The sequence below is a fragment of the Talpa europaea genome (assembly GCF_964194135.1).
Source record: "Talpa europaea genome assembly, chromosome: 10".
Taxonomy (NCBI): Eukaryota; Metazoa; Chordata; class Mammalia; order Eulipotyphla; family Talpidae; genus Talpa; species Talpa europaea.
In genome coordinates, this window is record NC_140077.1 from 35813580 (window position 1) to 35956013 (window position 142434).

Below are 142434 nucleotides of genomic sequence, written 5' to 3' on the forward strand. Positions count from 1 at the left end.
CCTTTCTTGCTTCTGCTGCTCGTACAGAATAATCTAAATGACAGGTCTTATTACTTACTGATTTTTTTTTTTTTGGCTACCTGAATCTGTTGTTGAATGCCTGTAATGAATTTTTCCTTTTTGTTATTATACTTTTCAGCTCCGCAATTTCTAGTTAGTTAATGTGTATAATTTTATCACTGTATTGATAATCTCTATTTGGTGAGACACTTTCCCCCTCCCCCCCTTTTTTTTTTTTAGTGTTTTCGGTCCATGGTTTCCTTTATATCATTGGGAATATTTAAGACTTTGTCTTAAATATATTTGTCTTTGTCTAGTAAGTCCAGCTCCTGACTTAGTGAATGTCTAGCACCTTTTTGTTGTTTTGAACATTATAAAGTGGCAATTCTGGAAGTCACATTTTCTCCTCTCCCTGGTGTCTATTGTTGTTATTTATTGTGAGTCATTATTGTTGGTTTAACACTTTCTTGAACTGTTTTGCATCCTGTTCTTTTTGTGATGTGTGACCAATGCAGTCTATTTTCTACTGGCTTGGTGACTGACTTGTGTTTTCACAAAATCTCCTTAGATAACTGGAGCCAAAAGAAAAAGAAAAAAAATACTCCCCCAGTCTTTGCAGATTGTCCTCATATTAGGGGGGCTCTTCAAATCTTAGCTGAACTATCTACAAATCTTAGCTGAACTATCTACCCTTCACTTTTCTGTCCATCCCTGGGCATCTACTTGGTCTTCTTGATCCCTTGGGACCTTCTTGATTCCTTTAATATTTAAAAAATAAAAGCAACAACACCTTTTCCCCCCACCCATGTATTTCTTTTCCAACTTATTCCATTCCATGACTTTGGTCTATGTATTGCTTGTCTCAGATGCTATCCTTTGTCTCAGTCTACTGTGGCCTACACTTTTGCTGAGGGTCTAGGAATGCTCTGAGGTGGGCAAAACAAAGAAAAGCCCTTGTACTAATACTTCAGGGAGCAGCTGAGCATGTCAAAAAGCACAACTAAATTCTTAGACAAAAAGATTTGTTTTGCGCCCTCACATGGTGCATCAGGAACATGAGCTACTGATTTCACTGGTACCATTGACTTGGGGAGTGAGGGACAAGGTGGGCAATTAAAATGCCTCAGGGCTCTACTGCTGCAATGTGATAGCATCTCTCTCCATTAAGTTTTCTGTACATTCTTGACTGGATTCCAGAGTTCTGCAAAAGTTAGTTCAGACAGGTTTTTTTTCTCCCAAGTTATTGATTTTTGTGGAAAGATAGGACCCCACCATTTTCACTGATATCATTCCCTTCTTTTCCTGTTTATATCCTTAATTGCGGTTTTATATGTTCCTAAAAAGTAAGTTTTTAAACTCTTGTTTTCGGGCCTTCCTGGTAGTGCAAGAGGTTAAGATGCAACCTACGAAGCTATCCACAACCACTGCAGCACGAGTTCGATCCCAGGCCAGGGAGGTGACCCACATGACGCAGCAGACCTCTCCTGACTCGCTCACTGCTCCCCTCAGCAGTGTATTTCAGTCAACCTGCCTGTTCTGTTCCCCACTCTGTCTCTGGTGAATCCTCTCACCCCCCACACCTCTGGCCTGCACCCCAGTTCTTGTGTGCATAAATAAATGAATCATTGAAAAAAATGAAATAAAATCTTGTTTTCATCTTCATATAAAGGCCATTATGTAACATGTTATCTTTTGGCCCTTTTCACTGACTGTTGCCTCAGTTCATCATTATCATTTTGTGTGACACTATGGTTGATGTGTTGGTTGCTGAAAGGTGCTCCAGGGTAAGATTATTTTGGGGCAATTGATTTAATTTCCTCTGTGTAAATATTTTGTTTGCACGCCCTGACCGAGGGCAGTTGGAATAAGAGAGTGCTCATTTTTCCAGGTACTAATCAACAGGAAGTTTAAAGTTCCTAGTATATGTGGCATCTCTGAAGGATGCGTTAGTGTGGAAGGGGTCCAGCTGGTACCCAGCTCAAATGTAAGATAAGAATGTGTGCATGGAAATGGAGGGGGAGAATTCCTCAGCATCTCTGAAAAAGAGCTGATGACAGGTTTTGCAGGATATTGGATATGGATGGTAAAAAAAAAATCAGAAATTAAAATAACTTCTTAGGATTTCAAGCCTCAGAAGTTGGGGTTTATACGTTTGGGGGGAAGGGATGAACCTACTAATAAGGGATACAATCAAATTTTTGAAAAATGGCAATGCATAGTTGGATTTGTACTATATTATATGAATGTCTCAGAGTCTGTTCCTCCTCCTGTTATTCCTGCATCAAAGCAAAAAAAAGTTTTAATTATTTTTTTCTGATTTTGGAATCTTCTTCCCCTAATTTAGCTTGCATCTTCCTGGTAGAAAGAAACGTTGAGTAAACTGGGCTGCTTACTGCTCTGAGTCCAACTCCTGACTTGGCTGGCTTCTCAGCTCTCTACCTTTCTGCCTCCCCACCCCCATACACCCCAGGTGGAGTCAGGACAGTGCTCCTTGGCATTAACTAGCTAATGCTCTGACTGTGTCTTCTTAGATGGTGAAGCTTACCTTCCCCCCGCGCCCACCCTTCTCCATGCACACCCTAGCCTTCTTATGTCCCTGTTGCCTTTTAAAATCCTGTAATTCCTTTGGAATTCAACTCAGGTTCTGCTCTTTCCACTGTCTTTGCACATGTCTTCTCCTCCTTTGTAGAATAGCTGTTACATAAGTTCTGCTGCAAGGAGTTACCTAAAATCAGGTGCCTTGCCCTCAGAGCTCCTTCATGAAGCTAGTCAGTGAGGTTTGCATGCACTGCTTATTGGAAACACCATCCTCCATTTGGAGATTTAGAGATTCTTTAGGGGTCAGTTTTACTAAAAATGAGGCTCTTTCAAAGCCAAGCTTCTTTAGAGGCGTGTCAGCAAAGCTTCAGAGTTGAAGGTTGCTGTGTGAACGTGAGACCAACTCTGAGCCTTTGACACATTCTTTTGCGCTTAGGTAACCAGTGGGGCTGGGGGCATTAGGACAATTCATGCGTAATGGAGAGCAGTCCATGCGTATGGGAGGCTTTAATTTGAGTTTATGATGGCAAATTAGGGCTACAAAGTCCTTGTGGGTTCAGTTCTCTTAAGTAATTACCTCTTTGGCAAAATCTGCCAGTTTTCTCTGAAGGGGATGATTGAAGCTATTATTTTAACTCTAGGTCGAAGAGCATCTAACTGGTAGAATTTATTACAAAGGAGACAGCTCTTGGCTATTTCAAAAGGGTCAAGACCTTGCATTTTATTTTTTACAAGAGCTTGCCAATAAATGAATATCTTCACTGTAGCGTTATAGTGATATTAATCAATTAGAGAAGTTGGAGATACTCAGTCCCTGGGGAATGAAAGATTAAATAATTTATCGTGCATCTTCATTGTGGGATACTATTCAAGTGCTAACAAATGAAATCTTTCTATGTAGATGTGAAAAGAAGACCACAGATTACTGTGGAGGGAAAAGTGATAGGCAACATAACAAATACGAAAATTTCTTTTTGCTTAGAAGAAAATCATGTTATATATACATAGAAGGTGTGTAACAATTATAGTATTAGAAAACATTCCATCAAACTCTTACCGAGTCCTAGCATTGTGCTTCGCACTCCTCATACCTAAATGATCTCATTTAGTTCCCACAACAATGCTGTGAGGTAGCTAGTTATTTCGCCTGCTTTACATATGAGGAAATCACAGCCTAGCGAGGTTAGGAAGTGGGTGCACAGTAGGTTAGGGGCAAAGCTGGGATGCCAACTCTGATACCTGTGCTTCCAACCATTTTGCTCTGTGTGCTTCCTGTTAACAGTCATCTGCTTAAAAAAAAATCAAAGGATTTATTATTAAATATAAGAGATCCCTGATTTTTAGTAAGGCTGTCATATGAGGCTCACACAAGATGCGAACTGAGGTGCCTTGCAGATGCTTCCCTCACTCTGAATTGGTGGCCAGGCTGCAGAAATCTCCTGGAATTTCTCTGCACAGGACCCTGGCCCCGTGCACCCACCCACCACCATATCCTCTCCACCCCAGGATGCTGCTATTCACTTTGGAATTCAGAGGGCTGCTTTGTTTCCTGACTTCTTGCTAACTCTAGAAATCGTGATGCATTCTTGAAAGTTAAACTTCATCTTGCTCTAAAGCCAATTTAGTATGCAGTAGCCACTGTTCTAACTGCTATGGTAACATAGGTCTGCAGTTCACATTAAACATTAGCTCATGTTGCCTCTGGGTTTGAAACCAGTGTACCCAGAAGACATTTACAAAGAGACAGCAATGTTGAAATATTTTAAGAGCAAACAGGAGTTTCCCTGGGTGCTGACAAGGACATGGCTATGTCGTCTAAAGTCCCTATTTGAGTCCTCATCTTTCCATCCCTCCCTAGTGTCCTTTTCCTCTCTGACTTTCAGCAGTCTCGTGCCTGAGCGTTTCAGCTCATTCACTCTGTTAAATAGGTCTGCTTAAAATCGTACATGTAAAGGTTCTTACTTTATCCCAGAAGTGGTTATGTCAATAGAGTTCTCATTCCCTAGGGGGAAAGTGCCACCCCTGCTGACCCATCAGGAAACACAATTGGATATGAGCACCAGAAAAAAAAAAGAAAACTTTTTTAAATGCTCATATTTCTAATCAGTACAGCATTTGGTCACCAGAATTGTTAGTTGAAGCTATTGCATCCTACTTTCAGCTTCCCACAGTCCAATCTTTGATGCATGAGGTTTGGGTGGGTTGCTTTTTATTACCTTCTAGTGGGAACCAGTTTCTCCACCCATTCTCATTCTCTGGGATCTCAATTCACCATTGTTCCGAGGGGCCTAAGGATGCAGTTCTACCCGAGAGTGGGTGAGAATGAAGTGAGAGACGCTGTCACGTAGTACATGAATTGGTTATAGGTAACATTTATTTTTTTGGTTGGAGCAGAGTAATGCAGGAGTTATGTGAGCAGGATATTTCTCAAGTATATAGGCCTGATTATGTAGAGGTTGCATTTGTCATCTGGACACTTTGAGAATTTCAACTCTGATAATTTCCCAATAGTCAATCTCTTTCTCAAAAACAAAACAGAAAAATTATAACCTGTCATCTGTAACCTGCCCAGCTACTTTTTATACATCTTGCTTGTTAATATGACAGCCAGTGTCTTAGAGAAGTTGACAGTTTAGGTTATTTCTACAAGCCAAAAAATGTGGACTCCAAAGCCTCTAAAATGAATCTGTTGTGTAACTTCAAGCTGGCTCAGAACACAGGTGCCTGTTCTTACTCTGAGAAGGTAGAAGGGGAAGAGTCCAATCCGGACCAGGTATGGGGAAGGTGGGGGAGCACCTAACAGCCACCCTGTGTTGCAATCTTAGCTTCACCCACAGCTCCAGAAGAGTTTCTTACTGTTTGTTTGTATCCCTGAGTAACCAAAGCCCCCTACCCTTCAACATGGGGTGTTAACCTTGGAGCACTATGGAGATTGGCTGCAGAGCTAAACCTCCCAAAGGAGCTTCCGTTGTGCAGGGTCTATAGTACCTTCTCACTCTGCACTGACCTTAGGGCTTAGGGATTGGGACATCAGAGGCAAGGACTGAAATTTCTCAAGGTAAGAAGACCTCCCCCCTCCCAGGAAATGGACTCCTCCAATTTCCTCACATGATTATTCAGGCACTTTCACTTTTCCATATATAGGAGTCACTCAAGAGCAAGCTCTGAGCAGTCAGGGGAGTGACACATCTGTACTCAGTCCCTCCCTTCTCACCCATCCTCACCTCACCCTCACGTGCTTGCAGGGAGTTAGGCAGAAGTGACCTCCGTGCTGCTGCCAAAGAGAAGCCTGTTGGGTTTGAAGGGGGAAAAAACTCAGCGAAGTCACAGCATTAAAATTACCTTGAAGAAGCTGAGTGGAAAAGATGAATGGGCCGGTGGATGGCTTGTATGACCGTTCTCTAAGTGAAGAAGGAGCCTTCATGTTCACATCGGAGTCTGTTGGAGAGGGACACCCAGGTAAGTGGGTTGTCCTGGACAGACGGCTACCGGCACCTGAGGAAGGCGTTTCTACTAGAGGTCTTAAAAACCATTTGTGTTAGTGATTATAAAGGATCTCTGGTGGAACAATACAAAGTTTTTCTTATTCCATTCATTGCAGTTTTGTAAGACAGTTGCTCACTATGCAGTGATAAACTGTAAGTAGATGGAGACAAGGGTCCCCACTGCAACCCACTACTAGCATTTCGGCATGGGGAGGCTGCAACTGACGACATATTATAAATAGCTAAACATATTGTACATAGAAATGTATCATCAGAGAGAAACTTTTTATGTGCCTATATACACACGTGTATCTAGTGTGTTTATATATATATGTCAACCTTTAATTGATTATCAATGAGCAACCTAATAGAGAATGGTCCCTCAAACAAGACCATGGGTCATTGAGTTTGTATGTCAAGCATGTGCAATTCAGTGTGAACAGCAGTGTATCTTAATCTCTGAGCTAGACCTCTAGGTCCCAGAAGCCTTAGATACATTGTCTAAAAGAAGTATAGATTTCCTAAAGAGGAAGAAATTTTAAAGCATTTTTTTGGTTGACAAAAGATAGGTGATCTGTGATGTTGGGGAAATGAGAGTCTTCCCTGGTAACTGTGGGGACCATGACCAGAGCCTCAAGTTCAAGGACAGAAGTCACAAAATTCAGTGTGTATCAGCATCACCAGCATGGATGTTAAAACACAGACTGATGAGCAATGCCCCCATCCCTCTGCACTGATTTTCTGATTTAGTGGACTTTGGGTGAGGCTCAAAGGTTTTGCAGTTTTAATAAGTTCCAAGAGTTGCTGATGCTACTGGTTGGAAACCACATTTTGAAAACCACTGATCTGGGAAAACCTTAGGGGCTAGACTAACTGATTGGTATGTTTAAGCACATCTTCAAAAATGACGAGTATTTGGAGTTTTAAGTAACTTACCCATCAAGTCTAACTTTTCATCTTCCTCATCTTGTTCTTTCTCAAAGAGATTCGACTTTCAGGCCTTGTATCTCAGCTGTGGGCTTCTTGATGCATTTACTCCTTCTATGGGTGTTAGCCAGCCCTTCTTAACTGGGGGTGGTTTTGCCCTTATCCCCCTAGGGCATTTCATAATCCTGGAAACCTATTTGGTCATCATAACTATGTGGGAATGGAGTGCTACTGTCATTTAGTAGATAGAAGCAAGATATGCTTACAAACATCCTGAATGCATGGCACCATTCCTCCTGCAACAAAGAATTATCTGACCCTAAAAGTGAGAAACTGCTTTGAGAAACTGCTTTACACTGAGTTCCGTATGTGACTTAACTGAATTTCATGTAAATCGCTATTTTCATTGTGCATAACTTTCAAGTCACTAAGTTCACTGTGCTTATAAGCTCAGATGTATTGTATGCCTGACACATTGTGGACAGCTCCATGGCTTATAAAACCCAGGTATAATTTAGGAGGAGAATTCGCTCCAGCTGGAGGAAACAGGTGCGTTGGCACACTGTGGCAGATGGACAGTCATACACAATGCAGTGTCTTCCGTGGACAGAGAACGGCAATTCCAGCCAATCAGCTGATTATTTTGTCTACTTATTGGCAGGCCTTCCATTTGTCTGATTTCACTTGCCACTATAACTCTTCAGACCTGTTAGTGTCCCTTAAGTTTTGGTGACTCTCTGCTTGTTGTTCCAGTGCTAAATTCCTTTATGTCAGGAGGACAAAATGAATGCTTCATTTTTAACATCCAAGAAAACCACATATTGGCTGTTTTAATCCTACTAAGCGATACTGATAGAAATTTCGAAAGCCTGAAGAAACAGTTCCAAAAGGGCCTCTTTAGGCGTTAGCTTAGTCTCTGGAGCTTAGTCTGTGGCGCTACCTTAATACTCTTGCTCAATTTTAGCATTATCCTTAATATCCCTTATCCAGCTTCTTTTGTTCATTGGGAACATGTGACCTATGCCCCTTAAACAATCAGAGCCATCCACGATCCACATGTGAGTAGTTCCAAGGGGTCCTGATGGGTAGCCTAGTGAGGGTATTTGAACAACAGGGGTCTTCATTAGTTTGGCTGTGCAGAAAACATGAACTAACTCAGACACACCTAGTTATACAGCCAGTACTGCCACTGGTAGGAGGATAGCTAGAAAAACTTAAATATGTGTTTAGTAACAATTTCTGAAGGAAAGATTAAAGAATTCACCTTTAATGGCAGATTAATATTTTAATGATAGAACTTACATGCTTTCAAGAGTAGAATGAATCACTTGATTCTGGATCTAGACTCTTAATTTAAAAACTTAAAAGAAAAAACAGGGATTCAAGGAAACATTTTGAGTGATATGTTTTTACCCTGATCATGGTGATGTATGTATATGCATATGCTTGTATGGATATGTCCAAACTTACCAAATTGTAGCATTAACTATATTCAGGTGTTTTGTATCTTATTCCTCAATAAAACTGGGGAAATATTTCAAGCATTCATTTATTAAGATGAAAACTGTATGGGTGTTTTGAACACTAAGGGAAATATTGACAGGCCACATAAACTCAAAGCAACTGTGCATTTTTCTAGAGTGTCATTCAGAGATCTGTGCTAGACCATGAGTCTTTTAGGCAAATAGTGGAAGAATAAGCTCAAACCTCAGCTCATGCTGAGATCTTGCCAGTCCCACCTTGACCCCACTATTAAGAACATCTAGCCTTCAGGAGGCTGAAGGAATTTTGGGAAAGATCTGAAAGCTGCCTCTGGAAGTATTGCACAAAACAGAAATGATGTGTAGAGGTGCTGCCAGAGAGTCCTTGTGTGTGGAGTCAGGGACCAGGCGTGGTGTTTATACTCAGCACCCAGCATCTTGTTCAGCCTGGGCACAGGGCATCTGTTTGTGCCGTCTGATCTTGCATCTTGGCACCCCAGTCTTACTGATGGTATTAGCTACTTCAGCTTCTATTTATAGGACTTTTCTGGATATAGGATTAAAGGGATTATATTGAGGAATGATGGACTTTTTCATTAGAAGTGTGTGTGCGTGTATGTGTGTGTTGCTTTAAAAATCAGGATTGTTTTTGGAATATATTTCCTTTGTTAGGGACTTTTATGACTTTATATAATCAATATCATCAATAATTAGAAGTGGGAATAAACATTTTTAAAAACCTTCAAATTTCTTATGCTTTCAAGACATGTATCCTTAGGTGGGTAGATTGATATCTAAACTGGCAAAATATCTACTTGTTTTAACATTTCAAGTTGTTATACCTAACATGTATGGGATTCTCACGTGTGCTTATTCTTGTCCAGATAAGATCTGCGACCAGATCAGTGATGCGGTGCTGGACGCCCATCTCAAGCAGGACCCCAATGCCAAGGTGGCCTGTGGTAAGAAAAGCCCTTTCTCTTCCTGCTGGGGACCTAACTGGGCCAGACTTGAAAGCCCAGCCTGTGCTGTAGCTCAGGGGAGAGTCGGGGGCTCCGAAGCCTGAAGCACCTGAAGGTGAACAAGTGCAGTCCTCACTGCAGAGGGCATCGCGGGGGCAGCTACATCAGGACCTTGGCCAAGGACACCAGGTCCCAGTGCCCAGAAGGGACACCAGCACCCTCTCCTTACTGTGATACCCTGTCCTCTGGCTGGCACAGACCGCTTCTTCCCCCATCCTCTGTGTCAGACACTGCAGGGACCTGTGCCCCTCTGAGCGTAGACTCACCATGACATCTTTGTAAATAGCCAGGGAGCAGGCTAACTATTTTGGTTCTTTGTTTAGGATTCCAGTCCCTAATGCCTGTGGCAGAGTTTTAGCAATAAGGGGGCAGGAGAGGCTCGCCCTTGGCTGCATTCTTAGTGATAGCCTCACACGAGCTTGGTCTCATTTCGCTCCACACAGCAGTCTCACGAGCTTCACCTAACACTTGAGGAAACTGAGACAAGGGTTTGGTATGAAAACTCAGGGTGACCAATTCTTTCCAAAGCGCAGGTGTCCAGACAACATAGGAAGATGGTGGGCACTTGCCCTTGGGGTCTCCTCCCTTTATTAGCGTGACTCTTCTTTCTGGAGTCCATTCTTTGTAGGGTTCCTGTGAGTCTTCCCGTCAGCACCAGGAGGCATCTAGGTGTTGAGCATGCCTTTCCAGGTGCGTGGAGGCTCACTTCGCCTTCTCTTGCAGAGACGGTGTGCAAGACAGGCATGGTGCTGCTGTGCGGGGAGATCACCTCCACGGCCATGGTGGACTACCAGCGGGTGGTGAGAGATGCCATCAAGCACATCGGCTATGACGACTCTGCTAAGGGTGAGGGCAGGGCCTCTGGCCCTAAAATAGGCACTGGTCTCTGTTGAGGGAGGTCCTGATAGGCTCTGAGGTCCTGATAGACCTGAGGGAGGTCAAATTTGAGGCTCTCAGTCTTATGGAAACGCAAACAGTTCCAGCAGTGAAAACACAGGTCCAAGGGTCAAATTCTCTGGCAAAAAAAGTATGGCAGCCCAGGTGACTGTGCCCAGCTGAACCAGCAGTGTGCATTCGCTATTAATCCTGGACTTGTTTCAGGTCCTGCCTCCGTGGTGCCGGCAAACCTCCTTGGTTTTGACGGAGGCAGAAGTGCCAAGTCAACGGAGATGCCCTCTGTTGAGGAGAAGTTCTCTTGTCCGCCAGGCATGGGTGCTGGTCTTTAAGTGTCAGACTCAGGCACGCTGCTGTAGTTTTCATGCAGATGAGGAAATTGAGGCTTAGTGATGTGAATCATTTGTATACAGTAACACAGTAAGCGGCTGCCAGGCTGGGGACTGCTGCGCGTTCTGCTACGCTGTGCTGCTTTCCATTATAGGCAAGGAAAAAGAGGACTCAATCCAGAACTGGGACTTATAGCCAGGCTGACCAGGTTAGCTCCAGTGCCAGACAGTAAGGGAGCCCAAAACCCAGGGGAGGAGCACAGACCCGGGTGGGAATGGAGGGGGAGCACTGTGATCAGGCGGGGCTGAGAGGGCCCAGAAGTAGATTCTGACATCTAAGGCTGGGCAGCCAGGAAGGGCCCAACCTGTAGAGACATCAAAGAACTAGGGTGCAAGGGCCAGGACTTAACAGCTTGTAGACACTGACATCACAGGGGTGTTTGGAGGTCCTGTGTCTTCCATGCTGGCTTCCTCGGTAGGGCTCTGACCTCCACTTCTTAGGGTTTCCATCATGACTCCTGGCATTAGGTTACACATGTAATTATGGGTTTAAAAGAAAAAGTCTTTTTGGGTTCTCAGTTGGCTCTCTCTGAATTTCCTAGAAGAAGGTAGTGGCCCTAAACAGGGGCACTGACAGCCTGCTTCTAGACAACACTCCTGGCCTTACACCTGTATTGGAGACTCATGGACACAATTGTTTGAAAGTGCTCGTTTCTGCTCTGTGTCACTGACTGGTTGTTTAGGGTGGTGTGTGGCATTTGTGGGTCAGGGTAGGCTGGGGTGATGCCCCATGACTTTGTATGTGAGAGAGTCACTTCACCATGTGAGGACCCGGATGTACAGAAATCAGTCTGGTCACGGTCTCTTGGCCCCAAGGACTCACTGAAGCACATGAAAGTTTGGAGGGATGTCAAGAATCTCTGGGGGTTATCAAGAGAACTAGTGCATGCAGGTTAATTCTCCCTGTCTGCATTCATGGAAGAAACACTCTGTCCCAGGGCAGCAGCTTCCTGACTGGTTACCATGCAGAGCCTTCAGCCCCTTCTACCAGGAAAAGCAGGCTTGCTTACGTACATGTAGACCTTATTGAAGAGCAAACCTTGTTCTGCATTAGGTCGCCGGGAAATTTCCCAGGAGATAATGCCTCCTAGAAAGGGAGATGTGAAAGCGAGCCCAGCCCTGTTGTTGGCTGTGTTTCTGGTGCTGAGCTTGTCCGTGTCCCAGGTAGAACCGCAAAGAGACGGCCATAGCAGCAAGTGTCAGGCCAGCAGCCCCCTCAGTGCTGTTTGCTGCAGAGTCACCGGCCTCACTGCTCATCCCGACCCTTGCCTTTCTCCCCTAAGTCCCCTAAACTCTTTCCAAGCCACTCTGAGCCCTTGGTTAGCTCTTCAGCACTGAGAAGATTCATAGTTTAGAATAGTGACTCACAGGGAATGATTAGAGAAAATGCAAAATATTTAATGCAACATTGGTGAGTCCCTCTGTAGAGATTATTCATTAGCTTGTGCATTTGAGGCTACTCAGGACAAAGGGGACCCGATGCTTTGTGGTGTTGCAGGATGAGGTGGGCAGTGGAGGCTTGGTGCCCTAGTGGGCAAGGAAGAGCTATAGGAGGGTCCAGGAAGAACTATTTGAATTTGGGCATGGGGGTAGGGAGTGAAAGGGGGAGCATCTAGGCAGCACCTCGTGGGGATGGAAAAGTCTGTCATATTTAAGGTGAAACCTGTGTTCACTCAGGATGATGGAATTTAGGTGGCAAGGGCTGAGTTGGAATAAAGCTCCACTTTTATTTCATTTGGTTTCCACTTAAAGCATGTACAGAAGCAAAAGGTTGGATCTGGTTTATTTGTTTATTTTTATTAGCAAGCCCATTCTGGCAGCGAGGGTAGAATAGACTGGCAGGAAGGTGACAGTTGGTCACTTGCCACTAATACTTGAGTCCAATGTGTCTGTGCTGACAGACTGGGAAAAGAACATGCTGTCTGCGCCTGGGGGCTCCTTTGTGGGGCTCCCTGGGCTGCTGCTAGCCAAGACTTCCCTGAACCTGTGCCCAGCACACTGAACCTGGCCGTAGAGGACCCGCCTTCTGCTCTGTGTCTAAGTTTTGGGGATGAACAGATGGGACCTCAGCCTCCAGAGGCATGGCTCCAGGTCCCGTGCACATCTCGGGGCCAGAGGACTCCGGAATCTAGAATTTTCTTGACTGTTCACGTACACTGTGTTTTCTGAGTGTATTTCGTACTTGCATTAGGCATCCTCTGGGATTGCCGTTCAGAAATGGCAAGAGTGGGAGGACCCTGACTTTCAACCTGAGTCCTGGGAGTCACCTCTGGAAGAGGCAGAAAGGAGCATGAGTGTAGCCAGAGCAGCTGTAGTGTGACCTGGTGTTTATGCTGCAGTTCTCTGCAGGATGTATCTTTTCAATCAAGGTATAATTTCATACAGTAAAATGCACTATGGGGGATTTTCTTTGACCAGAGAGTTCTGATAGTAGGGGAAAGATCCATGACCTGGCTTATTTTGGGCCTCAGTGGTGGGCCCACACAGACCCACTTGGCTAGCGATCATCCACCCCCATGCTGCATGCTCTGTCAGGAACTGACAGCCCCCGAAAACATCGCAGCCGCCATCTGTCTGACGTGAGTCCCCACTCAGGCCTGCTTTTCCTTCTGCTCAGGCTTTGACTTCAAGACCTGCAATGTACTGGTGGCGTTGGAGCAGCAATCCCCGGACATTGCCCAGTGTGTCCACCTAGACAGAAACGAAGAGGATGTGGGTGCTGGAGACCAGGTAACACCGAGCACAGGCGCTATGTCAGGGTGTTGGCATGGTAAGTCCATCTCCGCCCTGCTCTCACCTGTGCTGGGAGATGATGGATAAATCGCATGCGAGTTAGGCATACTCAGGGACTTCTGAATGTCCCCTCTTTCCAGCAGGGGCACTGCGGATGTATGTGCCTAGCGTGAATTGGACACCCCTGCCATGGGTCAGCGACTTCAGGGTCTCCCCATGTTGGGAAAGCCTACACCGTCACTGACACCTACTTTGGGCTTGTCTGTCCCACCCAGAGCACTGGGTATCAGGGACCACATCCCTTCTCCACAGGTGCCCAGTGCAAATGTTGCAGCACGAGGCACTATACCAGTGAAGTTTTAGGTTGCCAGGAAGTTGTTCTGTTGTCTAAAGTGGGTGGTCCTCACTGACTTTTTTCACTGCTGCAGGGTTTGATGTTCGGCTATGCCACCGATGAGACAGAAGAGTGCATGCCCCTCACCATCATCCTCGCTCACAAACTCAATGCCCGGATGGCAGAGCTGAGACGGTCGGGGGTCCTCCCCTGGCTGAGGCCTGACTCAAAGACTCAAGTGAGCTGCTCCTTTCTCCTCCCGTGGCACTCCAGGCTCACACTTGAAGCACCCCCAAGTCCTCTTGATTCTTGTCAGTGTGTGTGTATATATATATATATATATATATATATATATATATATTTATAAGGACAGGTTCCTTAAGAAGGAAACACCTGCTTACTTGCAGGCAGGCAAAGAGCTGCATTTTGAAAGGGGCGGGTTTAAGGAAGAGGCACTTGCATGGACGCAGGTGGGCAGTCTGGGGGCAAGACATGCTGATTCTCATCAGTTTTAGGATCAAAATATCCTGTCTGGACACTAAAAGGGTTGTTGATATTGAGAAGAACTATTTATTTGAAAAATCTTTGGCTCTAGGTGCTTTCTCCTTAACCTCAACCTTTGTTATGAAAAATATTTTAAAAAGTATAGGCAAATTGAAAGAGCAGACTTTTCTTTTTTTCCTTCTTAGCATATGTTGATTCTGGTGATTCCCTACTTCCTGCCACAAACTTCCTTCTTGCCTCCTTCCACTTTCAGCATCTGCCTTTCCACACACACAGGCCTCCACACTCTGCAAGGCCTGAACGCAGTGTGAGCAAGTGCTGTCAGCACCTTGCCGGGGCCCTTTATTTCTCCTAAAAAAAGGCTTTACCTTTGCTGTTTCTGACTTTCTGCCCATGGGCCCTGACCTGTCTGCTCCCTGACCTCTCTGCTCCCTGAAGTGTTGAAATTTGCACCCCCAATGTCTATATTTGCAGATCGGAGGTGATGCAAATGTTAGCACACACCCAGGTCCCCAGCTCGCCTTCACTCTCCTGTTTTCCATTCACCCTCTTTAACCCCACTGACCCTCACGGCCCCTTTCCTTGGGCCTTCCTCTCTGCGACTCCACCCATGCTGGTGGGTCCAATTCCCATCTCCACAAATTCACTAATATTCTACCTGTGAGCCCTTTTTCTTGCTCACCCTGCAGACAAATGTGCCCCAAGAGCCCGATGGAGGCAGTGCACTGTCCCCCCCAGCTGAGACGGGAGCTCTGCCCGGCGACTCTCTCCACTCCACTTCCTGTGCCCTGTGTTTTCTCATAGAGCATCCCCCTGCTCCAGCCTGGCCTTTCCTAGCCAGGCCAGAACCAGGGCCAACTCCTCCTTGCCTGGACACTCAGCCAATTCTTTAATAACCGCTCATTATCTTCTACAACTTTCTGCTTCTTATGGGAGACCAGCTCCCACTTGTTATTCTGGCCCTCCAGGCCTCTTACAACTTTCCAACTTTAACTTCTGCTGCTCCCTTCCCGCATTCTTGGCTCTACTCTATATTATTTCACTCATGTTCCCTTTGTTTTTTAGTGTTGTAGCTTTGCTCCCATCCTTTGCTTTGCTTGCAATCTTTCTCTGGTCCCTGTCTGTCCATCAGTGACCAGTCAAGTCCCCATGGACGTCTTCCTCAGCTACCGCCAGATGGGGCCTTTTCTCACCCCTGACCTTGGAATTTGGCACATGTGCTTTTTATAGCTCAGCCTGGTGCACGTGGCCCTGCCGCATTACTCCAGCTGCACGGGGGTGCATCTCTCTCACCCAGAGTGCCAGGTCACATGGGCAGAGGCTGCCTATTGACAGGATCTGAGGCAAGAAAGGGTACTTGTGGTATAAAAGGGACCCTTCCTTGGGTTTTCAGGTGTTATCCATGTGACCCCCAAAGTGAAAAGTAGAAACATCTGCATTCCCCAGGTGTTCTTGGAGGTTGTGGGACATGAGAGCCAAAATACATAGATTGCAATGGCACCGAAACGGCCCACAAATGTTGGCATGCTGTGCCCAGCCTGAACCGGAACTATGCTGTGATGTAGGGTGGAGATTCACAGAAAAGGAGATCCTAGAATAGGGTTGGGAGGAAGTCAGTGGTGTCACTGAGTGTGCCCTTTCCTTGTACAGGAGTGTGGCTTGGAGGCCCCACCTCCTTCATTTTGCCTAGTTAGTAGCAGATTTCCAAGTCTGGGCAGTGAGGGAGGGGAGGGGACCACAGGTCCTTTCAGGGTCGCCTTTCCTACAAGGATACACAGAATTCTCTTTAAAATGCTACTTTGGAAGCCAGGGTCTCTTCAGCTCTCCTGCCAGGCGCCCTGAGCCAGCTGGCACATAGAGCATGTGGGAGTGGGTCTGCTAGGTGCTCTCCCAGAGCCCCCTCCCAGCACCCCTGGTGGGCTTTTGGAGCAGCCCAGCTCACTGCATGGGGCTGCCTCACGGCGAGGTCAGGTGCTGTGACAGAAACAAATTCTAGGCCTTCCTGAAGGATTTCCATCCTCCACGCAATGTTGACTCTGAACATGGTGAGTCTTCACACCTGAACAAATTTTTGCTGCTGATACTGGGAACGGAGTGCAATGTGGATGGCTATTTTTGTTACTAGTCAGAGCTGTGTTTTTTTCTCCACATTGTGCTGACATGATGAGATAAGAGCCTTGCTTGGAGCCCTATGCTCTGCCACAGCTCTGGCTGTACAAGGGCGCTGCCTGGCGTTTGATGCCATCAGGGGTGAGAATCCATGGAGCAGGGGAGCAGTAGAGACAGGCCCAGTGGCTCCTCAAGATGCGAGCCTTCTCCTGCACCGGATATTGCAGATCTGGTCCTGGAGCTGGCCACAGGGCCTCCCATTCTGGGAGCCCCCACCCCCTAGTTCTAGCTCCCTCTCACTGGGCCCTGTGTGTGCATAGCCCAGCACTGAAGGGGTTGCCCTCTGTCCCCAGCTGTCAGTGTGAACCTGCCCATCTCACTAGAATCAGGCATCAAGGGGCAGGCCTCTTTCTCTTCCTCCTGGACACCACCAATTGCTCTGTGGACTCAGCAAAACACAGAGTATGAGTGTGATAGGGGTCCAGTGTTTGAGAGATCTGAGGATCTTCTGGCATGCAGAGATCTTGCTGCTGGCACAGCCCTAGGGAGGTCCTGTCGAGGCCCTGGGGTTAGGGTAAGGCTATGCCCACCTGCCAGAATCCCTTCCAGGACCATTAACCTAGCTGCATTCTACAGGCCCCATATATCCCACAGCGCCTTCCACCCCATGCTGGGCACTACTGCCTTGAGTGGTAGAGGGCCAGTGGCTCCAACATATCCTTCAGGAGCTTGAGTGGCAGCCTTCTCCGAGCCAGAGTGCTGGCTTACCAGGCCACATGACTCAAGGTGAGCTCCCAGCTCTGCTGGCTGTGTGATTTGACCAAGGTATTTATACTGGAATCTCACTTGCTAAAATGGGGCTAGTGATAGCTTCTCATGGCTTTGGACTTGGTTTGCAACATATGGTGCTTGTGTGATGTGACCAGTGCTGGTTTCTTTCGTGGCTTTATCTGCCATCTTCACCATGTCCTTCCTCACACTCTGCAAGCCCACCGTAGAAAAGGCTGCGTTCCTTTGTTACCAGACACATCAGGCTGTGACATCGGGCTCTTCTGCTCACTGATGTGTCAGTAAAGAATGGGGTCTCTGGAGAAGCTTCTGGTCTGTGCTGCTGTGGGAATGACACAGGCTTTGGAATCAGGCAGAGCACGGTATTTGGCTCTCGCTGGCTGGGTTGTAACTTCAGACAAGTTGTTTCACTTTCCGTAGGCTTGTTTTTCTCATTTGCAAAGTGGAGATAGAACACCGATCTTGCCGAAGTGCCAGGAATGGGCACAGAACTGACCCATGCTAGTAAAAGTGAGCATTAGTTCTTTCCCTGTGGTCTGACCTTCCAGGACACTTCAGGCAGGTTGCCTCCCTCCAGCTCTTTTCTGCTGTTCTTCTCTTTTGTCAAAACACCCAGAAATTACCAATCCAGGGCTTGTTCCCTCCATCTCAGCCTGAGTCCCTCTCATCATCTGTCCCTACAGCAGACAAGCCCACTGGTGCTGTGTGTTTCCAGAGCTCCTCCACCAAGGGGCTGGGCCTCAGTGTGCGGCCTGTGGGCCCCTTAGCAGGAGCTGGGATAGGTAGTCCCAGGCCACTGGGGTATCAAGAAAGGGCTTTGGCCAGGGGAACATTTGTTGGTACCCAGGACCCTCTGAAATAGAAGGAGCCTAGTGGCTTCACATTGAGAGGAAACTCTAAAACCTGAGTCTTCCAGTGTTACTGCAATTGTGGTCACAGGTGGGGAGTGGCTTAGGCCTCACGTCCCTCATGCCAAACCACTGGGCAATGACTCAAATAAAAGAATGTGGCAGATTAGCTTTCCTGAGGGTCTTTGAGGACATAAGTCCCTCTCCCCCGACTCCTGGGAGCCCTGGTTACCTCCTGGGCATTCATGCCCAGCCACAGCAATGTGTCCTCTGCTCCGGACAGGGCCTCACAGTGTCTCCTCCTCTCCTGGCTGCCAGGTGACAGTCCAGTACACACAGAACAATGGCGCAGTCATCCCCGTGCGCATCCACACCATCGTCATCTCCGTGCAGCATGACGAGGACATATCGCTGGAAGACATGCGCAAGGCACTGAAGGAGCAGGTGATTCGGGCCGTGGTGCCAGCCAAGTACCTGGATGAAAAGACCATTTACCACCTGCAGCCCAGCGGGCGATTTGTCATCGGCGGTCCCCAGGTGCGCCCTCCCCTCCGATGTGTCTGTGCTGAGATTGCTTACCTCCTGAGCAACCGTGGCTCTGTGTGGCCCAGTGGGGTCTGGCCCTGGGTAAAATGTGAAATCAGCCTGCTGTGTCTCTGTCAGTGCCTGAGGAATTGGGGACATGCCCCCAGAATCCTCCCACTTAGTGGTGCCTGCCCACCCCCCACTCTAGACATCTCATACCTGCTGACACAATAGCCCAAATGCTGCTGCTGCTCCTGTTTGGGTGCTTACTCACCTTTGCAGACCCACCTTTTCCAGGTGGTGCTCACCAGGTGTTTGAAACAGGCTGTCTTTAACCCTGTGGGTGCCAAGGTGGGGCAGTTTTTTTAGATGAAAACAAGGTGCAGAAGTAGATATTGGTAGAGACTGCTGGCACTGCCAGGGGGGCCTCAGCTGTGGATGTGTTGCCACAAATCAGAGCCCCCATCATGGGTTCTGTGACCAAATGCAGTGGCAGAAACACAGGGTGAAAGAGAGGAAATGCTCATTGCTTTTCTGGCAGGACTTCACAAAGCCTAGACATACTTGTGTAGCCTTGACTCTCTAAGTGGAGGGGAGTTAGTATGTAGACTTTCCCCAAATCCTTGTATACAACCCCCCCTTTCTTTGAAGCATATTTTGTGATGGGTAGTGCAGAGAGTGGACACTTGAGGAGGAGATGGGCGACGTGGCATATGCTGGGTGGCACCTTCTTCCTGCAGCTGGACTTCTCCATTGTGATTGACACATGGAAACACATTGGGACCTGGCTCTGGTCCCCGGGCACAGCTTTTGCCAGACTGTCTGATGATTCTCTGACAGGCTTTCCTGACTCTGTTACTGCTCAGGGTCTGAACTGTGATTTGAGCCCAGGGTTTCTGGCTGACTCCTAGCCAAGGGGTCTTTGAAAAATGCCCACAGGAAGTTTCAGGGTGCCCTTTCTAAGTTGTTGTCAGTGGCCATCACAGTGTTTCAGCTGCCTCCTCCCCCCAGCTACTGGGGGGCTCTGGTTCTCATCTCCTCCCTTCATTTCTTCCCGTCCCTCTGCAGGGGGACGCGGGCGTCACTGGCCGTAAGATTATTGTGGACACCTATGGTGGCTGGGGAGCGCACGGAGGTGGTGCCTTCTCCGGGAAGGACTACACCAAGGTGGACCGCTCCGCAGCGTATGCTGCCCGCTGGGTGGCCAAGTCCCTGGTGAAAGCAGGGCTCTGCCGGAGAGTGCTGGTGCAGGTGCGTTGGGCTCCACTCTCACCCACACTTTGCCCAGAGAAAGGTCCTGCTAGCCTGGTGGGAGGCCACCACTTTGCCAGGGGATATGACTCTGCGTGTGTCATGCTGGGCCAGTACTCTGAAAACCTGAGGGGGGCACCCGAGTTCTGTGCAGATACTGTACAGAATGACCTGCCATGAAGATGGTTGGGATTTCTAGGCAGGCAAGGTGGGAGGAGCATGTTGGGCAAAAGATGTACGGTTCCAGCAGCCCCTGCCTGAGGACATCAAGGTTTCTGTGAGAGTCAGGCCCCTGCACAGAGGCTTCGGTCCCTGACCCTGCTGTCTTCCGGAAGGTTTCCTATGCTATTGGTGTGGCTGAGCCCCTGTCCATTTCCCTCTTCACCTACGGAACCTCTAAGAAGACAGAGAGGGAGCTGCTAGATGTGGTGAATAAGAACTTCGACCTTCGGCCTGGCGTCATTGTGAGGTAAAAGTGCCCTCACCTGGCTGCTGTTAGTAGGCAGGACCTGCCTCCCCTCCCCAACATGTTCTGATCAATGGAAAGGGAGACAGGAAGAAGGGCTGTCCCGCCTCCCTCAAGACCCATGTACACCCCAGATGCAGGATGTCTAGTTTTCAGGTTGAAAGAGGGGTCACAAGATCACTTCTGGCCCAGTAGACACTGTGGTCAGTGGCGTTGTCTTTAAACAAGTGTATGTGTGTGGGGAGAGAATCTTAGGAAAATAAGTATAAGGCCAAGTGACTGACTGTGGTGGGCAAATCTAGTCCCATCTGCTCTCGTTTCTGATGCCACCCTTGATTTCTGGAGCTTGGCTGAGTGAATGTGGTCTAGACTAGGTTAATGAAGTGGTGAGGAGAAAGGCAGGTTAAGGCCTGGTCCCCGGGTGTGTTTGGGTAGCTGGAAATCCCTGTGCCTCTGAGCCTGTTTCCTGGGGGCCAGCGGCAGTGGTGTGGTGTAGACAGACTTGTGGGAAATCACTGTGTGGTGATACTCCACTCCAAATCTCCTCTTTCATTTCAATGGCCCTTTCTTCCACTGAACATGCAGGGATCTGGATTTGAAGAGGCCCATCTACCAGAAGACGGCATGCTATGGCCATTTTGGAAGAAACGAGTTCCCGTGGGAAGTTCCCAAGAAGCTTGTGTTCTAGAGCTGGTGGGAGCTGGGCCAGCCATGCCCTGGAGGCAGCTGGGTGGCCACCCTCCTCTTCTCCAGGATCCCAACTCTCAGATCTCCCCAACCCTGGCGGCTGACTGCCCTCGGGGAGTGCCTCCCCTCACTCTACCCGCACCCCCTCCAGTCCTGTCTTCACCTAGTGGGGCAGGAGACAGAGGTCTCTGTGGTGCTAGGGGTCAGCAGGCCTCCTGAGGATGGTCATGATGTTCCCCGCCCCCTCCCTCAGACCAAGGTGATGTTAATTTTGTGAAAAATCCCCCCTTTCTGTCAAGAGTAAATCCCTTCAGTCACCTTCCCCCTCAGCCTGGACCCTGACCAATTCCTCTCTCCCTCCCCACCCCCAGAGTGCTTCTCCCTGGTCTCAGGGCTCCCTCTGGGCCCGCCCTTCACACCTGTACCCTGAGCCAGGCCTTTGCTCCCAGGCCAGCACCTGACAGCGGCAAGATCATCGACAACGTGCAAGGCCCTGAGCTAATTCCTGATCCCATTTCTTTTTCACTGCAGTGTGATGAGGTAGCACCTCTTCTTATCCCCACTTATAAATGGGGAGCTGAGGCTCGGACTACTGAGATATCTTTCGCAAGTTCCCACAGTCACACATGTCAGGATCTAGACATGAGTCCAGGAGCTTGCACTCATGAAGCTGTACCCCTCTTCTCATGCCAGAAACAAACCTGAGCAAAGACAAAGCAGATTGTGGCCTGTCCCGCAGACCTAAGGTTGCTGGGAATTAGGGGATTAACCCACAGGCTTCAGTTGGACCCTGGTGACCTTGAGCTGCATGATCAGGACAGTTCCAGAGGGCTCTTTTATTTCAGAAGACCATTGGGCTGGGCTGGTGTTTGGAATTGAGAAGCAATCACATGACCCCAGCCCATGAGCACGCAGGGCTTTGGTTTGGGGAACTCTGGGGTGAGTGGTTCAAATCCAGTCCAGTTCTGGCTGGGCTTCCTGGAGAAGAAGCAGCTTGCCCTAGCACAGGTGGCCAGTCCTCAAAACAAGGGACATGTGCCCTTCAAGTCTTTCTCACCTTGTCCCTCTTGTGTCTCCCTGCAGTCTGAATGCTGTTGGAATAATTGGGTAAACCCCTCAATGCTCCTTTCAGAGAGGCCATCCTCAGGCCTGACTATTTAATGTTAGATAGTGACCCCAGTGGCAGGGCTTGAGTCCTGGTGGTGGGCAAGTTGACTGAGATGTCATAAGCAGATGCTGCTTGGCAAAGCCACTTGGAGGCTCATGGGGGAGAGGGGACGTGCAGATCTATTCCCAGGGGACCCGAATGGTCCTTGCTTGGCACGCTAGTCTCTTGGAAACTGCATCTTCACCTGCTTTCTTTCTATGACTGACACGAGCTACCCCACCTGTCCTCAGCCTGGGCCGCTCACACAGCATCTTTGCCTTCTCCCAGCTCCCTGGATCTCAGGTTCAGGTAGGGGCTTCAATGCACCCCAGGAAAACAATGGGGGTTGCTCTTCTTCCCGGGGCAAAGGATGCTAGTTCTGGCTGTGCCTAGGAGTTCAGGAAGTCTTGTCTGGGCAACAGTCAGCCTGCATCTGGGCCCTAGGCCTGGAGCAGAAAGAACCTAGGCTTTCTCTATCAGGGGAAGGGCAGCTCCTCGGGGAGGGAAGGAGCCCACATTCTCATACATATGTGATTTGGAAGCTTTGGTTTCTCCACGGGATTCCCAGTTAGCCTGAAAGTCTCAGGGTCCTTTCAAGAGAGGGAGCCACAGATTTGTAGGTGGCTGAGTTCCTCTAACTTGGGCCATGTTTGAAAAGAAAATTCAGAATTTTATATTTTACCCACCCCCTGGACATACAAGATCATTCTGGATCAGTGTTGTTTATATGGAACTAGACCTTTGTTAATAGTTTCTGCTAGGACCGTAAATAAAAACTCACAGAACGACTGCTCTATGCTTAGTGTTTGTCTGCAAACTACCAGCAACCTCTCCACCTGACCAGCTTTACCTGACTCCCCCACTTCCCCAGAAAGTGGGTGTCCGCCCCTCAATGTTTCCTCTCCCTGCCTGTTTGGGCTCATCCAACATGGATCAGGGTTTTCAACCAGAAAAGTTGCAGCATTGCCATATTTATTCTGCACCACATGCCACTGAGGTAAACCGAGGTGGAAAACCAGTCACACATGGGAAACCTGGCCCCCCAAAGAGGGTTGGCATGTGACCGAGGCAGCCTGGTGTAGGGGTGGGTGTGGCTGATGTGAATCCCCTCCATGTCACTGGGGGAGAAGGCATGACCACCCCCACTGCTGCCCTGGAGAGAGTGGAATGCTCCTGGTGTGCCGCCTCTCCTCTGGTTCTCGGCCATGCGTGCACTCCAGGAGAGCCAGCCCTGAGCTCCAAGTTCTGCCCAATCTCCCTAAAGGTCCTCAGGCAAGAGTAGGGCCACCTTCACTTCCCTTCAGGCCTGGCCCACCCCACCCCTCACCTCTAAGACTCACAGCCAGAAGCACCCTTCTCACCTCCCCCGATAGGAGATGGGATGGGTGGGTGGAGGTCTGGACATTTGTACTGCACTTAAAATCTGAAGGGCTGTGCTACTGTCATCCTTCAATGGAGGTCTCCCTAAGGGATGATTACCCACCCCCTCCATCTCCCAGGTCTGCTGGGGATGGGGGTGAGTTGGGTGAGAGTGCTGCCTTTCCCTCTGCCTCCCTGCACTGAGCTCTGAAAGGCAGCTCTGAACATGTCCTCTAAAATACGAGTATCTTTGCTATCTATAGATATAAATCTACATCCACATCGGCGTCTATACTTGAATCCATATCTGTAACTATATCTACACCTGTATGTCACCTATATCCAATCTGTGGATCTATATCTGTGTGTCTCTATATATGTCACTTTGTAATTAGTTCTTGGATTTTGGCATCAAAGCATTCAGGTTCCGAGTTCTCAGATATCTTGAGTTATTTCCATCTCACTTCTATGTCTATGCTTTCCTTGAATTTCATTTTCCATTTCATTTTCCACATGGCTGTTTTTCCTTCAATTTTCCCCACTTATTTCTAGTTTCACCAACAGGCAATCACAGAAAACAATCTCCCTGCACAAAGCAGCCCTCCATGAAGGTGGAATGAATGGGGTGGGGCTGGGGGGCCATGGGTGAAATCTGCCTGCTCATCCTTTCAATTGGCTGCAGTTCTTCGTGCAGCCACCAGAGGGAAGAGCTGACCCACACGCTCCCTACGGATAGAGGAGGGGCTCCCTCCCGGGAGTCCTGTGTGGTTCATGTTGGGTGAACCACAGGGACTCCCATCCTTCACTGTCAGAATGGGAGGGCATTCAGAACCCCCAAGAGGCCAGAGCTCCTTCCCCCACATTCCGTTGGGGAGATGAGTCAATTGAGATAAAGTTTCATATATCTGCCCAGATTTCTCAGGACGTGGGTGTGACAGTGCCCCTTGTCACAGTACTGCTCCCTTTTTTCCCTTAGGCGAGCACTTTTCTCAGGAGGAGAGGCTCGTGTACACCAATGCTTTCCGGTGCAGGGCTTATAAACAGGGTCAGATAGGACTGTCCTTATGCCCATTTTACAGGTGTGAAAACCTGAGGGTCATTGCCAGCTCACAGGTATCACTGAGGAACAAACCTCTCTAGAGGGTTCTGTGGAAACTCATGTAGCTGGCTTGATGGCATGGGGGACTGAGCTCCAGGGTGAGCTAAGAGGAGGTCTGGGCCAACGGAGAGTCAGTGTGTTGGGCTGTGGACTCAGACTCTCTCTAACAACAGTAGGATGGATGGATGTAACTGTGGGTGAAATGGGGGGACCCATGGCAGCAAAGGTCTCTTCAATTCCACATAGATACAGGGCTGGAATCAGCAGGGAAAAGAGTCCCCTGTTATACTGAGCCCAGAATTCCTCCCTGAGGCTGAGCTGTCATTGTTTAGGGCACATGTTAATGTGTGGTTTTGGTTGTGAAGACCCTGGTTCTGGCCAAGATCCAGATGCAGCCCATCTGCTTCTTTCCTAGGGAGGTGAAGGGAAACAAAACCCCAGCCTGGGGGCTGCTCACCCCTTCCTATCTCTGGGCACAGTGTATCATCCTTTTTATATTTGGGGGATTGGGTTTGCCAGCATTTTGTGAGGGCTTTGGTCCCTGTATTCATAAATGGCATTCATTCTTCTGAATGACATTCCTCTGTATTCATAAGTATCACGTATGATTCTCAACTCTGTGCATTACACACTTTAAACTATGCTATATGTCAATTTTATCTCAATAATGGCAAACAAACAAATCCAACAACATGATGTGCCTGTCTGGAACACACAGGAAAGTGTTCTAAATTCTGAGTGAAAGATGAGAAAGCTAACTTGGATAAAATTTAAAACAAGTCAAGTAAAATTTAAAACATAATGTTATTTTCAGGTAATAGCAATAGATTTGTTGGTTATATTATTATGTAATGAAATGACAGTTGTTAGAGAAGCATAAGATACACACACACACATTTGTCAGATGTGTTGACCTCATCATGGAGTAATAGCCTCAATTCTCTTCAATCCTCTTTTCCTTCATGTTGTTGAGATTCCTGAGATTAGACCTTGAACTGTGCATAATTAGTAAATTAAATTCTTTATCCCTTTGTCTCTAGATAGAATGTTTAAGTAGAAAGAGCATATCCCTTTAACTGGGGATATATGGTGACAGATTTAAAGTGAATCAAAGGAATTCTGGATAATAACTTTGTGTGAGTGACCCAGGCAATCCATGCACCCCATACCCCCCACCCTGTGCCACCCCCACCCCCTCAGTTGACTTAAGTCTTGAATGAGGATTTATTCTCAGTGCACTCCAGAGACTTGCTATGACCATCTAAAGTGGGAGCTGGCTCATGGCAGCCATGTACAGCCCTCTTACCCAACTAGACCCCAGGGAACTGTAGGAGAGGGGAGGCAAGGAACCACCCAGCAGCTGAAAAGCCTCGGATCTGCATAGAAGCCGTGCCCTGTCCTCAGCATGAGCATACAACCTCTGTTTTGCCCCTTCAGTCTTACTTTACCCATAATTCTCAGCAAAGTGTTTATTTTTTTTTCTCCTGGTTTCAATCCCCTTTAAGAGGGGGATCTCTTGCCTTGGGATTAGAACACTGAGTCATATGAGATTGTCTGCACTGAGGTGTGGCATGGTTGCTGGAGCCTGGGTAATGTGAAGAGCATGTTCTCACAGAGAGGCTGGCCCAGAAACAGGTGTCAGAACTAAGAGAGATGAACAATTTGTCAGCAGGAGGATTATTTTATCCATGACATAATTAAGAGTTGCTGGTGTAATGTGCTAATAAATTCTCTACAGATAGTATTGTCTTAAACTTACCTACAAATAATGCACCCCCTACTTACCTGCATCCTGAAGGCTTAGTCTTGCTCATCGTCCACCTGCCTCAGGTGTGAACCCATACTTGTAAATAAATAAATGGGGAGGAAAAGGGAAAGAGGAAGTTTGAGGAGGAATGGGATCTTTACATAGTTTAAAGTACCTCCTGACAAGAGTTACTAGTTTAAAAAAAGTGCAAGAGGCAACTTTATGGTGGAAAATTCTAGCACACACCAACTCAATCAAATGATCAAGTGAACATCATTTTTCGTTCATTGAAAACGTGTCATCTGCTAAGTGTAAGGAGAAGAGCAAGGCACTGCTTTTATGATATTTGTGCCAGAGGTGCAAATCCTGCCTCTAACCTCAAGGTGACAGATCAGGAAAACACCCCCCCCCCCAACCCCCGACACATAATAACCCAGTGACTCTGAACCATGTGCCCACCCACTCAGGCCCAGGCTTCAGAAGCAGGAGTTGTGAGGCCTGGGGGCTCAATGGCGAGGCATTGCCCACGATAGTTTGTTCCAGCTCAACCTGACCACCCAGTCTTGAGCCAGGACAGCTGCACTGTCAGGAACAAGTCACCCTTCCAGGAGCTGCTTGGAGCTGGGAATGGTCACAGGAAGACGTGGCCCCATAATCCATGGGGACATCCCTCTGTGTCACTGAACTGCCTCCTTGATCCCCTGGGGAGAAAGAGTTCCATCCTGGCGTGTTCTCTTTGTTGGTGGTTTTGGGGGCTGGTGATCCCGGGACTGTGACTGTGACACCAGTCAGGATTGGGGGGTGGGCCGAGGCCTAGGAGTAAAGGGCTCTGTTGACCCCATGCCCCCATGGGTTCCTGTGCAAGCACTCATCCTGCACTGCGTGGGAAGCTGGCTGGGGGAAAGTGGGTGACCTCCCGTTGATGAGAAATTTCCCTTCTTGCAGACCTGCAGCTTCTCTTCAGCAGGTTTGCTAAGTGCCCTCCAGCCTGAGTGCTCTGAGGAAATGCTGTGCAAACAAGAGAACTGCTTCCTGCTTGGCGGTCCCACGAGCAGCAGCCTTTGTGACGGGAACCTCCCCTGGTGGAGGGGAAGCCCCAGGAGGCCACGTCCATATAAATGGTGCTGTCCACTTCTGCTCTCTGACCAGGCGGCAGAGATCCACGTAGGCTCTGCGTGTGTGGGTGAGTTTAGACCCCTCCCTGGGCCTTCCCAGGGCATGGACTGCAGGCAGTGAGCTGCTCAGCAGTTACAGATTTGACTAAGGATAGTGGGAAGATGGGGGCCTGTCCTTGAACCTGGGAGCCGGGCCACTGCATCACGACCACGGGTGCCGGAAGACATGCTCATCCTGTGCCATGCTCTTCCACCGGTTTTCTGCTCATGAGGGGAAGGACACCCCGGCAAGGGGGAGGGGACTCCCCATCTCTGGTCACCTTGGAGTGGCCTGGCCGTGGACAATGGGCATTTTTACGCATGCTCGGGAATAGGATTCCTAAGAACCCTGAAAGTTCTGGAAAGTACCAAAAGGCAGTTGAGAGTGTGAAGGACAGATGGAAGGAGCGAACGAGTATGTGACCCCATCCTTCCTCCCAGCAGTCTGGGAGGGCAAGTCAGGATGCTCTCAAAGGCACAAGTTTCGGCTGCAGTCAATAGGGGACTGTGCTCAGTCCCCCACGGTCACACAGCAAATGGTCAGCAGAGACTCACTTAGAGCCCAGGTCCTCTTACTCTTCAGAGCTTTTTCCTACTCCTCACCTGCCCAGGTACACGCCATCTCAAGTGGAGAGGACAAGACATGAGAACGTATTAGATACCAGATGGTCCTGAGGGGATAGTCTGGGTCTTCTCAGGCTCTGCCAAGGCCTGGGCTTTGGCAGAGCACAGCAAGGGGAGACGTTTGCAAATACTTCAAACACGCTGACAGCCCTTTCTTTCTGCAGGAGCAGCTGCGCAGAAAGAGCCATGTTGCTGTGCTCTGTGGCCTTCGCCCTCATCTTGCTAGGGGTTCCTGGCATGCTGTGTGAGGTGAAGGACGTTTGTGCTGGAAACGCTGGCATCCCTGGCACTCCTGGATCCCACGGCCTGCCAGGCAGAGATGGGAGAGATGGTGTCAAGGGAGATCCGGGACCTCCAGGTACTAGACGGGACACCCCACCCTCAGAGGAGGGTCAGTGACTTGTTTTAAGGAGGCCTGTCTGTTCATTTCTCTGGGCAAGTCCGAGGGTCTGGTGGATAGAGGGAGTTTCCTGGGGACTTTAGACTAGAGCATCCCTGGAGCTCCCATCCTCAAAGTGCCCTTGGAGTGTCAGATGCCAGCCCGGCTAATAACAGGGACCCATCACCTCAGCCCCTCTTACTTTTGATCGATAATGTCCCCATGTCCACTTCTCTCCGCAGGTCCCATGGGCCCCCCTGGAGGAATGCCAGGCCTTCCTGGGCGTGATGGGCTGGTTGGAGCCCCTGGTAGCCCTGGAGAGCGTGGAGACAAGGGAGAACCTGGCGAGAGGGGCCTGCCAGGTGAGCAGGGTGGGGTGAGTGGGCAGTGGCATATGCAGTGCTTATGGGGTCAGTAACATGAGGGAGGAGGCATATCAGACAAAACCATGGTGGTCCCCAAAGGGCACAATGCTCAATGTAAATCAGAGAGTAGGAGGTGGAGGAGAGAACCCAGAGGTGTCTGGGTAGCAGGCCACATCCAGGGACTGACGGTGTGGGGATGTCCCATGCACAGCAGTGCCCCTGGGAGACTCGAGATGTCAGGGTGGGAAATGGGTCGGCAGTGGGGGGAGGGGAGATGCTGCCTAGGGCTAGGATGCTGGGGAGGTTCTGAAAGATGTCTGTGTAATGCAGATCAAGGACGCAGGCAGGTGGTAGAATCAGGAGCCCCTCCCTAAGAGGGGAACTCCAGAGCTCTGAGCAGTAAGCCAGGTTCATGGGGAGCCAGGTTCATGGGGAGAGCTCTGAGCATTAAGCCACCTTTGCTATTAGAGGGGGATGCAGGAGAGGGCCCTGCCCAGATCCCAGAGACACGCACAGTGGGCAGCCAGAGACATTCAAGAACCCGGCAGGAGAGAACGAAGGGGACTCTGGGTCGGCTGGGCACGGAGGCTGCATTAAGAGAAGATTATAAGGAGTGCAGAAGACCCTCTCTCCCAGGCTTGGAGCCTGGGCCGTGGGTATGGACAGGTGAAGGGCAGATGCCAGGCTTGCAGCTGGCAGAGCATCTGCTTGGAAGCAAGTGGGGTCTTTGTTGGTTTGCCCCTCATCTTGGGTTGGGCTCTCTTTACAGGATTTCCAGCTTATCTAGATGAGGAGCTGCAGTCCACACTCCATGAACTCAGACATCAAATCAAGCAGTCAACGGGCGGTAAGCAAACCCTCGGGGGCCTCCTAACGTAGACGTTCCCCAGTAAGTTCCCCTTATTGTCAGTGCCCGCTGAGGCGTCGACAAACAGGCGTGGACATGCAGGTCTTGGGGACAAGAATGATGCTTCCCTTTTCTGATGTTCTGGATGAACCAGGAGAAAGACGTAGACCCAGATCGGCTCTTGTGTCTTGGGAAAGCAGGTTCCCTGCCTATCTGACTTTCTATTGATTCCCAGACATTGCAGTTTCTGGCACATAATAAACCATCAATAAGTGGTGGTTAAATGGATCAATGAATGAGTAGAATGACAAGAGCATGGAGGGGGAGTTTAGAAAGAGTGGGATTAGGAGGAGGAGGGTAGACAGGAAGAGTCAAAGCTGAAGAGATTGGAGAGAGCACAAGGGCAGACAGCCCGAGTAAGGGCAAGGGCCTTAGAGATACAGACCGGTGGCCTGACCTGTGCCTGTCTGCTCTCAGTCCTCAGCTTGCAGGGCTCCATGGTAACAGTGGGAGAGAAGATCTTCTCCACCAATGGGCAGTCGGTCAATTTTGATGCCATCAGGGAGACATGCGCCAGAGCGGGAGGCAGCATTGCGGTCCCAAGGAACTCAGAGGAGAACGAGGCCCTCGCCAGCATAGTGAAGAAGCACAACACGTACGCCTACCTGGGCCTGCAGGAGGGCTCCTACCCTGGAGTCTTTCAGTACCTGGACGGGGCCCCTCTGAATTACACCAAATGGTACCCAGGGGAGCCGAGGGGTCGGGGCAAAGAGAAATGTGTGGAGATGTACACAGATGGGCAATGGAATGACAAGAACTGCCTGCAGTACCGACTAGCCATCTGTGAGTTCTGAGCAGACACGGGATACACGCGATCCTGCCTTGCCTCCAGTCTCTGACCTGGGGACCCACCTGATCTATGAGTTGCTATACTTCCTTTTCTGTAGAAGTAATTTGTGGCTGATAGCATTGGAAGCGTGCTTAGCAACGCCACTCCCCATGGGCCCTGACCCCTCCACCTACAATCACTAATCGCCTGACATTCCCTGGAGCTTTCTCTAGGCCACTCACCCAACTTTGCCCTTTGGCAAGAGATGGAGACGTCCTTCTTCCTCTTTGTGTTAAGGCAACTTTGAGGTCCTGGGATGGAAGTCCCTCCAGAATCACACTTCCTGGTCCCCCCTATTCATTCTCTGAAACCCATGGCCTGCTTCTCCTCATCAAGATTTAGCAGTGGTGGTTAAATATCATGATAGGGACAACCAGACTTCTGGGAAATCCCAAATGTGTGGCACTCAGGACATATTTGGGATTATCTGGTAGCCTGGGCCTCGGGGAGCACACCTGGCCAGTGACTCTGTGAGGTGAGAGGGCCAAGTGGTCCCCAGGATGGTGGTGGCCAACCCAAACCAAGTAGCTGACATGCACTATTCACTTCCTTGAGTCTGGGGTGTCGATTCATCTCCCTGACCTAAAAGCAGCCAGTTTACACCTGTAGGAAAGATCTTAACCTGCCACCTGAACATAACACAAATGACCTCTTGCTGATGGGCATATCCCCACACGACTTCACACTTCAGGGAGGTGTCCACCCCACTCACCACACCGCTGGCTACTTATTGAGCATATACTTTGTTCCAAGAACCTTAGAAATGCACTTCTAATACATCTTATTAAATATTATTTAATCAGCATTAGTCTCTCCATTTTTGATGTGAGGATGTGAGAGCTTTGAGAAGTTAAATGTTTTTCTGTTACGTTCTATTAATTCTATTACATGCAGCAAGTGGCAGAAGCTGGATTCAAACCCATCTACCTGGACCTCATGTTCATAACCTCCTCACCTCTCACTGGACTGATGATTTCTGTATAATAAATTATGAACATGTTAACATGAGTTTCCATGGCTTTGGTTATGTCACATTTTTGTATTTTTATAAATCAGCCCTCACTTAACTGAAAAATGGAAAATTCAGTGGCACATATGCCAGTGAATTGGTGGGAGGGCAACCTGCTCTCCAACCCCAGGTTGTATGGCAGGTGGGCATTACAGAAGGCTTCTGGAAGAACATGTCACAGCAGTATTGGTGCTGGCACTAAGGTCACATGGTCCATTTGTTGTGGTCATGTCCAGCCCTCCCTTTCCCGTTTAACCACTTGGATGTTTTCTGCAGCCCAGCAGTGGTTGCATCCAAGGTTCTGACCCCGACCTCACAAGCCCCCTCAGTCTCAGATCTGCATGGAATAGCCCCATGGCCCAGGGCCATAGAGGAATTAGACCATGTCCCTCCTTGCTCAAGGAGGCAAGCATATAAGCGTCCCATCTCCAGAAAGTTCCCACCTCTTCCATCTCCACATCTTTGAACTTTCCCCCTACTGTGTGTTCTTGGGTAAGAGGAAGATCTGGGTCAAAACCCATAAAGTCAGATCAGAATGAGCAGAAAAATTTCTCATTCTTTTATGAGGGCTAATTTGTAATCTGTTCATCCTGCCACATGCGCTTAGGGCTCAGAACACAAATTAACAAGAAATACCCCAAATGAAAAAAAAGAGAAACATATTTTCCTTATTGTATAGAGGAGGATTCTACGCTTCCATAAATTGATGCCTTCTCATTTCTTGTTAAGTTTATTTTTACTTTACTTTATGGCTTTATTTCTTATTTATACTATATTATTTTTATCACATTTAAATTATTGTCCATTTATATGAAAACTTTTTTTTTTTTTTTGCTGATCTTATTTTTTTCCTCATCTTGTATCCAACTATCTTTTTGGAGTCAAATATTTCCCTAAATATAATTGATTGTTTTTTATGAATATATAATTGCCTTTTCAGTTAACAGAAATATTGCCTGTTTCTATGATATTTACATTTTTTCCTTTTTTTTAAGATTTATTTATTGATTGATTGATTGATTGATTGATTTATACATACATACATACAAGCACTGGGTACAGTCAGAAGCGCGGGAGGGTGAGAGAATTCACCAGAGCCAGAGCGGGGAGCAGAGCAGGCAGAAGGACCGAAGTACACTGCTGAGGGGAGCAGCGGGCGGCAGGAGAGGTCTGCGTGCCATGTGGGACCCTCCTCCGGTGGCCGGGGAGCAGCCGGGGATCGAACCGGCCCTGCAGAGGCTGCGGGCATCTTCGCAACCCAGCGCTCAACCGCTGCGCCACCAGGGAGGCCCTACATTTTTTCCTTTTTTATTGAGATAATGTTGGTTTATAACATATAAATTGCAGTTGTCCTGCATTATAATTCAACATCTTTTTACACTACAGGCTGACTCCTTTGTCCATTTCACACACCCACAATCCCCTTCCCTTCTGGTAACACCAATCTATTTTCTGTATCGCTGGGTTTGTTTTCGTTTTGTTTTTCCCATGTGAGTGAAATTACATGGTATTTATCTTTCTCAATCTCACTGATTTCAGTTGAGTATAATACACTCAAGGTCCTCAAATGGCAAGATTTCATTATTTTTTATAGCCCAATAGTATTCAGTTGGCATAAATATATTCACAGCTTCTTTATCCCTTCGCCCACAATGGACACTTCGGTTGTTTCCATCTCTGGACTACTGTAAAAGATGCTACAGTGAACATACCTTTCTGAAATAGCATCTTCGTATTCATCAGATAAATATCCGCAATTGAGAGTTGGAACATATGGTAGTTCTATTTTTAATATTTTGAGGCATTTTCAAATTGTTTTCCATAGTGGTCATACTAACTTACATTCCCACCAACAGGATACTTTTTCTTCACACCCTCACCAATACTTGTTATTTCTTATCTTTTGGATAATAGCCATTCTAAATCGATTTGATTTCCCTAGTAATTAGTGATATTGAACATCTTTTCATGTGACTCTTAGCCAGCTCTATATCTTCTTCAGAATGTGTCTTTTCAGATCCTTTACTTATTTTTTAATTTTTTTATGACTGACTTATATGAGTTTTTGGATGTGAACCCTTTATTTATCATATGTGTGATTTGCAAATAGCTTCACCAATTCAATAGCTTGCCTTTTCATTTGGTAGCTGTTCCCTTGATTCTGTGGAAGTTATTTAGTTTGGTATAGCCCCAGTTGTTTATTTCTGCTTTTGTTTCTCTTGTCATTAGAGGTCAAATCTCTAAGTCAGTAGCACACATAGAGTCCTAGTTTCATGTAAATCTCTCAGTATCAAATTCCCACTTTTCTTGGAAGTCTGCCCACCTGCTGTTCTTTGTCCTTTGAGCCTGAGTCCTTTATGGTTGTGTCAATGCTACCAGGAAACACAGCCCTGAGAGGGGTCTTCTTAACAATGGGTCCCTTTTAGTGCCTCCTTTATAATAGGAACCTAGGACAACTGCTGACCAGGGCATGGTGCCTTGAGTACACAGGGTTAATGGCCCTTGAGAAGCCAAAACACCAATCCCAAGGCAGCATCAAGGGTCATTGGTCCAGCCCCTGCTTCCCACTAGGGTGAAAGCAAACCTCTTGAGTTGTTTGGTGAAACTAAGTGCTCAAAGAGTAAGTTTAAGTTGGGGGGAGGATAGGATCAAAGGTCACTTCAAGGACTTGAAAAAGGTCACTTGACCGGGTCTGGTGATAAGAACTGGACAGTCCTGGAAACTCAGGCATGGAGGAACCCTTGGCTTACCTGCTCCTGCTTATGGTCTCTGCCTCTCACCTCACTCTCTCTCTCCAATTTTTCCTATGTGCCCACCCTGGGTTGTACCCTAGAGACAAGGAAGCGAATCACACAGCTCCTGCCCTGATAAAGTAAAAATGGCGGGAAAATGAGCACACATGTTGGCTCTGGCCAGAGGGAAGTCAAAGGGCTGCTTTGAGCACATGATGATGGAGGAGTTATTTGTTCCATAAATATTTATTGAACATTGACTCTGTTTCCAGGCACTTCCTGGTCAGAACACAACGAGCCCTATTCTAATGAAATCCTGTTCTAAAGGAGAGGGTGGTCAATAAGTTTACAAGCAAATAAATAAGACAATTTTACATAGAGATAAACTATAGGCATAGAATTTAGAACAGAGAATTACAATTCTCTAATATTTAAGCAGAAAATTGAATGACAAAGACTATGCAAAGATAGAGGGCAGGGCAAGTCAGGGTAGACCAGACAAATGCCCACATTCAGCTTTGAATCGAGTCATCTACAAATACTTCTCCTTGAGCCTAGCCCTGTGACATGCCCAGAGAAGACACTTGGTACATATTTTGAGTAAGAAGGGAGAAATGAGATGACTCAATGTAGCAGATCTTTAATTCCTTCTTTTTCTCCCTATTAAACTCAGAAGTCAACAGCAACGTAAGGGTAAGCTAGTCAAGACGACTGATCCCACTATGCATGTGTGCATGCAAGTGTGTGCTCATATGGCAAAACACTGATGCATAGCTTTTCTAGAAATAAATTTCTGGAGAGAACTATCCTGAGAAGCTGTAATCCTAAAGGATCAGTATTGCCAAGATGTAGAAATGGATGCAAGGGAGGGGTAGTATAAAGAGGAGTTTAGGGTGTTAAAGTGGAAAGGTGCCTGTGCTGTGCTGGAGAACCCACAGCAGCTTGGAGCACTGCCCAGGATGCAGTAGTTCTAAGTATAGTTGTTGATTAATCTGGGGTTGAAGGCCAGTCCAGCACCCTCCCTTATCACCAGGCTAACTGGGCTTGACGTCGCTGAGGCATCTGCCAGCAGTCTGGGCTGGAGGACCAGCTACCCTACTACAGCCTCTGTGCTCTGAAGAGGCCCTAGTAAGTCATTTCTGGAGGACGGGTCTGGGGGAGGCGGGGGCTGGACCAAGAGTCTGATCACTTGGCTTGATCCTGGCAAAGTCCAGGCTAGGGTTTTTGTGGGGTAATTAGGCCCCCTCAGGACCTTTGTTTCTATGACCTGGGTCACTTGTGTCCTTACTGGATCCGCTTGACTATCTGTTAACTAAAGGTGTTTTCAGTCAAAGGGAAGAATGGAAGGAGGGTGCATATGTCAGCAACATGTGTGTACCCTGATATTGGCTTCCAGCATATCAGGGGAGGTTAACTAAATAGAGAGAAAGAGGAAAAGTGGAAAAGAATGTGATCCAGAAAGTTCCCTTCCAACTCATTGCTTCTCTGAGTCCTGGGGGAGGGATGGTTAAGGGAGCTGACAGGCCAGGGTAACAAGTGCAGCAAGGCCCAGGGACATTTGGGTTAGAGGCCAGAGGGGAGCAGAGGGACACCATAGGGACTGGGCTGCAAGGCTCCCTGAAAGAGGGGCCAGCTTGAGCAAAGGCTGAGGAGACACATGGACAGCAGGTAGAGAACCCTGCCAGGAGAAAGAGGAGGAGCTGATATCCCGTGAGGGTGAGCTAAGTTTTAGGAGCTTGGATCTGGCTGATAAATAAGGGTCTCTCAGGAAAAAATCTCACACCAAAGAAATGAGGCAAATATAAGTCGCATCTGGCCAAGATCCATGATCAAAGAAGATTCCATTCTGAGAGTTGGAACCCTGCCTCAGAGAGTTCTTCATTCTGGGCTCTGAGCTCAAGCAAGTGCCTGCCACACTACACATGCATATGTATATACATATACACATACATACGTACACATATATGTATACTGTGACAGGCACTTGCTGTCAGTATGTTAGTCATATATAAATTATATATATTTATGATTGACAGACTGTTGGCGAAATAGCTGGCTTCTGAGAATAGCTGGGGTGCTCGAGTATAATCAGATTTCTAAGGGAAATGAAAGAATGGGTGTTAGAATCGGGTCTTGCTAGGAAGTGAGCCTGGTGGTATCTCAGATCACCTGCTTTCATTTGAGTCCAGCTCTTGGATATACTGGAAGAGGGACAAGAGGGAAACAGAGGCTCCCTTGGCCCTCAAGAAAAGGAGTTGAGGGGGCCTCCCCAGGTGGCACAGTGGTTGAGCGCTGGGCTGCGAGGCTGCCTGCAGCCTCTGCAGCACCGGTTAGTTCCCCGGCCTCTGGCGAGGGTCCCACAAAAAAGAAAAAGAAAAAGAAAAGGAGTTGAGGAAGCAAAGAGCCAGAGCTCAGAGCTGCCACGAACCCCCGTTGCCTGTGCCCCAGGCCACTGCTCTACTCAGGAACAGAGCAGTCTGTCCACTCCAGACCCGCGGCTCTCATGCAGGGGCTGCCTGACTCCCTGAGCCGGCACTCACAGGGCTGCCCCTATTAGATCACTCTAGCATCTGCTCCTATTTTAGCACCTATCCAACTCGAAAACGCTTTACTTGTCTGTCCCCCTAGTGGCCTGGGAGTAACTCAGGGTTGAGGGGTGTGCTGCTCCCCTCTGTGTTTGCCCCTCACACAGGGCTCAGCACCCCACACCAGAGGGGGTAGCAAATGTTGGCTGAATAAGATGAGATGGATGATTTTCTTGACTTTCTCCCCTCTGAGGTAAGGACCATGTTCCTGTCTTCACTCCTTGTCTTCCTTCTGTGTGTGGTGACAGCAGCATCGTGCTCAGAAATCAAAATCCATGAGGATGCTCAGAAGACCTGTTCAGTGATTAACTGTGGCCTCCCAGGCAGAGATGGGCGAGATGGGCCCAAGGGAGAAAAGGGAGAGCCAGGTACATGGCGGGTTGCTCTGACTTTGGCCCCAGCAGAGACTGTTCCATATGAGGGATCTAACACAGAGGTGCTCAGAGGTTCATGGCTCATTCTGGCAGAGGATGATTCACTCAGAGTGATTCCTGTGTGTGAGTCATTCTCTCCAAAACACCGAAGCTTCTCTGAGGTTCCAGGAATCCACATCTCCACGCTGGAATGGGTGGTGTATGGTTGTCTCCAGGGAGCTGGGCCTTGAGACAGGCCGTCTGCTGGGCTACAGGACATCTTTTTTGCCTTGGGTTACCTCTGGTTCACCAGTGGTTTCCTGATGTGAATATCAGTCAAGTAATTGAGATTTTGGAGAAAGAGAATGTGCAATAATCCTTGGGTCACTTTTCTTTCACCTTCCATCAGGACAAGGACTCAGAGGCTTACAGGGCCCTCCAGGAAAAATGGGGCCTCCAGGAGTTATGGGGTCTCCAGGACCAAAGGGTATCAAAGGAGATCCTGGAAGCAGTTCAGGTGAGGAGCTCACACTAGCATGGTGTGGGCTGAGGGACCCAGACCCGGGGAACTTGAGAGACAGGTGGGAGGTGCTCCCTCTGCTGCCCCAGCGGGGATGCTCAGCTCTGCTTCCTGACCCAGCTTGGCATTCCTTTCATCACTACTTGGAGCCTGAAGGGATTCACCAGTGGATACTGAGTACAGCAGGTCCTTGAATAAAACCTTTGTTCAATGCTGTTTTGTTGTCATGTTAATGGCAGAAAATTGATTCCCAGCAGGAGCCACTCTGTGGTGTTTGCATGTTCTCCCTATGTCCATACCGTCCATACCAGCTTGCTCTTGGTACTCCCTTGTCCTCCCACATGTCAGAGATGTGTGCTTTAGGTTCTTTGGTTTGTTTCCATTGTCCCTGTGTGTGTGTGCGTGTGTGTATGTGTGAAAGAGAGAGAGAGAGAGAGAGAGAGAGAGAGACAGAAGGGTGTCCTGTCCACGATTGGGTCCCACCTTGAACCCTCAGCTGCCAGGATGGGCTCTGCCACCTGAGACCCTACACTGGAATCAGTGATTTGGAAAATGAATGAATAAATACAAATTATTGTTTAATATTACAAGTGTTTGGGGTCTTTATAAATTTGGTGATATTTTTGTGACCAGATATACTCCATATATTCCAAGGCCCATTGGAATAGGAACTTAACTCTTGCTTATATCAATCAACTTATGGTAAAGTTGGTTTCATTTTATGTTGTTTCACCTAACGTTGCTGTTTTCTTTCTTTTTTTAAAAAAAAGATTTATTTATTTATGCATACAAGAACTGGGGTACAGGCCAGAGGTGGGGGGAGGTGAGAGGATTCACCAGAAACAGAGTGGGGAAGCAGAACAGGCAGAGTGACTGAAATACACTGCTGAGGGAAGCAGCGGGCGAGTCAGGAGAGGTCCGCTGCACCATGTGTGTAGCTCCCTGGCCAGCCGGGGATCGAACTTGTGGTACAGAGGCTGCCGATTGCTTCACAGTGCTATGCTTAACCCCTTGTGCCACCAGGGAAGCCCTAAAATTGCTGTTTTCAAGAACCTGTCAACTGCTTGAACTGAGGTCTCACTATCCAGATTTCCAGGTCCTGCCAAGCCATCTCTGCCCAGACCTCTGCAGGAGATGGGCTCTGGTTCTTATCCAGTTCCCCGTGTGGCTCTAGGCAGAGAGGGAGGGGGAAGAGGGCCTCCCAGGTTCATGTCTATTGTCACAAGAGTGGCGTGAAAATGGTCAGCCTCGTAGGCGCCCTGGATAATGCGGGACATCATAGCAACCTAGTTGAGAGTAAAATAAACTCAGTAACAACAAAAGAAAAATCATGACCTCTTATTAATATGTATCCACAGGCCCAGCAAAATCATAAAAGTATTAAAGAGCTTGCCTGGAATAAGAAATGAGAGAGGATGATGGAGAAAATATTTTTAAAATGAGAATAAAAATTGAACATTTTCTTCTTAGTAATTATAATGTTTAAGCATTATATGAAGAAAAGGATACACAGAGAGCTGTTGTTGCTGTTATTATTATCATTGTTGCTATTATTATTATCATTAATATTATTGAGTTGTTGCTGCTATTATTATCATTAATATTATTATCACCATCAGTTCCAGAGTTATAATTTACCAGAGTATATATAGCTCAGAAGACAGTAATACCATTTATTTTCCTTTTGCTTCTTTTTGTTTTCTTATTTTTCTGGAATAAGCTTATTTTCTAGTGTGTACATACACAGAGCAAAATATTTTGCTCTCCCACTTAGGGTCTTCTCAATAAACACCATTCTCCTTATTGCTTTGTAGATGCCGAGGCTAAGTTAGCTAACTTAGAGCGAGAGATAAGGAGCCTGAAATCAGAACTGGAATACACAAGAAAATGTAAGTTTTTTCCCTGCCCCCAATGTGTTCTTAGTTCTCAGCTTTCTCGTAAGAGCGCTTTGGGTTTGAGGGAAAGTGGAAGAGAACAAACAATTATGAACATGTGAGATACCAGGGCCTGGGCTAGGTTGGCATTTCTCACAATAGTTTCATTTGACAACCCTCACCAACCCTATTCGTGCATATTATACTCATTTTAACTACAGGTGAGGGGAAAAAAAAAAGTCCAGAAAGTGTAGACAATTGATTCAAGCTCCCACAGGGAGGAAGGATGGCATGGAATGTTGCTGTCTCCAGAACCTTACTCCTTCAGCATTCACTGCTCATGGGGCAGTCATTCGGCCCCTTTTCTTACAGGGCCCCAAGCCTGGCAGTGGGGCCGAGCAGTTTCCCTGCATCCTCCTGTGCTGGGACAGTTTTTTACAGATGTTTGTCTCAAGGGTGTGATATCCCAGGAGAGTCCAGACTTTCTGGCAGGGACTTGCTTTCCAACTAAGGAGAGTCTTTACTGGATCTGACCTGAAGTAGTTGAGCTTGGGGCTATTTTTTTAGAGTCCTGAATTCCTTCACAGGGCTTTTTCACGTCCTGTCTTGGGCTGGGCTCCAAGTCAAGTCAACCTCACACCCTCACACATCATTTTGTGATTTCAGTGCAAGCCTTCTCCCTGGGCAAACAATCTGGAAAGAAATTCTACGTGACCAATGGTGAAAAGATGCCTTTTTCCAAAGTGAAGTCTGTGTGTGCAAATCTCCAAGCCTTTGTGGCCACACCCAGGAATGCCGAGGAGAACCGAGCCATCCAGGCCGTGGCTACAGACACTGCCTTCTTGGGCATCACAGATGGGGAGACAGAAGGGCAGTTCATGTATCTGACAGGAGAGAGGATAACCTACAGCAACTGGAAGAAGGAGGAACCGAATGACTTTGGCTCAGGGGAGGACTGTGTGATCATGCATAAAAAGGATGGGATGTGGAATGACATCTCCTGCTCCTCCTCCTTCCAGGTTGTCTGTGAATTCCCAGTCTGAAGAGGCAGCTCCCTCAGCTGCCTTCCCGGCTCCCTGCTGCCCTGAAAGAGAATTCAATGCTGGCTTTCCCACATCCAGTGTTGACTCATTCCTTCACGGGGAGGACAATGAAGGGAATATATTTGAGTATGGGATGAGGAAATGAGAAGAAACCAACAGGGGTCTTGGGTCCAGTCCATGATAAAGGGCACTTTCTGTCCTGTCCAAGACATGGATCAGAATCACCCATGGAAAGTGCCCAGCAGGGGGTCCAGTGGCGGGTCACATCTGTGTCTGGGTAGGCAGTCACGATCAGCCATTTCCTTTTTCCTCTTGCTGCCACTTGATACCAACCTCTCCTGCTTGACTTCCTCCCCATGGCTGGTTCGGCATGTCTACGACATGGGTGTTTTTTTCAGCTGTTCATGAGCCATACCAGAAAACCTGTTGCTACCAGACTAACACCCAGCAGTGTCCTTCCTTCTGTGACATCCTCATCCCATCACAGTACCACAGGTCCATTATTATTAGAGATAAGAGGAACCCTTCCTCCATGTGAGTTTCACACACTGGCTACATCATCATTCATCCTGCAAATAAAAGAGGGTGCTGACGCTGTGCTCAGAGCCATGGGTGTCTGTCAGCAATCTCAAGGTGGGTAAAGCTGAAATTAAATGCAGCCCATGGAGTCATAGGAAGAGTGAATTCTAACTTCAGTGTGTGCCATATGGAAAATGAGATTGGCAACTATTTCATGAATTGGCCAAGGGCTACTTTAGCTTAGCGAAATGAAATGTTTTTGTTAAAATTAGTTTTCCATTTTATTGGTTCTTTTTTTTTTAATCTCAACTGCCAGAGAGAGCTTCTCCTCTGCATTAAGTGCTTGATGAGTACTTCCTGAAGGGGTACACCAAAGAATTACCATTTGGCTTAGTGGGTTGGATTCTGAAACATGAATACAAGGTTAAGGTTCTCTCCCATGTCCCAGGAGAGATGAATGCATCCTGTTTCACTCCATACATAAAAAAAGTACCCTTAGCTGTAAAACTGTAGCAATACACCCTTGTTCTCCCTGCAGGCTCTTTCCAGGGTATGATAATTGCCTCCTCTGTCAGGGAAACACAATAAAAATCTGCATTCCCCTTTCAGACCTCCTCTTCTAGTTCCTTCTTTGATGCTCCCTACACCCTACATTCTTCAATCATGAGAGCACTCTCACATTCCTGCTCTGAGAGTTTTTTTTTTTTTTTTTTTATCTGCTCAAGATGCCAAACTTGCCCTTGCAGAATCCCCCTTTTAGAAACATGCTCATTTTCTTTTCTCTTGGTCCGCCTTGCAGGGTGTAAAGTCTTCTCCCGGGGTCTTAGGTGGGGAGAGCTTGTTCTTTCCCTGATCTAACATCCAAAAAGCTTTTCAGAGCTCCACTCTCAAAATGAATGTACTTACCACCATTCTTTCTGGAATTGAGGTACCCGCCTCCATATAGTTGTTTCCCAACTCTTATCAGTAAGCAGAGGGACCATAATCAAGTTAGCTTAGAAGAAGGTGGAATTCATCTAAAGATACAGGATTTTTATGGGCAACCAAAGATCGTTCCCTGGGCCTCTCAGGACCTAGAACAAGAGGGAAATTGTGGTTTCAAGGGGACTATCCTTTCCCATCCCCACTTCTTTTGTCAGGAGGCAGGTGGTTTCATTTACTAAGGGAGGAATGATGATTGGCATCTCTTGCACAGGAACATAGTGAAGTCTGGCACTCCAAAGTCAGAACTTTGAACCCGTTCCCCTGGGTACTTCAGGACTGGGCATGACTCCACCCAACCTCTTGAACCCCACTATTTGTTCGGAGGGAACAAGAATCTCTGCCATATCATTTGCCACGCTGGTTTGGGACCAGTGAGCTGGTAGCCAAAGCTGAGCTGCCATCTTCCTTTGCTTCCTCTTGCAAAGTTTAAGAACTTGAAGGTTGTGCCTCACAGTATTCCGGGCAAGAAAGCTGGTGTCTGGGCTCTGTGGAGCCTGGGCCCTAACTCTGGGGTCACACCCCGGTGGAACAAGGCCTGGGTCTCTGTGTGTCATGGCTGGGCTGAAGGAGAGGCGGTGGGGGTAGGGGGAGAAAGGGGGAGGTTCAAGATTTAGAAGCAGGGAGTTTGTTGAGGTCAGCGCGCTCTAACGAATGCACCAATTCTCACTGATTAGCTCCCTGGATCTCTACTTCCTTATCTATAAATTGATCTGTAAAGATTTCTTCCTTCTTCAGTTGGATGAAGTAATGGTCACATGCAGTTTCAAACCCACAGAGCCCATTTCAGGAGCAATACTGCAGGATCTGAGAACTGTTTTCGGTTATGCTACCAGTCAATTTTGTACGAACTAAAATTATTTGTGGCCTAAAACTTTATAACCTATTTCACAAGCCCATAGAAAGTAAGGGGGACAAACTTTGAATGGCAAATACATCCTGCTCTGGGGTGGGGATTCTGAATTTAAATCATATCAGTAAGTCAATGGTCTTCTGCGGAAATAACAGAATGTGAATACAATTTGCTGCCTGGGCCAGTATAACTGCAACTACCAGCGTTTGCAACATTCAAGGCCCAGGCTGTTGGTCTATGTCTGAATCCTAGAATTGCAGGCCTTCCTCCTGCAGGACAGTCTTTCTTTTGAGTCTCACAGCTCTGCTATTCTCACTTTTATCCATGCCCAAGTCAGAGGCGATTTGGGGTCCCAACTGAAGGTGCAGTATTCACATTCTTCAAAGTGTTTTCTGTCCAGGACCAACCTACCTTCCTTCTCTGGGGCAGTCAGAGATAGACCAGCACCAAGGTCACAGTGAGACCCTGAACTTGCACCCTTGATGTATGTATCATGGCCATGAGACTCTGACCTGGGAGGTTGTTTGCTCATTATTGTGTAATTCATCTGTGTTTCGGAAACTGCCGGGAACCAGGGATTTTTTTCCCCCCTTGTTAGCCAGAAATGATAAAACATCATCACGGGGCCTGAGTTGGAGATGTCAGGAAGTGCACTCTGTTAAGTGATGTTGTTCTAGTGACCCTGAGTGACTGATGGAGCACTCAGGCCTTCCAGTGCTCAGTGCTAAGAGGAAGCCAACCCTGGTGGCAACCTGGGTGGGGAGGAGACAGTGTCTCTCTCCCATCACGACCAGTGGTCCAGGCAAATGCAGGGTCATGTGCAAAAGAAGTGGGATGCAAGTAGCCATTTGTTAGCTAGACAAATGGCTAGGATTAGGTTAGTAACTGCCAAACCCAGGTCCATCCTGGCCTGTTTTGGCAAGCAGAGGGCTGTGCCATTCATGTAGCATTTCAGATTAGGAATCAGCAAAATTTCCTGGAATGCTTAACAAAACCATAGGACCTTGGCTTCACTCTAGACACAGTGAATCAAAATCTCAGAAACCTGTCATCTTTTTGAGGCCCCTAGGTGATCTGGATATTTGGCAATTTGGGGAGACCACAGCCCCAAGAAAGATAGTCATTGCCAAGGCTTTCTACCCACCTCTTCCTTTTGCAGAGTGACCCTAGAGATAGGAGACCAGGGCTTGTCCATTCCTTACAAGACCTTCATACGTGAATGGGTGGGGGAGGGTTGTTGCTTAACTTTATAGTGTACAAATAATCTCCTTCAATTTATCAATGTCCCAAGAATAAAATCATACACTGACCCAAATACTACCCCATACATTTCAGGATCTTACTGTGTCTTACTGTCTCCTGTGGATAGTTCTAGGGAGCTCTAGGGCCTGAAACAGAGGCCCGGGGGAGGCGGGGGGAGGGGAGGAATAAGAAACTGAGTGGGGAACTGTGTGGACATGGGTTTAGGGGTATTTGTATGATTTTGTGTGTGCGTATGTGGCTATGTGCATGGAAATCAACAGACCCAATGCTTGAAATTCTCAGCCTTCTGCTTTTAGGGGACTCAGCCTCTGCTGTCCCCCAGTCTATGTCAAGTCCTTTCTCTGCACACCCTTTCCTGAGAAGCACTGTTTCCACGTGGTTCCAGGGGTGCTACATGAGATATGTGGGTGCTTGAAAATGGACAAAAGGGTCCACAAGTGACCCTGAGCTGTGTGCAGGGATCCCTAGAGATGGTCTGGGTGCTAATATAATCTTCCTTGCCTGCCAGTCTTGGATCATATGTCACCAATTTTTTCCCTATGAGTCCTTAGCTGACCACTGAATCTAAGGTTGCCTCAGTTACCATCACAGCATCCGATTTCATTTTCTAATGAGCAAGAGTCATCTGAAATCATCTTTCCCACTTACTTGTTTGAGTTACATCACTTAGCAAAGTCATTTAGAGGACTCTGGAGTCAGACTGGCTGGATGTAAGCTCTAGTTCCACCACTTTGCAGCTGTGTGACTCTGGGCAAGTCACATACACTCTCTGTGCTTTAGCTCTCTTCTTGATAAAACTGGATAATAGCAGTGTCCTCCCTACAGGATTGTTGTGAGGGATAAAAGAACAGATACAGGTAAGGCACTCAGGATAACATGGGGCTGCAGGAAATGCCCTGTAACTCTATGCTTTTGCTGTTGTTGTGATGATTACAAGACCATGTCCTTCACCTTTGCAGTCCCAGGACCTAGGAAAGGGCTGGAAACCCACATATACACTCAATAATTGTTGAATGAATACATAAATCAACAAATGAATGACTGAATCTCAGTCCTCTCCAAAAATACGTGACTCATCTCCCTTCTCTGGAAATGACTTGACTCAGCTCTAGGCTGGATTCTGCTTTTCTTTTAAAGCAGTCAAACTGATTTTGATATAATGCTCTGGGCACAGTTCCTTTCTTGCATAACTGGTTAACTGGGATAACTGCCGCAGCAGCTGTGGCCTTGTGCTGCCCTCTCCTGGTCATCTATAACACAGGCCTTGCAAACGCAAGAGATAGTCAAGTTGGGTCCTAGTGAGTGGTGGAGCCCCATGAGCCCCTAATCTGCCACTCAGACGTTCCTGTTTTCCTCCCCTCCCCTCTGCACCCACTTGGGGTTGCTGCACCCACTTAGGGTGCTTTTCCTAACTTGCCCCTGCAAAGCCGGATCCCACTGGGTGAGCACAGGTCTCCAGCACGCTGGATCCCTAAGTGCCCTCAGTCTCAGCCAGCCCTCTGCACGGTGCTCTCTGCTCCTTGTCTTTGTGTCCCTCTCGTTTTCAAACCTAGACTGTGACCTCTTCATTAGAGTACCCCAGTGCCACCCCCACTTTCCTCATCTGCCCTTCTCAGATCTCTGTGGGAGAACACGCTCAGGATCCCCTCGAGAACAGGACTGCTCTTGTCCCTGCAGAGGCTGGATTTGTGGGCTTCTTCCTAGACTCCCTCAATGGCTTTCTGGGTATCTCTCTGAAATCCAATTAAAATTAATTTCAGCCCCCTCCCCCACTCATCACTTCCCATCCCCACCCTACTTGCGCCCCCACCCCCCATCACCAGCAGATGGAAAATCGGGACTTTTATCTGGATCAGGTGCTTTTGGAGAACATTGCTAAGTGTTTACTTGTGATTTTTGTGATCACCCCACTTCCTCTCAAAAGCACAGAACTCAGGCTGAGCACCTGTAACTAAGGACACTTGAGAGACTGCCCTGAGACCCATTGGGCACCGCAGAGCCCAACACACAGAGAGATGGTAGGATCTCCTTCAGGTCTTAAATGGAGATGACATTGCTGTGCCACCAGCTGTCAGTCTGTGTTGTGACTCTGTTCTTGGGCTTCCTGAAAGTCCAGCTGATAGAAGCAACCCCGGGACTTGTGGAGGTGACTTTGCTGGGCTCACTGACCAGGCTCAGGGCATCCCCTTTGGTGGGTGCCCTCAGGTTCTTCATGTGCTTGGTCTGAAGCTGCCGTCTGACCGCAGGTCCTGGCCTGGCCCCAGCTACTTCCATTTGAATTCATCAGTGTGCAGGAAGCCTGGCAATGAGGTCAAAGGACTATTTCCTCAGACCAAAGTTTCTGGAAACATCTTGAAAACACTTTATGCAGTTCTCCAAACAGACTTATAAGTAGGAATGAAAACCAATGTTACCTCAATAAGAAAAAATTTTTAAAAGTAGTTATTCATCATTAAAAAAACACTTTCACTCAACTCTTTCATTTATTCATTCCATTAATTCTATTAATAAATATGAAAAGTACCAATTTGTTCAGGCAGGGTCCTTATGAATCCCTCCATTGTTCAAAGTTGTTTCAGCCAATCTGGAAAGACTATACTGTCCAGTAAATGGAAGTCAAATATGTTAACATTTTCAAAGTATCCAGTAGGGATGGGCTGGTATGCTGTAGTAAGAACCCCAAAGTCAAAGTGGATCCAGGTGATCTCCAAGGGCAGTTGTCTTCCATGCACTTGTTCAGTTTCCCCCAAACTGGATTGCATATCAAATTCATATTTACCCATATCTCATATTCACCACAGAAGCAAAAAGCAGGCATCTCAGATGTAACTCAGTGGCCCCCATCTGCTTGTACTCAAAAGTGATTCATCACAGGACAATGCCAGCTTCATAAGGCCTCTCATCGAAACAGTGGCGAAAAACAGCAAAATCCACCACAAGATACCTGCTATTAGCCCTGTGGAGGCCTAATAGTCATAGACAACTAGACTGAATGGTAATAAGGTGTATTTTGGTCTCTGAGCAGCTTGGTGGTTCTGCTAAGAGGATTTTAACATCCATCCCTTCATCCTGAACCTGCTAGTTGAGCACCTCTATCGGCCTCGGCTAGAACACAGTTCTCTGGCTTATAGTTAGTATTAGGTACGGATCTGTGGCTTCTATGAGGGTGTGACCATACCCAGGTCCTGAATAGATTTTTGACATATGAATGAATATTTTATCCCCCCTGACAGACACCTGGTTTCTTTGCTTTAGTAATTAAATATAGGTAACTGGGAAAGTCAGCAGACCGTTAAATTTGATATAATGACAGCCAGAAGGCAAGAGTGGTTGAGAATGCCCTGAACTTATGCAACTTAGTGGTCAGTGTTTTAGAACAAGGGGATCTAGAATGCTGACAGGTGTTAGAGGGCTCCCTACTGGCTAGTCATGGGGATGTGGGCTGGTTTGGCAACAGGAGGGTTGAGAACCAGGAGGAGGCATGAGAAAATACTGTTAAACTGAACAGGGGGGTCTGCCTGGTGGCACAAGGGGTTAAGCACCACACTATGAAGCAATCCACAGCCTCTGCAGCACGAGTTCGATCCCTGGCCAGCCAGGGAGCAATCCACATGGCTCAGCAGACTTCTGTCTTGCCTGCTGCTCCCATCAGCAGTGTATTTCAGTCAGTCTGCCTGTTCTGTTCCCCACTCTGTCTCTGGTGAATCCTCTCTCTCTCTCTCTCTCTCTCTCTCTCACACACACACACACACACACACACACACACACACACACACCCTCATCTCTGGCCTGTACCCCAGCTCTTGAATGCATAAATAAATAACAAATCTTTAAAAAAAAAAAACTGAACAGGGATTTCCCTATGAAACTGCTGTGGTTGCCCCCCACCCACCCACCCCCGCTTCCAGACATGCAGGATCCCAGGCTGCTCCCCATGTTGTCACCCGGCAATTAAGGACTATGACATCTCCTGAGAATGTAAGTGTCACTCCTGGTCTCACTTGGCATATAGGCTACTAACTGGCTGTATATGGTTGGTGGGCTGATACCAATTAAGATCTGTGTTGACCTTTGCCGGTGAATATTATTACAGTACAGGAGAGGCCTGTGTGTTCAAGATGGGTTAGGACGCGAATTTTCTGAGATACTCATATTGATTCTCTGCTTTCATTAGGCTGCGTGTACAGAGCCCACCCTCCTTACTTGTTCTCATGCTGGAGAGCGAACCAGCCCATGGTCCATATGCAGATGGGTCTGATATTTCCCCCTCGGGTGTGGATGCCAGCATTCCTGGCCTTCAACCCCACGGGCAGTTTTCTTTTCTTCCAATTGAGCCACAGAGTTGGGCCCCTCTTCTTTCCCTCTTGTCAAGAAACAGGCTCTGCTTAAGCATTGGGAAGGGTAGTGATCACTTTTAGAGGGTCTGTCAGACCACCTGGACCCCACCTGGGTCCCAGCATCACTCTGTGTGGTCCCACCCTTGGGTTTAGCTAATTGGGCCACAGCTGAGCATCTGAGACAGGTTGGTCGATTCCCACAGGAGTTCTGAGTTTCTGATCTCTGTGTGGCAATCTCTACGACCCATCGACCTATAGTCCCCTAAACCTGGGCAGCTGAGGAAGCAGGAAGGAAAGAGGGAAGAGGCACAGGGATTTGCAAGGGGAACAGCCTTCATGCTGCCTCCTCCCCTCTGACCTCATCTTCTTGAGTCAGTTCGGAACTCTCCCATTATTAGGGGAAAAAATGTTTCTCTTTGGCTTAAATTAGATCTGGTTGTTTTCTCTTACTTGTCACGGAAAAGGCCTTTCTAAGACCCCTCGACAAGTGTGTCCAAGAGTGGCCTCTGCCCTGGAGAGCTCTTTGCTCATTGTTGTGTAATTAATACTTCCAAAGCTGCCAGGAATTGGGGACTTTTTTTTAGTATTGCAGGGTGTGACTGCACGAATGTTGAGAATGGGGATTTGGGGTCTGTTGAAGAGCCAGAAAGAGCAGGAGTCAAAACCCTGGGAACCAAGGGCAGAGTGCCTGGTGTCCTGTGGGGGGAAGGGTGTTGTTGCCCCCTTCTGTGAGCCTGTGTCACTCAAGCCATAGTAAAAAATCTACTAAACCTACAGAGGACTTTGGCTTAAAAATTTACAGGTTGAATGTATAAGCTTTGAGGTCAGATGACCTTTGTCATGACCCAGTTTAAGCACTGATACTACCTGTGGTCTCACCCAGGTCCCCTCCCCTCCTGTGGTTTCCATGTCTATAAAATGAGGAGGGTTTGACTAGATGATCTCTGAGGCGGAGTGGAAAAGAATATTCCTGCCAGACAAGGAGGGCTGGGGTATGTTTAAGTGTGGCTGGAGACCCTGAAATTTCAGGTGGAGTTGGAATTGTGTGCCTGGTGCTCCTTCCCATGAGCCAAGGCAGTCACAGGACAGACCCAGCAGGCAGTGTCGGGATGAGGAGTCCACTGTGTGGGAGGTCACTGGAGGCAGACGCTCTGCCAGATCCCTGGTTTGTGTTGTGCAGCTTCCTCTTGCTGTGAGGCAAGAGGAAGCCACTGATGGCTCCCGGCCCAGGAAGCAGGGGGCAGTGTGCATTCACTGGTGGAGTCTGGGGTGCAGGGAGATGTTCATGCAGGAGCCATCTGCCTGGAGTAGGAATTTGGAGCCACAGGACAGTATGGACTCACCCCTGCGGTGAGTGTAAGGAGAGAGGAGAACCCAGAGTTAAGGTTCAGGCACCAGTCGTCAGGTGGGGTTGAGGTTCCACTATTAAGTAGCAAAAAGAGGAGGAGGGTCTAGCAAAGAGAGAGAAGGAGCAGGCAGAGGGATAAGAGATGGAGTCCTGGATGGCGAGATGAGGACCAGCAAAGAAGGGAATTTGAGGAGGAGCGGGGAGAGGAAGGAGGAGGAGGAAGGCAGAGGAGAACTCACTGGGTCCTCAATTTTCCCCTCTGCGTCAGGGGGAGCAGGCTGGCCCCTTCTCTGGCAGGGCTTCCAGAATGTGAAGCCAGTTTTGTTTGTGCTGTGAGACTGTGTCTGTGGGAGCGATCCCTGACCGGTCATATACCTCTGTGGGGAAGCCCGGCCTCAGAGCACAAGTGTCAGCTTTTATTGGGGTGTTGGCAGGACACGGGTCTGGGCCCCAATGCCCCCTCCTGCCCCCTGGACTCAGAACTCGCAGACCACGAGGCGCTGCTCTTGGCAGGACTTGTCATTCCACTTGCCATTGGTCAAGATCTCCACACAGTTCTCCGCCTTGCCATTGTTGTTGGGCTCCCCTGGGACCCAGTTGGAGTAGACCAGGGGCTCCCCCTTGGGGTAGGTGAACTTGCCCTCGGTCTGGATGTCAGTCATGCTCAGGAAAGCAGCCTTATTCTCAGCGGTGAGCAGCTGCTGCAAGGCCTCGTTCTCAGCAGCTGAGCGAGGGGTAGCCATCTGTCCCCCCGCCTGTGTGCACACCTGCTGTGCCTCCTCAAAATTTTTTTCAAAACCTGCTGTCTTGAAGATCTTCTTGCCCACACTTCGGCCATTGGGGAAGAGCCCCACTAGGAGAAGAGAAGAGTGAGGTGGGGTGGGGGGTGTGGCAGCCCCTGCCAGAGCTCAGGGGTGCTGAGACCATAGTTCTACCAGTGTACCTGGGGGAACAGGGCCCCATTTGGGATGAAAGGCAGACACTTAGTTCAGAGCAGCCCCAGCTCCATCCTGCACGCTGTGAGGCGGCACTGTGGTCTTTGGGGGCAGATGGGAACTGGAACTCAGAGAGGCTAAGTAAGAGGCCCAGAGTCATACAGCCATCACAGGTAGAGTTGAGAACTAAACCTGGCTGATCTGACACTGAAGCTTAGACATGTCCACTCTGTTTCACCCTATGTTCTATGGTGGAAACAGTTCTTTCAGTTACTATGAAGAGCCAGAAGGACTTGGGAAAGGGAAATGTAGTCTGCAGGGCTTCTGAGTGAGGTCACTGATGGAGAGAGGCCTGTTTGAGAATCAGGGTGCAGCCCACCCTGGCAATGATGGCAATGACTGACAGATGGGCCAGGAAAAGGTCACTTCCCTTTCCACGGTTTCTCACTGGGTGTGTGTGCATCTTTCTGCGTGTGCACATGTGTGCTCATAGATGCAGGCGTGTGGGGTGAATGATGGCTCTGAAGTTCTCACAGATGTGGCGGGGGCCTAGGTGTGCATAATCCTTTGGTGCATCAGGGCACACGTGAGTGAGTGACTGTGCCAACATGCCTGTGGGTGGAGGAAGACATGCCGAATGCTTGGCTCTTCTCCTTGGTACTTAGGTACTTGGTAGGCTTGCATGCTTAGGAGCCAACCCTATGTCTCACCAAAAAAGCAGAGCCTTTTGGCTCTGCTCCTTCAGAAAACGCTTTTTTAATGAATACAATTTGCTGAGCACACAATGCTAAGGTCAGGGAGAGCAGAAGAAGGGAAAAGCGGTTGAAGATTGACAGAAAGATTCCAAAAGGCTCAGGGCCTCACGCTTGTGCTCCCAAAGGCCTCTGCCTCCTCAGGGTTCCAGGGTTAGGGAAGAATCTCTGCTTTAACTCTTTGAGGGGTACAGGGAGAGCCCAGCACTGGCCAGATTCCAGCAGCAGCCTGCCCCCTGCCAGGCCCGTGGGCAAGTCTGGTATGAGAAACCTGATGACCATACACCTAGGTCAGGCCCCACTGACCTTGGGCAGTAAGGTCACACAGCAGGGCAGCAGCCCAGCCCAGCTCTCAAGACGGTGTTGGAGTCTCTGCTGCCTTGGGCTGTGTAGTAACATCTTTGAGCACTCACACACCTGGCCCCAGGGCGGTGAGCAATGTATCCTGGGTTGGAGGGTCCCCTTGTCTATCATGGGATCAGCAGAGGGTAAGCAGGGGGAAGGTCTCTTGACCTGCTCAGGGCATTCATCAGGCTCATGTTTCAGGTGGTGGTGTTGCTGCAGGGTAGGGAGTACTGGAGCCAGGTGCCCTCAACCATGGCCATGCTTCCACCAGTCCGAAACTATTGCCATGGCTGCATCTCCTGTTTGCATCTGCTTCCAGATCCTGGAGCACATGGCTGCACGCTCGGTCCCAGTCTTTCCTTAGCCCTGCGCCTGCCTCAGTCCCAGGTCGAGCCCCAAATATGTTCCCAGCCCATCCCAATCCAAGGCCCAGACCCAGTCTGGGGTCTCACTTCAGGTGCCTGCCACAGGTTGAGGCCCAGGATCTCACCTTTCTCAATCTGAGAGGAGACCTCCTGGAGTTGTTTTACCTGTCGCTGTAAGCCTTCCACCTGCTGCCTCAGAGCAGTGATGTCTGCAGGCAAGAAAGGATGAGTGAAGACTTGTCCATACAACCTGGGGTCAGCTGAAGGGGAAGGTGCCCTGCTGCAGGCACATATGAGAGGGGGAGGGGAGGAACTGGAAGTGACTCCCAGGAAGCCCACATCTGCTGACACAGCCAGCCCCTCAGCCCTCTAGCTTTGCTGTGGTTCTGCCATGAACTAGTTGTTCCCTGAGCAGGTCCCTGCACCTTGTGACTCTCAACCAGGTGACATTTTAACTTCAAATTCTGGGATCCTTTATAAGGAAGGAGGAGTCTTGAACACATGTTCCTCAAGTACTCCCCAGCCACTGGGTTACTGAAGGTCAAAGTTGTCCTGTGAATGGAGAAGGGAACTATGCTTTCCCTGGTGAGCAGATGACAAAGTCGCTCAGGACCAACCTCCTCCCAGCCCAGCAGCCTTTCCTGCTTCCATGTGCAATCGAAGGGGCTGGCATCTGGGAGAGGGGGGTGTCCTCCCCACTTGTGCCCTAGTGGGAGCTCTCATGGCTATGGATGCTACCTTACCTGGAAGTCCATTCTCTCCTTTTGCTCCTTTGTCACCAGGGGCACCTCGGTCCCCCTTCAGTCCTGGGGGCCCCCTGGCACCTGCCGACCCCTGTGGACCCATAACTCCAGGTGGTCCTGGGAACAGGAGAGTTGGGTGCGCTCTATACACATTCTCCAACATTTTCACCCTCCCAGTGTAAGAACTGTCCTGTTATTCAGCTCATTCCCTCCCCATATATAGACTGGAACCCAGTCGTGCACTGACTACCCCTGTCATCCAACAGCCAACCTCCCCTGGGGATAATCCATTTACCACTGCTCACCCCATTCTCCCGAATGTACCCAGTTCTCAGAGCCCACCAATGCACCCTCCTTGGTAGGACTCTCCCCATCCCCAGCAATGCCACTCTGACTTGTTGGGTGGCAGTGGTGGAGGGGGCTGGCAGTACCCAAGAGATGTAGAGCTCTGCCCTAGCTTCTTCCCTTACTCACCTGCTGCCCCAGCATTTCCAGGGGTTCCACGCTCACCAGGGGCACCTCTGTCTCCTTTAAGACCCGTGGGGCCTCTTGCCCCTGCAGATCCTTGCATGCCCGGGGCACCCACTTCTCCTGAGGAAGGAACAAATTGGATGACTGCTGATGGCATATTCAGCATCTATTGTTTCCTCAGGGTGGGGGGAAATTTTCACCCAGAGCTCCAGGGGGAGAGAGAACTAGGGAGACCTTACTCCTTACTACCTGGCGTTCCTCTGTGAAGGGTAACAGGAAATCCTGTCAATGTGGGTGTGTGGGCAGAAGGGCCCATAGTCAGAGCCGATGGTTTGGGCTTCTCCTGCATTCAGTGCAAGTCCTGGGATGCGTCAGGGACAGCACTGCCATTTCCTTCTCATGCCTCCCAGAAGGACACACATACTCACCTTTGGGCCCAACTTCTCCTTTTAGGCCTGGTTTGCCTTGTGCTCCTGCATTCCCCTGCCTCCCTGAAGGGCCCTCTCTTCCAGCTGGACCAGGTATACCTGGAGGTCCTGGAGGTCCTGGGGAAAGGGAGCAGCCATCAGTGACACTAAAGCTTCTTAGAGCGGGAGTGCAGGATACGATGTGAAAAGTAAGAGAGTGAGAGGCATCTTCATCCTAAAGATAACACCCAACAGTAATTCCAGTTTTCCTTAAAGTAACCCAGTGCCACCTTCAGGATGACCTGCTTCCTCCTTCTTGGGATGGGATCTGTCCGTGCCCACTGGCATAGCCCAGTGGCAACAGCACCACCTGCAGACATCTGCATTCCATGCCCAGCGGCTCACCACGTGGTCCAGAGTCTCCCTTTGGTCCAGGTTCTCCAGCAGAGCCATTGTCTCCTTTGGCTCCAACTGGGCCAGCTGCTCCCGGCATCCCCACTTGCCCTATAGGTCCTGGCAAACCTGTAGCAGCAGAAGAAATGGGCATAAAACTGGCTCTGGACCCAGCAGGAGCCAGCACCCTGAAGCCAGCACTTGTCATTCCTCCCTTCAGGTTTGCAAAGGGTGTAGAAATTCCACCTCCACACGCCTCAGTCCAGTGGTGATCTAGCAAATAGGGGCCCACATTCCCATCTACAGGTGAGAAAACAGCTTGCCAGAGTTAAAGGTGGTGCCAGAGTCAAACAAGCCCAGCCTGTTTGACTCCCCATATGGGCACCTTCCCTGGCCACTGTGCTCAAGGCGGGTGATGTCTGCATTTACCTTGATCATGGACTCCCGTCTCTCCCGTTCTCAGAACCAAAGTTTATAACAGAAATGACACCTGCCACGAATCATCAGGGAAATACAAATCCAAACCACAGGAGTTATCACCTCACACCTGTCAGACTGGCTGTTACCAAAAAGACAAGAGGTAGCGAGTGTTTGTGAGGATTGGAGCAAAGGAAGCCACTGTGCACAGCTGGTGGGAATGTAAGTTGGCGCAGTCGCTATGGGAAATAATATAGAGGTTCCTTGAAACATTAAAAATGGAACTACCATATGCTCCAGCAATTCCAATATCTGAAGAAACAAAAACACTAACTTAAAAAAACATATGCACCATCTAGCTGCAGCCTTGCTTCCGGCAGCTGAGACACGTGAGGCAGCCAAGAGGCTGGGTGTCTGTGGGTGGATGAATGGAAAATGTGAGGGGCACAGATGTTGAAATATCATTCAGCCATTAGAAAAGAAGGAAATCTGTTACAATGTGATTGACCTTTAGGACACTCTGCTGGGTAAAGTAAGTCAGACACAGAAAAATACAGTATAGTGTCACTTCTATGTGGAATCTAAACAAACAAAACCAGCAAACTCATAGATGCAAAGAACAGATGGGCTGGCAGAGGTGGCATTGGGGGACAGGCAAAATGCATGAAGGGGGTCAAAAGGTACAAACCACCAGTTACAACCTCCAATATGTCTTGGGGAGGGAATATACAGTGTGGTGCTACAGTTAATATATACACAATGGAATACTATTCAGCAATCAAAAAAGATAAACACATGCCATTCACAGCAACATGGAAGGAGCTGAAAGAAATTATGTTCAGTGAAATAAGTCAGAGGGAAAAAGAAAAATATGGGATGGTTTCACTTATAGGAGGGATATAGGGGAAACAAATAAGACATCAGGGGAAAAAAGTAATAACAATACAAAACACAACACAACACAACAAAACAAACACAAACAGACAATTATAAACCAGAAACATCCTGCAGGGGAGGAGGAGGGAGAGGGGTCAGAGGGAGGGAGGGAGGAGCACAGGGGACTGTCATGATGGCGCATGGGTGCATTGGGGAAGGAAACTCTATGGGAACTACACCCGAGATGGGGGGGGAAGCAAACATTGCTTAAAAATGAACAATGATGTAAAAAATATATAAATAAAAAATGATAGCATATTTGAAAGTTGCAAAGAAAGTAGATCTTAAAATTTCGCATCTCGAGGCAGCCGCCCCATCCGCCTGTGACTATGCAGGCATTTCTTCTCACAAACCTTTTCCCTTTGCAAAGCAGCAGCGGAAGCTCTCTGCCTGCCTGTGTCGGTGCTGTGTCTCTTTTCCTTTCTCCTTTTCCTAATAAACCTGTCCTTTTAAAATGTAGGGAAAAAAAGTTCTCATCTCAAGAAAAAAATTGCCGCTAGGTGTGGTGATGAGTGTTCACTAGACTTACGCTGATCATTTTGCAATATAACCAAATATAGAATCATGTTGTATGCCTGAAACTAATATAATGTTATATTTCAAGTGCATTCAATAAAAAAGAAAAGGCAGCTAAAATGCTCGTGAAGCTATAGAAAATGGATCAAATTATTGTCTAATAAGTGATAAAAGTAGTGCTATAACCACTTTGTTCAAAATGATCTTGTTTCAAAAATATGTGCATGCAAGTGCGGGGTATAATATATGATTATATGTAATATAATGGAAAAACCACAGGGTGGGCATAAACCAGTGCTAACAGTTGTTCTTTCCAAGTGATACAATTAAGGTAATTTTAATTTTCATCTTTATGTTTTTCTTTAGTGGCCACCTATTGTTTTTTTGTAATTGAAAAATGATGAAACATTTTCAAAGAGACAAGTTATCTCAAGAAAAACAGTCCAAGCCTGAAATTATGCAGGGTTTACCCAAAAAAACTAAAGGGAGCAAATGGCTATCCATAGTTATGACTTTACACACTCAATTCTTTTAGTTAATCTGTTTTTTATTGAGTTAAAATTTATATCACACAAAATTAAAACTTTTAAAAGTATACAATTCAATGACATTTAGCACATGCACAATGTTGGGCAATTCCCACTTCTATTAGCTCAAAGATATTTCATCACCCCAAAAGAAAACCTCATGTCTACTAAGCAGTCACTCCCTAACCACCACCCCCCAACCCCTACCCACCAGCCCCTGGCTACCATTGTTCAGCCTTTTGTCTGTTACCCATTCTGGACATTTCATAGAAACAGAATCATATAAGATCTTTGGTATCTGGCTTTTTAAACTTGGAGCAGAGTTTCTGAGGTTCACCCACATGTAGCATATCTCAGTACTACTTCATTTCCACTGTCTGACTGAATGATATACCATTGTATGTATAGAATACATTTTCTTTATCCATTCATCTGTTAGTGGATGCTTGGGTGGTTTCCACTGTTAATAAAGCGACTAATAAACATTCACGTGCAAATAGATAAGAAATGACATCTAACAATCAGTGGTACTAACTTACTAATTCACTGGTTTACTTGTTCATTATTTTATGTGTCCACTAGGAAACCACCTGTGGAGCATGACTTCATGTTTAGCACTAGGTGAGAAGCAAAAAATTAACAGTGTTCCTGGCCTTCAACGAATTGGTAAAAAGATTTTGAAATATGAGGCAGAGGTAGTAGGTGAGAAGTCCCTCCCCCATCACCACACCTATAATCCCAGCACACACACATACACACGCCTCTCTTCCTGAGGAAGGAGAAAGAACTTCATGGCTGAGGAGGATTTGGAAGGACTTGTAGAGGGGAGGGCACAATTCAGATTTAGAAGCCCAGCTCCTAGGACAGAAGAGCCAGGCCTGCCTGAGGCAGGAATGTACTTGTGGAGGGGGTGGGGGTGGGGGGGCTGTACTTTTAATGGTGGCTGAGAGGCTCTGTGCTGGTGGGCATTGTGTCCTGCTTTTACTATAATTCTGAGTAGGATTGAAATGGAATAGAGGGTTGCAGGATGAACCCCACATCTCACACAAACTGCGCTGGGGACAGAGATGCCTTCTGGGGTCCACACTGGCTAGGATGACAGTAGGCAGACAGGTTAAGAAAAAAAGTTGCTCCCTAGAAGGGAGCACTAGAGGTTGCCCATGCTTGGTGCATGGAGGCCATGGGAGGACTAAGGTGGAGGAGGAACACTCTTCAACAGCAAGCCCTGTGGCTGCCCATGAAGTAATTTTGCATCCTAATAGCCCCCAAAGGCCTAGCACTTAGGGTGAAGTTTTATGGACAAGCAATTTGGCCAATCTTAACTCTACTGAAATCCTTTGTATCTCACATTCATTCACTCATTCATACGTTCATTCATTTTAACGAATAACCATACTGATGAATAATGATTCATTACACTGAGTTTCTACTATGCACAAGACACTGTCCTAAATGCTAGCACTAGTAGTGAAACACACAAAACATCAATCCTTTTTTCAAGGAACATAAAACTCTTCTACATAGAAATATAACAAAAATTTAAATACACAACATGTGGCTTATTAGATCAGAGTAATTGCCACAGAGGAATAGTAAAGCATAAAGAATGTTAGCAGAAGGGTCTTGTCTGTAGGGGGCCAGAGAAGGACTTCCTGAGAATGGGGTCTGGGAGGAAGCTGGAGAAGAAGTTAAGGAGTGAGTCATAAGAGTGTCTGTGGCATGAAAGTGACAGAGCCTTGAGGAGGTAGGGGGCTGGTGTGGTTAGGGACCCCAGAGGAGCCAGAGTGTGGGAGGAGTAGAAAGAGGTGACATCAGAGAAGTAGGCAAAGCTGGAGCAAGACCTTGCTAGCTACTGTGAGGTGAGAGATTTTATTCCTAGGAGACTCGCATCCCTGAAGGAAGTCTCTCACTAGATCCCTCAGGGTAGGAACCTTTGAAGGTACTCAGGAATAAGGGAATTGTATCTAGAAAGGCAGCCTCCAAGTCAGGGTCCAGGTCTTACTGGCCCTCCATGCTATGCCTGGGGCATCACCACAGCTCACCCCCACATCTGCCAATGGTCTGTCTCTCAGGCCCATCCTGTCTTCACTGCAGGTTCCTGGGACTGTCTGTATCAGATTTTGTAGGTGAGGTTTCACAAGTGGCCCCACCCAGACCTACTTGAGTCAGGAATCTGAGCATGCTCCAAGCACTCCAGGAAATTCTTAGGCCCATAATGATAGAGTGACTAAAGTTACTAGAATTGAGGAGCCAGAGGAGCCAGCTGGGCTGTGTGCTGCTTTCTCCAAGTGCCAACCCAGGGCCAGGCACGTGCATAGGGTAAGGGAGCTGCGCCAGAAAGGGAGGTCTCAGCTGTGCTTCAGGCCACAGGCTCAGAGGGCAACCATAGAAAGGGGTCCCAGGGATGCAATCCAGAGTCTCTGGGAACTGGAGAGAGCTGGGATTCTCCAAGTGAGTGGGCATCTTGAAGACCACCCTTCTTCCAAGTTCACTTCCATCTGGCAGCCCCAAAGCCCCAACCCATTCATGCTGGGAGTCATTTTCTGTCTGTAAAGGACAAACAGATACTTGTTTGTACTGGGAATCTTACTGATTCTTTCCAGCTGAAGTGCTATTCGTTTCCTTCCTCCCTAACCAAAGGGCAGCCCCAGAAAGCTGAAGACACAGCTGACCCCTGCACAGGCCTCGCCCACTGACTGGGGTCCCTTCATCCTTGCTGCTTCATTGAGGTCTCCTTCTTGCCAAAAAGACCCAGAGCCTCCCCTGTGGGCCAGTATTTCTTAGGTAATTCCCTGAATGGTCAGCATCTTTGGAACCCTCAGGGTGACACACCTGACGGTGCAGCAGGAACATTATCCTGAAAACAACCAAAAATAAAACCTTGGCTCAAGCATTTACCACTGTGTGGCAGATATTGTTCCCATTTACAGGTGAGCAAACTGAGACCCAGGACACTAGTGGCTTTTCAGGGGCAGGGCCTTTCTACATCCAGTCTCTTATCTGCTAAATGACACTAATATGTCCCTGGTAAGGTTTCAGGTAGGGGCCTCCCTGGTGGGGCAGGGGTTAAAGACACAGTGCTATCAAGCTACTGCCAGCCACTACAGCACAAGTTCGATCCCCAGCCAGAGAGCTAATCCACATGGAGCAACAGACCTCTCCTGTCTCGCCCACTGCTCCCCTCAGCAGTGTATTTTAGTAGAGCTGCCTGTTCTGCTCCCCACTCTGTCTCTGGTGAATCCTCTCACCCCACCCCACACTTCTGGCCTACACCCCAGTTTTTGTATGCATAAATAAATAAATCTTTAAAAAAAAAGATTTCAGGTAGGATTAAATGAATACTCCAGTGAATTGCTAAGCACAGGGATGGATGGACAAAGATACATGAACTCTCTTTCCTTCTCTCCATAAGGAATTTAGGGCAAATCTCTTTGATCATATCTGAGTATAGCACCACAGAGCCTTGTCCTTTCTCACCCTGCATACTGTCGAGTTTCATTAAATGTTAAAAGTTGTTAACGCCCAGCACAAGCACCATCTAATAAGGATTTACAACAGCCAAGTGCTGGAACAGGGGCCTAGAGGGCCCCCAAATACCAGTCATTGACTCGCTATTTGCCCATTCTTGGGGTGGGAGGAGTGGGAAGACCCTTGGGAGGAATCAAGCAGCTGAGTGGTGGAGGGAGGCACCCAGGGCTTGGGCAGCCAGTCATGTGTCAACTGGCAAAGCAGTGCTTTGGAGGACTGGATGTTTGGGGAAAAATGCCCCCTGGGGAAGAAGCGACTCTCTGAAGTTTCCATGACAGAATATCCAGAGTTGCCAGTTGGCCGTGATGCTAATGCCCCCCCCCCACTCTTCCCACAGGACAGGCCCATGGCCCCAGTCTACCTGGATCCCCCTTCTCGCCCCGGGGGCCCTCTCTCCCGTCCCGTCCATCGCGACCCGGCAGGCCAGTCTCCGAGGAGCTACACATGACCAGAGTGCAGGCGTTGGTCACGGATCTCGGGGAATAGTTCTTCACTTCTGCTCCCAGCGCCCCCGGGGACTGTGTGAGCACGATCAGCACGGAGAGAGGGAGGAGAAGCATGGCCTAGGCAGATGAACAGAAAGGACACACTCTTGGTTCTAGTCTTGGCCCAGCTCTCAGAGGTCAGGAGAAGCACTTCCCCCACCTCTCTCCCCTCCTGGGGACTGAGAGCAGCAGGGCTCTGGAAGCAATGTAGGAACAGGGTGAGCATGCAGCCTGGCTAGGGAGGACATGATTTCCCCGGCTGGAACTCGGGCATGGTTGACAGCAGCATCTACCTAGTCTCAGAAGCCCTGTGATGTCCCTCCTGCACCTTCCATCAGGCACTGCCGTCGGCAGGGTGGCTAGGAAGGAGAATTGCTCACTAGAGCCATCTGTCAAATCTGGAATTCCTTGAGTACCTTTGGGCAGGCCTTTCCACTCCCTGAATCCCCACTCCCTGTCAGTAGCATTAAGGTCGGTGACCTAACTGCCACAAGCCGCATCCACGTCCTCTCACTTGCTGCCTGGGACAGCTTAGCACTGCAAGTCTCAAGTGCTGGTCTCAGAAGGAAGCAGAGTCCTGAGTGCCTAGTGGCATCTGTTCAGAGCACAGGATCGCTGGTGGTGACTTGTTTGCCAGATTTCCTCTTCCTAGACTAGACACTGTCTCAGTGAGGAAATTCCCAGATGAAAGCTCTCAGAGATACTCATTAACACCTGGAGGAACCTGGGCCACCTAAGCATTCTGACCAGATCACCCAGAAATCTGGGAAGAGGGGACATGTGAGATGCACCCATTCAATGGAAGGCTATTTGGGGGGGTAAGAAACAGCATGTGTCCAATAGGGTATTCAGTCACCACCTGAGACTTAGCAACTTAGCAGGTTGGGTGCCGGGCCGAGGCAACACCCATATTGGCCTTCGCCCCACTCTCTGAGAGAAGCTGTAAAGTTATGAGCATGGGATGAGCTTGCAGGAGTTGCAGAGGATGAGAATAAAGCCAGTGCAGGGGATATGTGCAAAGGAAAAGGGGGTCACCCGGCAGGCAGAGGTGGTGGCAGGGGAGGGGCTTTCTGGCCAGAGAGGTGCCTTTTTCTCCAGTATGGGATTCTGAGTTGTGGACAACCCCTATTTTGCACTAGCCTCTGGCAATCCACTGCCTCCCTAGGCATCCTGGCAGTCTCTAGAACATGTGGGGGGGGGGGGGGAGCGGTGTTTCACAGGCTAGCAGCAGCTTTGCTGCGCCTGTCGTGGCAGAGGCTTGCATGTGAAGACAGAAGGACCCAGGTTGGAGCAAGGACATCAACCCCCCAGTCCGCAGCTGACTCAGCTCTGGTTCCTGCACCAAAATCTGCCGTAGAATATAAAACAATACGTAGTCTGCCCTACAGCGTCAAGTAGCACAGAAACGACCACTTCCTGTTTTAGCAGGAAGGGACCTGGGAGAGAACTAGCTTACAGGGTCCAGACCTGCGACAAATAGGAGGCATCTTAGCTGGGGCTGCAGATGGCCTGGATAGAGCTGCAGCCTCCACAACTCACACAGTGTTCAGCTTATGCCAATTTTTAAGATTTTATTGAGAACAAAAAAAGGGTCCCTTGGGAAATTGGTTAGAAAATCAGAGAGACCCAGTCCAGTCATGTATTTTTAAAGTAAAGGCTTAGATATAAGCATATTTATCCCTGTCCCACAGTCCCAGGATGGGCTTAGAATCAGGCCTGGGAATGCCTGGTCTGTTTCTTTTCTTTCTGAAGAAATCAGGGATGGAAAAGAGCTGAGAAAGAAGTTGGAATTGGATTTTTTCACTGAGGCTTCCAAACAATGTTGCCCAGGGTCTAGGGTCATCTCGCACTTACCCACCCTCCCCCAGCCCAGAGTGCAAATCTCCCACCAAGCAAAGGGAGCAAAGAGAGGGGAAGAAGAGAGTTCCCTATCACTCAACCTAGCCCCCCACTTCCCACACCCACACCTACACAGACCCTGCCTTTCTCAATACTGTCAGGATAAACCACCCACGTGGGTATGGGGTTATCTGGGCATTGGCAAAACAATGAGAGGCAACGAGAGAGACACTCACAGTTTCTTCCTGTAGGACTCCAGTATCTCCAGGCAAAATAGCCTTTCCTTGGCGGGCACTGGCTATTTATACCTGCCCTGTAATCTGAGCTGCCTAGCTCCGGTTTTTGGAGAACTTTCTTCAAGAAGTGGGGCAATTTTCTTCCTTATTGACTCAGTCACTCTCACCCCCACCTGGGTTTGGAAACCTGCCACTGGTATTCATCACACTGCTCCTCAGTGCAGACCGGTGATTTAAATGGCATCGTTGTTGTCTGTATTTTACAGATGTCCAGGAGCCCGAGATCCAGAGAAGACCAACCAGTGGTATAATGACCAACAACTGCTGCAAAAGCAATCTGCCTCTGCAATTTCCAAAAGCCAGGATCCATGCTGTCCACTTCTCCTCCTCTTTCATCTCAACATTACTGCCCAGAGACTGGGAAAGAGCCGGGAACTCCTTAGCATAGCTGGGCAAGGTGGGGCAGGTAGATGGGCTCCAGAGGTTGGTGTAGGTCCCCTTCTGTGGAAGCAGAGGGTGGAGGAGCTGCCACTTGGCACGGGTCACTCTTCTGCTTCTTACATCACATCTTAGAGGGCCCCCTGCCCTGCCACACACTCTTACCTTTTGTGGGATGGCCTTCCCTGAATTTCCTTGCCCTCATGTCTCCACCTTCTTTGCTGCTCTAGAGCCCTCTGAGATGCTAATACACTGCTGCAGCCATTCCCAAGGAAAATCCAGCTCCAGCAATGTGAGGCCCACCTCACCATGACTGCTGTTGTCTGCTTCTTCCAGATGTCTGTGACTTTATCTTTTCCTTTAGTTCTTTGTCTATGTCCACACACCAGAAGCCCCATGTCTCCAGGCCTTTCCTTCAGCCACCCCATGGGTAGTGCTGACTAACTCCTGGTATTTGAAACACCTTGGGAGCATCTCCTGGAGTACTCTAGAATCTATGATGCCAGATTCCCTCAGCAGCTAGAGAAAGGTCTTCTGTTTTCTATATTGCAGTCCTTATAATGGGGAAAGGAGAGTCTCATTAACAAATGGTTCTGGGAAAACTGGAAGGCCACATGTGAAACAAAGATGTTGAATCGCTCAATAACTCCATACATGAAAATAAATCCAAAATGGATTAAAGACTTAGATATAAAACATCTAACGATTAAATATAAAGAAGACAACATTGATGGTACATTTTATTGCATCAATAATAAAGATGTTTTTGGAAACTGAGTCAGCCCTATAGCTAAGGAAATAAAAGCAAAAATGGGGGCCTCCCTGGTGGTACAAGGGGTTAAGACAAAACCTATGAAGCTATCACAGTCACTGCAGCATGAGTACGATCCCCAGCCAGGTTGCTATCCACATGTGCAGCAGATCTCTCCTGTCTCACCCGCTGCTCCCCTCAGCAATATATTTCAGTCCATCTGCCTGTTCTGTTTCCCACTCTGTCTCTGGTGAGTCCTCTCACCGCCCCCCAACACCTCTGCCCTGTACCCCAGTTCTTGTATGCATAAATAAATAAATCTTTTTAAAAAAGCAAAAATGAACAATTGAGATTACCTCAAAAAAAGATTTTACACAGTGAGAGAAAATATAAGTGGATCAAAAAGACATCTTATTGAATGGCAGAAAAAATTTACACATTATACACCGACAAGGGGCTAATATACAAGATCTACCTGGAATTATTTCTACTTCCTGTGGAGAGGTATAGTTAGAAGAAAGGAGCAATCCAATAATGCTATGTTACATTGGAATTTGCATATGAAGTGGCTAATTGTGGGCCAGAAGCAGCATAGTGGGTCTGTGTTTTCTAATGGACCAGGGATATCTACAGACAAGGGGTCATCGTCAACCACCTATTCCAACTGGGCAGCCAATGAATTTTGAATGGTGAGATTATATCGACATTTTAAATTTGCAAGAGGATTCGAAATTGTTGGAGAAAACTTAAATAATATTCGTAAGATGAAGGCATCTGATTCCCCCCATGATAACAATCATAGGATTGTTATCAGTCCTGGGTGAGCTGTTGTTGTAAGGAAAATAGTGGCTATATGGCTGAGAGGAATCCAATCCATTGAGGAATCCAATTGCCACTCTGTAACTTAAGGAGAAAGAATTTTAAAAGACCATTCAAGTGGTCAATAATGTCAGAGACCTGTGGCTGCTATGGGAGATGATAGTCCCATCAGATGTCCTGTTGGAGAGTTCAGAGCTGTGTTAGTAAACACAGTAAAATGATATCCCAGATGTGAGCCAATGATGGGGGGGGCAGGGGAAGCTGATTATATTTAGAAAAGAAAGTTATTGCATGCTCTGCATAGGTGTTCCTGGTGGGTACAGCAAACAGTATCCACACTTTAAACAATATCCACAGAGTATCAAGGCTGGTAGTGTCTGCCAATGTAGGAGGCAGCCCTATGAAAATAACCTGTCAGCAGCTAAAAAGGCAGTCCGCTTAAGCAACCAAAGCACGACCAGAGTAATTTACAGTGATTGGTTTGGGACCATAATTTATAACTCAAAGCATTTTTCAAGGGCTACAAGTCCCTGTGGCAGGCCCAGGGCCCACAAAGTAACCTCCCAGTAGAATATGCCCAGGAGAGAGTATTATACACTCAAAATTTTGAAAGAAAAAAAAGTCAGAGGAAAATCAAAATAATTCACCACATCAATAAAAGGAAATAAAAAATACATGATCAGATTGTTAGGGGGAAAGGATGTTCTGAGCTAATCCCATACAGGCTTTGTGGACCCCACCCCCACTCCAGACCAAAGTCATCAAGACATTGGGAAAGACAAATCCCATCACCACCAAAGGGAAGGTGGCTGGGACCTGGGGTGGAGTTAAGCAGCCAGGTTGGGTATAAAAACCAAACACGTGGGCCTTGGGGGCTCTCGCTCTGTCACTTGCCTCCTGACTTCAGGCTCCTGGCTGGCGGCCAGCTCTCAGAGCCATTTGGGATTCCAGATCAGCGGATCGGGTGGGACGCATTTAAAACTTTGTCTCCCACTTTTCTCCCTGAGTTGGACATTTCCTCATTTCCCCTTCCCTTGTAAATAAACCTTTTATTAACCTTTTGTGTGTGCCTGCAGTAGAGCATTGATAAGTCCTTTTAAACGCGCGGGTGAGGACCCACAGTCAGGCACCCTGTTTTGTATCGGGGCTGCCCTATAACAATATCAATAGAAGCAGAGAATGCGTCTAGTAAAGAGTCGACATCCATGTGTGATTAAAAACTCACCCAAAAAATGGGAACAGAAGGGACATATCAACAGAAAAAGGTCATATATGAAATCCCCACAGCTAACATCATACTCAATAGAAAATTCTTTTCTCTAAGACCAGGTACCAGACAAGGATGTCCGCTTTCACTAGTAATTCAACGTAATATTAGACTCCTGGTTATCACAGGAGTAAAGCACCATCTAGTCCAACACCTCTATCTTAAGGCGAGGAAAGTGACATCCAGCCAGAAGTCTCCCTTACAAACTGAAGAGTCGTCTACGCTAGATTCCAGCAAGCAACACTCTATGTCCGTGTCAGAATCCGTGTTTCCCTCCCGGAAGGAAGGGAGGAGCGCTCACCAAGGCTCCGCCCCAGCCCTGCCGCTCGTCTCCAGCCCCGCAGTGCCGCCCCGCTATCCCGGGGGTGCTGCAGCAATGGGGAAGGCAGCAGGCAATGAGGCGTACTTCCAGAGATGCAGCCTTTTCTGGTGCACCGTCATTACCCTCTCTTTTGGCTATTACACGGTAAGGACAGCACTCAACCCCCTACTCTCCAAGCCTGGGCGAGAGGGGCGAACCCCCCTTTGCGCACTGGGTGCGCGCTTGCAGGCGAGAGGTTGCGCAGGCGCAATTTCGGCTCCTGCGAGCTCGGCGCGCAGAGGGAGGCAACTAAAAGCTGGAGACAACGCGAGCTTGTCGGTCGGCCTGCTCTACGTCCTGAGAAACCGGCTCCCCAAGGTTTCCTTGCATGAGGGCGGAGTCCACTCCCCACCCGGCCAAAGTGTTCAGATCGCTCAAGATGGTGGCTGCGAAGGCTGAGGCTGGCAGGGCTGCCACCGCCTACTTCCGTCCAGCCAGACCCTTGCCCTCTCTGGTGACAGTCCTGGCGCTGGGATATTTCGCGGTGAGGCGTGGGGCGGGATGCCGCGCCTATTTGGGCTCGCCTGGCCAGTGTAGGGCGAGGAGCACGAACTCGATCATGCGCATGCGCTGCCGGCAGTTGCCTGGGATACTGGAGTAAGCGGAAGTTGGGTGGGCTCAGGACTTTCTCTGCTTTGACGTTCCTGCCTTTGGGTCCATTACTTAACCTATTCTGAGTGGAGCTCACGGAGGGGAAGCCAGGTTGACAGGCTGCTGTAAGCCTGCCAAGTCAGAATAGGGCTTCCAAAGCAGAATGTTTAAGGAAGTTGAAATTGCTTGGAAAATGGTGATAAACCTAAAGGAAAGAGGGCCTCCCCGGTGGCGCAGTGGTTGGGCGCTGGGTTGCGAAGCTGCCAGCAGCCTCTGCAGTGCCGGTTCGATCCCCGGCTGCTCCCCGGCCACCGGAGGAGGGTCCCGCATGGTGCGCAGACCTCTCCTGCCGCCCGCTGCTCCCCTCAGCAGTGTACTTCGGTCCTTCTGCCTGCTCTGCTCCCCGCTCTGGCTCTGGTGAATTCTCTCACCCTCCCGTGCTTCTGACTGTACCCAGTGCTTGTATAAATAAATAAATAAAAATAAATTTAAAAAAAAAAAAAAAAACCTAAAGGAAAGATAGGATTTAGTTGGTAAGAAGGGATAGGAGGGGGCCTTCCCGGTGGCGCGGCGGTTGAGCGCTGGGTTGCGAAGCTGCCCGCGCCTCTGCAGCGCCAATTCGATCCCCCGCTGCTCCCCGGCCACCGGGGGAGGGTCCCACAAGGCGCGCAGACCTCTCCTGCCGCCTGCTGCTCCCCTCAGCAGTGTACTTCGGTCCTTCTGCCTGCTCTGCTCCCCGCTGTGGCTCTGGTGAATTCTCTCACCCTCCCACGCTTCTGACTGTACCCAGTGCTTGTATAAATCAATCAATCAATCAATCAATCTTTTAAAAAAAAAGGGGGGGGATAGGAGGATATCAGTGTTATGGCATAGTTGTGGAATCAAGAAGACAGGATCTCCCCTGAGAGTGCAAGTGAGCTTTGTCTAGCTTCAGAATGTGTCTAAAGGATTACAGGAAAGGCCTGCAAAATAGGTTGGAGACTAAGTGCAATTTGAAGTAAGGAAAAGCTATTTGGATAGTGACCAGGAGATCCGGGATTAGAAATGTGTTTGTTGTCAAACCTGACCATTTTTTGCCCTGAACACTATCAGACGTACATTCTGTTCTAGATTCTGTAGCTCTGACTAGTTAGAATATAGATGGAGGAAAGAGTCCATCTGGGGAATTCCTGTTAGGATATTGTGGAGCTTGTATGTGCTGCCCTTTCCATTTCAACTTTGGTTTGGGATGATGTAGTGATATTTATGCTTTATTTAATTCTTAGATGTATAACAACATAATGTGAGAAGAGTACTGCTTTTGGCAGAGATCTGAATAGTGCAACACATTTTGGAACTGTTCGCACTTAATTATTCTCAGAAAAGCCTATGTTGGCAGAGGTTACACACACAGATTGTGGGGGAAGTTGTTAAGATTACAAAAATCTTACGCGATTAAATAGTTGCTGACTTCACTTATTTTCCTACTATAGATGAACCATTCCCAGTTTTAGAGCTAGAATTGGTAAAGGAAGAGAAGGAGATTCTCAATCAAATAGGAATTTGACTGAAGCCATAGTTTCTACAGTGAAGAAGCTGGCCAGAACACACAAACTCTTAAAAATCATCGATAACCTGTGTAAATGTTTTTTGGTGGAATTCATTACAAATAGAAGTCATCCAGCTTGGGCGCTCAGTTTTTTTTTTTTTTTTTTAAATGTTTCCTTTTTAATTACTTTCTTTTTTGCATTTCTTTTTTTTTAAGATTTATTTATTTATTTGTTTGTTTGTTTGTTTGTTTGCTTATACAAGGATTGGGTACAGTCAGAAGTGCGGGAGGGTAAGAGAATTCACCAGAGCCAGAGCGGGGAGCAGAACAGGCAGACTGACAAAGTACACTACTGAGGGGAGCAGCGAGTGCAGCAGGAGAGGTCTGCACACCATGTGGGACCCTCGCCAGCAGCCTGGGATCGAATCCACACTGCAGAGGCTGCGGGCAGCTTCGCAACCCAGCGGCGCTCAGTTTTTTAATCACACTTTGCTCACCATCAATCTCCCAAGAATAGTTTTTAGAAAATATAGTGGAAGCCCAGCTGACTTCAGAATTTCTTTCATTTGTATTAGTTCTTATAGTATCAAGATCATTTCATAGCCTCTTTCAAAAATAAAATGACTGGGGGCCTCCCCGGTGGCGCAGCGGTTGAGAGCTGGGTTGTGAAGCTGCCCGCGGCCTCTGCGGCGCCGGTTCGATCCCCGGCTGCTCCCCGGCCACTGGAGGAGGGTCCCACATGGCGCGCAGACCTCTCCTGCCACCCGCTGCTCCCCTCAGCAGTGTACTTCGGTCCCTCTGCCTGCTCTGCTCCCCGCTCTGGCTTTGGTGAATTCTCTCACCCTCCCGCACTTCTGACTGTACCCAGTGCATGTATAAACAAAACAAACAAACAAATAAATAAATAAATAAAACATGCCTCTATTAAAAAATAAATAAATAAATAAAATGACTGATTTAAGTAATCTAATAAGTGTTCTGTAACTCTGGTTCTCTTTTAGTGGGTTGTCTTCTGGCCTCAGAGCATACCTTATCAGAGCCTAGGGCCCCTGGGCCCTTTTACCCAATACTTGGTGGACCATCATCACACCCTCCTGTACAGCGGGTAAGGAGAGCTGCAGAAATAGAATGTGGATGCTGCTGCTCCAGACTTATTGTAGATCTGGAAGCCCTGAATTTGCCTTTAGATGTCTAAATGGAGCTAGTTCACTTTAAGACACCTTTCTTTTTGAAGTTTCTGTGTTAAAGTTCATCAGCAGATAACCATCACCTTAAACTAGACTAATATTTTTTTAGGTTTTGGCTGGCCTGGCTGATTCATGTGGGAGAGTCCTCATATGCCATGGTATTGTGCAAGTAAGTGTTCGTTGGTCTTTGTTGCTTTTCTGTTGGCACCTAATATAAGTTGAGAGTAACTGCATTTAAATAATTCATGCACTTGTATGCTGAGAGCACTTTCGGGGTAGAGTTGAATCCCCACACCGAATACTGAGCCCAACCTGGAGGGATAACTCAGTAAATATTTAATGATTGAATTCATTTCCCTTGTGTTAATCAATTACTTATTTAAGTGATTTTTTTTATTATTTTAAAAAATTCTCTGCATGGCCCCAACAAAAACAAAATATGAGGAGGCTGCTTTTTAATATGAAAAAGATATAAATTATGGACCTACTTGGTGATTTTCCATTCTGGTTTCACAACTGAATCATCCGAGGAGCTTTTTCAAAACACACCTTTCCGGTTTCCAGACCCAGCGATTCCAGTCTGGTCAACCTTACTTCAGACATGGAAATATATTGTAATTTTTAACCTCCAAAGATAATTCTGAGATGCAATACAAGTTAAAAGCACCTCAACTAAACCCTACTCAGCAGATGCCAGGGTAATCTAATGCTATATGAGAAAACTAGAAAAATTCCTGTTTAAGTCTGTGTTTTATATACATATACAATATATGTACATATATACCATACAGAAAGTATGATGTATTGTATAATGAAAAAAATGGTTATACTAATGCCTCATTGCTTTGCAATGAATTTTTTTCTGGTCGAGATTATCATTTCTGTTATTGCTGTATTATTTCTAAAAGTGGAAAAATTTTTTAAGATACTTTATTACTACTACCTTGACATTTTGTGTCATGTTTTTTCTAGAGTTATATAGATCTCCTCTATCAGAATAAGGAAGTTCAATTCTATTTCTAAGTTTGTTGAAAACAGAGTTTGAAATTTGTCAAATGTTTATTCAGCATATATTAAGGTGATCTTTTGATATTCCTCCTTTTATCCGTTAGTGTGCAAAAGTAAATTGTTTCTACATACATTGTTTTTAAATTAGAAGTCACCCACATGAGGCTTATTTATATAAAGGTGAGATTGTAGCAAGCCATTAACTTGAATTTGAGCTTTTTAAAAATAGTTTAGTTGGAATAACTGTATGACAGATGCTTATTTTTATTCTGTGCCAAGCCCTTTACTAAGCCCTGTGTGTATATTATCTGATAAATCACTTCAAAACTTCATGAGCTAAATATAGTTAGTCCTATTTTTCAGAAGAGAAAACTGATTCTGAGAGAAATAGAGTGACTTGTCCTAGGTCACATCTGGAAGTTGTCCTGTCTAGGATTTACCTCTAGTTTATCTTTAAAACTCTTGCTCTAAAGCCATACCAGTGCTTTTTAACCCCATCTACTCAGCAGAATCAAGTGAGATATATTTGCACAATACCATGCAGTAGGCAGTAGCCAGACTACTTCTCAGGAAAAATTGTACCATCTTACATGCACAGGACCACTGAAAACAAATGAACTAACTTCTAGTTAAGAAACTGAAGGGCAGGGGCAAAATAAACCCAATGAAAGTAAATGAAAGGAATACATTTTTAAGGAAATAAAAGACAGTAACTCCTGTAAAATCATTAAGATTCGGGTAGCTAATTTTTCTTTTATTCTTTTTTAGGTCTAAAGGCATCACAAATGGTTGGGCTCAGCTGTTCTGGTTCCTACAAACTTTCTTATTTGGGATAGCATCTCTCTCAATCTTGATTGCTTACAGACCAAAACGCCAAAAACAAACTTAAAGAAGATATCTAAAAACTTTCCTCTATGCTTTGACATTCAAATCTTACCTTTTATTATTTTTTAAAGATTTATTTATGCATACAAGAACTGGAGCCAGAGGTGTGGGGGGTGAGAGAATTCACCAGAGACAGGGTGGGGAAAAGAACAGGCAGATCAACAGAAATACCCAGCTAAGGGGAGCAGCAGGCCAGTCAGGAGAGGTCTGCTGCACCAAGTGGGTAACGCCCTGCCCGGGGATTGAACTCATGCTGCAGTGGCTGCAGTTTGCTTCATATGCTGTGTGCTAACCCCTTGCACCACCTGGGAGACCCCAAATCTCACCTTTCAGGGGGATGTTGTGTTTACTTGATCTTTCTACTTTCTAGAAAGTTGAAACTCTCTAATTCATTATTCTTACATATACGCTGGTTGAGTTTAAGTAGATTGTAGGAAAAGATTTTAGTTTTCTAGTTCTTCAGATGAGTCTTTTGGCAGAGGGCATCCTGAGGTCCGTCCTCTGCTGTGTGGTGCTCTCCCTTTGCCTTGTTTAAACCACGCACTGAATGTGCTTGTTGGTGCATCTTTGCTCTACCTTCTGGTTAAACACCTTACCCTTAGCACCACTATCTTATCTCTCCTTTCCCCAATTTTTTTCTCCTTTTCAGAACCAAGATAAAGTGACACTTCATTTTAACATCTGCATTCCACACACATATTTATTAGCTACCTGCAAGACAGGGACTTACCTGTGTAACCCTCTTAAACTTCCATTTCTCACAGAGAGAAAGATGAAGTAAGCATGTGCCTGGAAAAGGCAGTGAGTGATCACATAGAGAAATGAAGCACACCCCGACACCCGAAGGGAAAGAACTGGGTCATGTCTTCCCTGCTCCTGCCAGCGGGAAGTGACCCTTCCCTCTGAGTGGCCCCTGGGGCACAGTGTTCTGTAGGGTGCAGGGGTCTAATGGCCACTGGTAGATAGATTGCTCCTTCAAATCAGGACAACTGCCAGCTTTATTTTTCCCTTCAGCCCCTCTCCCACTGCCTTGCACACAGGTGTTCTATCAGTATTTATTGAACAAAGCACAGAGACTGACTTTACATTCAACTCATTCAGAATCATTCCAGTTTTCATGTGACAGTTTTAACACCCATTCAGGGTACCCTCTTCTCAAAAGTACAAGGCTAACCTTGTCCTTGCATCATTGTTTGTGTGGGTTCCCTAGTAGGAAGTCTGTCTTTTTCACACCTTCTTATTCTTAGCCATTTTCTCCAGATTCTGTAGATGTCTCCCTCCAGTTTTTACTCAACATAATCATTCCTAGTCTAGAGAGTGTAATCCAAGAGTTATGCAGCTAGTTACTACCTCTCCATTTACCTGGTAATACTGACTGGTTGGGGCAAGAGGGTTATTGACTCTGTCTCCTGGCTCCGGTAGAATGACTGTCACCCCTAAGATCCATTAGGGCTCCTTTCCTGGGGGACCACCTATGTGAGCGGGGCTTGTTACTTGTTTTAAGCAAATATTTGTGAATAACAGACCCTCCCCCCAAAAAAAACAAGGTTCCAAGTAAAAGCAGTCCTGAAAGATTAAAGATTATAAGTTGTTTCTGGTGGAGGAATAATTTCTGCAATAATTTCTATCTGTTTTCCCTCTGTTTCTTATGATTAAAAGGTTACTTTTTGGTAAGGAAAATGATTTTTGATCATGAAGCTAAAACTTCACGGAAATCCAGCACAGGATTAAATGCATGGTCCTTACCAAAGAGAAAAAAGACTAACAATACTACTAAGGCTACCAGGGACAATTTGGCAGCTTGTTGAATGAAATGGATTAACTTGAATAAAACGCTGTGAATTCTCCAATCAAATGGTGGCTAGATTTTGTTTTTTTTTTTTTTTTTTTTTTGTATGTCTTTTGGTTATCACACATTTGAAAACTTTGTACCGTTCAAACATCAGGGTTTTTTGTTTTTTTCTTCAAAGATTTATTTATTTATTTATACAAGCACTGGGGTACAGTCAGAAGCGCGGGAGGGTAAGAGAATTCACCAGAGCCAGAAAGGGGAACAGAACAGGCAGACTGACGAAATACACTGCTGAGGGGAGCAGCAGATGGCAGGAGAGGTCTGCGCGCCACGTGGGACCCTCGCCCAGCAGCCAGGGATCGAACCGGCGCTGCAGAGGCTGCGGGCAGCTTCGCAACCCAGCACTCAACCGCTGCACCACTGGGGAGACCCAAACATCAGGGTTTTGAGTTTTGTTGTTTAAGCAGTAAATATAGAATGTCCCAAGTAGGATATATGTTCCTCAGATTGTTTATAGAGCCGCCCATGACCCACTGAGAAAGGGTGGACATGAGTGTCTCCTTTCATTCTGACTTACCTTTTCCCTTCCTTTCCTATTTGTATTTGATGTACTCTAAGCAGCCAGTAAGAGGAGTATTCTCACTTTTTATTTAAAAGACAAAAGTGTAGGGCCTCCCCAGTGGCGCAGCGGTTGAGCGCTGGGTTGCGAACCTGCCCGCGGCCTCTGCGGCGCCGGTTCGATCCCCGGCTGCTCCATGGCCACCGGAGGAGGGACCCACATGGCGCGCAGACCTCTCCTGCCGCCCGCTGCTCCCCTCAGCAGTGTACTTCGGTCCTTCTGCCTGCTCTGCTCCCCGCTCCGGCTCTGGTGAATTCTCTCACCCTCCCGCGCTTCTGACTGTACCCAGTGCATGTATAAACAAAACAAACAAACAAATAAATAAATAAAAACATGCTTCTAAAAAATAAATAAATAAAAGACAAAAGTGTAAAATCCTACAATCCTATTTGGGGTATTGTGGCTTAGAGGAAAAAAAGAGGTTAGTGAGCAAATGATACAGGTCATTTGTTTTATAGATCCATAAACTATATCCTACTTGATGTCAACACCACAGAGAGACTGGATTTTCCTCCCCAGCCCCACTCCAAACCAGGAGCTTAGAACAAAGTCTATGAAGCAAAATACAAACAGGAATATTGAGACATCTTGGTTTTCTATTGCAGCCATAGTGGTGAAGCATCATTATGTTGAGTTTGGATAAGAAAAGGTCATGGGCATCTTGATGAAGGCCAAAGCAGGACACAGTCTCAGAGGTGGGTGGATCAGGTGGGACTTGAGTAGAAAGTGGAACCTAGACTTTTTTTTTTTTTTTAAGATTTATTTACTTATTTACTTTATACAAGAACCAGGGTACAGGCCAGATGCACAGGAGGGTGAGAGGATTCACCAGAGACAGAGTGGGGAACAGTAGAGGCAGACTGATGAAATACACTGCTGAGGGGAGCAGTGGGCGAGACAGGAGAGGTCTGCGCACCATGTGGGACCATCACCAGCCAGCTGGGATCAAACCAGCACTGCAAAGGCTGCCATCAGCTTCACAGCACAGCACTCAACCGCCTGCGCCACCAGGGGAGGCCTGGACCCTAGACTTCTGATTTCCCTGTTTCTGGGATATTTCCAGCTCTGACTTTCCTGAGCCGACCATAGAAATTTAACTCTCAAGGTTTGTATGATTTTTTTTTTCTATTTAAGCTAATTCCTTCTCTATTTTAACATAAAATAACAAGTGATTTAACATAAATACTTAGGAATTTTCTGGGAAATTTATATTAGAAACCATTTTCTCCTAACCAGACAAAGAAAGAAAATAATAGAAATAATCACAATGATAATAATAATAATAAATACTTCTGTTTGTTGATGGACCTTCAAGGGATAACATCAGGGAACTGACCCAATGAAGTCAAAGACCCCTGTAAACCACTCCTTTCTTTCACTGGCCCCCCAACCCTAAATATACTCATTTAACCCTTTACACGGAAAGTCCCTGTGGTAGGAGTATAATGGCTACATCTCTAGTTTCCTAATGATGATATGAAATAGGAACAATGGAGTCATCTGTTCTTTGTATTTCCAGACCTCCTCCATGTTCTTCAGGGAACCACAGTAACTCACATCTAGCTGAGCTATTGCTCCTATGACGCCTGACTCCTCTGCTGTGTTCCCACAGAAAGAAAACCATAAACTCACTTGCCCAAGTAATGAGTCAAAACACAAACAGTAGGGGTAACTGTGACTGTAGCATAGCATAAGTCAATGGCTTTGTCACCAAGCTACAAAGCTTTGTACTCTATGAAGAAGTGTCCAATACTGATCACTTGTGATGTTTTGTTGTTCCTCTTATCAAGCACATACCCAGGAACTGTGATTATCACAACAATGTCAGAATCCAGCTCAGGACACTGGAGAGGACAAACACTTTGTGCCTTTTACTTTTAGCTCTGCCCACCTGGAAATCCTGAGGCTGAAGGTGGTGGCCCAGGAGGGCACAGCATTGCCATTGACACACCATGGCACTTAGTGAGCATAGGAGATCAATGTGCACTCAAACTGGAGAAAATATTTCAAACCAAAAGCTGCCAGGGGCTCTGGGATTTCTCTAGAAAGAATGACTAAGGGTTGGTTCCATTCAAATGATTGCGAATAAACCCAGTCCAACTTAACCAGATTCCCCTGAGGTATAGGAAAAGATATTGACATCAGAGTGACAACTTCCCCAGAATTCCAGTGAAAATATGGACCAGGAAGAGCATTCTGATGTTCAAATCTAAAGATATTATCCTGTCCTGTTCTAAGATTTAATATTCACATCCCAAAAAATGAGGACTGAGTTATCATGGACTACCTTTTCCATGAAAAATAAATCTATCAGTTGTTACTAAAATTTGGCATCTGGAGAAGAATATGAATAATACGAGCTTGGTAATTTAATCTGATTAACATTTAATTCTTGACAATATGCCAACAAGAGTCAAATTACCCACGTTTCATGTTGCTCCCTTGAAGGGTGAAAAAAATCTGTCTTCAAGACAGTGAGATAGTCAACTGGAACCTACAGGTTTGAGAAAAAGGCACATCTAAACAATAGAAAAACAAAGTTCAGACTGGCCAACTAGCATAGCTCATTTGGGATGCCTCCAAAATTCTAGTTAATCTTGCTCCACTTAGCTAATATTTTATTGAACTACTCAGGATATAAGATGAGATCATGTTTTTGCTGGAAGGGACTGCAGAGATCTTCGAATAAACACCCTCACCCCCCCAGCATTTCACACTGGGTGAAGCTGAGCAAGGTAACCACCAATATCACACCAAAGCCAGTTTGATGGCAGACCTAGATATCTCACTTCTCAGGTTTTTACCAAGTTTCCTACAGTGGGAATGAGTGAAACATCCAAAGTAATGTTCTCAACAGCACACATCACCTCCCAAATATTTCACAAATATTACCCAAGAATGATGCATTAACTGCGAGAATAGTTTCCACCATTGTTCGTTGCCCTAAACCCCTACGTCCTGTTCATGTTACTGGCGCCTGCCTTTGATAAAGTATCCATAGCAATATACAAATACTGTAAACACTTTGCAAACTCAGGGGCTTTCTTGCCATTGTTAAAAATACAGCAATAATACTTTGCACATGTACACAGAATAGAGGGATTTATAGCATTTGTGAAACTTCAACATCTGCACAGCTAAAGAGTTTGCCTGGCTTATGTTCTGGGTATTACAGAGTATTTCCTAGGAAACTGAAAATAAATATATTACGAAATTACAACGTTCAATGGGTCACTAGCGTTGTCTTGGGATCCTGTCATGTAAAACACTCATAAGCCAGAGGCAGGGATTCCTAATGCGATCCCATTATACCCTTTGAATCTGCAAGAATCCTGCAGAACGGCTCCTAGGTTAACAAAAACCATTACACACGCCCACTTTGTGCTTGGCATTATGTGTAGAGTCTTGCTCACCATCTTTCATTTAATCCTCACTTTAACCCCCAGGAGGTAAGTGCTGCCACCCCATTTTCTCAGAAAACTGAGGCATAAGGAAATTATATACATAGCTTGTTAACTATCTTAACAAGTGGTAGAATCACGAATCAAACCTAGATTCCCGTGACTCCAAAACCTATGACTGTAATGAGCATTCACAGGCTTTTGATTGCAAGCTCCAAACAGAACCAGAACAAAATCTCCTGCTGACATCAGTGTATTCTCAGTAAGCACATCAATCTATGACATACATATTTAAAATAGACTCTGCCATCTAATTCCTTACATAGAGACTATTCAATCTTTACATCAAGCAAGGGATCCATTTGAAATGTCTCTCAAATGGCATCTAGGAGGACAAGGTGTTCCTGTCTGAACTTGACTGAGCAAAGACTGACTCCCTGTAAGGAGTGGATTTCCCCTTCCTTCGAGGATTGGGGACTACAAGCAAGAAACGGGATAGATTTTTTAAGCACAAAAAAAACTTCTAAATCCCAATTTGTTGGTCACCCATCCTTCATCCCATTTCTACCCCCAACAAAGATACCCATACCCACAAGCTTCCTTTCTCTGGCCATAACTAGTGCGGTCATGAGTTAGTCCGTCAACACAGAGAGGAGGTGGTCTGGCCCACAGGGTGCTGAGGCCTTCCTAGGTCGGTGCCTGTGCCAGGACAAGAAGACAAGGAATCTTTGTGCAGCTCTGGCCCTCCCAGACACCAAGGCTGGGCAAGTGCTTTTCCCCCCAGCAGCCCCCAGAGAGATGGCCAGCCCTATTTCCTGCTTCTCCTGGCCCTTTGCCTTGGGCATGTGCTAGGGGAGCAAACTGCTGCCAGGTTTGCCTGCAGTGCTGAGCCAAGGTGGGAGGTCCCTGCAGCTTGGCCTGTGGAGGTTCCACCGCCTGAGAGCAAATCCCACTTGTCTGTGTGGTATCCGTGTAGCTCAGCTCACCTCCTACCTTCTGCAGCCTCACACTGGGTTCTCTGTGGAATCTGATGCTACCTGCCAGGGTAATGGAAGCAGGAAATGAAAGAGAAACTCAGCCCTAGAGCACTTCATTTATGCAGGCAGCTAACGGTATTCTCCCCCTAACCGGCATAAGGACTGGCCACCCTGAGCCCCCATCACCCCATTTGCCTCTTCTTACCGCCACCTTCCTTCAGATTCCCTCGGTAACTAGTTGTTCACCTGGGGCCTGAGGCTCAAGAGGCCTGGCAGTACTTAAGAGCCTGAATTTCAGAATCAGATCTACCTGACTTCCAACTTGGGGTCTGCTACCATCTAACCTTGATCAAAACAGTCCTTATTAGCAAAATGGAGACACGGGCACCTACTTTATAGGTTTATTGGTGCAAGGATTAAGTTAGATAACATGTGCACAGCACGATACAGGGTCAAAGTTTAGCAAATAGCAGAATAGTAATAAATGATACTTATTGTCATTAATCCCAGTGGCACTAACTTGCTTTGAGACCTGGCATTTGGGTGGCATATTTCCCTAGTTCCTGCAACTGATGTCAGTTTCCTCTATTTTTCACTTCATCCGTCATTTCTAGAGAATGTTGGAAGGAGGATGTAAGCAAACTGGGACCTTACTATCATCTTGCCCAGACTTTTCCTCTGTGTGTTTAGGCTGATTTCTGTTGGTGTGAGGAAATAAATAGATTTCCAAACACCATCTTAAATCCAGCCAGTTTCTGGAGTGATTCAAGTAGTTCTTTTAGTTCTACTGGATTTTCTAAGAGAGCAGCTCTATCTTGTAACAACAATATTTTGTCTCCTTTTTATTTGTACTTTATTGCCTTGATCAAACCATGTATAATTAATAATGGTGATATGGCATCTTTCTCTCACTGCTGGCTTTTCTTTTAATTTTTTTTTTTTTTTTTTTTTTTTGCGTAGAAGAACTGGGGTGTAGGCCAGAGATGCAGGGGTTTTGGGGCACAGTGAGAGGATTCACCAGAAACAGAGTGGGGAGCAGAACAAGCAGATTTACTGAAATACACCGCTGAGGGGAGCAGTGGGCTGCACCGTATGTGGGTTAGCTCCCTGGCCTGTATTGAATTCACAAACTCAGGCCACAGCAATTATAGTGCTGAGACTTAATCCCTAGGCCACACGGGAGCCCCCTCATTCCTGTCTTAATAAATAATGCCTGTCTCCTTTCTCCTGTATGCATGTGTGAACTATTTAAGATAAAATAATTATCTTGTTAAGGAAATGTTCGTTTCTATGTCTTAAGAGTTTTGTATCTCTGCTTCTTAGAGACTATTGAATTTCATTATTTAATACTTTCAACATTTATTGAAATTATAAGGTCTTTAATTTTGTTTCTTTGTTCATATGACAGACATGATAGCTGTTTTTCTGGAATTCCACTTGAAAATGAATAATTAACCAACAATTTTTTTATTTTCAAATTAGTGAATAAAAGATGGATGATGCAATAAAGAACATTAGGAATTTTGGGTCTGGGAGGGGAAATTTTAAGTTTGAATCTTTCCTAGCAACACATAAAAGTTCTAAATGGAATAAATTATACCTTTTTTAAAAATCTGAAAACTATTTGGAGAAAATATTGGAAAATATTTTTATAGTCTTGATGTGAGGGATCACAAGCAGGTTATAAAACCTAGAAGCCATAAAAGAAAATATTGAAATATTTTGCAACCAAAATACCTGAAACTACTACGTGATGGAAGACAGCATAAGGAAATTTAAAGACGACAGAAGAAAATGAAGTAAAATATTGACAGCATATAGAACAGCATCAGATTACTCATCAGAAAATAAAAAGAGGGGAAATAGAAAAAGTAGTTGACTAGGGAATTTAAGACCAACTTCACTCATAGTAAATAGCATGTAAAAAAAAAAATAACAACAACCCAATACAGAGTAATGTCTGTCATCCTCAAATTGTCCGAAATTTTAAAGACAAATATCCAGTGTTGGAGAATGTACATATAAGCTAGATAGATCTATAAGCTAGATAGGTCACTTCACTCTAAAAGTGTTTCATGGAGATGATGCAGCCTAACTCCAACACAGCCTCCAGGGTAGATGGGTGCCCCCTGGAGCTCTCCTCTCAGTGCCTGGCCCCTCCTATGGGTTCAGTGAGCAGTTTTTTTGGTCACATCCAATAAAATGTAAAAGGTCCTCTGACTCAATGTTTTCTTTTCCAAGAATGTAGCCTTGTAGAAATACATAAGTATGTAACATGTATGTGAAGATAAATGCAGAAGAATGTTCACTGAGGCATGTTTTATAGGGGGAGGGGAGGCTGGAGGCCAGGGAGCAAACAAACTCCTGATTCTACATGAATCCCCTACGATCTGCTGGATGAATGATGGTGCATCCACTCGTGGGCTATTTTGCAGCTCTTTCAAGGAATGGAATGGATTTATGTGCGCTGACATAGAATGATATTCAAGAATTGATGTTATGACTAAGATGAATATGAATGTGAAAGCAAATCCTAAAAATATCTGTTATTCAATCCCGAGTATATTTGCTTGTGTCTGAATGTATATTAGATAAATAGAGAATGTATAGACAAGGAGCTGGAAGCCCCTCAGCTGAGGGGACTCAATTGGAATCACTGGGCTTGAGGAGCTAGTGACAGGAGGAGTTTCATGTTTTGTTCTATGACCTTTAACACTTAGTGACTCCATTACAAGACAGTATTGTATTAGTTGTTTGTTTGTTTGTTGTTGTTTTTTATTGAAAATTCAAAGTGTTAGGTAGCCCACTCATTTTGAGCTGCGTGAATCCCTGTGGGTTTGGCAGTTCCTTGACAACTTCCCACCTGGCAACACTACTAAGGAATGTATGAGAAATTCTTGGCATTTTCCTGAAATAAATCCTGCTACTGAGCCAGCTCATCTGGCCATCCTAATCTGCAGGAAGACTTTAAAAAAAGTTAAATCCAAGTCTCTGTCCAAGATCTGATGACTCAGAACTGAATTGTTGTGCCTGATGCTATTATTATCTTGCTCAGAAGGAGGGAGTAGAAATGAGCCTGGAGCTGCAGGGGCACTAATGAACCCTAATGGAGACCTTGATAGATCAAGACATCCTTTCTAAAGGGACTGGAGAGAAGGGCGCTCCCCTAACCGCCAAAAGGGGCAGCTAACCCTCAGCAGCACAGATGTTAGTGATGTGGTTTTGTAAAGTGTGGGGTCCTTGGGTTCACTCTGGGAAAGGTTTCACCAGAGCTCCCCTTTCAGCAGCATGCGGCGAGTGCCCAGGCAAGTTTCTCCATGAGGCGGAGACGTTAGTCATATTTAAAGAACAGGTTTATTAGGGAATGGGAAAGGGACAGGTTTTGCTAAGAGAGGCCTGCATGGTTGCAGGCGGGCGGCCTTGAGGAGAGCAGCCTCTGCTGAGGGAGGTCAGTGAAAAGATGCGCCTGCATAGTCAAATGTGGGCAGTGGGAGTGCTGCCCCGAGCCTGTGCAGAGACTGCATTGATATAGTCCTTTTCTCTTTGGGAGCTGTCATTCCTCCGTGGAGTGGCCTGCTTATTGCTGATGTTGGGTAACAGGCAAAATTAGAAAGGGGCCAGAGATTCCAGGGTGGTCCCAATCTCCATATCTTTCCCCTCAGGCCTGTGCTCCACTCCCTAGAGCAGTCTGATCCTGCTTGGGTCTCCTGCTTTGTGATAAGGCACTGGTGCCTAAGGATCACAACCTCTACAGCTGGGTTAATGGTCATGTTATTCCCCAGACCCCCACCTCCTTGCATGAGTCAGGCTTTAGTCTTGTGAGGCCTCCTCTTCAGTTTTTCTATTCTTGTCCTCCATCATTAGGGTTGCAGTTTTTGTTTTTGTTTTTCACTAAAACAGCTTTTTTTTTTTTTTTCCTTGTTGGATGTGTGTGTGTCCTGTGGGTGAGGGTTTGGCCATTGTATTCTAAGCTGGAGGGCGGTGAGATGATTTCAAGTTCATTGGAAAACCACCCAGCTCTTACTCTGGGCTTGCTTAGAATGGAAAAAGATAACCAGGCACTCACAGACACAGTTTAAATTCTAAGGGACACGGTTTATAGTCTAAGGATTGTGCTGCAGAGGCAGCAGCATTGGATTCAATTCCTGATGCTGCATTATCCCAGCTGTGTGACTATCTGCAAGGTTCTTGACTTCTCTGAGCCTCAATTTCTTGATTTGCACAATGGATATATGATGCACCGCTCCTGGCAATGCAGAGCAGATCAAAGAGGTGGTATATGTAGAAGTAAGTCAAGCAACACGTAGGTACTTTTTATTAATATTTTGGTGGTTTCTAGAGGGTGAACTCCCTGAAGACAGAGTATGTGAAAATGTGAATTATTTTCTTTCAAATCCTCCACCAGTCTACTTAAGACTATCTAGTATTATCTGGTACACTATGTAGTATTCAGCTAAAGTATTTGCTGGATACGTATTCTGATTCTATTAGGTCTCTGTGCCTTTCTTGGCCTGTAAATTATAGAGATCAATGTAAAATAATTCTTGTCTCTAGATATGCAAATTCTGCCTTTTATAGGTTCAACTACTCTCCTCCGCCCCTATGTGGAAGAAGCCAGTTTTCCCTCCAATTATATTCGTGCCAATATCCCAGATCTGCGTTTGTTCTTTGGACTGGTCGTAAGTTCTTACGGGTCGCCTCGTTAATAATGAGTAAAATAAACTTTTCAACACATGCTCATTATATATCCGTGTGAAAAGTTTCTTGCAACATGACTGTTATTCCTTCACCAGACCAGAAAGTTTCTAGAGAAGGCGGACACCACATCGGAATCTCCCTCTCAGGGCCAAACACTGTTGATGTAATTAGACTTAACTACTTATTCATAGACGGAGAACAGTTTCCAAATTCCGTGCCCGGAGAGGTTCGGGTCCTGCGTCACAACTGTGGGCGACACGGAGGTCTGCTCTTTGCGCCAAGCTTCAGCCTGCGCATCTGTGAAATGGGCTCATAAAGAATCCTGCCCCCTCCCCGGCCATGGTGGCCGCCTGCAGCTTGTGCCCTCGGCCTCTCCCACCCCTTCTGTGGGCCCCCGGAAGCCTGGGGGGGCGGGGGACGACTCGGAGCGCGGCCCCTCCGCTGGCCCGCGGGGTCTCTGGGCTGGGCGCTCCCCTGGGGGTGTGGAGGCGCCTCTGGTTCGTTCGAGCCAGAAAGCCCGGAGCCGCCCAGGAATTTTGGCTCTCACTGCGAGCATTTCCTCCGGGCGGGCCGGCGCGATCCCGGGGAGGGAGGCCAGGGGCAGACGCCGCGTTGCGCTCGCCCGGGCCGGCACCATGCGGCCCCTGCTGTGCGCGCTGGCCGGGCTCGCCGTGCTCCGCGCTGCGGGCGCCTTTGCGGGTGAGTGGGGTTCCCGGCTCGGGGCGCGCCGGGCCTAAGCCCCGGGAGGGTGATGTGGGAATGTTCTAGTGTTGGAGGGAGAGGGCTAGAGGGAGGGAGAGAGAGGTGGAGAGAAAGGGAGATGCAGGGAGGGAGACAGAAAGATGGTGAGAGAAAATAGGACGGAAAAAGAGCAAAGAAATAAAGGCAGAGGGGTCCGGAGGATTAGAGAGGAGAGAGAGAGAGAGAGAGTAAAAAGAGAAGGGGAGAGAGACAGAAAGACTGGTGATAACCCGACGGGTATGAACTGTGAGTGAGGGGTAGAAAGGAGTTTGAAAGACAAAAGAGAGAAGAGGGGAGAGGGAATGAATATGAATGGATACAAGTATCCTAGGAAGGTCAGGTCTGCAGGGTCGGGGCACACCCCACCCACCCCACCCACCCCACCCCGAGCCTGGGTCTCTCCAGATGACCGAATGCATACCAGTCCAGCCTGGTTTACAGGGCATTGCTCCAAATGCCCAGCAGTCAGTCAGGGTCAGGTAGGCGGGCTCCAGGAGAAAGGCCACTGCTTCCCACCTAGTGTTCTGTAATTAGTGAGGTCGTCAGTCTCAGGGCATCCAGTGAACTTTCTTGAGGGCCTGGGCTGCCTTGGGTGAGTGAGGGGCAGGGTGCTCCATACCTTGCACCATCCCCATTACCTCCCTTGACAGCAGTCTTAGTTCTGTTCCCTCCCAGCTGAGGCTCATTGTGACTCCTGTGGAGGATTTAGGTGGGACTGCCGATGTACCTACTGTACATGCACACAGGGTGTTCATACATCACCCCAGGCTCTGCACATTGCACAGCACTTTTCAGTTCACAGCCGTTGTCCCATATCCCCGTCATCTCATGCAGGTCTGGCCAGAGAGCAGCTCATGCTTGTCCCAGCTGTGCAGGTGAGGGAGAGGCTCAGGGCTTGCATCTGTGCCAGGGCAGAGCCCTCACCAAGGGTCCAGACCTTCTGCCCCTTTGGCCTTTGCTCCCATGCCAAGCGGGTCCCTGTTCACCTGGAACAGTGGATACTGAGTCACCCAGGCAAAGTGCCCTGCATTTAGATGGAAGCCCTTGCCCCAGTCCATTTCAGGGAGTGTGCCTGTGGAAGGAAAGGACCCTGGCCTGTCCTCATCTTGGGTAGCTTTTTGTTTCATCTTTCTGAGGCTGTTTCCTCTTCTGTAATGGGGGAGAATGAGCCCTACCCTGCAGAGCTGGCTGCTGGAATTGGATGGGAAGGTCCTGCAGGGAACAGGCATCCACATCACTTCTGCTCCTCTGAGAGCACCATTGCTCTCTCTGAGCCTCAGCTTCTCCATCTGTGGAAGAGCTTCAACCATGGCTTCTTCAGTGGCTGAGTACTGAATGGCAGGGACACTGCCCAGCATAAAGCCCAGCCCCCAAATGCAAGGCCTTCCTTTTCCCTGCCCCCACCTCCCCGCCAAGTATCCACCTCCAGGAGTTGAGAGGACAAAGCCAAGTCTATGCTCCCCTAGAGGGAGGAGCCACCCACAAAAGGCTGACTTTTTGTGTCCCTTTAGCTATGACTGGTATATACACTTTAGTTTCAAACTTATTGAACATTGCTTTCTTTCCAGCTTGTTTATTGCTACACATTAAGAAAAAAAGAAAAGTATAAACATCTTAATGTCAATTCACATGGAGCTCATCCATTTTAGTATATATCAGACATCAGACAATATATACCATTGTTCTTTTTTTAAGTGTTATTAAAATGTATTCTTTCCATTGCTTTTATTCAATTGAATTTATCATTTTAAACATATTCTCTGGTCAACAACCATTGTTTTTCTTGACTTGATTTTGAGATCTTTTGGTTTCAAAATCGGAGTAGTACGAGGAGCCCCCAGGTGCCTACCACCCTGTTTCAGCAAGGATCTATCTTGCTTAATCTTGTTTCGTCTATCATGCCTACCTTCTCCCCTCTTCCTGGATTATTTTGAAGGAAATTCTGAGAGTTACATTTTTTCAGCTATAATTATTTTCAATGTATTTCTAAAAGACAAATACTCTTGTGAAACATAACTGGAATATCATATCACACTCTAAAATGGACAAAAATTCCTTAACATTATCCAACCGCCAGTCCTTCAAATGTCCCTGATCATGTCATGTTTTTATATCTGGTTTGTTGGATCCAAATGCAGTATATCCATTGCTTTTGGTTGATAATGCCTATTAAATTTCTTTTAATAGGTATGTTCTCTTTTCCCTTTATTCTTAAAAGTTATTTGCTGAAGGAACAGAGTGTTTGTCCTGTAAAGCCTGCCCTGTTTATATTTCAGTTGACTGCATCCCCCAGGTGTCAGTGTTCCTCCCGAATAGTGAGATCCAGAGGCCTGATCTCATTTCAGCTAGACCTTATTTTCTTTTTTGCCAGATTACTTTAAGGTGGTTTTTATTGCTTTTTTTTTTTTTTTTTTTGCATTTCTCTGATTCCTATGAGACTGGACTTTCCTTCAAATTCATATTGGTCATTTTTACTAATTCTTGTGAATTGTCTTAGACTTTTCCTTATAGTATTAGGATTTTTCATATTCATATGTAAATGTTCTTTATATATTAAATGAAGCAAAGCTGTGTTACTTGTAAAGACTTTTTAAAAAATTAGGCTCCAGCTGAGTTCTAGTCCTGTTTTAGTATTCTGGTGCCCTAGAGTCCAGTCCTTTTGGCCAGTATAACTGTTCACTCCCTTGCCTTGGGCTCTGGATGCTTTGGGGTAGTTCTTACTGGCACTGCTGCTCCCAGGCCCCTGGGACCTGCTAGAGGACCTGGGATCTGCTGACTGCAGACCTGGGATCTGCTGGAGGTTGGGATTCTGCTTTTGCCTTGGGTGAAAGAGGAAGATGCTGAAGGTCTGTGTTGTGGATTGTGGTATTTTTTCTTACAAATATGGATCTTGGTGAGGAGTGAACCACTCAAAGACAATTTGATCCAAGGTATATGTTTGGGGTCTGGTGGGGCGTCAAGACAACTGCAAAGGAGTCATGTGTATAGGTCCCCTTTAAGCCATATATGTTCAGCCCCTCACTTCATAGAAGAGGTGGTTGAGATCCCAAGATGGGAGGCCCTTAACATATGTGTCACACTACTGCCAGGGTACCACGGACGGTCAAGCAGATTGGATTCAGATCCTGTCCCACCACCTCCAAGCTGGGTTATCTTGGGATCTTTGGTCTTCTAATCTTGGGCATGATGTCAACCTTTCTGAACTTTGGTTTTCTAATCTGCAAAGAAGACAGGTAAGCATGCTGAGTTCACAGATAGAATAAAGTGAGATAATGCATGTGGGCACTCAACTAAAGGCTTGGCATGTGATAAGTAATGACTAATCAATAGTAGTGTCAAAAAAAGTGTATGATTATGCCCCATCTAGAGGTGAAGAAACCAAGGATTCAAGAAAGGATTGGCTCCTTACAGAGAGAACAGAGAGCCAGTCTGGGCCCTTGAGAACCCTGTCCCAAGCATCCCTTGGATCCCTGCACAGTTTTAACCCCAGAGCAGATGCCACCCCATCTTGAGGAGACCCAGTGGGTTGGAGCTTTCCGTGAAGGAGCGCTGGCCTGCAGGTAGAGAGGCAGAAACCTGGGTAGCTTTCACTGCCTGGGTCAGCCTTCAGCCCTCCTGGTAAGTGCCCTCTGTGACATTTGCACATCCCTTGGCAGTTTCCAGGCATCCTCAAGTGGAGGACCCCTTTGATTATATATGGCAGTCCCACAAAGTGGACAGGGCAGGGCAAATCCATTCCTTACTGGTGAGGAAGGCAAAAAGCACAGTCAGTAAGCTGTGGAGATGGGCCTCCAAGCCTGTATTCTTGTCACGGCATGTGAACAGAGGTTTATCCTGGATGACATTTTAGACTTTTAATATTATAGGGATTTAGGAATGTTCTAGTACATTATAACTCAGTGGATTAAAAACCAAAACAGGATTCCATGATAGGAGTCTGGATTTCTGTATGACCTCAGGAAACAGAGCTGTCTGACCACATCCAGTCCACCTTGAACTGATATACAGGAAATAAAGAAACAGGTATGAAATTGATGGGGCTCTTTGTTTCAAGGCCTAGCTTGTATACTAATTTAACTAGCTATTGAATGTATTAGGGTGACATTGGTAAACCTTCCAAATGATCAGCAAGACCTAAATCTACATCGAAAATGACCAGAGACGGGGCCTCCCTGGTGGCGCAGCGGTTGAGCGCTGGGTTGCGAAGCTGCCCGCAGCCTCCGCGGCGCCGGTTCGATTCCCGGCTGCTCCCCGGCCACAGGAGGAGGGTCCCACGTGGCGCGCAGACCTCTCCTGCCGCCCGCTGCTCCCCTCAGCAGTGTACTTCGGTCCTTCTTCCTGCTCTGCTCCCCGCTCTGGCTCTGGTGAATTCTCTCACCCTCCCGCGCTTCTGACTGTACCCAGTGCATGTATAAACAAAACAAACAAACAATCAAACAAATAAATAAATAAAACATGCCTCTATTTAAAAAAAAAAAAGAAAATGACCAGAGACCAAGGGGTCAGCACATGTCTCTCCCCAAATAGAATAAGACAATCTCAGAATCTGTGCTCTTCCTTGGGGGTCTTCTGAGCCCCTCTTCTGTTTCAGCCAGAACAATTCCACAGATTGGAATTATTCATATGATTTTTTTAAAAGTGTTCTGCTTTAAAAAATTCAAAACCATTGAATTTTAGTACAACTTTAGTACAAATATTGAATGTAGTAAAATTTATTATTCTGTTGTATTGAATGTGGTTAAATACAATTAACCCTCAAGTGACAAGTGTTGCTGGTCAAAGCAGAGCTTGTCTTGATGATTCAGAAGGCACCACTGCTCCTTTCAAGGCCACCAATGAGAAAATGTCGTTACCTAGCATGACAGAAATCAGCTGAGATGCGACACTTTCGGTCCAGATACAAAAAATTTGCCTGTAAATGGGCAAAGGGCCATAGTTGCTGACCCAGGGCAGGAGACCATTGGCCATGTCTCTTTTAACTGGAGCAATTAGCCCAATGTCTTCACCTGAGCCTCCGGCCTCCACCAGCAGCCTGTTCTGATCAAAGCAGGCGGTTCCACCCATGGCCACTGTCCAAGGTGCACAAAGCCTGAGCAGGAGCCAGGCCAGGGAAAACAGCCCTGCATCCAAAAAGACCCACTTCCCAACTGGCTGGGGCAAGGGAGGCAGGAGCAAAGGAAGGAAAGGACACTAGCAGTGGAACCACTGTCCTGGCTGTTCAAAATCCATCATGACCATCCATCAGCCTTCCAATTCCTCCTCTTGCTTGAACATCCCAAAATCCCAGTGAAGCAGGTTTTACCATGGTCCTTTCTGCAGGTGAGGAAGTCAAGACTTCAAGAGTTGTGTGCGTGCATGCATATATGTATGTGCATGCATGAACGCGTGTGTGCATGAATGCGTACATGCATGCATACAAGGACCCAAAGAAATGGGAGTCACCCAGGTCTTGCCTTCCTAGAGCTTCTTGTCCAAGGAGCAACTTGTCCTTGACTCATCCCTGTTCTGTCCTTGAAGCTAATTTTTAAGGCCTCTTAGCAGGCTCCGAAAGAGCAGAATTCTGTATGAGCCATCTCTGACCTCAGACCTGCCCACCCAGTGTTACAGAGGAGGCCAAAGAGGCTCATGGAGGAGAACATGTCCCACAGGCTCACCCCATGCATGACTGACCTTGGTTAAGAACAGTCTTCAGTGCGTTTGCTGCCATCCTATGTTGAGATCTGTGGGGAGGGGGCAGGTGGTGGAGGGTACTTGTGAGGTCCTAGTCCCGGCTCCACCTCCAGCTCTCTCTCTCAGATGAGCTCTTTGGGAGGCCAGGGTGAGCTCATGGATTGCTATGCAGTCACCCCAGGGCACAGTTCCCTCCAGATGTGAGGGATTAGTGCTGTGTGATACAGAGAGCAACCTCAGCCCAGCCTTTTCCCTGGAGGCATTTTGGAGCCAAGTTAGACCTCATCGCAGACATGCAGAGAACAGGATGTTTAGGCCAATGGAAGGGAGTGGACTCATGTCATCTGTGACTTAGACCTGGCAGACCCCATTTAGTTGGCAGGGTGACGTTGCTTCTTCCTGCCTCGAGTCCCAGGGACATCTAGCGGGAGAGTGGTTCAGGTTCCAGAAGAGGGCTGGTGAGGCAGGGGAAAAACTTGGCCAGAGACTCCCAGGCAGAGCTGGTGGAGAACGCGGACATGTACCCTTATTCCGACTCCAAATTCCCAGGAGGCCCTTGCTGTGTGTGAATAGCTCTTCCTGCTCTCTTGACTTCTTCCTCTCCAGACTGAGCATCCAATTCTTCAGCTGAGATGAATGGGTCCAATGTGAGTCCCTGCCCCACGGACCCCTGTAGCCCTGCTCCTGCCTGTCAGATGGCCTTTCACCAAGTGGGACTCAGAATGGAGCACAGCCTGACAGGAGAGGGGCTCATAGACCACCCCTCACCCTGACCATTTTACAGCCCTGCATACAGCCCATAACGGCTTCTGCTTTTTGCTAACAGGTCCCTCAGATAACTGGCTCTTATTTTATTTTTTTTAATTAATTAATTTATTTATACAAGCACTGGGTACAGTCAGGAACGCGGGAGGGTGAGAGAATTCACCAGAGCCAGAGCGGGGAGCAGAGCAGGCAGAAGGACCGAAGTACACTGCTGAGGGGAGCAGCGGGTAGCAGGAGAGGTCTGAGCACCATGTGGGACCCTCGCCGTGGGACCCTCGTCGGTGGCTGGGTATCGAACCAGCGCTGCAGAGGCTGGGGGCAGCTTTGTAGCCCAGTGCTCGACCGCTGCACCACCAGGGGAGGCCCTAACTGGCTCTTATTATGGGAGATTTCAAACCATATATCCACATACACCAAAGTAAAAGAATAGTGGACTCGACCCTCATGGCCCCATCACCCAGTTTCAATAATTACCAGCCTTGGCCAATCTTGTTTGCTCTCTATTCTCACCCATTCCTCTTCCTCCCCAACCTGGAAAATTTTGAATTAAATCCAAGATATCAAAGCATTTCATCTGTAAGTATTTTCATATAAATCTCCAAAAGTATCCCTTAAACATTTTTTTAAAAATTAAAAAAACCAAAAACATTGACTTTTGAAGAGACTTTGCTAATTTCAGTGGACAGAGATAAAGGAGAATGACAAAAAAAACAAACTATTCTCCACAATAGATGCTTATAGGAGAAGGAAACTTTGTCCCTGCTCTCCATTCTCACCCCTGGGATCAGGATAGACTCTCCACCAGAGCTCTCAGGGCAGAAGCGTGCTGGCAGAATGCCAGAAGGCCAGCTTGCTGAGGTGAGGTGAGACAGCCAGGATGCAGGGAGTTCAGTCCTTTGCTGACTCAACCTTCCAGTTACACTCTCATTGACAGCGAATGACTCATCATCTTTGTCCTTACCTAAGACCTACCAACATCCGGGGCAACTCTTGTCTTCAGGCCATGCTGACCACTTCATCTTTTAGTAAGGTCCTTTGCTTCTCTCTGTATTCAGGTCACAGCCTCCTTTGAGTGTCAGCATTCTCCAAGTTTGCAGCCAACTCTGATGCCCCACAGGCATCTTGGAGCCAGCTCTGAAAGCTGATCTCAGAACCAGGGCTTTAGGTCTTCTGGTGTAAATGTTGGTGGGGTTAGGAAGCAGTGTGAGCTGAACAATGCTGAACAGGTTGAGTCCCCGATCTGCTTACCAGCTCTGTGACTTTGGACATGACATTTCCTCCCTCTGTGATCAATCTCCTTCGGTGTAAATTGAGGATAGTAATTAGATTGACTGAGTAACACGTTTGCTGAAGATACTACGTGTATGTGACAAGCCCTCATCAGATGTTGGATATCACTAACAGGTCACGAGTGTCAGTGCTACTCCTGAATATCTCCATCATTTTCTTCCTTTCTCTTTCTACTTATGCCTGCTTTCATCAGCTCTTCTTCCTTCTTTCCTAGATCAATGCAGTAAACTTGTGCTTTCAAAGACAAATCCATCTAGTCCATTCTGTGTTAAAAAATTCACCTATGGGGCCTCCCTGGTGGCGCAGCGGTTGAGCACTGGGCTGCGAAGCTGCCCACAGCCTCTGCAACGCCGGTTCAATCCCCGGCCGCCGGTGAGGGTCCCACATGGCGCCACAGACCTCTCCTGCCACCCACTGTTCCCCTCAGCAGTGTATTTCATCAGTCTGTCTGTTCTGCTCTCCCCGCTCTGTCTCTGGTGAATTCTCTCACCCTCCCGTGCTTCTGACTATACCCAGTGCTTGTATAAATAAATAAATAAATCTTTTTAAAAAAAAAAAAAACCCTAACCCTAATCCCTTTAAAAAAAATTCACCTATGACTGTAACTCTTCTGTGAATCACTGTGACACATATGATGATGTGTCATTCTGTTGACATATATATATGACTCTTTTATTAAAATAAAATCCAAAAACAAGTATCAGGATTGGTTTAGCAGGGCCTCTGGGATGCAAGTCTATCCTCAGGGCTTCCTGTCCATGCACCACCTCTGCAGACTCATCTCCTACCCACTCTGTACTTTCCAGATGCTCTAAACTCTCTGGGTGGTTGATGGTCCATTGAGCCACACTATTCTCTGCCTGGCTAAAACCTTTCCTCCCTACCTTACACAGTTCTGGCAGCACCTCCTTGAGAAGCTCACCTGGGGCTAGAGGTGACTGTAGCCACAGAGGCAAGTGAGTGGGGCTGCCCCACACTCCTACCCTGACCACAGGTTTTCTTTGTGACTGTTTTTAGGAACCAGCTCACTCGAAGCCCATGCCTTCCAGCAGTCTCTAGTATTGTAGGAAAACGAGGGCCACACAGTGACCAGACTTGTTTTCCACAGCTGCTGAACCCTCCATCCCCTCCCGAGGAGACACAGCCTGGAGCACAGGGTGTGACAGAATCATGGCTGTCCAAGACCGTCTAGATGTCATAGAGGAGGTAATAAGGGTGGTTTGGGAGGTATGTGGCTTCAGGGACACATGCCAGGCTGGTGGCTTTATAGGGCTCTGGCCAACCCTGCTTTGAAAAACTGGGGAAATGCCTGCAGATCCTGCTTCCTGGCCACAGAGTTAAAACATTCCGGCTGTTGGGCTGACCAGTCCTCAAGGAACCCTGCCTTCCCTGGGGCCTTGCTAATACCCACCAGAAATCTCCACATAATCATTGCATGAGAAGGTAGAAATTCAGTCACTGTGTCTTGTTACATAGCTACAATTGTGATCTGGGCCCATAAATCTGTGTGGGGAAAAATTATACTTCACTGTCATAACTCCTTAACTGAAATTGAGCATCCCCATTCATTATAAATACAGACAACACACCACAGCAGTATTAATAGGACCATGGCTCATCAGCACCAGCAATCAGGTCATGCCATCCCGTTATAGTTACCATGATCGATTCTGTCTCAACACATTTATCCTCACAAGCATGTCAAAATTACAGTAGCTGCTGGGCACAATGCTAGTTCATATTATTTAATGAATTAATAAATCTTTTATATAAAAAATTTTAATACTTGAATAACATTTTATTGCATTCGGTGTCCTTGGAATGCCCATATTTTACCTTTATCAATTAAAGAGGTCTGCTGGTTTCACTGTTCTATTAATAGGGCCCATGCATTTAAAAAGTTAAGAAAAAGTAGAGCTCTGAATGAGGAAAATTTCAAAATCCGAAGCCTGTCGTTTGGCAGAATTGCCGCCAGGGGGCGGGACAACAAAAGGAATGTGAGTGCTCAGGGGTGATGTCCTAAAGAGGAAAAAGGAATCCTGGAGTTGCTCATGCCAAACCTGTGACTGAGTGCCAAGCCAGGAGTGAGTCCTAGGATGTTGTCACCCGGGAAGCTGAGAGTCAGGGAGGGATGAGTCTGAATGAGAAGCCCCCAGGTCCCTGGCTCCCAGTTCTCGCCCCACTGCACCCTGCTGCATCAACAGATGATCTTTGGGATGTGGCCAATCAAGCAGACTTGGTACCTTTATCCTGACGGCCTGTCCCCACCTTGCTCCCATCCCATATCTCCTTGCTCTAGACGGTGGAGAAGACAGTGGAGCACCTGGAGGCAGAAGTGAAAGGCCTGCTGGGTCAGCTGGAGGAGCTGGCCTGGAACCTGCCCCCGGGTCCCCTCAGCCCGACCCCTGACCTCCTTGGAGATGGTGAGCAGCTCAGGTAGCAGAGACCACAGCCTTTGGGGCAGGGCTTGCAGGATGGTGGGGCTGCTCCACTGCACAGGGTGGCCCTAATGATCCAGAGAGGCTCCAGCTCCTCCTCGGAGCAGAAATGGGAAGGCTTCCCATAGCTCACCCCAAGCGTCCTCTGCCCCTTCTCCCAGCCCTGGGTTGTCACAGCCCAGCATCAGGGCTCCTGGAAGAACTGGCTTTGTTCACGCTGAGTTCCCCTCTCAGCACCACCTGACAGCCCCAGGCCGCTTCCCTGCACCTCAGCTCAAGGGTCCACTCCTGTGCCACCACCATGTCTTCAGGGAAGACTGGCATCCCTCCCATTGGGCAGTGGTGGGTGCCGCCCTGCTCCTTCCTTGAGCCCTGGTTCCCTGCACACAGTTCAGGGAGATCGGGGAGGGGGGGCAGTGAGCCTTCATACCCGCTGCTGGCTGATACAAAGGCTGCCCCTTTTCTTCTAGATCACTTCTGAGTCTGGGGAGCAAGAAGCCCAGCAGCTGGAAGTGATACCCGTCAGCTCCCTTCCGAGACAGAGCCGCTGTGCACCCTGGACACCCCTCCTCAGTCTGTGCCCAATAAAAGCTACTCCTTTGACCCCCCGTGTCTGCTGACAGTGACCCCTACAACCACGGCTCCTTCTCCTTCTGCTCCTACCCCCTGAGACACTCAGGCCCTTGCAGGCTGTGCTTCCACAGAGTAGGGGCTAACCAGAGGGGGTCACCCGAGGTCCAGAATTAAGATGACACAGCAGAAGGGCCCTTGGAGTGGCCTTGTTACATGTGACCAGGGAGGAGCAGTAGCACCATCACTGGGGGGCCTGTCAGAAATGAAGAATTTGGGGACCCATCCAGACCTCCTAACTCAGAATCTACAGTTTAGAGATCTCCGGAGGATTTGTGTGCACACTATAAAGTTCTTTAAATTTTTCCATTGAGGTGAAAATCACATAACATGAAATTCCAACTTTTAAACTTCAGATCCAATAACTTACAGTAGATTCACAATGTTTTACACTCGTGACCAATTCCAGAACATATTCATCACTCCCAAAAGAAACCCTGTACCTAACTAGGCAGTTCATTCCCTTTCTCCCTCCGATCAGTTCTTGGAAACCAGTAGTATTTCTCTGGATTTGCCTTTTCTAGACACTTCATATAAAAAGAAATCATACAGTATATGTTTCTCTGTGACGTTGTTCATTTAGCATTTTCTCAAGCTCTGTCCATGTTGTAGCCTGTGTCAGTACTTCATCCTCTTTTATGACTGAATAATGTTCCATTGTATGGATGTGCCACATTTTATTCATCTACGCAATAACTGGTGGGCATTTAGGTCATTTGTGGCTGTTATGAACATCGATGTATTTTTTTTTTTTTTTTACGTGGACGTGTTTTCATTTCTCTCAGAGGGAATGGAATGGAATTGCTGAGTCAAATAGTAACTGTTTTTGAAGAACCACCAAACTGTTTTGCAAAGCAGCTGTTCCATTTTACATTCCGATCAGAAGGTTACACAAGGGTTTCAATTTTTCCACATTGAAAAACTGAATGGCCCCAGTGGTTATGCACACAACTGTCTGACTATAGCCAATGTATTAGGTGAGAAGAGCATCTCATCGTGGTTTTAAGTTGCATTTATTTGATGACTAGCGATACTATCTTTCCGTGGGGTCGTTGGCCACTTGTATTTTGAGAAATATCTATTTAGGTCCTTTGCCCATTTTAAAAACTGGATTGTCTTTCTGTGGCCGAGTTGTAAAGAATTCTTTGTGTTGTGGATACAAGACTTTTTTCAGGCACATGACTTGCAAATATTTTGTCCCATTCAAACACAGGTTGTGGGCCTCCCCAGTGGCACAGCGGTTGAGCGCTGGGTTGCGAAGCTACCCGCAGCCTCTGCAGCGCCGGTTCGATCCCCGGCTGCTCCCCGGCCACCAGAGGAGGGTCCCACATGGCGTGCAGACCTCTCCTGCCGCCCGCTGCTCCCCTCAGCAGTGTGCTTCAGTCCTTCTGCCTGCTCTGCTCCCCGCTCTGGCTCTGGTGAATTCTCACCCTCCCGTGCTTCTGACTGTACCCAGTGCATGTATAAACAAAAAAACAAATAAATAAACAAACACAGGTTGTGTTTTTGCTGTCTTACAGTATACTTTGAAACATAAGTTTTAGTTTTGATGAAATTCTGCTTATCTTCCTCTCATTGCTTGTGCACTTGGTATGTATGTCCTGATAATCCACTGCCAAATTCATGAATATTATTCCTCTTTTCCCCCACCCTGAGATCTTTATAGCTTAAGCTCTTACATTTATTTCTTTTGATCTACTTTGAGTTAAACTTTGTATATGGTATGAAGTAAGGATCCAACTCATTCCTTTGCCTATAGATAGCCAGTTGTTCCTCTATTATTGGTTGAGGAGAATATTCTCTCCCACTAAATGGTCCTGAAACACTTGTCAAAAATCAACTGAGCACAGGCATTTGGGTGCACATGGTGCCCACCTTCCTCTCTGGCCCCAGTGGTCATGCACACACCCTCCTACTCATCCCCCTTCTGCAGGACATGGTGAACAGCACAATCCTCTACCTCACCTGCAGAGGACTTCACTGCGTCTGTGTCTGATCAAAGTCTCCACACCCTTTCAGTGTGGGTCTCCAGAATAATTTCAGAAACTGCCCTTCTTGGGAACTTACAACCCAGGTTCCATAAATTATTTATGCTCAGGGTCTCCTACCACAAACTTTTATTTAAAGTCACATAAGTTTTCACTGGCTACTAATGTTGGAACCCATGAACTGCAGGGCAGAATCACGAAGCAGAAGAAAACACGCTGGCACCAGGATAACATTTCTAGAACGTTCCAGCGCTGGCTGACTTTAATTTAGAAACAGCTTTTGGCTATCGACATTCAGGTTTAAGGCACATTCCAAATTACAAGAAACTCTGTTATTGGCAGGGAGTTGGCTTTGTTCTCATGGTTTTGCACGAAAGAAGGAACAGATGACTTTCTGGCCTTTTTTTTTCCCTCTAAAAAGGAGTATGTTTGGCAATAACAAAGCCCATGACACATTCTCACCAGATGCGAAGATCACCCTGTAATGATCTTCCCCTTTCTCAGTGAGGACATGGTGCTGCCCCACCCAACCTCTCCCATGTGAAATATATATGCAGCAAAGAGACTTGTGTCTGGCGATGACTATTAAAAAAAAAGTTGCCTAAATAAAAATATAAAAATTATATGATTAAAATGAAGCCAAGAGTCTCAGCCACAGCAAAGGGAATAATTGCATGGGCCTGGAAATAAAACATCTACGTTAGCAGCAAAAGGCTGTGAGGGATGGGAGTGACAGTTGTCCCAAGAGTTCAGCCTGACCCTTGTCCTGCACAAGAACAGGACAGCCGGTCAGGAGGGGCAGGCAGAGGACGGGGCCGAGGCTCTGTGGAAGGCCCACATTGGGAAATCTCCAGGATTGTTTTGTGGGTTAGAAATAGATGGACATTGTTTTGGCCTTTTCCTGGCACTGCCACTGCCAGCAGGCAGACACCAATCATGCTTAGTCGTTGCCCCCGCAGATCTTCAGCAGAATCTTCCGGTAATCCCCTGAGGTGTCTCCCTGGTCATAGAAACAAGGAAGGCATAAGTGAAGGGGGTACAGTTAATTTTGGTCTCCTGGCTCCTGATTTTTCTCCTGCCTTAAGCCCCCTCAAAGAGAGGCAGGATCCTTGGGTAAGTCCCCCCACGCTGCCCCCAGGGCAGGTGAGCAGTGTCAGCGAGCCTCCCAACCCCGTTTCAACACAAGGCTGCACTCATCCCAGTGATCGAAGTCGGGGATTGAAAAAAGATTTAAAACAGCCCACCAGGGCCACCAATTTGCACTAAGATGGGTTTAGACTATAATGCAATTCTGTCCTGCTCAGGAAGTGGATCTGTGCTATGATCATCCAGTGGAAGTGCTGTGTTATTGGGGCCTCCAGTTCACACTGATCTCCCCTCCATCCCAGTGCACTGCATTTATTTAGAAGCGCAGGTCAGCTTAGCTAATATCTAATCGTTTCTTCCCTTGAAGCCAGGCCTCTGCTTCTTCTACATGCCCACAGCCCACTGGCACAAGGGAGATACTTTGTGGACGATGATTAATTCTCTTCTATCAATAGTATTGGTTTTTTTACAGCCAGGGAAAGAGAGATGCGCTTCTCTCAGTGACATGTCTGATGGCAAACACGAGGAAGTCTTGATCAGGACCCAGTCGGGGTGACCGCAGTTTCCAGCCAGAGGGGAATCACTGTGTCAGGCTGGTCTGCACACACGGCAGAGGAATAGCTGGTGTTTCTCAGACTCTGACATGTCACGCCATGTGCTCTGTGAGGATGTGGGGGCTACTATCACCCTCAGCTTAAGGATGCTGGCCCTGGGGTTCAGATTTTAGAAGCTGCTTGAAATCACACAGGGGTCAGAACTGGTCTCTAAGTGAAGCGACCCCTAAGACCTGGCTTTGACTGCCTTCCTGGGTCACCTCTGCCATAAAGCAGAGTTAAAGAAGAGACCAGTCTCAATCCCTGAGCAGAGCTGAGCCCCAGGGTAGATCACAGAATCATAGGTGGCCAGGACTCTGAAGGCCAGCCCCAAGCAGTCTGGGGTGTCCTGCGTTCTCTGGTTTTGATGTTTGGATCACAACCCCCAGCCCTGTCCTCTTTATGAGCAGCAAAGGAGCTGGATGTTGGGGGTCATGGCGGGCAACATCAGGGTCAGCACCCACTCTGCCTTCAGAACTTACACTGCTTGGTGGCAACGAGTGAAAGTCTAAGACAGGAATTATGGGTCCCATAAACAAGAGACTGGGGCAAGGCCATGGGAGGTACATGGCATGGGAAGGGAGGTCCCCAGGACAGTGGGGGTCAGGGGCCGCCCAAGGGCCCTTACCGTGATGTCGTGGTACAGCGACTTGCTATACAGGCGCTTATACTCTGATCTGATGTCCAGGAGGTCAGTCTCGCTGCGGGACACCATGATGCGAATCAGGGTTCGGTCCTTCGTCCCTGCTCCCTGAGGAGAGTCCACCATGAGGTGAGTAAGGGGCTCCCTTGGCTTCCTCCGGAGGACCCCTTCCCCCACCTGGCGCCCTCTGTCCTCTAGGCTGAGGGGCACTCTCCTCAAGTCTCCACCCGGGGAGAGGCCCCAGGCACAGGTGGGCAGACAGAGCCTGGACTCCCGGCAGTACCTACCCTCATGGCATTGTTGAGTCTTTCAGCAAAGAAGGCGGGGGTGTTCTTGAGACATTTCACTAGAAGAGAGAACACAGCATGACCACCTGCAGGCACTATGTGGAAGGGGGGCATGGAGCGCAGTCTCCTATACGAGGCTGGTCACAGCCTCTACCATCCTCCCTCCCTTCTCCAGGCTCAGTTATTCCATGATCCTGGCTGTAGTTCTTTGCAAAAGAAAGCACACAGAGCCTGGACACCACTCCAACCTCTTCCCTGGCAACCAGTGTGGAGAAAGGCGCTGAGCAGGGAGGCAGGCGGGAGGGGCATACTGGAGGTATGAGCCTGCCTGAGCATACTGCTCAGGCGGGAGGGGCATACTGGAGGTGCCGTGAGAAAGGACGCAAGGCCGAGCAGAAGGCCCATCTCCCTAGAGTTCTCAGGCCACAACACCACCGTGGGGGATGAGCAGGGCAATGAGGATTTACCATCTGCCCCGTTCAGAAAGCAAAGCCAAAGTCGGATAAACTGATTTTCCCAAGTGGATACAAAGCGGGGTTCAGGCAGGCCACAGAGCAGGGCCAATCCCTGTGGGGGAGCCGGCAGCCAGACCCTGTGCTGTCGGGCAGACACCACAAGAAGCACACCCGAGTCTGGGAGTGAAGCCAGCTTTCCTTAGCAAGAGCCTGTTTTGCTGTTGCAAGTAAAAATCTTTCCACGTGTTTCCATCATAAACATCTGACAACTGCCTGCAGGGATGTATTTTTAGAGGAAACTTGGCAGGATGTGAGTCATCTTCCTCTGGGAGAGAGCTGGTTGCTCTCCCACTAATACCTACACTGCGGCTCCCTTCCCAGAGCTGCGCTTGACATACAAACAGGACACCTCGGAGCAGCTGGGGGCATGACTGCTGAGCGCTCCAGGAAGCGGGTACAGCTTCCCAGCACTGCGCTAGCTGAACTCAGCCATCCCCGATTCCAGGGTTCTTTTACTATACCCCCCCATCAAACACTGGATGGGTGAGTACCCTGACAACGTACAGTCCGTGCCAGCCACCCGTGAGAGCAAGGCGGGCCCGACACCTACCCACGGCCAGCATGCCCTTTTCCAGGTCCCCAGACATCTCCCGACAGATGCTCTTCTCGATGTCTCGACCCGTCATTCGCTGATACTCATTGAAAACTTGTGGGAAGACAGAGGGACAAGTTATAACTAAATTCCACCCCCTCACCCATTTGCTCCAACCCCTTTTCAGGCACACTGGGAGCCCCTGCTCAGGGCCTGTGCCCTGGCAACTCCCTCAGGGAGGACTGCCCTGGCCGCTCTACCACTCCCCATTCCCGTTCCCATCTTTAATATTTTTCTCTAAAGGATTTACCCCAAGCAAACAGGTAAGAGAACAGAGACTCCAGGGTTGACTGCTTCCCCACACGCAGGAGCTCCATTTATGCTTGCTGAATGGGTAAATTAATGCTACTTGGCATTGTTCTTATGCCACACTTCGGGGACCCTGGATGAGGCGTTCTGTAGGCTCTCTCAACCCTGGTATTTCACCTTCTAGTGTATAAAGATACCAGCCCACAGGAGGCTCCATTTTCCGCAGCTCTATGGCTTCCACCAGAATCAGCAGCTTACAGAATCTCAGCACATCTGCTGCGAGTGCTTTAAATCTCCACCAGGGGGCTCTTGAAGGCAGCGAACCCCAGGTAGAGCAGCAGACCCAGTGCTCTGCTAGCTGTTTCCCCTCCCAGCCCACCCACCCCCGCAATCCTCTGTCCTTGCAGCAGAGAGGCCAAGGCTGCCTTACCTGCCACCAGGTGGGCCCGGCTTCGGGAGCACAGAACTGCATTGAACTTGGACTCATCTGTTCCCAGGCGGTTCTCCCCAGCTGCATACAGGTCCTGGGCAGATGGGGGAAGACAGACATGCAATGTAGGCTTCACCCAGACAGCAGGCCCAGGTCTGGGCAAAGGAAATGGAGCAATGCTCTGGCTGTGCTCCCCTCACGGAGCTAGACACCATTCACACATCCCCTCCCAGGGCAACAGATGTTTCTGGAATTGGGATGGGGGCCGAGGACATTTATTTAGAACCAGGAGAACCAGGGCTGATTGGGGCACAGGAGAGGCAAGGAACAACTTCAGTTCGACCAAGGAAGCTGGTTTATAGGCTCAAATCTTCAAAAGGTTAACAGGCAAGTGCAAATCCTACCCCTCTGCAAACAATGGCATATGCAATTAAAAACAGGAAAATTGCTAAGTCACATGAAATTCCACACCCATAACTGATCCACCAACTATTGTCATATTGAATATCTCACGTTTGCTCCCAGGGGTGGGGAACTGAAGCCTGGGGAGGTTGAGGGACCTGCTCAAGGTCACACAATAGATAAGCAGCAGAGTCCATCTGAGGCTCATGGCACCTCGAACCCACTCCTGACTGGTTGCTCTTTCCATGCCAGAGCACCTCCCTTTTCAGGTAAGAAAGTGGGGGACACTCTGGGCTCAGGACACCCAGTGGGGAACCTGCCATCACACTCACCTGGACATCTCTTTGGACGAGTGACATATCCACATTTGTGCTTTCATCCCGGTTTCCCTGAAATCAAGCAGGCTGAATGGTCAGAACCACTCCTTGGAGCTACCCCCGGCCCCATCCCAGCTCCCTTTCCTCACGGCCCAGAGATCCACCTCTCTCTCCTCTCGGCCCCAGCTCAGTCATGAGAAAGGTACCTGAGCAAGAGAGATGAGGAGACGCTGGAAGTGCCCTGACGTGTCTCTGCGAATGTCATCCTCCAGGGACACTTTGAATTCTGAAAGGGAGACACAGGGAGGGTCCCTTTTACCCCGTGGACGAGGCTGCCCACTGCACACATCAACAGTGGGCACTGTGAGAGAAGGGCCTGAGTGTTTTGGGCATGGGGAGATGGGCAGCCCAGACAGCCCTCCAGGGACATCTATCCAGGAGGGGCTGTGACCACCAGGTTGAGGTCCCAGGCCTCTGGTCTGGCTTGGCCCAAACTACACCCAAGAGGTTTTCCTCAGTAACCCCCTTGCCTTTATCACCTGCCCTCACCTGAACAACAGGCAGGGCCATGTCTCGGCTCAAAGCCCAGTGTGTGGGGAGTGGCAAGAGACAAGGTGATAAGAAGGTCAGAGGGAATAAGAGGCCCTTCGAGAGGGTGTGACAGGCCCAGAAAGTTCAGGGATCTCCAAGGGCAGATCCAGGGACCTGGAAAGTTCAGGGACCTCCTGAACTAAAAGTTCAGGTCCCTCCAAAGGACCAGGCTAACCTGCTTTGTAGGCTACATTCAGTTCCCGGATGTGGTTGTTGCTGCGGGAGGCGAGGATCTCAATCAGGCAGGCTTCATCGGTGCCAGCCCCCTGGGGTGGTGAGAACACAACAAACCAAAAGCTTGTTATAGCTCCCTCACTGGCACCCTGGTAAGAGCAGGTGCCACTTCACCGCCCTATCCCCAAAAGCACAAACCCCAGCAGCCCCTGACAGAGAGACATGCCCGGGTGCTGCAGCAGCTGCTGCCCATGTCTGAGGCAGCTGAGCCACCTGCCAAGCCTGGGTCCAGGAAAGTACCAGGTTAACGACAGTGGCAATCACATGGAGGATCACCCACATTCCATCCGCCAGGAAACTAAGAATCAGAGAGGTGGAGTGACTCGTCCAAGGCCACACAGTAAATTGTGGGTTGAGATGTGGACCCAGATCAGTTTTATAATGATGTCAGCCCAGAGATGATAAACAGCTGACAAAATATTTATTTATTTATTTATTTATTTATTTATTTGTTTGTTTGTTTGTTTGTTTATTTATTTTTTCGCCTTAAGACAAAATATTTAAAGTCAGAAAGTGGACATGTAGAAAAACTAGAGCCTAGAGTGGACTGTGGAGCATCTGAAGACTTGAAGGAAAAGAAGCAACACTGGGGACAAAAAAGATGACCATGTCAGGGACCATAAGAAGATGGAGATGAAATCAGTGGTCTGGCTCTGCGTGACTGTGGGGACATGACGTAACCTCTCTGTGCCATAAAAGAGGAGTGGTACAAGTACAATCTCATAGGGAAACCATAGGATTAAATGAAATATATATGTAAAGCACCTAGAACAATTCCTTCACCCCGAAGGGGGCTGGATACCCAGGGGTTGGCTATGGTTACGATTACTACTGCTAGTAGATTACTTCATTTACAGAGAACTTTGTTAGCTGCCATGCTCACTGCTCACCACACAAGATGGAGAATCTACACTCCCATTTAACAGAGACTCAAGGACACAGCTAGTTAGGGTGAGCTGACCCCACAGTACCCCACAACCACCTCTACCTCTGAAGCTGGCTGGAAGCAGGAGGCAGGTTAGGACCTTATGCTATAGCCCTTCCCAATTACCCCTTGATCCACTTTATAGAAGAAAGAATGCAGGCTGGCCCAGTGGAGTCCTCACTCCCTCCAGGCCCACACTGAGCTCTCCTCCCGGGGCAGGAAAAGTTACTCGGCCTATCAGGCCTCTGAGAAAGGTCTGTTCTAACTTGCTCAAATCACCAGGATTCACCTTCTGTGGGGGCTACTCCTGCCCTCCCAAAGGAAACATGCTGTGGATGTGGGGGCCACAGGATCATGCGGAATGTACAGGACCCTCCTCTTGGTCATACCAGATTAGACTGGGGTAAGAGAGTGAACCCACACTAAGCCAATCAGCATCTGCTTTCTATTTGGAATTTGGACTGACAGACAGACGGTCTCCTCCATGGCCAGACTTGTGATAGGTAAATGGAGAAATGTCCACAAGGATCTTCTGCCAAGCAGGAGAAACACAGAAGCAGCCGGAATAACAAAGTGGACACTTAGGAAGCAGCAGACATGGGAGAAAGCCTGCCTGGGGTTTTGCCCTTTACATCTCCTAGCTCCACACCTCTCTAGTCCTGGAGGCTGGTCCTTTGTCTTTATACTCATAACTGACTTTCTACCTTTACTTTGCTTAAACTTCTCAAGAGTGCTTCTGTCATTTGTGAGTAAGAGTCCTAATGAGTGAGGATGATCCCACCCCCATCTCCCTGCCACTAGCTTCCTCTTCAACTCCAGCTCTAGACTTAGCTGCTCCCTGTTCCGGAATGACACGCTCATTTGCCTCCTGGGGAAGTCACCCATCTCTAGCACTTAGACTTCAACCTGGGAGGGCCAGAAGTCGTGCTGACAACTGCAGTTAGTGAAGGGGTGAGACACATAGTCCAGGTTTTCTTCTGGGCTGTGTCCACACACATGCACGCGCGCACGCGCGCGCACACACACACACACACACACACACAGGTACACACCTTGATGGCCTCCTTTATCTCATAAGCATCAAAGAGGATGGGGGTCTTCATCATAGCCAAGATGGTCTTCTCAAAATTTCCTGACAGTTCAGATTTCAGATCTTTGATTAAATCCTGATTGGATATTGAAACAAACAAAAGACTTTGAGAACCCACAAAAGAAGACTAATAGGGACAATATCCAGATCAGAGGACAAGCAGCATTAGCATCTGCTGAGACCTGGCACAAAAGTCAAGTCCTAGGCCCCAGCCCAAATCTATAGATTGGAGTTGTATCTTCACCAGATTCCCAGGGGACCCATGGCACACTGCAGCTGCATGAGCCAAGTCAGAACACGAGCTATTTAATATTTACCCAATTTCCACCTTTTTAACATTCCACGTGCCAGAAAGGCAAAATACCACCCCCACCCCTATGATTATTACTGAAACCCTTTTCCTTCAAAGGTCTCTGTCAGCTACCACCTGCAGTGGTAGTGAAGAGGGCAGGGGTTAGCAGCCTGGTCCCCAGGAGGACCAGCCAGATCTCTGAGCACCTCTCACCAAACAGCAGTACCCTCTGGACCCTGGGATTTCTCCCTAAGCATCCTTCAACTCTAGAAGATGCCATCAGCGAAACGGCCACTGGCTGGGTGGGCAGCAGGAAATGTCCTAAAGAGCTTTACTGTCCACCTAGGAGAGCAAGGCCCACTCAGCCTCAAAGAAAAGCAAAGGAAAAAAGAAAGCCTGTGCTGGAGGATGTACGGGAGGGACCGAGCTCCCTATGCCCCTGCCCGTACTCACCTTCCCGTAAGCTGTCTTGAAGGACAGGAGAATCTGCTGTCGCTGCTTGTTAGAGCGACTCCCCAGGCAGTCGATGATGGCCTGCTCATCAGTTCCTGGAGGAAGAAGAGGTAGGAGTAGGTGGGGCTGGAGGTCATGGGAGTCCCTGCAGCTGGAGACTATGCAGGGCCCGGGTCCTCCAGTTCTCCTGGGCATTCTCACTGCACCCCCCCCTTATCTTTATCTTCCATCGCCTCTGGGGTCAGAGTCACTGTGCAACTGCCCAATCAGGGGGCTGTTAGGGTGTCTCACCAAAGCCTTTCATAGCTTTCCTCAGGACTTCAGCATCTCGCAAGGGGTCAAAGCCAGAAGCATCTGTGATGGTGCCTCGGTTTCCAAACTGCAGGGACAAGCAAAATTGGATAAGAAGCCACACTCCCCAGATGCAAGACTGCCCCAACCCAGCCTCCAAGAACAACCTCATCTCCAACACTTGGGGTATCTGAAGGAGCCTGCACGCAACAGCGCAGAACTTACATTAAGTGGGCACAACTTCACCATGAGTCCTCGTGTTTTGGTCCTGAAGTCTCTGCCAAGCTCTGGGGGCTAGGTCTACCCACAGCTGAATCCCAAAGCTGAAAATCTGCCCTCCATCCAGGTCCTCCAGGGCTCACTGCCTCACCACCAGAGCACCCATTAGCATACATGGGGGTCCTCTTACTACCCAACTAGTTTAGTTTGCATAAATTAGAAAAAGGGGGATGCAGTGAGCCACCTGCAAAGGGACTGCCTCTTGGGCTAGCACTGGTTTTATAGAATCTGTGACCTGCTTGCCTGTAGGACTTCTCCCTGAGGCTGACAACTGCACTCCCCAGCAAACTGGAATTTCCCTGCCAATACTGTCTCCTGGTGGATCATCTTCTGGAGTTGGCACATACCAGTTGCTTCAGAGTTAAGGAGATGGGCTCAAAGAAAAGATAAGGTGGAAGGCAGGGAGGAAGGATGGAGTATAGGGCAGGAGTCGGGGAAAGTGTGGGTGTGGGGCTGGGAGGAGGGGAGACCCACGATCTAAAAATAGTAGTCAAGCACATAGCACTAGCCCTGCACTTGGCTGGTTTGGCCATGTAACCATGACAATGAATTCTAGGCTCTGCTAACAAGAACTACTCTTCAAAATGAGCAAAGATTGGCCTTGAAGGAACTGTCAACAAATGTCCCTACTCAACAGAGGCTTTAAGGGTCCCCTAGCACCAGTCTGGCAGGGTAAACGCAGGGGGCTGAAGACCACATTTTGGGGCATAAGAGATTAGTGGTCTGAGCAGTTCACACAAAACCCAGCAGTAAACATAGAGGAATAAAGAGCACCCTGGGACATTCAGATCCAACAAGCACATGGAGTATCTAACCAAACTGGAACAGTTTATGGAACAGGAACCAGGAGTGGGGAATGAGAGAGGAAGTAACACTCTTTACTGAACAGAAAGCTGCCGCTGTAGGACTGAGCCCTCTCCCCGCCCCACCCTCCCAGTCCTTGCTGAACTACGTGTCTCAGGACTTTGGAGCTCAGGGTTGAACCTATCAGAGTACCAGCAGGGAGCAATGTGAATTCACTGAGCCCGTGAATGATGTCTTTAATGAACTCCATCCCCTGATGATGTTAGGGGCCCCAACCCCAACTCCATGCTGACTCCCAGCATGCCATGGATCTGACTTCCTGAAGAGGGGCCTGCCGGAAATTAGTGGAGGAGTTAAGCAGCAATACTTGACTTATAACTGAATACATGTGGGCTTGGAGGCTCTTGCTTTTCTGGTTTCTACTTGTACCCTGGGACTTGGAGGAGAAATGCGAGACACTTAGAAGAGATACTTGGAAGAGACACATGGGTGCGAAACACGTGGGAAGGCTGTTCCCAGTCCTTTGCAGAGACAATGGCAGCCGTTACCTTAATGGTACATGGTGAATTTTGATTCTCTCCTCTGTCCACTCAATCAGGGGTCTTCCAAATCCCTTTCTTGTAGTTCCCCACCAGAAGGTACCTTAGACTATGGCAAGCTTTTGGGCCCCAGCAGTCCCACTCCAGGCCCAGCCTGTTTGGCTGGGCATTAGCCCTCAAGGGGTTGGTTAACTTTTGAGTTTTATTGGAAAACTTATTTGAAAAAAATCTATCACACAAGTCTTCTTCTGCCTTGTGTAACATAGACGGTTGAATCCCATTAACAGTGTGCACCGCTTTCAGTTTAGGGCCCCTGGAGACCCCTCAGTTGTTTGCTAACAGACTTAGGGTAATGTGCAGCTGGCACTCACCTGGGCTGGGAGCACGGCAGGGGTGACAGGCCCGGACCCTGCATATCCAGGGTAGCTTGGCACTGGCTGCTGCTGCTGCCCAGGAGGTGGCATCGGCGACTGCCCAGGGTAGGTCATTGGTGGTTGCCCAGGGTAGGCCCCTGGGGGCTGCTGCCCAGGGGGCGGCATGGGCTGGCCTGGCACAGGGGCCCCTGGGTATGGCGGATATGCAGGCATCCCAGAGGGTGGGTTTCCTCCAGGGGGTGGGTACATTCCATAAGGAGGAACAGGCTGCTGGGCAGACGGGGGCTGCCCAAATCCCCCAGGGGGAACTGGAGGATAACCACCTCCTGGGGCCCCTGGGTACATGTTTGGGACGTTGGCTCCTCCGAAGGTCCCGGACATGCTGGCCGCCTGCAAGTTCAAAAAGCAAAACCTAAGACAAATGGTCCCAGCACCACAGGTGTGCTCTCCATCTACCTGCCCTGGGCCTGGCAGTGGACTCTGGGAGCCACACTCAGAGCTCCAGCAGAAATCAAGCACCCAGGCTTCTCAGCAAGGCTCAATCTGATCAGCCAACTTAACCACTGTTCCACGCCCCCTCCACCCTCACTCCTGATGCCTTTACCTGCTTTTATGCCCAAAACAGCCATGTTGCTCTGATACTTCACGGTTTACTTATGTCTACTGTCTGTCTCCCCGGTGGAGAAGTCCTCTAGGGCTGGGATTTTGTGTGTTTGATTCACACCTCCCCAATGCCGAGAACAGGCCTGGCACAAATTAGACTGCATACTGGCTACACCGTTTACATTTAGCATCCATTTCTTTTCAGATTATAAAACAGATGATTTTAAAAGCAAATAAGCAGCATGTCTGCCCATGCTCCCAAGAATCTGCTCCCAGGCCAATCAGAAGAATCACCCATAAATATACCAGACACGCATGCACAACCACACCCATACACACTTCTCTCTCCTACCTTGTGCTGTGCTCACTCGGGTGCGCAATACCTATTCTAAGAAAGCACCACCCTACCCAAATCCTCCAGAGCTGCAGGAGGCATGCGAGACCCGAGGCCCATATACCCCACTTCCCCTCATCTTATAGTTGGGAAAATCGAATACATGAAGAGGCAGTGAGCAGGTGAGAGTCCTGATAAAAACTTAAAAAAATTAAAACTCTTCTGTCCTAAGACGCAGCTACACGCTCAGCATTCCAGGTAAACACGCACAGACGCCTCAAGCCATGGAAGCAACAGCCTCTACTCCCTGGCCACGCAGGTGTGGTCCCCAGGGGCAGCCTTAGCAGGAGGGCTGGACTCACCGTTCCTGAAAGGTAGTCCTGGTTGAACTGTCCAGCATAGTTGGCCACATTATCCAGCCCAATGGGGGGCATGCTGGGCGGGGGGTAGCCAGCACCTCCCCAGGGAGCGCCACCTGAAAGTAACACCAAACCCTTTAGACCATCAGACCTCTAAACAGAGGAAGGCATGTTAGGGGTAAAAGGATGTCCTAAAGCTAATTCCATACAGGCTTTGTGGACTCCACCCCCACCCCAGGCCAAAGCCAAAGACACTGGGAACTCCAAATGCCATCACCACCCAAGGGAAGGTGGCTGGGACCTGAGGGTGGAGTTAAGCAGTCAGGTTGGTATAAAGGCAGACACGTGGGCTTTGGAGGGGGTCCCCCATTTTGGCTCTCCGCCAGCTCGCAGCGTCCGGCCAGTTCTGACAGTGACTTTGGGTTTCCAGGTCAGCGGATTGGGTAGGCCGCATTAAAGACTTTATTTCCCTATTTTCTCCCTGAGTTGTACATTTTCCTTATTTCCTTTTTCCTTGTAAATAAACCTTTATTAACCTTTTGTGTGTGCCTGTAGTGGAGTATTAATAAGTCCCTTTTAAGCGCGCGGGTGAGGACCCACAGCCAGGAACCCGTTCAATATTGGGGCTGCGCTGTAACAGCTGGCGCCCAACGTGGTTTCCAAGCTTCACCCGTGGTTGACCAGCCCTAAGTAATTTTTCTTGCATTGGTCACCATAAAGCTAAGTCCCTTTTAAGTGCGCGGGTGAGGACCCACAGCCAGGCAACCTGTTCAATATCGGGGCTGCCCTATAACAGCTAGAGCCCTCAGTCTCCCTTGGGGTCAGGAGGGGAGGCCAAGCAGGGTCCAGGGAATAGCACCAGAGACCACGTGGAAAACACTTGAGCAAGAAAGTCTAATCTATTCTTGCTGCCAGAGCAAGAGAAGACAGAACCTCCCCCTCCATCCAGGGAGGAAGGTGGGGTTCAGCAAACACTCCCAAGAACCTCTGTGGGATATTAAGGAAGGAGGACAGCCAAGGGCAGGCCTTGCCCTCCTGGGCAGGTGTGCAGACACAAGAATGGGTCAGGTGGGGACAAGTGTGCGGAGACACAACAGTGTGAGCTCAGGAACTCCCAAAATCCACAAGATGTAAAAGCACAGAGGCTCAGAAGGGGCGGGGGGGGGGGGGGAGGGGAGAGGGAGGTGGGGTTCCTGCCCTTGTGGTTGTTTGCTATAACAAGTCTGTAGGAGGCAGGAAAAGTAGCATGAGAGGATGGAGGGAGACAGGCTGAGTCACCAAAAACAGACACCTTGTGGATTCCCCAGGCCCCTTATTCTCGGGATTTTGCTTGGTACCCAAAGTTGCTGCTGGTCAAGCTAAACTGTAGTCAGGCAGGGGGCCTCTCTCCAGGACAAAGTGCTGGTATGAGGTTATCTGCTGAAAACAGCAGGCAGACATTATGGCCAGATTAGCATAACTAGCTAGACCACCTTGACAGGAAGACAAGTGTAAACAGGGAATAGAGATTGATCCTCTCAATCAGCATCTACAATGGAGCCCCCCAGGCAACAGCCCCTATTCACTCCCTGGCTAGTGCCAGACTATTATGCATCCCCAATCTACATCCCCACCATGCACATTCCTCCACACATTCCTCCCCGTGCTTGCCCACCTTCCCTGAATCTGATACCAAATAAGCGTGAGATTGGGGTTGGGGGAGGACAGGCCTGCATCTCCATAGGGGTAAGCCCCTCTAGGTCTCTCTCTCACTACTTGGACTTTGAGTTGTCTTTCCTCCATCCCACGCAATGCTGCAGCCCAGCAAGGGGACAGACACCTGTGCTTGCAAGGGGTCAAGTAGGGGAACAGCAGAAAACAGTTGAGCTCTGACACCTACACCGCAGGCTATGTGCCCTGGGTGAGGCCCTTGCCACTCTAGGTTGGTTTTCTCAGCTGAGAAGTGGGGGTAATAAAGTATTTGCCTCAAACTGCTGATGAGGATTGAATTAACTTAATGCTGGTGAGTGTTCATGACAGCTGTCACTGTGACAGAGAGCTTGCAGCCAGCATCATGTGGCAGGTGCTGGCCCTGTTGGAAGAGGCTTGGAGGGTCTGGATTTTCAGTTTCCTGGCTTCAGGACAGTCAGGGCCTTTCCAGAATCACCCGGTTCATCCCTTTGCTCCTGGTTCATCCCTTTGCATGAGGGCTCCCGGGACAAGAGAGAGGAAAGGAACCACTCCAGGCTGGTCACCTGAGGTTCTGGAACCAGGCTGTCCCCCTAACAGAGGCTAACAGAGGCTGCAGAGGCTGACACTGTCCATAGGACTCCCACTGGAGAGAGGGGGCAGAGCAATGCTGGTTCATCTGGGGCAGGGGCTTAGTCGGGGGAGCTAGCCCATGACAGTGGCTGAGTCACTCCTCTGTTCTTGAACAATAGAGGGCTTCCCATGTGGCACTCAGACTCAGAACCTCAGCTCAGAGGAAAGGATGTGCCCGTGGTCTTAGATGGGGGACAGCCTGGTTCCGGAACCTCAGGTGACCAGCCTGCAGTGGTTCTGTAACAGGGTGGTCCCCAGGAAAGGGGGAGGTCCCCTCTCCCTGTCCTATAACAGTTCCTTTCCTCTCTCTTGTCCCGGGAGCCCTCATGCTTCCTTTTCTACCATGGGGACCAAATCTCCTTTCAGAGACCCAGGAGAACCCAGGACTAGAGCAGATGATTTTTAAATGTGAGGAGAAGCATGGCCAGGCCAGGTTCTGACCGCCTGCTTGGATGATGCAGCCCCACTGCTATGGGCCCACAGCATCCAGCGGCCACAGCGGTTAACATCTAATTCTTAGCAACTGCCTCTACTTCTTCCCTTGGTGACGGAATCCTGCCACCACAAAACCTTGTACCTTGTGCACCAGGTAGCAGAAGTGACAAGGGGTTTTGATCACCTGACAGTGCTCTGGAGGACACCGTGCCAAAGCTTTACCTGGCTATCCCATCAGTCTCCTGGACAGCCCAGTGAGAAAGAGATCCGTGAAACCATTTGCAAGGGAGAAAACCAAGTTTCAGAAAGAGAAGGCATCTGCCCACTGTTGTCAGTAGTAAGGAATGAGACCTGGTCCTGGCCTTCCAGAACAAACTTCCAAACCACACCCCTTCAGGTCCCACAGTCCAGGCTCCTTCCCAGCCCCTCCCCCTGCTGGGCTACACTCCTGAGGGCTGATGGGAGTGAGGACATGGCAGGAAAGCACAGGGCACTGGGCAGGAGGGCATTCTCACCTGACTCTCTTACCTGGTGCAGCTGGAGGGTAGCCGCCAGCGGGTGGGGGGTAGCCTGGGTAGCTCATGGCTGGATCTGAAAGGGAAGAAGCAGCATACTCAGACTCTGCAGAGAGCTCCCCCAACCTTCCCAGGAGCAACACTCACAGACACAAGATTTAAACTTTGTGTTTCAATCTGCCAGGTCCCCCTGCAGGAGAAGCTGCTACAGGCTGACCTGTGATGAGCCAGTCTAACTCTTCCTGCGAGGGCTCCAGCCAGAAAGAGCAACAGGGCAGGCTCATCTCTAGGGCCAGACTCATGCGGGCCCCACCCCTACAGGAATCACCACCCAGAGCCTGTGGGTTTCCTTGAAATCCCCTGGAACCTAAACCTCACCCCCACCTATCTGACAAGAGATGCTGCCTGTGGGGAGCACTTCCCCATCCTTGTTGGGACAGAGTCCAGGGGCTCGGATCTTTATCTTCCAGGGTCCTTGCCACCATCCATCCAGCAACAGGGGAAGCTAGTGTAACAGGGTGGTCCCCAGGAAAGGGGGAGGTTCCCTGCCCCACCCAAGAGAGGGTGGAGCTGAGCAGGAAGAGGAGAAGCAGAAGAAGAGACTGAGGAAGGAAGCAGGATGGAGCCAGGAGACCTGGAGGAGGCGCATGGAGCCTAGAGACACGTAAAGAAACTGCGCTTGTCTTTTGGTCGTGGACTGGGTGACACAGATGTGGGTGAGACCTGTGGGGAGGTGACAATGGCAGCGTTTATCTTGATGTTGATTTTGCTCTTTTCCTTCCGGGCTTGTCCGGTTGTTCGTGACCCTTTTCTGTGGGTCCCCACTGGAAGATGCTTTAGACTTGTGGCAGGCTTTGGGGCCTTGTTCTGGGCCGATCCCATATGGATGGACTTTTACCCACGAGGGGATGGGTAACTTTGGGTGCTTCATTTAGAAACTAGACTCTTTGCCTTACCTGTATTGTTTCCTATTGTTTTCTTTTATTAAAGATCCTTCCCATTAGTCTCATGTGTTTTGTGTTGATGCGGCGGATGGCCGAACCCATTTAGAATAGGCAGGTTTGCGGGGTTTGGGCTGCCCCTCTCCCTGTCCTATAACACTAGAACCCCTATCTTCCTGGGCTCTGCCTACAGACGCCTGAACTCTCCACTCAGCCTCCACATTGGATCTGCTGCAAGCCACACTTCACTCTCCAACCTCTGGTTTGTGGGGGAGGGAACTTGGTATGGAATCGTCATTCCTGGAAACAAAAAAGGACCTCAGGAGGTTTCATCTGACCCAGGATATGGAATGAGGGCAAGCGAGGCTGCTTCCCTACTGGTGCTGCGTGGGTACTTGGCTCTCCCAAAGTGCCCCTGTATACAGAGCCCTCTGCTTCGTTCCATGCCAGTCAAACTGTCCAGGAGGGACACAGACCAGCTGTGACACCAGCCACTCAGACACCATTCTTGCCAATTAGCAGCTGCAGCAATTTGTAGGGGCTCCCAATGACAGGCGACGGTTTGTGAGGAAACCTGTACCTCCCTTAACAATCACACCTGCCCACTCCAGGTGAGGTGATCCTCCTTACTGCTGGGCCCTATGCCAGCTTATAGCACAGGTTCTCAAACTGCTGTATGTATCAGAACCACCTAGAGGGCATGACCCAGGTGATGCTGCTGGTTTGGGGACCCCACTTGGAGAGCCACTGCACTAGACGTCACTATCCTACAAGATTCCAGTTGCCCTTCATTGCTATTGAAGAACTCAGCTCATTGTTCTTAAGGAAGCTAAGAGACTTCCTAAATGTGCTACTGCTTTTGTGCCACTTCCTAAATGGGCCTGCTTTTCAGTCTTATGCATGTGGTAAGGTGCGCTAGTCAGTGGGTCCAGAGGTGAGTGTAGCCAAAGCAAGGGAAGGCCAAACAATGGCCTATTGACCTTAAAGAGAGGAAGAACTGGTTTCCTGCCATGTGGGCCAAATGCAGGCACCCTTTCCCGTGCACACTGGTGAGCTGGTTGGGGGGCCTGGGGTGGTACCTTCTGTCTGACTCAGCTCCCTGTGACTAGTCCTCAGCCTGACCTTTTGCCAAAACCCTAAGGCCTCAACGGTACAACCAGCCTGGGGACTGGAATGAGGGATGGGCCTGGAACCTTCTGATGGAGGGAAAAGCATCCACCCTCAGGGCGACCACGGTGTGTTCCTGACACCACTCTCTGGAGACCACCACCAAGCCGAAGCTGTGGGCACCAAAGACCCCCATCTACTTTTGTCTCCACCCAGAGGAATGAGATCAAAGGAGCGAGATAGGGAAAAAAATCAAAACAAAACAAGAGCTGGCTACATACCAAATAAATTTCAGTCAGACCAAAGATTTAAACGTAAAAAGTAGCTCTGAATCCCGGAGACAAAATTAAAATTCCACACGATAAGACACAAACAGAAAAGAACACAAAGACAAGAGAAACCAAACTTAGGGGAAAAGACACAAGAAAAAGATCCATAACCACTAGAACAACTTAAAATGCTGTGAACAGGCAGTTACAGAAATGGAAGTACAGAGCTCACTCTCACTAATAAACTGAGAATCACCAATTAAAAATACAGAGAAGTCAACATTAAAAATAACACTCTGGCCCAGAAACTACTTTGGAAAGTCTATGTCCCAGACCCACAACTGTGTGAAATGACCCGCGGATCTGGATTTTACTGGGCAACAACAGACTCTTAACTATCCACCTGTAAGAGGCTGGTTAAATAAACCTCCACGGACCCACAGGATGGGGACTCTGTAGCTGCTTTTACAATTAGCCAGTTCTATACATGAAGCTACAATATGTTCCCAAGCTACAAACTTTGTGATACATACACTCAAAAACCAGACCTTCCCCAGCAGGATCAACAAGGCCCTGGGTAACAGAAGTTGCCTCTAGAGAAGACCAGGGCGGAGATGAGCTTACTGTTAATATTTGCATTTTTTGCCACATGCATGTATTGCCTACTAAAAAACATTTTTTTTAATAATAAATTTTATTTTTATATTCCCCATACAATTGCAACCCCCCCATTCTGACCCCAATCCCTCCCCTCCCACCCCCCCCACCCCCCCAAAAGTATCTCTGGTTCATAGTTTTTTGTTGATAAAAAACATTTTTTAAATCAAGGTGACATTAGTTACAACACTGCATATGATTTAGGGGTAACAGGTTCAAACCTCTTCAGATGTATGTTACCACACCCACCACCAAAGCACCCATACATAACTCCTTCACCATAGTCCATTGGCCCCCTCCCACTGTGCCCATCACCCTTCACCCTTCCCCTCTAGAGGCCTCAACTCAGTAGTCAGATATCTAGGGTTTGGAAAAAAACAACTTTTAAAAAGGCTCAATTCAGGTGGGGATTTCTGAGCTCCCTAGAGACCACAGCAGTTCTTCCAAGATTCAAATAGCTCACACAAGGTCCATTCAGTCCCAGGCAGCCCGGCCCTGAGCCTGGTGTTAGTGTTACGATATAAATATCCCATGAGACCGCTGGTGCTCCCACCCGGCAGGGCCTGCGCTGGCCTCAGACCACTCATAGGGCTGGATTAGGGTGGATGCCTATGGGAGATGAACTGTCCACTGTCCTTCCCCAGCCAGGCATTTAAAGTATTCATCTGTGTATTAGTTTTTCATCATTAAATCCTCTACCTGTTTTTATACAAAAATTTAAATACAGAGTCTAAGCTCAGATGATCTCTGCATATATATATATATATATATATATATATATATATATATATATATGCTTCTTTAAATAAAAGAAGTCACAGACTGGGAGGAAATGTTTACAAAGACACATCTGATAAAGGACCATTATCCAAAATATAGAAAGAACTCCAAGGAAGATATACAGATGGCAGACAAGCATAAGAAAAGCTGCTCAATATCACACATCATTAGCAAATTGCAAGTTAAAACAACAGCGAGACACTGCAGTAGCTACTGGAATGGTCAAAAACCAAAACAGTGAAAATACGAAATACTGATAAGGCTATAGAGCACAGAAGTTCTCATTCATTGCTGTTGGGAATGCAAAATGCTATAGCCACTTTGGAAAACAGTCTGACAGTTTCTTACAAAACTAAATAAGAGTTTCACCATAGGATCCAGTAATCCCTGATATTTACCCCAACAAGCTAAAAATTTACATCCACACAAAAACTTGCTCATAGATTTTTAGAGCAGCTCTACTCATAAATGCCAACACCTGGAACAGCCAAGATGTTCTTTAGTAGGTGAATGGATAAGCTGTGGTACATCCAGATGACGGAATATTATTCAGTGTGAAAAAGAAAGGAGTTTGTAAGTCATGAACATGGAACTTAAATGTCTATCACTATGTGAAAGACGCAAATCTAAAAAGCCCACAAGGTGTGTAATTCCAGTTATAGCACACTCTGGAAAAACAAAACTATGGAGATAGTAAAAAGATTAGTAACTGTCAAGAGTTAGAGGGATGAACAAGCAGAGCACAGGGGATTTTCAGGGCCACGTAGCTTGCTGAATGGTACTGAACTGCTGGATACATAGGTCAAAACCCATGGACTGGACAACATCCAAAATGAGTTCAGTATCAACTATGGGTGATGATGTGTCAAAGCAGGTTCAATTCGATCGTGAACTGTTACACATAGGCCAGTTTGGTGAGAAAAACTGACAGTGGCAGGTTGTACACATGTGTACTTTCCACTCATTTTTGTCATGAGCCTAGAATTGTTCCAAAAATAAATTACATAAAAAAAAAAAAAAAAAAAGGAATACAAGCACACTCTAGGGAAATATAAATGAATAGAAAGGCACAAAGTGAAGAAAAACAAAAGGAATTCTTCCCTCTAGTCCTGGCCTAAAGGGAGCCAGGGAACAGATTCTAATGTACAATTTAAGGTCAAAAATAAATGACACAGGGCCTTCCCAGGTGGCGCAAGGGGTTACACAGCGCACTATGAATCAATCCACAGCCTCTGCAGCACGAGTTCGATGCCCGGCCGGCCAGGGAGAAACCCACATGGCGCAGCAGACCTCTCCTTTCTCGCCGCTGCTCCCCTTAGCAGTGTGTTTCAGTCAGTCTGCCTGTTCTGTTTCCCACTCTATCTCTGGTGGATCTTCTCACCCCGGTGCCCGGGCATCTTTGGCCTGTACCCCTGCTCTTGTATGCATAAATAAATAGAGCTTTTAAAAAAAAATAAATGACACACATCTATAAATGTTTATGCACCCGTGTGTGTGTAAGCATAAAGTTGATGTATGATCATACAGATAATTTCTTTTTAAACAAGAGAGATTTATGTGCTTATCTGCAAACTCTCCTTGTTCCAGTACAAGTTAGGTTTGAGCAGGCTTGGGTGCAATGAGTCGTCACATTCCTTGCTGGTGTACTTCCTGGCACTGTCTGGGAACTTAAGAGTTGACCAGCCATCAGCCAGTATGAGCAGCTCTCAGCCTCCACGCACTGCCCGGGAGTGCGCAGCATTCCAGCCCAGGTCACGGACCAGAGGGGGGAGGTGACCACCCAGCACAGGGTGTGGATGGGGCCTGACGCAAGCCAGAAATGTCTATCTCAGGCAGTCCAGTTCCAAGCATCTCCTACAGAACAAACAATTCAGGCCCTCACCTCTCAGGACTCTTTCTTCCTCCTGGATTTTAGGACTTCTGAAAGGGATACTTCCTTAGAGTTCTACTCCAATCCCAGATTCAAAGATGCCCAAAATGTCCCCCAAAGGAGCTTGAAGATTATCTAGTTTCCAATCCCTTCTGTTTTGTAGTTAAAATACGTCAGGGACAGACTTGCTGAAGTCACACACACCCTAGGCAGAGCATCTCCGGTGGAATTCGGCCTGATGAGAACAGAGCCTGCCTTCCTTCCCCTAACAATACCACGTGCCCCAATCTGTGACCATTTCTATCTCAGCTGGGGTGGCCTGTTTGGTGGTCCCAAGACCACCCGTCCATGGCAGAAGGAAACAATGCTATGATGTGTTTTGACCAGGAATCGACCAAGGCCACTCCTCCTGGCATCGAGGATGGGGAAACCCTTAGCTCATACCACTTCCCTCTACCACACCCTCCAATTATTATGTGTGGCCCACACTGCCACACATGCTCAAAATCGGCTGCAGGAGCTGCCCCCGTTAGTCCAGGTAAGTAACCGTGACTTTGGAATTCCAAAAAGTAACCAAGGTATGAAAGCACTGATTAATAATCATTGACACTAACAAAAAACAACTTTGTATTATGAAGAACACTTACAAAACAGAACAGTCTACCATCATCCCTCAACTTCAACAATTATCACCTCAAGACCAACCTTGATTCACTCACATCCCACCTACTCCCGAGCATTATTCCAAAGCAAATCCCAAACATCACCCGTAATTTCACCCACAATTTTCCAGGCCTCTAGATATTAGGAACTTGAATAATGTAATGACACTACAGCTGAAGCTCTAGATTGAAACCAGGCTTCATGCCAGCAGAGAACTCAGAGCTGGGAGAAATGCTTTGAAGGAGAACCTGTCAGCCAAGCTCCTCACAACTTTTCCAGTTGCTGGACCAATGAGCTCTTACCAAAGGGCCATGCCTCCAACCATCTGTGAATGCTGTTTCCTGAGCACTGGCCTAACATTATGGCCACCCCTGTTCCCCAAGCTTAATGCAAACCCCACATACACAGCTTGAGTGGAAAAGTAATTGGAGGTCCCCTGCCTGTGGCCTCTGCTTTGCCAATTAATAGCTGAATGACTTGGCCAGTCATATAACTCCCTCATCCTCAACTTTCCCCTTTGAAAACTCTTCCCTGGCTTGTTACTATCACCATACAGGAACATTATATGATCACATCAAATAGGAAATACCTGGCATACACATGGGCAAGCAATGGCACAGCAAACAATTGTAAATCCAAGGTTTTTGTCACTTGCAGTGTGCATCTCTGCATATAGGCTTTCTGTAGAGTAAGACCACCTGGCATGTGGGAGCCAACTCTGATGCCAAGGGCATGCACCACCCAAACATGTCCTGCAGGCAGCAGGTGGATTCTTTTCCATTATAAACCTGCTCCCTTCTGAATTTCTACCACCCACTGCTGCCAGAAGTCACCATCATCAAAAATCTAAAGAAATTAAAGTCTCACTCAGGTTTAACTGGACCCCATCCCCAGCTCAGCCTTGCTACACAGAAGCAGGCAGCACAGTATACAATTCAGTGCTTCTTGAACTGTGTCTTCACACCAACTTAACATCTTGCAATTAGCAGGGGCCCAATTAAAAAAGGAAGCAAGGGACAGAGATTACTTGTCCAAAAACTTTGGAAAATGCTGCCTCTGACATCCCCTTCCAGTTAAGTGCTAACTCACAATAGCATTGAGTCCCAAAGACTCTGAGACATTCTTAACAAAGGAGTTTGCTTAACTTTGTCTCCCACTTTCCCAAATTTACTAGGCCCTAATAATAGTAGTTAACATGTATTGAATACTTCTTATGTGCTAGGCACCGTGTTAAGTGCTTTACATGGAGTTTAACTTTGCAACTCCATGAACAAGTACTAAAATTTGGAGCCCGATCAGAGCTAAGGACACTGTAAATGGTTGTGCAGGATTCACACCCAGACTGTTGGGGTTCCAAGACCCCGAGCTTCACCCCTATGCTATGCTTCCTCACAGAGCCCACTGGCCCCAGAAGCTATTGATAGTTCAAAGACTGAAACTTTAAAAATACCAGTGGCGGAGAAAGCATGGGGTCAGGAGTCAGGCCTTCAGGCCTCACCGTAGTCCTTCCTCAAAGGCAGTGCAGCATGGTGGAGAATAAGAACTCTGAAGCCAGACTGCCCAGATTCATATCCCAGTTCTGTTCTCTATTAAGCCTATGATCTTGGGCTGGTTATTTAACCTTTCTGGGGTTCAGCTTTCCCCATCTGTAAGATGCAGAAAGTAATAGTTTAATACCAAATATGTCCTCCTTATATCATTTAACTTCTTATTGTATCAGACTCCCCAATATAAAATAGCAAATAGGATTAGAGGATCCTAGAGGACCCTGGGTCATTTGATAACACCCAGGATGAGAAATGTGGGGAGAAGGAGGAATAATCTGAGAGATGAGGAGAGTCAGGATAGAGAAAGGGCAGAGGGTGGACAGAGCAGTGGGACGAGCACCAACACCAGCCCTGCAGCAGCAGGGCCTGGGAACGGCTGTGTGGGATTTTTCCAATCTCCGGAAACAGAAACCACCAACAGGAATATGGTAATGTCTTCTTCCTCCCCACCCTGCCCCCCTCTGCACACCTAGGTCCTGGGTGACTGGTCCAAGCTCCAGAATTGTATGTGTAAGGGGTTGGGGCAGCGAGGAGTGTCTTTGAATAGACCCCCAGAGGGGGAAGCTGCTGAGAGAAGAGTCCTGAGGGGCTGCCCAAAGCTCCAGCCCTGCAGGCACCTGATGACCGTGGTCAGTGCGTCCTCTCTGGATCCCCTTCTACACAGAGACCTCTTCTTTCCTCTCAACTGCCTTTCCAGACCAGGCCCTTGGAAACAAGCAGAAGCGAAAACAAGGCAGGAGGGATTCAACTTTCACCTAAAGGTAGTATGAGCACACACACAGATCCCCACAGTCTCTCCACCAAACCCCACAGCATAGCCCAGCAACTAGGGGCATTTCCTCCTGCTGGGAGACTTCCCCTTTCACACCTGCCCACATAAAGGAGGCATCCGGAATACGAGTCTACACGCGTCATTTGGGATTTCCGAAGTGTACAGTGAGTGAGCCAGAGGAAGGTGAAGCCATATGTGGTGTCGCTGTCTGGAGGACATCTGGGCCTAGAACATGACAGGGCTGGGGCTGCTGTTCGTGGAGACACCAAGGTTCTCAGATGCACAAGGAGCGACAGAAAAAGCCCCCCACCCAAGTCCTAACTCCAAAATGTGGCAAAGACCTAAGGAAACACACACATACACACACACACATCCCCCAAAAGGGAAACTGGGTTTTTTTTAAGTGCATGAGCTAAGCTGCTGTCAATTACACCGCCTGAGCAGAGAAAGGGGTTCATCCTACCATCAGTCTGAGAAACAAAGCAGGAGGGACAGGGACAAGTGCCAGGGGTGTCCAAGCACTCCCTGGTCATCCCCTCTTTTACTCTCAAGTCCTTCCATTTCTTATAAAGTCCAACTCAAGCAACATTTCCCCAGGAACACCTTGGCCCACAGGGGCGCTGCAAGCTCCGCCCCACTTACTATCTGTACAACACCAGCTCTCAGCAGTTCAGATGGAAGGGAACTTGGGGTGCTCCTTCTCTGAACCCCTCCGTCATCTGGGAGGGAAAGGGGAGCTGTCTGGCCCCTCCCAGGCCATGTATCCTATGTATCAACAATATTTCTAAGCAGGTTCTCTACCTTCCCCACTAAGTTAGTTCCCCCATCTCTGCACAGTCAACACTCCCCACTGAGAGCCACAAAGATCACAGGACAGTCACGAGAGACTTCTTGGCTCTGCTATATGATTTTACCCACAGCCCACATGGCTGTTATCATCTTCTAACACTGCTACTGGGGTTCTGGGGTGACACACAGGGTTTGGTGATGACAATTGAGTCCAATTCTAGCTCAACCAATTGCTGGCTGTGTGACCTCAGACATGCTGTGGACCTCTTTGAGCCTTTCTCCCTACCTGTAATATTGGGAGAAATATGTCTACCCATCTCATATGTGGCTGTGAGGATTTGATGCACAACTTACACACATATCAAGCTAACCACCCTGCAACTTCTTAGCATACAGTAGGTGCCTAGTTCATTTTAAGCCCTAAAAAGCATTAGTCTGAGAGCTAGGGTCTGGGTTGCAATTCTACAACTTACTGTGTGGTGTGACCTTCCTCCAGAAACTTAGCCTCTCTGAACTTTCAAAATGACTAGCCCCACTGCACTGGGAAGCCAAAAACTTCATGTGCCTTGGGGCCTCCCTGGTGGTGCAGCGGTTGAGTGATGGGTTGCGGAGCTGCCCGCAGCCTCTGCAGCACCGGTTCGATCACTGGCTGCTCCCAGGCCACCGGAGGAGGGTCCCACATGGCGCGCAGACCTCTCCTGCTGTCTGTTGCTCCCCTCAGCAATGTACTTCGTCAGTCTGCCTGCTCTGCTCTCCGCTCTGGCTCTGGTGAATTCTCTCACCCTCCTGCGCCTCTGACTGTACCCAGTGCTTGTATAAATAAATAAATAAATAAATCATTAAAAACAAAACAAAACAAACTTCATGTGCCTTGCTTTTGATATCCGCTTCATTTTAGAGGTCTGGAACCAAACCTGCAATACCTTCAAGGCACACCTGTACTCAGGAGAGTCAAATTCATGGAGACAGAAAGTAGAACTGTGGATACCTGGGGCTGAGGGGAAGGGGGCTGGGAAGTTAATGTCATTAGGGGTTAGGGAAGATGAAAAAGTTCTAGAGATGGAGATGGTGATGGTTGCACAGCGATGTGAATGCACTTAATGCCCCTGAACTGCACACCTAAATTAAGTTGTGTGGGGTTAATCCACTGCTTGTTTACAGCAGCAGTGGAAACGCACACATACATTGACCAGCACTTCTTTCCTTCCTTCAGATCCTTCCTTGTTCTCTTTGAAGAGGACTCTGCTCTTTGTAGGAGTCTACCTAGCTACCAGTTTTCTTTGACAAAGGAAGCTATAAACCAAGAACAATACATATAGCCGAGAAAGGAACAGGTGTTTGCCCCTCCTGCAGGTGGGGAATGAGCTTAATAAAGCTCTGCTCCTTTGTATTATGTCAACATGAGTCACCATGGTGAGACTGGGGCTTGTAAGTGTGTTCTGTGTGGCCAGGCCAGACATACCCAGCCAGCAATGCAAATGCTCTAGGGAGGAAAAAGGTTGTAGTACGAGCTACAGAGGGAGGACAATCATACCCAATGGGTCCAGATCACAGAGCTGGACTCAGAATTCATTCAGCCATAAGGATGACTCAATTTATTCTATCTACCACACCTCCACTATTTCACAAATGGGGAAAATGACAACCAAAGAGTAAGTGATGTGTCAAGGTGACATAGCAAGGTCCTAAAAGGGCTGGCCTTGTACCCCCACACCAAGAGCTAACTGTTCAAAGAGGCAGGCCCCTGTCAACTGCTGGGTCTTTACCAGCATTTGGGGGGGGGCAGGTTTTGTGGGACCTGGAGCTCAAATAATTTTAGGGGGGCCCTCTTTAAGAAGATGAATATACGATATCAGTTTCTCGGCAAATTTTACCAAACCATGACTGTGAATTCAGTTAGGATTCCACTCAGAGCATTGGAAGGGCCACATGCCCATGATGTCATGAGAGAGCTGGCCTGAAGCTGAAACTTAACTTTCAATAACTCCATAGTAATTCCCTCTCTGGGCTCAGAGAAGCAGCCAGGGCTGTGCTAGAGAAACCAAGGCCCTCCTAAGCCTCTCTCTCTCTCCCCTATTAAATGCACGAGCATGCCAGGGATCAGTGTTCTCAACTTGTGATGCCCAGAACCTGGGTCTATGTGAAGGTTCTGTAGATCACAAACATTTATTTCATTATGGGGAGGCCAAGGGGCTGCAAATGACTCAGCCTGACTTAAACACCCAGGCTGACTTATGGGTCCTAAATTTCCACGTGGTGGCTATAATGAGGGTGGCCCCCTTCAGCTGGTATACCTGCTCCTGCCCCACTGTTCCTGGCTGGACTGTCACTGGAGGCACCTGCACTCGCATTCAAAGGAAGAGATGTTCACCCAGGACCCCACTGATCAAAATGCAAATGAGCATCTCTGCTCCATTTGGAAGCCCGGGTTATCACCTCTCTGATAGTAAAATGGGGCATGAGGAGTAGTAGATTTAAAGGCAGAATGAGGTCCTGAAAAGCCCACCACCCAGACCTGGGAGCCTGTTCAAGTATCTATTCCAGCTCCGAATGGTTGAGGTAGCCCCTCCCTGCCTAGAAGCCCCAGCGTGAATCTCCTTCCAATAGGGCTTACCAGGAGCTGTGCTTCTGTTAGGGGGAAAAGGATGTCCCAAAGCTAATTCCATATAGGCTTTGTGGACTCCACCCCCACCCCAGGCTGCTCTATAACACTTCTAGCAGTGACTATGTGCCCAGCCACCCTCGCATGGCCGGAAGCTGAAAAGAAATCCCAATCAGAGCCTACAAGTGACAATGCAGAAGATTCTTTTGAGATCTTGGGTATGCGCTGATATCTGTGCAGGTGGGATCCTGCAGGGCCAAGAGGGGCACTGTGCCATGCACAGGGGGCTCCCAGAAATCTACATGTGATGGGAAGAACTGCAGGAATTGTGTGTGCATAGTTTAGCCAAGCTGTTACCTTGGCACTTTCCATCTTCAGAATGTCTGCTCGGACAGCCCCATACCTGACCTGTCCTCCTGTGGCCTCAGTGCCTTCCCAAAGCCTATGCCAATTGCTGTCCTCTTTCAGGCCAGATCGGGCCCCACCTCTTTCAGGAAGTGCTCTCTGATCTCTCCACCCCCAAGGATGACTAGTCACTCTTTCCAGAACTTTATATGCACTTAGCTCAAAATGTTTTCTATGTCCTCTTGTGTTCTAAAATTCCTCCCCCTCCCCCGACAAGTTGCATCAGGACACCAGCAGACCCTGATTCATCTCCCCACACCCTGGGTGGTACCTATTCCTGACGTAGGTGCCAGGAATTCTGGGAGCAGAGAGGACATATCTAGGACTTCGCCTCTCTCCCTGCCACACAAAGGCAGGTCTTCCAGTGATGTGAGAGGGCAGGTGAACATACCTGACTCCATTGGGAAGGGCGCAGGTGGCCCTACCCTATGCAGGGGCAGCAGAGCGCAGGATCCTGCCTCACGGGGCACTCCCTCACCTCTGGGGTATAGGTCACAGGTGCCATTAAGCACCCGAAACAGGGCAGGGAGTCCCAGGGCAGCACTCCACCAAGCCAAGCCTGACCAGACTTTCTCAGTCACTAAACAAAAAGCCTATACAAGGTGCCGTTAAACATTGAACTCCCCACCCGCTCACCATGAATTAAGAGTAGCTGGAACCTACTGGATTATTAGCCAGGTAGCCATCAGGCCCTACCTCTGAGAGCTGGCACCTGGAGCTGCCTGGTCTAGAGAAGTTGCAGGCAAAGAGGCCAGAGAGTGGCCACAGGGTAGTTACAAACAGGTTCTGAAAAACCCCTCTTAGAAGAAAATGTCAATGCCCAGGTGCTCTGACATTTGTATTAAACAGGAATGTCATACATCAGAGCTAGAAGGGGCCTTCATGAGATCATTTGGTTCAACCAGTTTATTTTACTTAGGTGGGAGCTGAGGCCCAGAGAGTAGAAGGTTCTGCCTGAAGCCTTAGGGATGACAGGGGGCATGATGAGGACCAGAATAATGGTCTTTATTGGCCCAGGCTGGCCCCCTCCACCCAGCACACTCCTGGGCTTCCTTTCATCTTCCTGGGTTGGAGAAAGAACTTGGGAAATAAAGTAATAAAGTAAAGGCTGGCCGGGGAAAGCAAATGGGAAAATGACTCTGTTGCCCTCAAATAACTTTCCAGATAATCAAGTCACACAAAAAAAGTCATCTGCTCCAGGGTAGCCTCTGTGACACCTTCTTTCCAGGTCCCCCTCCCTATGAGTTGACAACAGCAGAGAACAGGGGTTAGACGCCACTTGCTCTGTATCTCTGGGGTATCTGGAGCACTACTGGTCAGCCTAACTCAGTTTGGGGTTCAAATGGTCTCTGCCCCAATCCCTCCTAGAAATAGTTACCTATGTGTAATACCTGGAGTTCGGGAAGGCAAGTTGAGAGGAGAAAGCACATCAAGATAGGCCTCCATGTAATGGTGGGTGCTGGGAGGGGATACCCCCATCCCACATGATCTATAAGATCGGGAGGGGGGACCAAGCGGCAGAATGTGCACTCTTCTGACCTGAGGATTGGGAACAGTCCTGAAACAGTGAAGCCTCTGGAGCCTCAGCAAAACAGTAGCAGCTTGCCAGTTTACTCACTTGTACCGCCTGCTGGCTGGCCCTGTTGGGAGGTGCCATTCCCTCTTCCTAACACGAGGAATACTGGCTCAGTCAACGCAAGACTGACAAGTATAGAATAGTTTCAAATTAAGGACAGCAGTACGTGGTGTTCCAGAAACTTCCTATTGTCCCCCCCTTAACCATCTGCTTCTGTATCAGAACATTAACTGCAGCCTGGCACATGGCAGCCCCAAATAAAGATTATGTTTTGGAGCCTCCCTGGCAGTTAGATTTTTAATATTACATGAAATCAACATTAGCACAGTGTGCGTCAGTAAATGTAACCTGTAGCCGATTTTTTGTACAGGGGGTCCTCTCACATAGATGGGAAAGTCAGCTATGCTAGGTCAGGCAGGAAAGGGAAGCATCTCAAGCAGTGCTACTACCCAGAGTGTGGTTCCCAGGCTGGCAGCATCAGCACAACCAGATACTTGTTTGAAATTCTCAGGCACCACCACACACCTCCATCAGACCCTTAGCGGTAAGTCTAGGAATCTGTGTTTCACGGACCTTCCAGGCTACACATAAATGTGCTCCAGTTTGAGTACCAGAGCCCTAAGGAATGCTGGGGGCAACTTCACATTAGGAGCCATGGGCCTGGACAACCCCATGGAACAAACACTTATCAACCCTGTACTGCAATTTGTGGAGGGAGGGAGAGAGGGAGAGAAAGAGGGAGAGAGAGAGAGAGAGAGAAAGAGAGAGAGAGAGAGAGAGAGAGAGAGAGAGAGATGAACTCCCCTCTGTGCAGATGGGACAGGGAAGAGGAATGATGAGAAACTTAACCAACAGAGCAGAGATTAGGAAAGAAATAACATTCAAGGATAATTAATAAATAGAAAATAAGGTGCAAGGAATAAAACCAAGACTACCTGGTATATGAAGAGCCTGAATTTCTCTGCAAAGCAGAAACCACCAAGTTTGGTTACTATTATCATTGTTTCCTGTCATCCTCCCTCCTGTCATGTGCTAATTACACAAGAAACTTTTTTTAAGTGAGAACGAAAGGTTAAAAATTAAGGGTTGTGCAGGGCCTCCTCGGTGGCGCAGCGGTTGAGCGCTGGGTTGCGAAGCTGCCTGCGGCCTCTGCGGCGCCGGTTCGATCCCTGGCTGCTCCCCGGCCACCAGAGGAGGGTCCCACATGGCGCGCAGACCTCTCCTGCCGCCCGCTGCTCCCCTCAGCAGTGTACTTCGGTCCTTCTGCCTGCTCTGTTCCCTGCTCTGGCTCTGGTGAATTCTCTCACCCTCCCGCGCTTCTGACTGTACCCAGTGCATGTATAAACAAAACAAACAAACCAGCAAACAAATAAATAAAGCATGCCTCTATAAAAATAAAAAAAATAAATAAAAAAATAAAAAAAAAAATTAAGGGTTGTGCAAAGACACATACTAGGTAAACACAAGGAATAACTAGGAGTTTAAACATTAATATTAAAAATATGATGACGATTTTTCAATAAGCAGCAAAGGGAGTTTCCATACATTTTTCAGCCATTTGCCTTGATCTGAGAACAGAGGACTTGGGAAGCTACTCACCAGGATTTCCTGGTACAAGGTGTGGGCCATTCCAGTCCCTTGAAATAGTTTTATCTGACTTAAAACATAAGCATGAAAAAAAGCAGAAGACTTGGGGGCCCAAGTCTTTTTATCTGACACTTGGCCTAGGGCATTTTTGAAGACTATCCTGTCACGTCACTTGGGGTACAAAGAAAGCCCATCTTGCTGCAGCAAATGAGGAAGGAAACATGTAATTGCAAGGTAGAGCTGTCAATCAACCGGGACTAAAAGAAGGGGGCGGGGACACCAAACAGGAAGAGGTTACCAAGGCCTCACTGGGTTTATGGGCAAATCTCATTTTATTTCCCTTTCTAAAAACCTGGTTACCACGAAGAACACTGGGACAGTCATGGAGGGAGAGCTCACAAAAATGGGGAAGCTGAGAAGCAGGGGGGGCGGTGTGATTATTGATTAGGACTGTAAAGAAGGAGGCCTCTCAGGTCCTTGGTTACACATTCTCCTAAAACACAGATAATATGGAAAATAAGGCCAAAGATCATGAGCATTAATGAGTGAAATATAGTATACACAAGGTATAATCCACAAAGATAAGCTTGATAAGCCTCTCTATAGCAAACATGAAAGCCAAGTTCATAAAGCTAGAACAGATATGAGTAGCTTGACTTTAAAAAATTAAGAGTTTGGGGCCTCCCTGGTGGCGCAAGGGGTTAAGCACCGCACTATGAAGCAATCTGAAGCCTCTGCAGCACAAGTTCCATCCCCAGGCCAGCCAGGGAGCAACCCAAATGGCGTAAGGGACCTCTCCTGTCTCGCCCACTGCTCCCCTCGGCAGTGTCTTTTAGTCAGTCTGCACCCTACTCAGTCTGCACCCTACTCTGCCTCTGGTGAATCCTCTCACCCCCCCCCGCCCCCCGCATCTCTGGCCTATACTTCACCTCTTGTATGCATAAATAAATAAATCTTTAAAAAAAATTATGGAGTTTGACTCATGTCTCAGAATTTGACAGATAATAAGCAAGGATATGAACGCCAAGTTCAAGTAACATATTTAAATTCTGTGTCCTATATAATATATACTCTTCTTTCATGTCTATGTGACTTTTGAATATTATCGTGTAGGTGGTGACAAAGAACATATTAATTCACCCCATAAGAGACATTTTGCTTATCCATATTCATTAATCATAAACTGATAAATGATAGTCAACATAAAACATGATCATACTCCCAACAAAATGACAGGGAAATTCAGGACCCTATCTTCTAAATAATCCTCGGGTCAAAACTAATGCACAAACTGACTAGAACGCAATGAAAAGGTAAGTGTGTCCCTCGTCAGTTAGAACTACACTCAAAGGAAAATGTTGAGTTGATATGCTTTTTTAATAAAAGACTAAAAATAAAAACCAATTTAAATATTGAAAGTAGAGAATCAAAACAAGTCAAAAGTAAGAAGGAATGAGTAAGGATAAAGGTTAAAATGAGTCACCAGTGAACAGAAAAAACAAGGAAACAAAAAAATAATAACCGGTGAACAGAAAAAACAGAAAACAAAAAATAATATAAACAATTTTTAAAAATTCCAATGTAGCCAGTTAGAATCTCATTCATAATACCTAAGAAAGACATATTACAAGGCCTGTCTTCTCTCTCCAATTTGAAAAATGAATATCATAAAAATGTCAGGTCTTCCTTATTAAAAAAAATGCATTCATCACATGCCAATCAGGATTCTATAGGCTGTCTGCTCCAACTGTTTCAAGATACAACACTAATCAGTGATTGCACTAAATCAATAGGGTTGAATAAATTATGGTACATCTGTAGTATAGAACATTCCACAGCTGTTCCTGACCTGGAGTAACAATAGCCCAGAATTACTGTCCTTGAAAAATTAATCAAGACACAAGCTGCAGCATGAACCCCACTCTGTGAAACAAGCAAATCTTTACAGGTGCCTGTGTCCACATGACAGACAAGGAGAGGCCAGGAAGGGCTCCTCAGGGGCGACTCACCCACACCACAGACTTCCGGGAGGGGCTGGGAGGAGGAGGATAGGTTGAGGAAACAGAAACAAATGTTCCCTCCACACATTCCACCAGCACCACCCAATCTTTCCCCTCCTTCTGATGCCCCCCACACTGTGGAAGCTTGTCTATACCTGCTACTGCTCCATCCTTTCATCCCAAACTGGCTTCTGCTCCCACTGCCCCAACAAAACAGCCACAGCTAAGGTGCTGAGTCTCCTCCACATCACTTCCTACAGCAGCAGCTACACACTGGCCACTCTCCCCTAGTGGGCGGAAGCACCCCCTCTTCTCCGATTACTCTTTTCTAGTTCACCTCTCTTTACTCATTTGTTTTGCCATCTCTTCAGGCCTAGACAACAATGTCTTTCTCTCCAGCCCAGAAACTCTGTGAGCCCCAGAATCACCCGCCTACTTGGTATATCGAAGGCACCTCAAATGCAACATGTCCAAAACTGGGCTCATGGCCTTCTCCACCCTCCCAACCTGGTTCTCATCTGCTGTCCAGGGGTGCGACCTAGGTTGGCTAGGGATGGTCACTGCTTTTGTGCATACAGCACAGGGCTAGGCTGTGGGTACTCACTAATGCTGAGTTCAATAGAAACAGGTCTTGTCACCCACTTCCTAAGAATAGCTGTGACCTTTTAAGTGAACACAGCAAGCTCACATGTGCTATCAGCAGTCCTCCCCACCCCAAACATTCCCTTTCCCTCCAGAGATGCCACTCCCCAGGCAAAATCTGAGTTTCCTTCCTCATGAACAGCCTCTGATTCTCTCCCTTTTCCCCAGGCCTATGTGGGGGTACCTGACTTCCCTCTCACTTTCAGGAGTGATTCCTCCCTTTTCTGCTAAGGCAATGGGACCTTCAGGAGCACAAGCCCCTGTAAGACTAGACACTAAAAGCCAGGCACCCCCACACTCCAACCCCAGCTACAAGGCTCCTCGTAGTAACATACCGACCATATCAGCATTGCCTTCTAGTATTGTCATCTCAAACCCCTTTTGCAAAACTCTTCTCATTAGGTACTGCAAACAACTATATCACCATCCAGAACACTGGGAGCCTGTATGGCTACCTGGTTTGTCCTGGGTGACCCAGCATGGATGACAGCTGTCTCCTGACATGGCAGCTGCCCTCACCGATTGCGTTTTCTTTTTTTTTTTTTTTTTTGAAGATTTATTTGTTTATTCATATAAGAGCTGGGGTACAGGCCAGAGATGCGGTGTGGTGGTGGGGGCAAGAGGATTCATCAGAGACAGAGTGGGGAACAGAACAGGTAGATTGACCAAAGTACACTGCTGAGGGGAGCAGCGGGCAAGACAGGAGAGGTCTGCTGTGCCATGTGGGTTACTCCCTGATTGGTGAGGGACTGAACTCATGCTATAGAGGTTTTGGATTGCTTCATAGTGTGGTGCTTAACCCCTTGCGCCACTAGGGAAGCCCTGCTTTCTGACATCAGTTAGCAAGGCCAGGTTGTGGTTGCAGTCACTGTTCAGGCTGTAGCTTTAGGGTCCTCCCAAATGCAAACTCTGCTGTGACCACCATACTATTATTTCATGTGTTACAGGGATCAGGATTAATAGGTCTAATGTCCAATGGTTTCCGTAGTTATTAAAAAGCTCCACGGCATTTCAACACCTCCTTTTAAACATACAAACACTCCTCAAGGAAGCCTCTGTTTCTTCATTTGCTCCAAGAGCTTTCCTACTTAGATATCACTCAAGCTCCTGATAGTCTGGAGGAAATGGGATCAGAAGGTGTTGTAGAGAAAAACCCAGAGAAACCTAAGTCTGTTTGCTTGGCTGTGATTACAAAGTGTACCCATATACAGACTCTCCTGTGAGTGACCCCCATGGGAGCAAGTGCCCCAAATTGTTTCAGGCATAAGAGGAGATGGCAGCTGAGAAGCCAGAGGTAGGAGGAGAATGCAGGAAGAAGGAGGGGCAGCTCCAGAAAGGCCCTGGGCCGCTGAACATCTAGCACTGTGTGCAGATTACTTCTATAGTCACCTCTTCCCAGCTTTTTTTTTGTCCATTCTGCAGTGAATTCCCAAAAAGAACTCACATTAACCTATTCCAGCTCATTTCTTACCTCTGTCAAAGCCAGCCTCCCTGAAATCACATGATCAAGGCATCACTAATCAACCTGGCCTTCAAGATATAATCCAGCAATCCAGGACGGGTCCCTCCTATCATCCCTGCCCTGACTAAACACAGAAGTGGTACAACCAGAGTCTTCTCAGCCAGCAACTATCTCACCTCTCAGTCTGGACTCTTTCCAGCTCATGTTCCCCACTTTTTTTTTTTATTTTTTGTGTACCCAAACCCAGTCCTCAAGGTCCAATATTTTAACAGGGAAACCTTACTTGCCTGGCCTGCACCTTTCCCTCAACTAACATCTGCTGAAAACCTACATGAGGCAGGGCCCATCCTGTGTTGTGAGAGACAGAGGTGAAAAAGAACCACCTTCCACCCCAACCCCGCCACACACACCCTCAGTTTTAAAAAAAAAATTTTTTTTGAAAAAAAATGGGGGTTCCAGGAGGGCATTCCAGAGGATGGAACAGCATGAGCTATGATAGAAGGACAGGTCAGAGGAGCAGTTCAACTCTGCTGGATCTTCAGTTATGCAAAGGGAGTAACAGCTATTATCTCATTATTATCACTGACTCTTACAGATAATTACTTATAAGCCAAGCCTGCTGCAAGCTTTATGTACAATCTGGGTGACATCCACCTAAGTAAGACACATGGTATGGTGTGCCACCTGTTCAGGTTAGCGCCTGAGCCAAATGTATGTAACTCATTATCCCACAACAAACCTGTGAGGTAGTGGGGGGTACTATCCCCACTTTAAAGACAAGGAAAATAAGGCACTTAGACTAGTGAGAGACAAATTAAGTAGGGATACAGGAGCCTAAGGTGGTGAACACCCAATGCCAGGGCAACAAAGTGCCCTGGCACCTCACCTGGCCTCAGTTGTCAGGGAACACCTTGCAGCACAGAGAGTGCCTTGAGGGAAGAGGCTATGTTAATCCTTCTGGAATCCCCAACGATTGACTGAAGCAAGGAATGAAGGAGCATAATGAGAGCCATTTACCGGTGAGCAAGATAACACACACCCTGCCTGTGCAGCTCCAGGACTCAGCCAAGCCCTGCCCTGCAAGCTTTATTTCCCATGGTGTGGGCAGAATAGTGGCTCACTCCTCACAGGGCTACTCCCTGGCAAAGTCAGGGCAGCAGGAAGCAAAGTAAAGGCCCAGAGAGAGAGAGAGAACTGAGAAAGCTGGCCACCATGGATACCTATGCTCTCTCCTGATCTCCATCGAAAAGTCACTGATCAGAGGGGTGGGGCAGAAATGTCCTGAACAGACCGCCCCTTGCTTGCGCTGGCAGTGGCTAAATTACCTTCTCCCCTTCGAAGTCATGCATGAGGAATTTCATAATTCTCCTTTAAACCAAAAGACAGATTTCTATCTTTTTCAGCCCTGAGGTAGCTGAGGTTGGCGCCAGGGGAAAGGTAAAAAATCCAAAAACTCTTTGCTGGAATTATATCTCAGGGCTGGAGAATGGGGAAAAGGTGAACACACAAGTGAACACACAGCTCTCGGAGTGGATTCTGTATTCTCCCAAATAAGGTGCCTTAACAAACAAACTCCAACAGTAGCAGTTTCCAGGAATTTGCCAGTCTCAGAAGTAAGTTTCTTAAGGCAGCTTCCGCTACTTGCTCTCCTGGGCACAGACCTTTCCTAGAAGGGACACACAGCTGGGTAAGAGGGGCGAGGGCTTGCGGTCAACCCCCACACCAGCTAGTCACTTTCTAAGCTCAGGTTCTTCCAGTCCTTGGGGGGGGGGGGCACCGAAGCAGCAGAGCCCCCCGATCCCCGCCACGCTGCACCACCACGTGGCCCTGACCCCTGGGGGTCCCGTCTGTGCACCGCCCACCCCATTCCGAGCGCAGCTAGGCCCAAGCAGCCCGTGGGGAACCAGCCCGAAAACCCCCATCCGCGCTGTGCCACAGGAAGGCGCGGCCGGGCCGGGGCGCGGGGCCGTCCCAGGCGTCACCAGCGGAGTCCTTGGCGCAGCGCCGCCCCGCGCCCCGCGCAGACCTGAGCCCCGCACTCACCTGATCACTGGCCGCGAGGGCTGGGGGCCTCTCGCGGCGAACAGGCGAGGGCGGCAGCGGCTCTCCTCGCTAGCGTCCAGCTGGAGATTGCGCTCCTGCTCCGCAGCCCGGCCCCGAGCGCGCACAGCCGTCGGGCGGGGCAGGAGGAGGAGCGAGCGGAGCGTAAAAGGAACACACCCCGGCGGAGCCACTCGCGGGGGCAGGACGGGGCGGGGACTGAGTGGGGCACCGCCCCCAGGTGCGAGCCAAGTTGGGCGGAGACGGGGAGGTGCCTCCCCCAAACCCTCAAGAGGAAAACGCAACGCCTTCGAGTCCCAAAGATAGCAGGAAATTGACTTGAACGCCCCTACCTCTACCTGAGACCTGTCCTGCCCTGCGCTGCCTCTGCGGGGAGGGCACTCTCGAGGCCTCCAGCTCAGTGTGTGGTTGCACATGACAGTCTTCAAGGTAAAGAAAACTTTCTGCGTTATAAAGCTCACGCAACTTTAAGGAAATAGACGTAGTAGAGGGGAGAGTAGAATTGTTGTGAAGAAGCCTGGTGATCAACGTCTGTATCAAGAGTGATGAATTGACGGTATAGAATAGCAGTACAGTACACCCGTTTTGGTGTTCTTTCCAAGAACACATCACCCTGTTTAATTGGGAGGAAAAAACATGAGGTGAATCCCAGTTGAGGAACATGCTACGAAATACCTAAGCAGTAATCCTCACAGTTGTCAAGGTCATCAAAACTAGGAAAATCTGAGGGCCTCCCCGGTGGTGCAGCGGTTGAGCGCTGGGCTGCGAAGCTGCCCGCAGCCTCTGCAGCGCCGGTTTGCTCCCCGGCCACCGGCGAGGGTCCCACGTGGCGCGCAGACCTCTCCTGCCCCCGCTGCTCCCCTCAGCAGTGTACTTCGTCAGTCTGCCTGTTCTGTTCCCCGCTCTGGCTCTGGTGAATTCTCTCACCCTCCCGCGCTTCTGACTGTACCCAGTGCTTGTATAAATAAATAAATCTTAAAAAAAAAAAAAAAAACTAGGAGTTTGAGACGCACACTGTATCACAGCCAAGAGGAACCTCAGGAAATGTGTAAACTAAATGTAACTGGTGTCCTACGAGGGATCCTGGGGAGAGGGCATGGGTAAAATCTAAAGGAATCTGAATATTGTCTGTTTTTTAAGTTAATAATTCATCACTATTGATTTATTCATTGTAGCCAAAGCACCATGCTAGTATAGAATGATAGGAAAAAGAAACCAGCATTTATGTGAACTCTCTATTCGCAATTTTTCTGCAAGTCAAACTTTTTTAAAAGTTTTTTCGGGAGTCATACACATAATATAATAGTTATAAAATATTTTTTGAACTCTCACTTCCTCAACCCAGGTTGAGGTATTTTGGGTACACCCTCCCAGCTCTCTCTGCAGCACACACTATGTGCATATATTCACGTAAGATGCATTGCTTACAAAACGCTATCGCCGTGTTTATCTGCAAGGTGCTCTTTTACTCACTGGATCCCGGAGGGTATCTCCCTGCAAGCGCACCTGGACCAGCTAGATTCTTCTTAAGGACTGCACAGTATGGGTCCCCGTGCCGTCCATTTTTGATTTACCTAACTCCTTACTGAAGGACTTTCAGGTCGTGGCCTATTTTGAGTTGCTGCAAACGACGCCGCAGGTCTTATTTGCAATCTAACTGCGCATGTAGCTAGAGGCCTGGGCGCCGCAGCCCGAAGGGGAGGTCCTGGCCTCGGCTCCGCGGTGCCGGGGTTGGGATGGGGGTGCAGGGGGAGGGGGGAAGACCCGCCCGTCCGCCGCCTCGCCAGCAGGCCCTGATACCCAATCGTCTCTCACGGCCTGCCCATCCCCCTCCCGCCTCACCCCCAAGGCGCGGCTTTTGCAGAGCCCGGCTGCATTTTTTGGAGATGAGTGGGCTGGTGAGAATGAAACTCAGGCTACACGCTCTGAAGCGACTCCAGAGCAGAAAAGGAGCTGGGGGTGCAGGGTGGGGGGTGGTGTCACAGGCACCGAGAGGCTGTGCTAGGGTTGTTCAGTGTGTGTGTGGCCGGAAGGGCTGGGGGGCTAGGGGTGGAATTCTTTGTGTAGCACACACATTCCTGTCTCAAAACAGCTCTTCAAGGTCAGAACGGTAAATAGCTACCACTGTGCTCACTTTTTTTTTTTTTTTTAATTTTCAACCATTTCTTTTCTTTTTTTTCCTTTTTTTTTTAAACATTTATTTATTTTTATACAAGAATTGGAGTACAGGTCAGAGATGCACAGGGGGGGTGAGAGGATTCACCAGACAGTGTGGGGAATAGAACAGGCAGACGGACCGAAGTACACTGCTGAGGGGAGCAGCGGGCGAGACAGGAGAGATCTGTCCCCCCATATGGGTTTCTCCCTGGCCAGCCAGGAATCGAACTTGTGCTGCAGTGGCTGCGGATTTCTCCACAGGTTTCATCTTAACCCCTGCGCCACCAGGGAGGCCCTCAACCATTTATTTTCAATGAACTTGGGCTGATCCCACCTATTGGGGGAAAGACACTTAGACTTGATGCTCAAATACTTGGATTCTGTATCTGATTCTGATTCTTGGACGTGATGCTTCCTCCAACTCTCTGTTTTCTGGCCTATAAAATCTTCAAAATGATCTATAAAAATCCGTAAAATAAGCCCCGCTTCTTTGCTGCCAACAGACATCAAATGACAAGGAAAAGGAAGCGCCATATAAAACAGTCACGTATTGTAGCGCACTGCAGTTTTCCACCCCCTTATCTGACTTTTGGCTTCTGCAGATTTCAATTATCCTTGTCAACCACAGTCCAAATTATCTCCTAGAATTAAGATGGAGACCACAATAAGAGAGACCACAGTCACATAACTTTTATTAGAGTATAGTGTTATAATTGTCCTATTTTATTACTAGTTGTTAACTTTATACTGTGACTAATTTATAAATTAACCTTTATCATAGCTATGTATGTAAGGAAAAATTATAGGTTTGGTATATTACCCAGTGGTTTTAGGCATCCTCTGGGGGTCTTGGGACTTATCCACTAGATAAGGGGGGTGACTGTATAATTTTTCTCATGTTGATTTGTTAGGGGGAAAAGGATGTCCTAAAGCTAATCCCATACAGGCTTTGTGGACTCCACCCCCACTCCAGACCAAAGCCATCAGGACATTGGGAAAGACAAATCCCGTCACCACCAAAGGGAAGGTGGCTGGGACCTGAGGGTGGAGTTAAGCAGCCAGGTTTGGTATAAAGGCAGACACCTGGGCTTTGGGGGGGGGGGGTCCCCCATTTTGGCTTTCCGCCAGCTCGCAGGTCAGGCCAGCTCGGAGAGTGACTTTGGGTTTTCAGGTCGGCAGATCGGGTAGGACGCATTAAAGACTTTATTTCCCTATTTTCTCCCTGAGTTGTACATTTTCCTTATTTCCTTTTCCCTTGTAAATAAACCTTTTATTAACCTTTTGTGTGTGCCTGTAGTGGAGTATTAATAAGTCCCTTGTAAGCGCGGGTGAGGACCCACAGCCAGGCAACCTCTTCAATATCGGGGCTGCCCTATAACAGTTCTGCTCCTTCTGCTTACTTTGGGTTTGCCCTGGTGTCTTTTTCTGGTTTCTAGAGCTGAACATTAGGTTCATTTATTTTCAGAATTTCTTGTTGTTTTCTAATAAATGCATAAATCTTCCTCTAAATTTTGCTTTTGTTACATATCACAAGTTTTAATATTTTCCCCTGCCATGCAATCAGGGAGAAAGGGTCATAGGTGGAAACCCTCGGTTAATTTATTTTTATCCCCTTCAGCAGAGGTCCCCACCCAGAGGAGAAAGAAGACTTATTTGTTATGTAAATTGAACTGTGGGACTGCAGAATGGGAGATGAAGTGCAATGAATTCAGGTGAAGAAGGTGAGGTACCGGTCTAAACACAAGGATTAAGCAAATTTTATTGTATATGATTTGAATGATGGGACCTTAATCCCCAGGAAGTGAACAACCTAATTTAAGGGTCTATAAGCAGGGAACTACAAGGTTGGGGGGGAGAGGGGGAGAAAATGAGTATCCCAGACTAAAGTCCTCCAATTATTGACATGCGCGAAATTCCTCAATACAAAAGCTGAGTGATGCCCAACCACTCTTCAGCAAACTCCGTAAACCAGCATGTATCAGCAAAATCCATAAACTTGGCTTTTGCTTTTTAATTTTCAATCCTGATCTTCCTCATGCACAGCCCACAGACTGTGAGCACACTCATCTGTATAATAGATAAGGTCTGGTGGCAGAATCTGCCTAAAATCATATTAGATGATTTCTGACTTTTGCTGATTCCCTTCTAGCCTTTGATTCAATAAGCAGGGGAAAAAATATGGACTGCACTGTTCATCATTTCTGGTTGGGTGAAACAAAGATGTGTCCTGGTTCCTTTTATTTTTAACATGAACTTCAGTCACTTAAAATCACTTTTGGAAGGGCTTGCACGTATGCTTTCCTGAAGGTTTTGGGCAGCCCACCAGCCAGTGTTGGTCCTGAAGGGTCAGTGTTCATGCCAAGCGGAGTGTTAATATGGCACCATTCTGCCCTCCCGCCCTGTAGTAGAGAACAGAATGCTAAGCATTTTCTAGGATGCAAATTACCTAATTTTGATATCGCGAATTAGGGATGGTCTTCATAGACAATTGATACCCCTATCTAATTACCTCCAGATTCAAGGGTGACCAACCAGTTCTGGATCTGCAATAATCTTTTCAACAGATATCCTCCAACTTTAGGGAGATTTATAGACAATAGTTTTCATCAGTAAGTTACCTTCATCAGTAAGTTACCTTTGGGAGTACGTTTCACAACCTACAGGGCCTGCTGCTCAAAACGAGGTGCATTGAAGATTTTTGCATGTGTGGCATAGCCAGGTATATGGTTACGCACCGGCTTTACAGTTTCTCCAGGCAAATGTTTATTGCCATTGCACATTATGAGATGGAGTTGTGGGGCCTCAGTTAACCTATTTGTTGCATTATTGGGGAACTCTCAAAGTTCCTCCCAAACCAATTTTGGTTCTGCCACTGTGGACCCCGATGCGCTTTAGGCAGTGATGTGTTTGGCCTTTTCTTTAGGAAAGTATTCTTGTTGGTGCCTGAGTCGTTGTAAGAAGAGGGAATCAAAATCCCAGCCCAGTTTATTCTTCACTTGATCTTAGCCAAAAGGCCGAGAAGCGATCCTGCCCAATTTATTCTTAAGCCATGTGGTTCATTTCTTGCCAGTGGAAAGTACCAACACTCTAAGTAGAATCTCAACCTCAGAGCCACAGTGTACTTTTTAAAGACTTGGCTAAAGGACATGCCGTTTGTGTATGAGTCCCTGAAAAGTATGTGTTCTGTTCAATTTCTAGACACATACTCTTTTTTAAAATTATGTTCATTGAGGTAATGTTGGTTTAGAACACTATATATTTTAGGAGTATAGGCTCATACCTCTCCAAATTTATGTTACCACACCATGTCTAACACAAAGTCCACCATAGTTCATTAGCCATTTTATCCATTTGAAGTTAATTTTTGTGTATTGTGTTAGATAATGGTTAGTTTTCATTCTGTTGTATGTGGCTGTCCAGTTTTCCCAACACCATTTATTGAAGAGACTCTCCTTTCACCAGTGTATGCTCTTGGCTCTTTTTCATAGATTAACTGTCCATATAAATGTAGCTTTGTTTCTGGACTCTCAATTCTGTTTCATTGGTCTGTGTGTCTGTTTTTGTTACAGTACCATACTGTTTTGATTGTTATTTCTTTAGAACTTCTTCCCCTTTCTCACTTCAATAGGAACTTTGTTCTTCATGCTGCCCCATAAGTCTCCTATGTTGTCTTTATTTTTCTTACTTCTTTCCTCTTTATGCTGGTCTTTCTGGAAGACTTCCACTATCATATCTTCAGTTTTGCTGATTTGTTCCTTAGCCTCATTGAGTCTATTGGTTATCCCCTCTTATTGTATTTTTAAGTTCAACTATTGTATTCTTTATCTCTATGACTTCTGACTGAACCTTTTTCATATTTTCTCTATCCTTTTCGTATTTCTCTTTTTGTCATCCATTTTTCTCCTAATTTCAGTAAGCATCATTCAACAGTTGCTCTGAAGTTTTTTTCAGATAGTTTGACTAATTCTGTTTAGGGATTTTCTAGGTTTTTTTTATTTATTTATTTATTTTTTTTATAGAGGCATGCTTTATTTATTTGTTTGCTGGTTTGTTTGTTTTGTTTATACATGCACTGGGTACAGTCAGAAGCGCGGGAGGGTGAGAGAATTCACCAGAGCCAGAGCGGGGAGCAGAGCAGGCAGAAGGACCGAAGTACACTGCTGAGGGGAGCAGCGGGCGGCAGGAGAGGTCTGCACGCCATGTGGGACCCTCCTCCGGTGGCCGGGGAGCAGCCGGGGATCGAACCGGCGCCGCAGAGGCCGCGCGCAGTTTCGCAACCCAGCGCTCAAACGCTGCGCCACCGGGGAGGCCCGGGATTTTCTAGTTTTTTATCTTGACCCATCAAATGGGATGAATTCCTCTGTCTCCTCATTTTTATTTTGATGTGACTCTTTCTATGGCTTAAGATTGCTTTCCTTCCTACTCCTGATTTGCCAGTCTTATATTAGAGTTGTAGGTTATGGGATATTAGCTTAGTGTGTTCATATTGGATATTGTGCTTTCTGTTATGTTGCTTGAAAACTCATCTCCAGTCAGGATGACTTTAACTCAAGAGCTAGCATGAGTTGGTGGTCCAATACCCCAGCCTCCTCATGGAGATGCTCATCTATAGGTGCAGTTACCCCCTCACTGATGTCAGTCTGCTGGAAGACTCCAGGTTCATATTAGTACAACATTATAGATATCTCTCCACATATTCTTAAATATGTTACAATTTAGCTAGAACAACAGAGTTGTATGTTTGATTGCCTCCCGTGGCTTCTTAAAGTGAAGCTTCATGTTTTTTGTTGGTGCCTTCAATCTATACTAAGAGACATATCAAATAGGACATTGAACATTGATCCACTAATCTGTTATAGGAATGTTGTTCAGAATATTGCTTGTTACATCCACAGTGGCCTCTCTATGAGGACCGCTCATAGATGTGAATGTGCTTTTTGGTCTCACTGTCTGAAATAATTGTAAATACTCTGGATCTCACAATGGATCATATTTTTCTCTCCTCATCAATTTCTAGGGTCCTAGAGGCAAATTGGTGAACAGTCATGAGGCCACACAAAGAGAGTTAGTCACTCTGATTGGCACCAATGATGAGTAAGGAATCTGAGCAGGGGTGTTGGCAAGATGTTCTAGGAGCCTGCCTGCCATGCTTGATGTCAGAGGATTCCCTTCCTAGAGAAGGCTTGGAGATTAACATAGATCCCTCCCAATCTGACTTATAGAGGTCCTGAAGATCATCTCTTCTGCTGAGAGTTAGCATTAAGATAGGTACTGTAGGGCAGTGTCATGGATAGAGGGATATGTAGTTCTTCAACTAGCTCTCTTGTTTTTAACACACAGCTGCTTGGGAACCACTGGGCACAGTATGTTAAGTCAAGCATTGTGTGTTTTCCACTGTTTCACCCATCGTGGTTCATAGGTCTTGCCCAAAGTCCACTTCTCTGTGAGGGAAATAATGTATTATTGATGTTAAAAATGTAGGCACCAAAGTCAGAGAGTCAATTTCAAATCTTCCCTCCACACTCACTAGCTGAATGGCCTTGGGTGAGAAATTTAGTCTTTTCATCTGTAAAATAGGATTAAAGATATTGCTTGCTAAACACAGTTGTTATTTGAGACACATTATATAACAACTGTGAATCATCTAGCAAAGAGCTTGACACAGCAATAAATATGTGCTGTGAAGAATACAACATGATTGTTAGGAATTTGGGCTTGAGAACTAGATACCCCTGGGTTATAATTCCGTCTCTTACTGTGCCACCTGTGAAAGCTTGGACACTTTTCTAACTTCTTTAATCAGCAGCTTTTATCATCTACATGGCATACTTCATTTTATTGTGCTTTGCTTTTTGTGCTCCACAGATAATACTTTTTTTTTTAACAAATTTTTTTTTGAGTTTAAATGCATTTTATTTTATTTTTTTTAATATTAAATTTTATTTTTATATTCCCCCATACAATTACAAACGCCCCATTCTGACCCCAATCCTTCCCCTCCCGCCCCCCACCCCCCAAAAAGTGTCTCTGGTTCATAGTTTTTTGTTGATTTTGATTTTCACTTTCTTATATTCATTTTCCTGTTCCCTTATTTAAATTTTCTAGATTCCTGCTATGAGTGAGACCATCCGGTATTTTTCTTTTTCTTTTTGGCTTATTTCGCTGAGCATGATCCCTTCCAGCGCCATCCATGTTGCTGCAAATTGCATGTGTTTATCTTTTTTGAATGCTGAGTAATATTCCATGGTGTATATGTACCACATCTT

General features: G+C 47.7%; 7 protein-coding genes across 9 annotated transcripts; 5 read left to right on the plus strand and 2 right to left on the minus strand.

Annotated features, from left to right (window-relative positions):
• Window positions 1-5903: 5903 nt before the first annotated feature.
• On the plus strand, window positions 5904-20983 carry MAT1A (methionine adenosyltransferase 1A; the record flags this gene model as incomplete). The annotated part of the gene is made up of 9 exons (XM_084245439.1): window positions 5904-5997; window positions 9316-9393; window positions 10177-10299; window positions 13354-13466; window positions 13898-14041; window positions 18372-18590; window positions 19647-19829; window positions 20165-20298; window positions 20881-20983. 9 exons carry the CDS (start codon window positions 5904-5906, stop codon window positions 20981-20983), a joined length of 1191 nt encoding a protein of 396 aa, XP_084101565.1.
• A 7315-nt stretch (window positions 20984-28298) lies between these two features.
• Window positions 28299-30557, plus strand: LOC311179054 (pulmonary surfactant-associated protein A-like; the record flags this gene model as incomplete). The annotated part of the gene is made up of 4 exons (XM_084245923.1): window positions 28299-28470; window positions 28734-28853; window positions 29626-29703; window positions 30181-30557. The coding sequence occupies 4 exons, from the start codon at window positions 28299-28301 to the stop codon at window positions 30555-30557; spliced, it is 747 nt and encodes a 248-aa protein (XP_084102049.1).
• Window positions 30558-37120: 6563 nt separating this feature from the next.
• On the plus strand, window positions 37121-40708 carry LOC311178699 (mannose-binding protein A-like; the record flags this gene model as incomplete). Its single annotated transcript, XM_084245440.1, has 4 exons — window positions 37121-37286; window positions 37681-37788; window positions 39606-39680; window positions 40332-40708. The coding sequence occupies 4 exons, from the start codon at window positions 37121-37123 to the stop codon at window positions 40706-40708; spliced, it is 726 nt and encodes a 241-aa protein (XP_084101566.1).
• Window positions 40709-50485: 9777 nt separating this feature from the next.
• Window positions 50486-60904, minus strand: SFTPD (surfactant protein D; the record flags this gene model as incomplete). Its single annotated transcript, XM_084245260.1, has 7 exons — window positions 50486-50862; window positions 52532-52615; window positions 53150-53266; window positions 53624-53740; window positions 54049-54165; window positions 54433-54549; window positions 60706-60904. The coding sequence occupies 7 exons, from the start codon at window positions 60902-60904 to the stop codon at window positions 50486-50488; spliced, it is 1128 nt and encodes a 375-aa protein (XP_084101386.1).
• Window positions 60905-66431: 5527 nt separating this feature from the next.
• On the plus strand, window positions 66432-71743 carry TMEM254 (transmembrane protein 254; the record flags this gene model as incomplete). Of its 2 annotated transcripts, none has more annotated exons than XM_084245890.1 (4): window positions 66432-66645; window positions 69661-69764; window positions 69956-70015; window positions 71623-71743. In XM_084245890.1, the coding sequence occupies 4 exons, from the start codon at window positions 66556-66558 to the stop codon at window positions 71741-71743; spliced, it is 375 nt and encodes a 124-aa protein (XP_084102016.1). The 2 variants fall into 2 exon arrangements, with proteins under 2 accessions (XP_084102016.1, XP_084102015.1); XM_084245889.1 differs by lacking the exon at window positions 66432-66645 and adding an exon at window positions 66920-67024.
• Window positions 71744-83829: 12086 nt separating this feature from the next.
• PLAC9 (placenta associated 9) lies at window positions 83830-94729 on the plus strand. Of its 2 annotated transcripts, none has more exons than XM_084245367.1 (4): window positions 83830-83925; window positions 92801-92898; window positions 93992-94115; window positions 94601-94729. In XM_084245367.1, the coding sequence occupies exons 1-4, from the start codon at window positions 83862-83864 to the stop codon at window positions 94609-94611; spliced, it is 297 nt and encodes a 98-aa protein (XP_084101493.1). In that variant the 5' UTR covers window positions 83830-83861; the 3' UTR covers window positions 94612-94729. The 2 variants fall into 2 exon arrangements, with proteins under 2 accessions (XP_084101493.1, XP_084101492.1); XM_084245366.1 differs by having other exon boundaries at window positions 93992-94128; window positions 94601-94697.
• Window positions 94730-97688: 2959 nt separating this feature from the next.
• Window positions 97689-112349, minus strand: ANXA11 (annexin A11; the record flags this gene model as incomplete). Its single annotated transcript, XM_084246123.1, has 14 exons — window positions 97689-97748; window positions 99056-99178; window positions 99358-99416; window positions 100423-100518; window positions 101144-101237; window positions 101878-101934; window positions 102069-102148; window positions 102629-102719; window positions 104665-104778; window positions 105448-105542; window positions 105739-105826; window positions 107732-108124; window positions 109034-109146; window positions 112295-112349. The coding sequence occupies 14 exons, from the start codon at window positions 112347-112349 to the stop codon at window positions 97689-97691; spliced, it is 1518 nt and encodes a 505-aa protein (XP_084102249.1).
• Between the last annotated feature and the right edge of the window lie 30085 nt (window positions 112350-142434).

Excerpts from the sequence above, each read along its gene's own strand:
- PLAC9 (XM_084245366.1), top strand. The coding sequence starts at position 83,862 with ATGCGGCCCCTGCTGTGCGCGCTGGCCGGGCTCGCCGTGCTCCGCGCT. Across the intron at positions 92,899-93,991 it reads GTCTAGATGTCATAGAGGAG|ACGGTGGAGAAGACAGTGGA; the intron begins GTAATAAGGGTG and ends TCCTTGCTCTAG. Across the intron at positions 94,129-94,600 it reads GGAGATGGTGAGCAGCTCAG|ATCACTTCTGAGTCTGGGGA; the intron begins GTAGCAGAGACC and ends CTTTTCTTCTAG.